Genomic DNA, 110,556 nt, shown 5'->3' with positions numbered 1-110,556 from the left:
GAAGTTTGGATCCACCAGGACTCTTCCTGGAGCTGGCCGCCCAGCCAAACCGAGCAATCGGGGGAGAAGGGCCTTGGTCAGGGAGGTGACCAAGAACCCGATGGTCACTCTGACAGAGCTCCAGCGTTCCTCTGTGGAGATGGGAGAACCTTCCAGAAGGACAACCATCTCTGCAGCACTCCACCAATCTGGCCTTTATGGTAGACTGGCCAGATGGAAGCCTCTGCTCAGTAAAAGGCACATGACAGCCCGCTTGGCGTTTGCCAGAAAGCACCTAAAGGACTCTCAGACCATGAGAAACAAGATTCTCTGGTCTGATGAAACCAAGATTGAACTCTTTGGCCTGAATGCCAAACGTCACGTCTGGAGGAAACCAGGCACCTCTCATCACCTTGCTAATACCATCCCTACAGTGAAGCATGGTGGTGGCAGCATCATGCTGTGGGGATGTTTTTCAGCGGCAGGAACTGGGAGACTAGTCAGGATCGAGGGAAAGATGAATGGAGCAAAGTACAGAGAGATCCTTGATGTAAACCTGCTCCAGAGCGCTCAGGACCTCAGACTGGGGCGAAGGTTTACCTTTCAACACAACAATGACCGTAAGCACACAGCCAAGACAACGAAGGAGTGGCTTCAGGACAAGTCTCTGAATGTCCTTGAGTGGCCCAGCCAGAGCCCAGACTTGAACCCCATTGAACATCTCTGGAAAGACCTGAAAATAGCTGTGCAGCGACGCTCCCCATCTAACCTTACAGAGCTCGAGAGGATCTGCAGAGAAGAATGGGGGGAATACCCCAAATATAGGTGTGCCAAGCTTGTAGCTTCATACCCAAGAAGACTTGAGGCTGTAATCGCTGCCAAGGGTGCCTCAACCAAGTGCTGAGTAAAGGGTGTGAATACTTATGTACATGCAATATTTCAGTTTTTTATTTTTAATAAATTTGCAAAAATTTCTACAAAACCTTTTTTTCACTTTGTCATTATGGGATATTGTATGTAGATTGATGAGGGGAAAAAGGAATTTAATCCATTTTGGAATAAGGCTGTAACATAACAAAATGTGGGGAAAGTGAAGGGGTGTGAATACTTTCCGGATGCACTGTATAGACTATCTATCTATCTATCTATCTATCTATCTATCTATCTATCTATCTATCTATCTATCTATCTATCTATCTATCTATCTATCTATCTATCTATCTATCTATCTATCTATCTATCTATCTATCTATCTATCTATCTATCTATCTATCTATCTATCTATCTATCTATCTATCTATCTATCTATCTATCTATCTATCTATCTATCTATCTATCTGTCTGGCTGTCTAGAAATGGCAGTCTGATTACTCTATTTTGTTGTTTGTGGGGAAGTTGTCATGCCTTCCATCAAGAGTCACAGTTTTAACCCAGGTCTTCGCAGCATGCCAGTCTTCATGCTTCTGCTGTCGGCGAGGACAGACGACAGCATGACCCGAGTCGGGCTCTTGAGTTCGGCCTTTCCGCTGCACATCTGTGCTCCTTGTCTGCACATCCACGGCGGAGTGTTCACATCTGCACACATTTCATGTCACAGATTACATGTGTAATTGTCAGAGACAGTAACTGCGCACGATGATTCTGGTGCACGTCTTCACCCAGTCAGTCAGTCAGTCAGTCAAAAAAGAAAGGAAAGAAGAAGAAAAGTCAGCGGTCACTAAATGCAGGCATTAAAGCGGCAATTTTATCCATTTCAGTTTCCTGACACACGCAATAAATCTCGAGCTCTTCGTCTGGGTCAGGTGTTCTATCAGCCTGCCAAAACAGACGGGCGGTGTTCTTTATGGGACATGTCCGGTGAGCAGGCTGACCTCTGAAGGCCGCGTCCTTGTCTGCCCACGTCGCTCCTCCCCGGCGCTGATGTGAGGCGACTGTCAATGCAGCCCGTCTGCCCTGAGCCGGCACGTCCTCCTGCCTGCCTGCCTGCCTGCCTGCCAGGGGCGCAGGCTGCGACAATAAGAGATAACCTATCAGGGGGGGAGGAATTACGGGAGCCAGAAGGAGGTTTTGTAAGGGTCTTATCACTGGGGGTTGATTGTGGTATCTGGGGCTGGGATGTGTTTCTGGACTTGCTGCGTGCTGTGTTTTGTATTGCAGCCACTGAGGTAAACACGAAAACAACCACACGCTGGCTGCCATGTCCATCATGGCTGACGTTACATATGGAGGTTCTTGACTTTCAAAATGATGATTTTAATGCCCCTTAATGCCCCGGTGTCAATGACCCGAACCTTTCTTTCCCACTAGAACGGCCGGGATTTGACTCCTACCTAAAACGACCATGGGGGGTCAGAATGACGGCCGGGTTTTAAACTCTATATTGTGTCAAGATAAATACCCAGTTGAGATATCAATGTATTAGATATGTTAGTGTAACGGGTTATTTTCTTGCCCGGTGCGGGATTCGATACGAGGTGTACTGCACCACAAGGCGACGTCACTAACCGCTCGGCTAAAGGGTCAGACTCGTTAGCTAGGGGCTAACGTGTCTTATTAGTAGTTTACAGTCGTCCCCTTCTCCCGGAAGCGCGCCCTCGCGCTTTGTTCTTCCCGCGCTCCGAAGAGACTTCTGAGGATCTGCACACTTCCGGATCCCACCGCTGCCACCAATGTAACCGGTTATTTTCTTGCCCGGTGCGGGATTCGATACGGGGTGTACTGCACCACAAGGCGACATCGCTGAGGGTCAGACCCGTTAGCTCGGGGCTAACGTGTCTTATTAGTAGTTTACATTAGTATGTCTGGTATGAAACTAACTGACACTAAAATTAACATTTTAACAACTTTAATACTGCAGCGATTTCAGGGGGGGCAGCTCGGGACGCCGCATCCGGGAAGCGAACCCGTGGCTCCCACACCACAAGCGACAACGTTAACCAGTCGACCCGTTAGTCAAAGGCTACCGAGTCTACTTATTCGTCTACGTTACACTACCCCCCCTCCTTCGGGAAGCGCGTTCCCGATCTGGGCGCATACGCTTCCGATGGCCTTACGGTCTCACCATCCCACTTCTGAGACCAATGTAGCAAATTCGGGGGGCAACTACAGGAACTGCCGCGGCCGAGACGCGAACCCGTATCGCCCGCACCGCGGGACACATCGCTGACCGCTCGACTAACGATGTGTCCCGCGGTGCAGTGCTGGGCCCATAACCCAGATGTTGATGGATCGGAACCGTCCTCTGCTGCCAATGTAAGCGAGCATATTTCCGCCCGCTGCGGGATTCGGTTCGGCGTTGTCCTGCACCACGAGGCGACACCGCTAACCGCGCGACTAAAGGTGGCCGGTCGGCCAGTGAGTCCGCAGTAGTCTACACGAACCAACGGGGAAAGGCCAATAAAACGTGAAATGTATATAAAAAAAACCCAATATAGAAACATTCTCCAAAAATGACCGGAACTTAAAAACTACCAGAACGACCATGGGCCGTCAAAATGACCGCCCACAGTTTTGAAACTCTGTATTCTGTCACGATAAATACCCAACTGAGCAAGTGAGATTTTTGTTGACATGTATTAAAACTGTGAACTCTGTGGTGCGAATTTCCCTTGCGGGTGTTTTGTGTATTGTACTGTTTGTACCTTACGAGCCACCGTAGATTCAGCGGTGACGTAATCACGCAGTCTGGCGTGTGCGCATGAGCTCGAATAAGGGAAGCGTGGTGGACACATCTAGCGTGAGCTCTGTATAGAAGTGAATGGGAATGCCTTGTGAAGAAAGAAAACAAACTCACCGTCGTTGCTGAAAACAAGTCTGTTTATTTGTAAGTACGCAAAGTATAATCCGCTGAAGAAAAACACCTCAACAATATTAATGCATGACACATGTTAGTACGTCTGTTATGAAACTAACTGACACCAAAAATTAATATTTTAACATGGTTTAATACTATGTTTCAAACCATTCAAAATGGCCGCTGTCCAACGCCTGTAAATCCTGCAGCGCCTCGGTGGTAGTCATGGTGCGTCTGTAACCAGACATATTGGGACATAATCACACACCAAGTGTAGACTAGTTCTCTCCACTGGAGGGCGCTAGTGGGTTTCTAGGACAGAGCAACGAACTCCACGAAGGAAATGACGCCACCAACACACGTCATAAATACTGACATGACGCACACGATGACGCGCGAGTTACGAGCGGTCTTTTTGACCGCTCGTGGTCGTTTTAGGTAGATGTTATATTTTTTTGTGCAATTGATCTAAAACTCATATTAATGCAAATATGTGCAATTTCGTGAGCATCCAGGGAGCGGCAGGTCTGCGTCTTTTATTTTCACGAAGTTATTAAACGTTGAAAAGCTAAACTGGTCAAAATGACGGCCTTGGTCGTGCTAGTGTTCATCAACTGCGGACAGTAAAATGTTCAAACTGAAGACGTGTCTTTTTACAAACCAGAACTGAAATCTGGTCGTGTTAAAGTATATCAGGTCCAGTTCAAACGGCACAAGGTGTTGAACACAGATGTGAGTTTTATTAGACACCACACTCGACACATTTTCAGAAGAAAGGTTTTCAGTAAGTCATCAGTACACATGGTCCTGTCATCAGTACACATGGTCCAGTCATCAGTACACATGGTCCAGTCATCGGTACACATGGTTCAGTCATCAGTACACGTGGTCCAGTCATCAGTACACAGGTTCCTGTTATCAGTACACATGGTCTAGTCATCAGTACACATGGTCCAGTCATCAGTACACATGTTCCTGTCATCAGTACACATGGTCCAGTCATCAGTACACATGGTCCTGTCATCAGTACACATGGTCCAGTCATCAGTACACATGGTCCTGTCATCAGTACACATGGTCCTGTCATCAGTACACATGGTCCATTCTGTGGAGCTGCTGACAGGTTGGCTGTGGAGTCTTCTGTCCAACATCCTGTCATCAGTTCGCATGGAAGTCCTCAGCAGTCCTCAGCTCTCAGCATTTCCACTTGTGGACAAACTTGATCAACATCACACCTTTCATTACCGTCCTTTGTCTTCAAGATATATTCACACAAAGAAAAAAAAATATGCACACTTAAAGTGCCGACTGTCAAAGATGCACTGGAGTTCTGCAACAAGACGGGAGTGGAATTGTTTTGTTCTGACCATTAACTGTACTTTAACCACTGCATAAATAATCAGATTGCCGCTTCGGTGCTTAAAAGCTCAAAATTCGTATGCACACTCTGCTGGACGGACGCGTATCCGGGACAGGGTTTTGTTCGAGTCCCGCCTGCACCGCTCCCCCTCAGTGACGCATTAACCTCCAGCCACTGCAGAACATAACCTGCAAACCACAGCGACACTGACAGACCCGCTAACCAGCTGCTAATAGACACACCCACGCACAGTCAACAACATATAGTACAAGCAAAAAAGGGCAATACTGTATACTGCAATACGGTGTATACTTACAAGTATCGTATGTACAAAATGTTACTAAAGAGGTAAAGTGAACAAACCACTGCAACAAGCACATGTACAGATCCGAGACCTTCACCTTGTACCGTGAAGAGAACTGCCGTTCCCCTTCCGACGCTCAAGTATGTCGGTTTCCTTTGAGGATATTCTGACAGGAGACGATGACGTCATAGAAGCGACATATGGCTTATGTCGGCCGCCTTGACTACGTATGCCACACTTGGATGCGGTGTCGAAGGAATACGGTTGCTGGCCACCCTCACATTTTACAGACGTACAGAGACTTTTAGTTAGTTTCTGGGACTCTTTGTGTCTCTAGAACTAAAGCACATGGAGCACAAGTTGGCGCGCTTAAGCGGAGAATTACCATCTTCATGGTCAAACAAGCGTTCTCCTTCCCCGCGGGTGGGGTCAGTCAAACGTGAGCCGACCGCACACGTCCCGCAGAACCGAACGCATCCACGTGGACGCCGCTTCACTCAGCGTGTTGGAGGGTCCTTAGGTGTGACGCACAAACAAACAAAAATGCACAGCGGACAAACTTATTTTCAACACAAGCAACCGCACGAACACAGCCCACAGAAAGCCCCCGAAGACCTCGACTCTTCCGTTGTTGTCTGTGGGTTCAGTTCGTGGCTCTCGGTTCGCGGAAAAGTGTAAGTACCAAACTTGAACAGAGTCCAACTCCGAGTCCAAGTGAGCCTCTAGAGACGTCGGAGGTGTCACCGGTCCGTAAAGTCCACGCGTTCTGGAAAATGCCGGCAACCTCCAGGACGCCACACTACGGCACAAAGGCGAAGGTCAACATGAGCAACATGCTGGGCGGCCGCAGGCGGCTGAGCCGAGCCGCGGGGCTGCGGACGATGGCGCTCGAGTCCACGGAGTCATCCAGCTGAGCGTTCTGATGGCAAAGGGTGCGACACAAAAAGACATTTTGGCGTAAATGATTCATCATCTCTGGGGAAAGTGAGGTCTTGCAGTGTGACCGACATGCAAAAGTAACGTAGGAGAGCGTAACGTGCGTGCACTGGAGGAGTAAAACCAGAAGACAGATATGAGAGAGGAGAAGGAAACCATTCCTACCGCACACAGGGCAGAATCAACGGTCAGGTTGGACTTCAGCTTCTGGGCCTGGGGAGAAAGGGGGGAGAGATTGCCAGAAGGAGAAAGAGCGAACATTAAAACACCACCAACTACTACCGATGAACAAAACACTGACATTTATTCCCATTTTGGCTGCATTAGTCTTGCGTATTTATTTATTGGACCCCCCCCCCATTTTCTCCCCAATTGTACCCCGTCAGTTACCCCACTCTGCTGAGCCGGGGAGGGCTGCAGACTACCACATGCCTCCTCTGATACATGTGGAGTCGCCAGCCACTTCCTTTCACCTGACAGTGAGGAGTTTCACCAGGGGGATGTAATGCGTGGGAGGATCACACTATCCCTCACCCCCCCCCAGTTCCCCCTCCCCCCGAACAGGTACCCTGACCAACCAGAGGTGGCGCTAGTGCAGCGACCAGGACACATACCCACATCCGGCTTCCCGGCCAATTGTGTCTGTAGGGACGCCCGACCAAGCCGGAGGCAACACGGGATTCGAATCCGCGATCCCCGTGTTGGTAGTACATGGAATAGACCGCCACGCCACCCGGATAACCTACACTTGTGTATTTAAATGTGTGGCAATTCCACCTGCAGTGTGGAGATGTGACGACGATGTAGAGGCTCTCTTGGCAGGGAACTCCAGTTACAAGGGAAGTACACAAGTCTCTGATCTCTGTTCCCACTTGAGTAATTGAACAAGTTGTGCCGTGGGGCAATACATGTTATGATAATACTCGTTCGTACTGCCCACCCGCCTCCAAAGCCACGACACTTTAACGTCTTCTCTGCAAGGTTGCAGGGCGGCCCTCATACTGACCCAGATAGCAAAGCTGCTGCGGCCCAGACCCGTCCCACACCGACACTTCATCCGGCCCACATACCACGTCGAATGATGGCACTTGGGCGGTCAGCTCCTGTGTGCCAGATCTGGGCCAGAACCAAGCTATAGCAATGCTGCATGTGCCACATATTTGCCAAAGGTGGCCCATACTTGTGTTGTGTGATATTTGGGCCATATTCACCATTTACCACACGGGGCGCTGCAGGGCCACATCCAGACCACATGTTGCCCAGAGCATAGTGTCTTTGCCAGGAAAGGCCCACGTTTGATTTGGCATATTTGGGCCATATTTGCTGTTATACATGTGGGCCACTTCAGGCTCACATCCGTTTTGTCAGGGCCAGAAGAAGACCATCAGTGCCGCATCACGGCCGGAAGTGGCCCACATCCGGATGCTGTGTGGGGAACTTCAGTGTAGGACCAGTGTGAGTGTTTGTGCGCTGCAGCACGTGTTCGACGGCTTCTGCGAGATTACAAGTTTGCTGCGGCACAAGTTTGCGGCTGCACTTTCATAAAGTAGTTTATTTTCTTCTTTCATGATGCCCCACAACCTTTAGGACCACACAATGGCACACTAAATCATGCACATGTGTACTCAAACACACACACACACACACAGACACACACACAGATAGGGAGACAAAATAAGGGAAGTGATGAAGTGACCCTGCAGGTTTGGGATCATAATAAACACATCGGGCTTTGGTTGCTCTGTGGAGACGACGGTGGGAAAGAACGATTAATCATGCTGCAGGGGGCTCTTCCTCCCGGAAAATCTTTCTCTTTCCGGGTGATAAATCACACCGCCATTAAAAGCCAATATGATAAATCGTCTCACTTAAAGGAGGCGATGCCATCTCATTTAAAACATACATTCCTATAATGTTTATCACAGGAGAACATCTCGGGTCTGAAAACGTGTTGAGGTCCAGACCTTCTGCAGCATCCTGCCTGCATGCAGAGAGGCTGCACGTCGAGGCTTTCACCCCCATATTTCCCCCGTTTTAAGCCGCCGACTGCTTCGAGCAGAAGTTGGGGCTTTATGAGAAGTTGAGCTTGAGGAGATCTTTTCTTCTTCTCCTTCTCTTGTGCTGATGGCTTCGTCACGTTTTAAGGCATTTGCGCGTCCTTGTAAATGCATGCTCCGCAACACTGCCGGATAGGCAGATATGCTTGATTAAATGCACGTGTGTTTGAATGTTAAAGGGCTAAAATGCACAACAAAAAAAAATACTTGTCCTGATCTCCCAGTCCAGACACATCTGGCTTCCGGGGCTGGAGGTTTGGGGCTACGGCCTCTACTGAGGCCACACTGATGGGTTACATGCAGAGAGAGGCTTCCCTACGGGGATTAGTAGTGAAGCTAGTGTAAACTACTAATAAGACACGTTAACCCCTAGCTAGCTAACGGGTCTGACCCTTTAGCCGAGCGGTTAGTGATGTCGCCTTGTGGTGCAGTACACTCCGTTATCGAATCCCGCACCGGGCAAGAAAATAACCGGTTGCACTAGTAAGATTGAATGTCAGCAGGGTCATCCCTCACCAGCATTCCCATGACTTGTCCTGCTCGTCTGTACTCCGAGGTATGCGGACACCATTTGCACCACGTGTCAGTTACAATAAGCGGGCCCCGCCCAGTAACCCACTACCAGTCAGCCAATGAGTCCTTACATGGACTTCCAAGACATGTAAATGAAGCCAGCAACACAATCCGGTGACTGAAGTCCGTCCAGAGGCTTCTATGTTGACTCCCTAGGAACTGTGAACGGCGTCATCCTGCGACAGGCAGAATCCACGGGGGCCACTGGACACCAGGGACAGCCGCTTTATTCAACCGCATACATCCTGTTGGTAATGGGAGGTCCTTCCTGGGGTTTATTTGACGGTTTGAAACGGAGATGTAGTAAAACACGTCACTGAAGAGTTTGTGTCATGGGTGGAAAGTGAGCATTTTGTCTCTCAACTGACCATAGTTGAAAATGTGGGTCTTTTTGACGTCACTATTAACAACCATGCCTGATGTAAACAAACCTGTTACAGCATCAGCAAAATATTAGAAACTCAGATTTAGTTGATGTTTAGTCTTAGTCCAAGTATCAAGAGACCTGTCAATCAATTCGGGAGCGACAGCAGCTAATATTCTTTGTCATTTTGGTAGTCGGGCGACCCTTTGGTTTATATCTGAATGAAGGGCTGAACCTCTAATAAAACGAGAGAACACATCATTTACTACTATTCTTTATACTTCATATATATATACACATCAATCTATCTATCTATCTATCTATCTATCTATCTATCTATCTATCTATCTATCTATCTATCTATCTATCTATATATATCTATATATCTATATATATATATATATATATATAGATATATATATACACTAGAAGAACCCCGCTACAATGTAGCGGTTTGGTTCTCCACCCGCGTGTAAATCTCCCTCCTCTTCATCCTGCCAGCTAACCGCCTTCCCCCTGCCCCTAAACCCCCCCCCACTCCAACTCCCTCCCCCCAAATGCTCAGAATCATCTGAAATGCTGAGAAAAGTGGTTTTTAGCCATTTTTAGAACATGCATATTTTGCATATTTATGCATAATTTTAATTGTCTGTGATTTTCCCCTTACTCTCTGAGACAATACCTACCACCTCCAAAAAGAATTAGGATCATAAATGCTTTAGTTTTCGGTCCCGCTATCTACACTAACACCACACACACACACATTACGAAAATATATGAGTAGATATATATATATATATATATATATATATATATATATATATATATATATATATATATATATATCGACTATTAAATCAGGATTAAAGGTAATAATATTTATACCAAACGGTGAACACAACACATTTTCATGCATGTGTCATTAAGATGCATATTTACAAGTTCCTGCAAAAAGTAAATACTGAACAGCAACTGCCAAGGTTGGCAGATCTGTGTGTGTGTGTGTGTGTGTGTGTGTGTGTGTGTGCGTGTGTGCGTGTGTATAAAGTGCAGTAGGTACAGCGTACGATAGCTCCCCCGGGGGCATTTCTGATGTTAATGTGAAAACCAATTAGCTTTGACGTGACAGCTCTGACAAGTCCGACTCGACACCCATGTCTCATCTTTCTGCCCAGGAGGAGGCAGTTAGTCCATATCATCAGCAAGGCATCCCGGACCTGTCAAGGTGACAGACTGAGGTTCAAACCGGTTCCCCGACATTTACCTCCCAACGTGGATTAAGGCGCTCTCTCCCAGCAACTTTTGAGACTGTAAACTCTGAAGACACCCTGGCGTGTGACGTCACCTTGGGCGCGTGGCCTCAGACTCTTTCGCCGGACTACCGACGTGCGGAAAGGGAAAACTAGTCAGCGTTTGTCCTCCTGTCTCTGTTGGAGACGTCTCGTAGGCTTCGTTAAGCTGCTTTAACGGCACCACAGAAGAGCTCCTCCGGGGGTCCGCGGTGGTGTAGCGGTCTAAGCATCGGCTTTGTGTCGATGCAGTGGTCCACTGGGGACCGGGGTTCGCGCCCCGGTCTCGTCAGATCCGACTATGGCCGGACTCGATGAAGCAGCGATCATTGGCAGCGCTGTCTTCGGGAGGGGGGCGGAGTCGGCTGGTGTTCGTCACGTGACTGCGTCTCTGCGCGTGGGGAAAAAGCAGTGGTTTGGCCTGGAGTCGCCTTGTCCCGGAAGTGGGGAGGCGTCTCCTTCCAGACTGCCGACCGGAGAGGTGCAGTTGGCGAACGCATGCAGTACGAGGGTGGGGGTTTGACTTAAAATAGGGATCGATTGGCCGCTAAATTGGGAGAAAATCAGAAATAAATTTTAAAAAAAGACTCCAGTGGGCGGTGCCTCCATCTCAGACGGGTGTTCATGGATGACGTCCATTTGCATGTTTAAGGATGGATTATGCGGTGAATTCAGGGGCAGCCGGGACGCGAACCCGGGTCTTCTGCACCACAGGCGATTGCACTAACCAGTTAGTTAAAGGGTGCGACCCGTTAGCCACGGGCTAGCGAGTCTAGTCATCCGGGGTCGTTACACTACCCCCCCTTCGGGAAGCGAAGATCCAAACTGGGTTTGAAGTTGGTGGCTGGCTGGTGCGTTGGTGGATGGTGGAGGAGCTCTTCTTTTTTTAATATAAATTTATTTCTGATTTTTCTCCCAATTTAGTGGCCAATCGATCCCTATTTTAAGTCAAACCCCCACCCTCGTACTGCATGCGTTCGCCAACTGCGTCGCTCCGGCCGGCAGTCTGGAAGGAGTCGCCTCGCCACTTCCGGGACAAGGCGACTCCAGGCCGAACCCCCACCCCACCGCGGACCACCGCGGACTACGCGCCCCCTGGATTCTACTGGACTGTGTTTAGCCCTGACAACCCTGACAATGCAACACCTCCGTCAGCTATGCTGGCAAATGACCAGTCAGAACTAACATGTTAAGTACCGTGATGCAGAGCGAGACAAACATCTAAATGTTGCTCCCTGACACAAGCTGCCATCTTTCACCTTGTCCCGGCATGGCGGAGGAAACCCATCTGTCCTACACAGCTTGCTCTGATAACTGCTGTACACCCACATTCATCTCCCACATATTCCTGCCATTTGTGCCACCCAGACAGTCGTACATTTCAGCACAGTGTACATTTAATCAGGGGGGTTCAATGCAGCTGAAAGACACGCCAGAAAAATCTACTCCTATATTTTCGGAATGTGTGTGTGTGTGGTGTTCGTGTGTGTGTGTGTGTGTGTGTGTGTGTGTTAGTTAGTGTAGATAGCGGGACCGAAAACTAAAGCACTTATGATCCTAATTCTTTTTGGAGCCGGTAGGTATTGTCTCAGAGAGAAATTATGCATAATTATGCATAATTATGCAAAATATGCATTTTTCTAAAAATGGCTAAAAACCACTTTTCTCGGCATTTCAGATGATTCTGAGCACCTTTGATTTTTTCACCTTATATAAAAAAAATTGCTGGGACTTAGAAATGTTTTGGCATTATGCAAAATACTAGAAGAGCCCCGCTACAATGTAGCGGTTTGGTTCTCCACCCGTCTAAATCTCCCTCCTCTTCATCCTGCCAGCTGACCGCCTTCCCCCTGCCCCTAACCCCCCCCACTCCAACTCCCTCCCCCCAAATTCTCATCATCGGAAACGCCGAGAAAAGTGGGTTTTTAGCCATTTTTAGAAAATGCATAATTTTGCATAATTTTGCATAATTATGCATACTTATTTTAATTTTATGCTATTTTTCTGGTCCTGCATATATTTTGCATAATGCCAAAACATTTCTAAGTCCCAGGAAATTTTTTTATATAGGTGAAAAAATCAAAGATGCTTACGAAAATATATGAGTAGATATGCATTTTTGCAAAAATGCACTTATGATCCTAATTTTTTTTGGAGGTGGTAGGTATTGTTCCATAGAGGCCCAGAAAAATAGCAGAAATTAAAGTAATTATGCATAATTATGCAAAATATGCATGTTCTAAAAATGGCTAAAAACCACTTTCCTCGGCATTTCAGATGATTCTGAGCATTTGGGGGGGAGGGAGTTGGAGTGGGGGGGGTTAGGGGCAGGGGGAAGGCGGTTAGCTGGCAGGATGAAGAGGAGGGAGATTTAGACGCGGGTGGAGAACCAAACCGCTACATTGTAGCGGGGCTCTTCTAGTACCGTTATAAACCAAGAAGTTGCCGGTTCCTCTTTCTGAAACGTTACCTGCAAGCTCCCACAGAAGCGATAGAGTGTGTCGGCCGCCAGGTCCAGACTGCCGCCGCTGGTCAGGGCATCCAGGCCGACCCCGGCTGGCTCCTTATCCCTGCGGGTGCTGCTGGGCTCCAGGGTGTTGGGCTGGATGGGAGGCTGAGGTTGCCACACCCCGACGTCCGTGCCGTTGCCAAATGCCTGGATAGCGTTCCCTGCAAACAGTGGGTACCGTTTATTCAGCGACTCCAGCGTGAACCGGTTAAAACCTTGATTACTGGACTCTCATCTTGGTCAGAAAGGATGCAACAGATGTGGACTGAGAAGAGCCGTTCTGCTCACAAAGGCTGTTCTGCAGGCCTGCCAAATACTAGTCCAGTACGATAAACCGCAACTGGGAGTTAAAGGGGAAATTACTTAACCTCTTATACATCTTTTCCCAAGCGGTACTTGGCTATAATAGCAACACTTTTCAGAGGCTAACACCCCATCGTGGTCTCAAATAATTAATCTTAAGGATCACCCATAAGACGTAATTTTCTGTAGACTGATCTGATGTTGGACACCTGTCACATGTGTCAGTAAGGCGACCCGCTTGGGGCGTGAGTACCCTCCAGCCTCTTCTTCTTCCCAAAACTGCAGAAATAGAAGTAAGAAAACGTCTTTATGCACACTAAATAACCCAGCTAAGGAGGCCACAGAAGGTGACTCAGGTCACCTGGACGCGACGTTTAGTGAGACAAACGTTTCAGTGGCGGTAGTCCGCATGAAATTACAGGACGACCCCACCCTTAGCAACTGGACCACCCTTAACCCTGACCAAGTGTGTCTGCTCCTGAAGCCGTGTCTTCAGTCCACGTACTTCACATACAGGGGGCATGTAGAACCTGATGATGTAATAAATCCCCGATACTGTAGTATCCATGATAATGTAATAACCATGATAATGTAATAACCCTGATAATGTAAAAACCATGATAATGTAATAATCCCGATAATGTAAAAACCCTGATAATGTAATAAATCCCTGATAATGTAATAACCCTGATAATGTAAAAACCCTGATAATGTAATAACCCTGATAATGTAATAACCCCGATAATGTAATAACCCTGATAATGTAATAAATCCCTGATAATGTAATAACCCTGATAATGTAATAAAAAATGCACTTGAGGCCATTGAAAATGCAATAAAACCTGATAATGTAATAACTTCCTGATAATGTAATAAAGTGATCCAACTGAGAAAAAACGTGTGGAAGTGGCTTGGAGGTAGCTTTGAGGAAGAGTAGAGCATTCATGCACGTCCAACTCTGACCTGTCGGTGGCGCTAGACCTCTCGAGCTTGCGTTGCTTAAACAGCATCACCACTTGAATCCATTTACGGGTGGTCTGCTGTTAAATTATTACAATATTGGGGAATTATTACATTATCAGGACCGGGGAAATGAAGGCTAACCTGATAATGTAATAACGTCCCGTTAATGTAACACATTATTACATTATTGGTAAAAAGTTTATTACATTATCAGGAAGTTATTACATTATCAGGTTTCATTGCATTTTCAATGGACTCAAGAGCAGATTTGTATTACATTATCGGGGTTATTACATTATTGGGAATTTACTACATTATCAGGTTCTACAGGGGGCAGTACTATAGGCAGAGGCATGGGTGTACTATGGGTTCCCCAGTCTCACCTGTAGTAGCCAACTTGTATATGGAGGAAGTGGAAAAGAGGCTCTGGTGTCCTATCCAGGGACACCACCTAGCCATTGGTTCAGATTTGTGGACGCCTCCTGGGTTAAGATTAAATCTCAGGAGGTAGCACATTTCACCACCACATTAACTCAGTGGACACCACATCAAGTTCACCAGGGAGGATGGGGGACATGACAGGTTAGCTTTACTAGACTGTGAAACTGCAGTTGGTGATGGGGGACATTTGATTGTTGGTGTTCACCATAAACCAACTCATACTGATCAGTACTGAAGGTTTGACTCCCATCATCCACTGGAGCACAAACTAGGAGTCATCAGGACGCTGGACCACCGAGCGGACAACGTCCCCACCGACACAGCAGCCGGGGAAGGGGAGAAATCCCCCATTAAACAGGCCAGTGAACTTGAGGAGATGGGAACGGATTCGCGATGGACCGGAGTCCGGGAACTCACGCAGACATCGGTTTGTAGTGAAAAACTCTGCAAATTTGCTGCACTGCTCCTCGCTGTTACCGCTGTCGTTGCAGCCGCACCACGGAGACAAGCTGATGCTCAGAAAGCGCTGGTAGTTCGGGGTCATCACCGTTCCTGAAGGAGAAGAGAAGGGAGAAGACACTTGCTGTTATTCCCGCCGAGGTGGTCACTAATGCTATAGGGCAGTGTTTCTCAACCGGGGGTCCGCGGACCCCTAGTGGTCCGTGGTGTAATTGCAAGGGGTCAGTGAAAATAAAATATCTTTTAAAAAAAAGATCCTATGACATTTATAGAAATAGGATTATTTTACTCAAATGTGACTGAGACCTTTATCTACCAAAACTATAAAGGGTAACAGGACTTTTTTCTCTAATTACATCTGTTTCACAAGTGTAATTTATTGTATTTTAATAAGAGATCTCGCTCCCGTTTGCATTGTTAAAAGTTACTGCATAAAAATTCTGTTGTTACATATATCTGAAAGTTACTGAATACATATTCTGTTTTGTTACATATATCTGAAAGTTACTGAATACATATTCTGTTTTGTTACATATATCTGAAAGTTACTGAATACATATTCTGTGTTGTTACATATATCTGAAAGTTACTGAATACATATTCTGTTTTGTTACATATATCTGAAAGTTACTGAATACATATTCTGTGTTGTTACATATATCTGAAAGTTACTGCATAAGAATTCTGTTTTGTTAACTATATCTAAGTTACAACTGAAAGCTCTTATTTTTGCCCCAAAGAGTGAATAAATGCTATAATTCAATTTAAAATGCAGTTTCTACTGTTTCTATCAAATTGCAACCCCCCTCCCCCAAGATCAGGTGGAGGGGTCCTCAGGGTAGATCAAAAATACGCAGGGGGTCCAGCACCCCAAAAAGGTTGAGAACCACTGCTATAGGGGACACCATGTCCTCTTTTCTGTCCCAGCATAGGTGGCAACAGGGGTCTGCGTCACTGGGTCCAACCCATTCATGCCGCCTGTTGACCCGGCTGGCTGGCTGGCTGGCTGTAGAGTGCCTGATGTTGTTTGTGCAGACATGGGTAATAACAGCAATTTTCAAATCAAGCTACCAGCACGTTTACATAAAGGGCAGTGGTCAGAAAAACATGAACGGCATAAATATTATGACACCAAAAAGTGAGCTTGCTGTTGCTGCCAACACCCAAGAGAAACACTGGACAAAACCTGTGACTGAGGGATCACCGGTCCGAATCCCCGTGTGACCTTCGACTTGGTCGGGCGTTCCTACAGACACAATTGGCCTTGTCTGTGGTGGTGGTGGTGGTGGGGGGGGGGGGTATGTGTCCTGGTCGCTGCACTCTACTCGCTTCTTTTGGTTTTCCGTTGGGCAGAAGGTAGGGATGGTACCTGGTACCAGGTACTTTCTTTGGTACCACCTCCGCTGAGGTTCCAAGTGAGCTGAGCCGATACTAAAAGGCGACATGAAAATACCACTATAAATAAATAAAATAAAATCTAAATAAAATCTAAATAATTAGTATTACTTGCCACTGGGGCCGCAATCCCGTCTTCTGGCCACTGGGGGCGCCAGAAAAAGGGCGGACAGCGTCATGGTGGCAGCAGTCCTGCAACCGACACAGTAGATGAATGCGGGAGGTGCGGCAAGACGCAGCACACCGATGAGCGGAAGTGTCCTGCAGTGACCAGGAAGTGCAACAAGTGTCATAAAGAGGGACATTGGGAGCGTGCATGTCACTCTAAAGCGGTGACAGACGTCACTCAAGAGGTTAAACAGCTGTGCTTTCTGGGAGAAGTTGGCAAAGACAGCAGTCAGGAACATTCGCTCCGCCATCTTTGTTCCATATTTTTGTCATTCTATTGCGTCATGACCATGGTCGTGACAGACCTAGTAGGCTACAGGGCGCCCCTAGCGGCATCTGCGAGATACGTGTCAATGAACACGTATACGTGACTTGCAGAAGCGTGTCCATACACACGTAAAGAGGAGGCGACCGGTCTGAGTCAACATGCCCACAGATGACCAGCAGGCTTCACCGTGAGGGGTACTATCTGCAGTGGGAACCCAAACCCCAAAAAAGTAAAGCGAGTAGAGTCGACTAGACTAGAGTCGAGCTCAGCCGGACCCATGCAGCGGAAGAGGGGCACCGGATGAGTGATGAAACGTGTCTGTCAGTAGAGGAACTGATCCATCTGTCGGTGGTTTCCTTGGATTGGCCCACAGTCGCTTAATATCTAAACGCTGACAACTCTCAGCTGAGTAAAACCCCAAAGTATTGTAACGAGCATGGATAAGAAGACCCGCTGGCCGCTGGCTGGCGGGTCTGACTCTGTAGTCTAGCGGTTAGCGATGTCTCCTGCGGTGCGGGCGATACGGGTTCGCGTCCCGGCCGCGGCAGTTCCTGTGGTTGCGTTGTCCCCCGAATTCGTTACATTGGTGTTAGAAGTGAGATGGAGCGACTGTAAAGCCATCGGAAGCGCATGCGCCCTGAGGCGTGAAGGAGCTGCGTGCCATGCAAAGGAAAATGAAACAAGTCATAAGACGCGTGCAGATGATCTTGTATGATATTGCCAGGCCTCAGTTTAACAACTCTGTGTTGTCTTGGTGTTCTGGTGCAGCGCATTTTAAAAAGGTGGAACCAAAATAAAATTGAATGGAATTACTGTGAAAGTTGAAAACCTGCTTCAGAATAATAACAATAATGATAATGATAATAATATAAAACCCCATGAAAATGCTGTCTACGCACTGCTTATTAAACCTGCCCGGAGATACGATGAGGGGGACTGTCTGCTCCCGGCAGGTTTTGGTCTGAGAGAAACTGCAGACCGTGAGATGTGGGTCAGAGCAATGCTGCAGCCATCTACTGCAAAATATACAAGATCAGAACCAGAACCAGAAATACTTTATTCATCCCCGAGGGGAAACTGGATAAGACGATGACAGAGTGCTATATTTCATAGGCTTGACATGAACCTGTGACCTAAAGCAACGCGCAGCAGCCGGCCTACATAAAGGAACAGCTGCCAAACTAGTAGAGAAACCACATGAATTCAAACCGAGTCGGTTTGTAAGGACTTGCATGTTAATTGTTAAACATAAATAATATGTATTGTGTTGTTGCATGGTCTCAAAGCCATTAAAGCCAATATATAAATAAAATATATACATATTTAACTACTTTATGGGGAAATTCCTCTCTGCATTTAACCCATCCTAGCTGTGGAGCTAGCAGCAGTGGGCAGCAGCTGTGCAGCACCCGGGGACCAACTCCAGTTCGACTTGCCATGCCTTGCTCAGGGGCACAGACAGGAGTATTAACCCTAACATGCATGTCTTTCTGATGGTGGGAGGAAACCGGAGCACCCGCAGAAAAGGGGAGAACATGCAAACTCCACACAGAGGACGACCCCCGAGGTTGGACAACCCCGGGGGTCGAACCCAGGACCTTCTTGCTGTGACTCCACTGCGCCACCTTGCCCCCCTTTTTTATTTTATGTTTTTAAGTTGACTGGTTAGGTCTGAGCAGTCGCCCATGGTCAGGGCTTCCCGGGTTCGATTCCCGGCTGCGGCAGTTTCCCAGCTGCCCACCTGCATTTTCTACATCGGTTTACATTTTACAATTTATAGGACACTGAGCTTTACTTGGTGTTTAAAGTGGACCACATTTCAGCCTTATCCAGGGTCTGTCTGGCCCAGTAGGAAAGAGGCTCTCTGGGTAAAAAGGAGCGTTTCTCTGATTGTCATATCAGAGGTAGAGAATAGCCTACCTTTGGGAGCTACTTGAGCTTTATGTTGCGAATATGATTAGTCAAAGCCTTCACCGTGCATCGGTGTTAAACCTACTTACTTTCACCACTGAGATGTTTTTTAATTGTACATATTTATTCATTACAATAACTTTCTGCTCTGGATCTTTCCATCTTTCATGACAAGGGGCTGCTTGGTAAAGAAAACAAACCCTTTCTGAAAGAACACACTCTTAGCTCAGTGGGGAAGCACTGGGTGGCCAGAAGAGCATGAAGACCTCCGTCTGAACACCAGCTAGCCCTGATGACCGCCAGCTAGCCCTGATGAATACCAGTTAGCCCTTATGACCACCAGCTAGCCCTGAGGACCACCAGCTAGCCTTGATGAATACCAGTTAGCCATTATGACCACCAGCTAGCCCTGAGGACCACCAGCTAGCCCGATGAACACTAACTAGCTCCGATGACCACCAGCTAGCCCTGAGGACCACCAGCTAGCCCCAATGAACACCAGCTAGCCCTGAGGACCACCAGCTAGCCCGATGAACACCAGCTAGCATCGATGACCACCAGCTAGCCCTGAGGACCACCAGCTAGCCAGATGAACACCAGCTAGCCCTGAGGACCACCAGCTAGCCCCAAATGAACACCAGCTATCCCCGATGACCACCAACTAGCCCTGATGACCACCAACTAGCCCCGATGACCACCAGCTAGCCCTGATGAACACCAGCTAGCTCTGATGACCACCAACTAGCCCCGATGACCACCAGCTAGCCCTGATGACCACCAGCTAGCTCTGATGAACACCAGCTAGCTCTGATGACCACCAGCTAGCCCTGATGATCACCAGCTAGCCCTGAGGACCACCAACTAGCCCTGATGACCACAGTTCATTCAGCTGGTTGAAGACATCTTGACTGTGTTTACTGATGTTGCTTTGTGTCAGGTACTAGTTTTACTGCTGGCATCACGATAACAATGTTAACGGTCATCAATTTCCCTGACAAGTGTTCCAACGAATAAACTGATATGGCTCGCTTGTATGCTGATGTTCTGTTATGGCTGAATGGGAGGATCTGCCACAGTGTACAGGCCCAACAACAAATCACAAACCACAACCACAACGCCTCCGCAATATTTCTCCATAATATATAAGACAACTACCTTGACAGGGATGCACAGCTAACATACACATACACCCCATACATTAAAGAACAGACCAATGAGATTAAAATGTTAACAATTTTCCATCAAATAACATGCTCACATCCACTAGTCACTGGTTGTTCTTTTAAGACATCTTAATTCACTTTGACTTTTAAACCCCATCCATCCATCCATTATCCAAACCGCTTATCCTGCTCTCAGGGTCGTGGGATGCTGGAGCCTATCCCAGCAGTCATTGGGGGGCAGGCGGGGAGACACCCTGGACAGGACGCCAGGCCATCACAGGGATGGCACACACATTTACACCTAGGGACAGTTTAGTACGGCCGAGTCACCTGACCTACATGTCTTTGGACTGTGGGAGGAAACCCACGCAGACACGGGGAGAACATGCAAACTCCACACAGAGGACGTCCCCCAAGATTGGACTACCCCGGGGCTCGAACCCAGGACCTTCTTGCTGCGAGACAACCGTTAACATGCTTTTTTATTTTGGGATGAATTAAATCAGATAGAACACTTAAATATTTTCTGGGGCTCTGACTCAAATCAAGTGATAATGTGGAAAGAGAAAAGAAAAGACAGCCTGAATACAACAGAGCAGAGTTAGCTTGCTAAGAGTTGCGTGTACTAACAATTGTCATTTAAAGTTGTTTGGCTTGGCAAACATGATGAATTGAAGTCTGCTGGCCCTGTCAGCATCTCTCTGTGAGGATATTTCATCATTTCCCTGCTTCCTGCATGTGATGTTTATTTTAGGAGTCCATCACAAAATGACTCTGATTATGCAGTCAGCGCAGCCTGATGGGAAAACACAAAGCGGATCACAAGGGATTTTGTTTTGACTGATGAAAAGGGCTGTTTGTTGTGCTTTTGTTGAGCGTAACACTTACTTATCCCAGCTAGTTTCACTGTGTGCATTGATTACAAAACCCATGTAATGCATGCAGTGTATGGGCATTGACTGTTAAGAGAATGAATACATTTAATAATAAAACTACAGTCTTAAGGAGCCTCATTTGAAACAGGTGGTCTAAAAGGAATGATTTATTTTTTTGCACATCTTTACTATCATGCTAGACATCCTTAAATAGTGTTTCTGCTGAGCCTTTTTACTTCTCATTAGACCTTTATTTCAAGGTGCATTGCTGCATTTACTATAGAAGCTTCATGGACCAGACTTTCAGCACAGGATCTCCTTTTCACAGCAGACCAGAGGGACTACAAGTCACATACGGCCAGGTACGGCCTTCCTCCATCCAGCAACTCCTAACTTGTGTAGTCACAGACATTTCCTCTACAGTGTCAGGGACCCTTTGTCGTTTCATTTCGTGTACGGAGGCACATGAAATGAAACAAGATATCATGTCCCCCAGCCCACAGCAGCGCAACACAAATACAAACACACATATCCAAAAACTGCAAGAACACACATATCCAAACTAAACCCAAAATAAATAAACAAATAAAAAAATAAAATCACTGTCCAGGAGAACGAACGCCAGCCAGGATGACTGTCAGAACTGCTGGTCTGCATGAGCTAGCAGCTAGCTTAGCCTGCCCCGCTTCCGCGTCCTGTCAGACCGCCCAATAGCCTCATCTGTTAGCGATGCACCAATACAGATACCTATACTGGTTCTGGATACTAGGCAGATACCAGGCTTAAATTAAGTATTGGTATCAGAGATTTGTCCTGGGTACGACGTTAAACTGCAACCGTCGGGTCGTCGGCGACTAAGCTGGCACCCCCACTTCAACCCTTGGGTTGTTGTGAGGAGGGTGTGTGGACACCCAGCAGAACTAAAGACAAAACTTGTCAAAGGGCTGATGAGTTCCTCTGTGAACCAGCAGCCAGCCATCCCTGGAGAGGATATAGGGACCACCAGGTACTCCCCCTACTAGAACACAAGGATGACTTCAACTGAAACCTGTTGAGGCGTCAGCTGTGCTCCTTTGACCTTCATAGGATACGGAACTGATGATGATCAGAGATTTTACCCAAGACTAAAATCAAATGGAAAGAAAAGGGATACCGATACTGTAACGACCATGGATGAATAGATTCGCTAGCCCTTGGTAACGGGTCGACCCTTCAGTCGACCGGTTAGCGCAGTCGCCCATGGTGTGGGTGACACGGGTTCACCTCCTGGCTGCCCTCTGAATTCGCTATGATACATTTCTATCATCTGTCCTTGCTGGGTTTAACTGAGTTACAATAGAGAGACTGCAATCAAGTCCACAATGTAGTTAATAATTTCATCAGAGGCTGGAGTCACTGGTGTCCTGCACCGTATCTGCACATCTTTTACATAGGATGTCTGTTGCCCAGTTACAAGTTTAGTTATGAAAACCGTCTTTTCTTGGAAAACCTTGAATAACGCATGTTCTGAGAGGAGAGCTTACCTATTAGGCCAGAGTAAGCCAGGAGACAGTCAGCGTAGTTCTCTCTCAGGCAGCCTGATATGGAGTGGGCCTCTGGCTGACAGTTACTGATGAAGTCTGCTAGCCTGGACCTAGAACACACAGTTCACAAGTCAGGAGCTAGCTTAGAACTAGCTGCAAATAACACACGGGTATCTTTGGATTTCACTATTTCCAACCCATTCTTGCAAATGTTTTTGACAAAAATCGGTTATAATCAATGTCCCTGAGATAATTTAGCAAGAAAAATAATTATATGTTTATGGCCTACACAGTGGCTCTATAAAGGGTTTGCAAATAATTCTTGTTTCTGGATGTAAGTTACAGACAGAAAAGTAAACAGTTTGCTTAGGATGTACTCGCCTACATTTGAAATACTCAATGCCTTCTTGGATACGCTTGCTGATTGTCTCCATTGCTCCATATTTGTAATTTTTCTTTTTTCTTTTTTTTCCAAATAGCTACAAACGTTAAAGGGAAATTTTGCCATTAACAAACTAAGTGCTGTTGGTTTATCGAGCCTTTCAAAACTACAGCTTTCTTGGTGTAATCCATTTTGACAGAGAATTCAAGATCCTTCTGCTAAAAGACCTTTTCTACGTTGCCTATGTGTACCAGAATGCACTGAACGAGTTCCTCAATGGCGGACATATACCTATAGTCCACTGACTTCCGGTTTCTATTGCAGCGGTCACACCAGTTTCCTGTTTGTTGGCGTGTGCTATTGACAATGGCATATTTCTCGCGATGCCTGCAAGATTTGGACAGTTGTGTGCATGTGGTTGACATTTATCCATGGTAAATCTTGCAGGCATCGCGAGAAAACTGCCATTGTCAATCGCACACGCCAACAAACAGGAAACTGGTGTGACCGCTGCAGTAGAAACCGGAAGTCAGTGGACTATCGTTACGCACAGAGCCAATTAGAAAACAATCATCTAAGCCAATGAGCCTTGTAGTTCCTCTGTCATCCACTGACCTCAGTGGATGTTAATTTAAGCCGGCTGTGATAGGCTACTTTGGCAAGTGTTGTTATTATAGCGATGCCATCCCCACAATTAATACATGGAAGTAATATTGAAAATTAGGAAAGTTTCCCTGTAAGAAATAAAAGTGGCGTGTAAGAACATGATCGTGCCCGTGATGTGCCGTTTGGCCTTTAAGCGAGTTGCCTACGACAGCAGAGCTCCGTCGCTGAGCTCCGTCAGGAGATGTAGTATCTTTTCATGCTAGTTCACAGCTCCCTTCCCTGAGCACACCTCAGCTCATTCACAGCAACTCAACACCAACCTCAGACACATGCTGGGATTTGATCTGGAAAAAGTCTCAGATACATTATTTGGAGGATTTTTGGTGTGAAATCTGTCAAGTTCGCTGTTTCTTCAACGTACCATGGGTATTCAAGAATTCCTGTAAAAAGAATGTATGTGATGGAGAAACTCCACCTTCTTCAAGTATCCACAGCCCTTGTTTCTCATCTTGGCAAAGCTACCTCAAAACGGGGAAATATCATGAAATAGAAATTATATTCATGCCAAATGATTAAAATCAAATAATAATAATTCTGTTTTTTAACCAGCCACTGAGGATGCACAAGCCAGTGCATTCTTAAGGCCAGTCCTAAGCCCAGATAAATGGGGAGGGTTGTGGCAGGAAGGGCATCCGGCGTAAAATCTTTGCCAAATCAAATACACGGATCATAAATAAGATTTCGGTAACCCGGTCGAGGCCTGGGTTACCAATAACCACCACCGGTACTGCTAACCAGCAGGGAGCCAGTGGAAACTATGCTACTGTTGGGCAAAGGAGAAGGAGAGGGGGAAGGCATGTCCAGAGGCAGCGGGAGAGGAGGAAGGGGAGGAGTGTGGAGGTGAGAGTTGTAACTTTGAATGATGGCACTATGACAGGTAAAGGGAGAGAGCTGGCTGATATGATGGAGAGAAGAAAGGTAGGCATACTGTGTGTGCAAGAGACCAGGTGGAAGGGGAGTAAGGCCAGGAGTATCGGAGGTGGGTTCAAACTCTTCTCCCATGGTGTGGATGGAAGGAGAAATGGGGTAGGGGTAATTCTGAAGTAAGAGTGTATCAAGAGCGTGCTGGAGGTGAAGAGAGTGTCAGACGGAGTGATGAGGATGAAGCTGGAAATCGAAGGTGTATTGATGAACGTTATCAGTACATATGCCCCGCAAGTTGGGTGTGAGATGGAAGAGAAAGAAGAATTCTGGAGTGAGTTGGACGACGTGGTTGAGAGGGTAGCCAAGGAGGACAGAGTGGTGATTGGGGATGACTTCGATGGGCATGTTGGTGAAGGGAACAGAGGTGATGAGGAGGTATGGTGTCAAGGAGAGAAATGTGGAAGGAGAGATGGAGGTGGATTTTGTGAAGAGGGTGGAAATGGCTGTGGTGAATACATATTTCAAGAAGAGGGAGGAACACAGGGTGACGTATAAGAGTGGAGGAAGGTGCACACAGGTGGACTATATCTTGTACAGGAGGCATTTATAGCCCGCTCCCTCTGCAAATCCACGGGTGACTGTGCTTTTGCGGCAAGGGCTCCGGCCCCTCTGGAACAGTCTCCTCCCTCTGTTAGATCAGGCCCCGGCCCCTCTGGAACAGTCTCCTCCCTCCGTTAGATCAGGCCCCGGTCCCTCTGGAACAGTCTCCTCCCTCCGTTAGATCAGGCCCCGGCCCCTCTGGAACAGTCTCCTCCCTCTGTCAGAGCAGGCCCCGGTCCCTCTGGAACAGTCTCCTCCCTCTGTTAGATCAGGCCCCGGTCCCTCTGGAACAGTCTCCTCCCTCTGTTAGATCAGGCCCCGGTCCCTCTGGAACAGTCTCCTCCCTCCGTTAGATCAGGCCCCGGTCCCTCTGTAACAGTATCCTCCCTCCGTTAGAGCAGGTCCTGGCCCCTCTGGAACAGTCTCCTCCCTCCGTTAGATCAGGCACCGGTTCCTCTGGAACAGTCTCCTCCCTCTGTTAGAGCAGGCCCCGGTCCCTCTGGAACACTCTCCTCCCTCTGTTAGATCAGGCCCCGGTCCCTCTGGAATAGTCTCCTCCCTCTGTTAGAGCAGGCCCCGGTCCCTCTGGAACAGTCTCCTCCCTCTGTTAGATCAGGCCCCGGCCCCTCTGGAACAGTCTCCTCCCTCTGTTAGATCAGGCCCTGGCCCCTCTGGAACAGTCTGCTCCCTCTGTTAGATCAGGCCCCGGCCCCTCTGGAACAGTCTCCTCCCTCTGTTAGATCAGGCCCCGGTCCCTCTGGAACAGTCTTCTCCCTCTGTTAGATCAGGCCCCTGTCCCTCTGTAACAGTCACCTCCCTCTGTTAGAGCAGGCCCCGGCCCCTCTGGAACAGTCTCCTCCCTCTGTTAGATCAGGCCCCGGTCCCTCTGGAACAGTCTTCTCCCTCTGTTAGATCAGGCCCCTGTCCCTCTGTAACAGTCTCCTCCCTCTGTTAGAGCAGGCACCGGTCCCTCTGGAACAGTCTCCTCCCTCTGTTAGAACAGGCCCCGGTCCCTCTGGAACAGTCTCCTCCCTCTGTTAGAGCAGGCCCCGGTCCCTCTGGAACAGTCTCCTCCCTCTGTTAGATCAGGCCCCGGTCCCTCTGGAACAGTCTTCTCCCTCTGTTAGATCAGGCCCCTGTCCCTCTGTAACAGTCTCCTCCCTCTGTTAGAGCAGGCACCGGTCCCTCTGGAACAGTCTCCTCCCTCTGTTAGAACAGGCCCCGGTCCCTCTGGAACAGTCTTCTCCCTCCGTTAGATCAGGCCCCTGTCCCTCTGTAACAGTCTCCTCCCTCTGTTAGATCAGGCCCCGGTCCCTCTGGAACAGTCTCCTCCCTCTGTTAGAGCAGGCCCCGGTCCCTCTGGAACAGTCTCCTCCCTCTGTTAGATCAGCTGAGTCTGTCAACTGCTTTAAAAAAGTTCTGAGAACCCGTCTCTACCGACCTCTCTTCCCTGTGACGGGGCTGTTATTTTTACTTTCCTGTATTTAGTAACTATGGGGATGTTATTTATTTTTCTGTATCTTGTGCAGCATTTTGTTTTAAGAAGGTGTTGTGTAACTAAAAACCAATTCCTGCTGTGGTTGTGTGTTGTTGCTAGTAGTGAATCCCTGCCATTATCTCAGTATGCGTTGACCGGCCGCCGTTTCTAGCAGGAGAAAACCTGCTCCGGGAGATCTGAAAACAGTTGACAGTACTTTGAAAGGTTGAATGACTACTTTTAGTCGGGGGCAGGTTCGGCACCAGGGCATTTAAGTTTCACAGTGGGAGCACTTCTCAGTTGACCTCGCCTCACTAATTGCTGTTATTTTCATGTTGCCTGACTTTTCCATGTGTTTTATTGTTGCACAGTTGCACACTCCAGCCTCCCCTTTAAAAGACCGCTTCCTGAGTGTCCGGGTGGCGCGGCGGTCTATTCCGTTGCCTACCAACATGGGGATCGCTGGTTCGAATCCTCGGTGGGGCGTCCCTGCAGACACAATTGGCCGTGTCTGCGGGTGGGAAGCCGGATGTGTGTATGTGTCCTGGTGGCTGCACTAGCGCCTCCTCTGGTTGTACGGGGGACTCGGGGAACTCCTCACTGCCAGGTGAAAAGAAGCGGCTGGTGACTCCACATGGATCGGAGGAGACATGTGGTAGTCTGCAGCCCTCCCTGGATCGGGAAGGAGGACCGGGACAGCTTGGAAAACAGGGTAATTGGCCAAGTACAATTGGGGAGAAAAAGGGGGAACCCCCCCCCTCCAAAAAAGTCAGCTTCCTTTCTTTCCATTTTCAGTTTTCATGTTAACTTGCATCCCACCCATGATGCCAGCGCTGATTAGGAGTGAAGTATTCTAGAAGTATTCTTCTCAAAATGTATATATTAACTGTCCTGCACAGTAACTGTATCTGAATACTGGTCTGTAACAAGGGCGGACTGTAGATACTCCATCTCTGCATCTGAAAATGCAACACTGCTACTTACATGACGTTCCAGTGCATCCCTGCGGCCACAGGAGTTTGCTGCGATCTACAAGCTGCTTGGGACTTCTGTCTACGTATTTCCTGTGCACCTCTTAAAAACGTAATGAATGATGTATAAGTAACTTTACAACAGCCCCACAAAGCTTGGACAGAAGAGGGTCTCGACACAGGGTCAAAAGCAGGCCCAGACAGCATCCAGATGTGGGCCACTTCAGGCTGTGATGCAGCACTGATGGTCTTCTTCTGGCCCTGACAAAACGGATGTGAGACTAAAGTGGCCCACATGTATAATAGCAAATATGGCCCAAATATGCCAAATCACATGTGGGCCTTTTTTGGCAAAGCTGTGGCGCTCTGGGCAACATGTGGTCTGGATGTGACCCTGAAGTGGCCCGTGTGGTAAATGGTGAATATGGCCCCAATATCACAACACAAATATGGGCCACCTTTGGCAAACATGTGGCACATGCGGCATCGCTATGGCTTGGTTCTGGCCCAGATCTGGCACACAGGAGCGGACCACCCAAAGTGCCCTCATTCCACGTGGTATGTGGGCCGGATGAAGTGCCGGGTGCGGGACGGGTCCGGGCCGCAGCAGAGTTGCTATCTGGGGAAGATGATGCGGTCCGCCACACGTGCGAGCGGGGGAGTGTAAAATCTTAAACACAGCTTTGTGGGGTCTACGATGGTGAAAACCCCACTAACCCCTCCCCGCCTGCACCTCCCCGCCTGCACCTCCTCACCTGCATATGTAGTTGCTTTTGCACGCGTTCTGGAGTGACATGCAGTTGGGCTTGTCTTTGTCCTCGTAGGAGCACGCGGGCACAATGGTCTGTCGCCGGCGCTCTGTGCAGGCGTACTGGTCTCCAGCTGGGCAGTAACAAAACAGCATCCCATAGCTGTGTTTGGGGGGAACCTTGATGATGGGGGGAGAGAAAACCCTGTGTGAGTTGGTGTGGGTGGTGTGGGTCCATGTGCATGGATGTCCTGCTGATAAACATGACAATATGCCTGTATGCTCGATCAAATGACCTCAACCATTTCTTTACCCCCCCCTTTTTCTCCCCAGTTGTACTTGGCCAGTCATCCTACTCTTCCAAGCCGTCCCGGTCGCTGCTCCACCCCCTCTGCTGATCCGGGGGGGGGGCTGCAGACTACCACATGCCTCCTCCCATACATGTGGGGTCACCAGCCGCTTCTTTTCACCTGACAGGGGGGAGTTTCACCAGGGGGACGTAGCGCGTGGCAGGATCATGCTATCCCCCCGTGAACAGGCGCCCCGACCGACCAGAGGAGGCGCTAGAGCAGCGACCAGGACACATACCCACATCCGGCTTCCAACCCACAGACACGGCCAATTGTGTCTGTAGGGATGCCTGACCAAGCCGGAGGTAACATGGGGATTCGAACCGGCGATCGCCGTGTTGGTAGGCCACGGAATAGACCGCTACTTCCACCACCACCCCAATTACCTCAAAATGTAAACGCAATATTAAACTCAGCGGATGAACTGAATGATTCTCTTCAGTAATGACAAAATGCACACAATTAATATCCATCCATCATCCATCCATCCATCCATCATCCATCCATCCATCCATCCATCCATCCATCATCCATCATCCATCCATCCATCCATCATCCAAACCGCTTATCGTGTGCTCAGGGTCGCGGGGATGCTGGAGCCTATCCCAGCAGTCACTGGGTGACAGGCGGGGAAACACCCTGGACAGGCCGCCAGACCATCACAGGGCCCACACACACACACTCACTCACTACAGTCGATTCACCTGACCTCCATGTTTTTGGACTGTGGGAGGAACCCGGAGCCCCCCGAGGAAACCCACACAGACACCGGGAGAACATACAAACTCCACACAGAGGACGACCCGGGACGACCCCGGGGCTCGAACCCAGAACCTTCTTGCTGTGGACTGATTAAACGTTCTTTATTTGAACGTATAGTCCAGGCCTGCCGTATAGACCCCAACATCACATCGGACCAGGCCTCGGTACCCCTGCATATGACCCCAGCATTCAGCTTTCCTGGAACTTCAGCCTGGAGATTTGAACAGTGGCTGTTTCTGCACCTTTGTCCAGAACAATCGTCATTTTGGCTTGCCAGTAAAAACTCTCCAGTGTATGCTGCTGTGATCTGGGATGCGGCTTAAGCCACCTCATGTGGACACCTTTTCTCCTGGACTTCTTATCAGAAGGAAGTCCAGGAGGGTAATGGAAAAAATCCTGAACAAGAAACCACTAGGTTAGAACAAATATGTGAATTCAAAAGCAGGAGTGACTTCTAAGACCAAACTCAGGATGGATCACACGTCACATCCGGAAGGTACTGCTGTTTACTAGACAGGAGAGACATGGATGTGGTAAGAAGTCCAGCTGCTTGCTTGCCACCAACTGAAGAATCAGAGCAATGACCGCCCGGTTACCCGATAAGAACCCCGCGGGGCAGCGTGTCATCTGATCCACTGACCCAACAGCACGTTGAGACACCTCTTCAGCCCCTCTACAGTTCAGTGTCATGGCTGTGTGGTCTGGGCCGTCGAGGCTCAGCTGTTCCCCATCTCCTGGTAAGTATTTCTGCTCTCCTGAGCCCCGCTTACCTGAGTAACCCTGGTTGCCCCGTTTACCTGAGTAACCCTGGTTGCCCCGCTTACCTGAGTAACCCTGGTTGCCCCGCTTACCTGAGTAACCCTGGTTGCCCCGTTTACCTGAGTAACCCTGGTTGCCCCGCTTACCCCATTGCCCCTGCTGTACTCACTTCATCCCCAGCCCCTTATCTGGCTTGTGATTCCTGTTCCTGCCCTGCTCACCTGTGCCCCATTTCCCTGATTGGCTCTCCAGCAAGTTATAGATTCCCCCTGGTTGCCCTGGCACTTTATCAGATTGCCCCCCCCCACACACACACACATTGACTTTTGGTAGCTTGTCTCCAGTCTTTCTTGCCGCCTGAACCGACGTCCCCGTGTGGTGAGTTTGTGTTAATAAAACCTTGTTCCAGCCCAGTCTGTCCCCACCGTCTGCGTTTGGGTCCTCAACTCCTTCCCCTGGTGTGGCACAGAGGAGACCAACGCCAACATTGCCTCTTATTTGAATATGTCTTCACCTCCTGTCGCGAAGGAGGGCTGCTGCAGTTTAAATGCGGCACTCAGACCAGATGAAGTGCGGCTGCGATCCAGGCCATGCCACCTGGGAATGCCCGGCCCAGATGGGTTTCCATTAACAACAGCAACACACTTTGTTTACATAGCACATTTCATACACAGGCAGCACAATGTGCTCTACACAAAGTGACAATACAATCCACACAATCTGAACAGTGCAAATACAGAAAATATTAAATCTGAACAGTGCAAATATAGAAAATATTAATCTTAATACTGCAAATATAGAAAATATTAATCTTAATAGTGCAAATATAGAAAATATTAAATCTTAACAGTACAAATATAGAAAATATTAAATCTTAACAGTGTAAATATAGAGCAAATTAAATCTTAATAATGCAAATATAGAAAATATTAAATCTTAATAGTGCAAATATAGAAAATATTAAATCTTAACAGTGCAAATATAGAAAATATTAAATCTTAATAATGCAAATATAGAAAATATTAAATCTTAACAGTGCAAATATAGAAAATATGAATCTGAACAGTGCAAATATAGAAAATATTAATCTTAACAGTGCAAATATAGAAAATATTAAATCTTAACAGTGCAAATATAGAAAATATTAATCTTAACAGTGCAAATATAGAAAATATTAAATCTTAACAGTGCAAATATAGAAAATATTAAATCTTAATAATGCAAATATAGAAAATATTAAATCTTAATACTGAAAATATAGAAAATATTAAATCTGAACAGTGCAAATATAGAAAATATTAAATCTGAACAGTGCAAATACAGAAAATATTAAATCTTAATAGTGTAAATATAGAAAATATTAAATCTTAATAATGCAAATATAGAAAATATTAAATCTGAACAGTGCAAATATAGAAAATATTAAATTTTAACAGTGCAAATATAGAAAATATTAAATCTTAATAATGCAAATATAGAAAATATTAAATCTTAACAGTGCAAATATAGAAAATAAAAAATGACTGCTGGGATAGGCTCCAGCATCCCGCGGCCCTGAGAGCAGGATAAGCGGTTTGGATAACGGATGGATGGATGGATGGATGTGGAAAATAAATACGCACATCAACAGGTGTTAGTGCAGTTTACAGGAATCAGAGCAGAATATATAAATATAACACACACACACACACACACACACACACACACACACACACACACACACACACACTCGTTTCACTATCTTAATGAGGACCCCTCATTGACTACATTCATTTCCTAGCCCTTAACCCTAACCTTAACCATGCAAACTACACGCCTAACCCTAACCCTTACCCTAACCTTACCCTTACCCTTACCCTAACCTTAACCTAACCCTTACCCTAACCTTAACCTAACCCTTGCCCTAACCTTAACCTAACCCTTACCCTAACCTTAACCTAACCCTTACCCTAACCTTAACCTAACCCTAATTCTAACCGTAACCCTAAAACCAAGTCCTAACCCTGAAATAGACCCTTTTACTTGTGAGGACCTATAAAATGTCAACACAAGGTAGGTGGTTTCTGGTTTTTCTATCCTAATGAGGACATTTGGTCCCCATAAGGACAGTTAAACATGCACACACACACACACACACACACACACACACACCAATAATGTGGCCATAGGCTGTTGTGAAAAGTAAGGTTCTTAACCTGCTTTAACTGTGTCCAGTGTGGGGGCCTCTCTCAGGTCCTCAGGCAGGGTGTTCCATCTACTTGGAGCATAAATACAAACGGCAGCTGCCCCTCCTCTAGACCTAGCACGAGGGATGGTTAAAAGACCACTGCCTTAGGACCTGAGAGGTCTTGCCGGTTTGTAAGTAATTAGCCTGTCTCATACCGTGTGGTGTGAGGCCATTTAGAGCTTTTGTACAAGTAACACAATCTGAAAATCGATCCCAGTTTTGACGGGGAGCCCGTGCAGAGCTCTAACAGGTGTAACGTGCTCATACCTTTTAGTTCCGGTGAGAACACGTGCTGCCGCATTTTGCATTAGCTGTAGCTGGCGCACAACTGGTTTTGGGAGGCCGGTGAATAGTCCACTGCAGTAGTCTAGTCTGCTTGATATAGATGTATGGTAGCGAACGAGGGGGGCAGCCCTGGAACCGCCACAGCCGGGACGCGAACCCGTGCCTCCCGCACCGCGGGCGACAACGTTAACCAGTCGACTAAAGGGTCCGACCCGTCAGCCCAGGGCTAGCGAGTCTACTTATCCGCGCACGTTACAGTAGTAAATTCCCAGTCTGGTTTTGGTAGAAAGCCGCTTAGTTTTGAAAAAAAAAAAAGATTAAGACGTTAGAGGGCTGATTTTGTGAGATGATTAATATGGCTCTTAAACTTTAGATCGCCCTCTATGATTACACCCAGATTACTGGCTTCGCGTTTGCCCCCCAGAGAGCTGGGATGAGCTGCACTTCTCTCTTTCCGAGTCTCTGCACCAGAAGGAGGAAGGAGCTCCATTCTGTGATCCAGGAGGTTGCCGGAAAACGATTTACAAAGACTTCTTCTTTTTGTTTGTTAAACCACGCTCCGGACAATCCCTTTGGTGCACACATCAAGTCTCTGTTGATAATAGTTTGATTTTTGGCTAAAACGTGTACCTTACTGCAGTGCTCTGCGCCGCAGGTCCCTACAGGTCCCTTCAAAAGCTTAGTGTCTGAATATGTCTTTTGATCGCCATGCTGGTGTCATGGTTGGGCTGCTTTGCTCACCTGTCCCACGGGAACTGATTGGCTGCCTGTTCCTGCCCCTGCTCTGCTCACGTGTTCTCCATCCCCTGATTGGTTCCCCAGCCGTGTATATTCCCCCTGGTCGCCCCGGGTTATTGTGGGATACAAACCAGACCTCTGTTACCTACCAGTTTCGTCAGTTCTGTAAGTAACCTGCTTTTCATTAAAGCCTGCTCCTGCTCCTGCTCTCCCCGTGACTGTAGACTCCCGCCCAAAACGGATCCAGCAGATCTGCTCAGCCTGCCGTATACTTGGGAGGGTTTCAGTGTGTCGAGGAACACTTTCCTCAGAGAAGAGCCACTCTTCTTTAAGCTCCTCACGACCATCTGGAGGAGGGACCCTGAGTATACCCAGGAACTGCCCCCCCCCCCTCCACGCCAACCTGAACCTGACCCTCCCAAGCCTTTCCTTTCAGCCTCCCATGTTTTCCCAGAGTCTCAGCTGACCAGCACCACGCTACGGAGACCCTTCCGGTTCCAGAGTGGTCGGCTTGTCCCTGCCGACACCCAATCTGTTCCCGCCTTTGCTGACGCCTGGCCTGATCTCGATCCGCCACCCACCTTTGGGCTTTCATGGCTGCTTGGTTCCAGCTCTCAGCTTCCCGTGTGTCCAGCGGTCCCGCTTCCCGTGCCTCCATCCTCCCGGCTGCAGGTACGGGAGTGAACCATAGGCCCTCTACCGCCGACTCCTGCCTGGCGGGTGCAGGAGTCGCAACAACGCGCGTGCAGCTCCACGTCGCGTTGACAGCCAGGCCAGTAGAACCACCACCGGAGGCAGACGAAGCTACCCCAGCTGATCCAGCGCCTGCTCTCCCAGCCAGACACCCTCGACACACCTGCCCGCACTCCTCACGACCACACCGAAAACACCACAGTCAACGCCAGGCGGGGCCGCCGCCAGACCGCCCTCGGTTTATCGGAACTGCCGCTCTGCATGGGCTAGCAGTTAGCTTAGCCTGCCCCGCTCTCCCCGCCATCAAATGAAGACAAAACTTAGACGCGGACGTGGACAAAGACCCTGCATGGACGGTGCTGGGTGAGGCCGCCGGAAACGCGAATTCGCGCCGCCACCTTCCTGCACCGGAAGCGGAAAATACGAAAGAGATGGAAAGCTTCTGTCTCTTTTGCGTTTGCGTTTGTGCCTCGAAGAGCTTTTGCTTGTTACTTTTCGTGTTTTATGCAATTGTGCATGTAATTTAAAATAACTTTCTTTGTGATAATTTCATTTGCCAAGGTTGAAAACGCCAAGCTAAATGTAGCTTCTTGTTGTAGTATGTGCAATGCGAATTAATTTGTGCTGTAGTTTGAGGACAGTTTGTACAGTAAGTTGACTAAGGTGGTCAGGGTTTTGGGTACTTTATTGTTGCGTAACATAACACTTTACTTCTTCTCTTCTTGATACGCTACTCTGGATCTTCTCTACCCCAGCATCTGCCTCCACAGACCCTCTATTGCCCACTAATGGATAGCCCACTTTACCACAGCTCCCCCCTCGTAAGTGCACAACCTACTTCCCATTCAAATGCTACTCCCCTAGTCACTTTAAGAAAATGTTAAACACCCCAAGAGTGCTTTAACTCTTAACATCACATGACAGCAACATTGATTTTTTTTTTGTTCAGTTCAACTCATAGTCTTCCAGATATGCAGTAACCTTCTAAGCCACGTTGAGAGTCTCACCACTGTAGTAGGTCTCTCTGTTTCTGCGTTTCCTTGGTTCTTAACTCTCGGAGGCCGTGTCTCCGACCCGGTGCTTTGTTCCTGAAGTACCGCAGGTTCTGAATCACCAGCCCCTGGTGAAGGCGCTGACAGAGCTATGATCAGACTTGGTGAAGCATAGCCCCCCAACTCTTCAACTGGGATCTCTTCAGTTGACTGTCCGCGAATGGCTTTGGTCCACATGCCTTCTGACCACTCTGCCGTCCGCCAGCATCACTTTGTAGGACACTGGTCCAGTCGCCGACTGTGTATATCCAGGAATCCATTTTGGTCCATGACCAAAGTTCCTGGTGAGTACCAGATCACCAACTGCAAAACTCTATCCCTTTGCCTTCCTGTCATACTTCTTTCAGTTTCCTTTGTTTGTTTTATTTAACTCTCGGTTTCAGGTCTGGATGTATCGGATCCAGAGTTTCTGGCCCAATAACATTTCTGCTGGTGTGAGGCCTGTTGTGGTCTGAGGAGTTGATCTGTAGCTGAATAAGACCTTTGCCACTTTGCTTTAAGTGATCCCTCTGGATATATATATTTTTTAATCCTCCAGGCGTTGCTGGAGGCACGATAGGGTGCAGAGGTCAAATCAAGTGTTAATTCTTTCCTCAAAAACTCAACAATCATGAAACGGGTGCCATTATCCAAAACTAAAATTTCTGGCAACACATTGTTGGTGAAACTACCGCGTAAGCACTCGGTTGTGGAGGCTGAATGTACTGGATATACAGCTACCCGTTTTGAGTGTGCATCGATAAGAATGGAAAAACATTTTTCCCATGAAAGGCCCAGCATACTCTACATGCAACCTTTGCCAGGGTCTGTCTGGCCAGTCCCAGGGATGAAGTGGGGCCACAGCTGGACTCTGCCTCTGCTCCTGACATGTGCGGCAACATTTCACCATGTTCTCTGCGTCCTGGTCAAGCTTTGGCCACCACACAACTCCGTGCTAAAGCCTCCATACGGGAAACCCCTGGATGACACTGATGCAATTGTTGTAGCACATCTTTTTGGGCCTGGTCTGGGCACAATGACACGTGCTCCCCATAGCACACACAGCTGTTCTGCACATTCAATTCATGCTTCTTTACCCACATAGATCTTTGCTGGTGGTCCATTCAGCTTACCCAGCTCTTCTTTGAACACTTCATCGTTTTGTCTAAGTACATCTCGCAAAGCCTGTACTTCTGTGCCCATCAGATGATTTACCGAGCTCCATTGTAGACCCAGTTCTTTTATCCTGCCTCTTCCGAGCTGGTTTGGTCTGGTACCCAGCACTACCACTAGAGGTAAGTCTTTTACAATGTTCTTGTACTTTACTGTAACTGCCGCGGACCCCAATATCCCCACCCTTTTGTCCTATATGTTTTACATTTGATGTGGTATGTCTTCAGCTCTGGCATAACCTCTCTATTCCACAGCTTTTTAAAGTCCGAGTCATTCATTACTGTTACCCCACAGCCTGTGTCCACGTCAAACTGTCTCATTTACTGTCAACATCATGGTGAGAGGGGGTTCTTTTGGACTCACCGCATCGTTTATGCTATGCCCTACAAACGTTTCCTCTTCCTCAGCCATTGTCCTCTCTCCCACTAACGTGTGTTCTTTCGTCTTGCCACTTGATGCTTGTCTTCTGCTTATCCTCACCCTTGACTCGCGATGCGTCTAAAGACACTCGCGATCCTGTTTGTTAGCTATCTGCCAGTTTGTGCGTAGATGGAACACGCATCAGGGACGGAGCACTAATGCAACTGACTGGAGGACACCAGTTAAGCTCAGATGAATGCGGCTGCAAAAAATGATGTCTTCCCTCTGACATTGGAAACTCATGTGGTTTACAAACAAAGAACCAACAATGACATTACGCACTGACTGCATGGTTACCTTGTCAAAGAACTGTCGCAAAGCCTTGTGGCATTTGCGCTTGTTGCACACCTCCGAGGCAGACACTCTGCTGGTGCAGGGATTGATGTACGCTGAGCGGTACTTCTTACATGTGTCATTCAGGTTACAAGCTTTGGCTGCGTTCAAACAGTTGTTCTCCTTGGTGGATATAGGCTCACCTAGAAGAAGGTGGGGGGGGTAGGGGGGGTGGAAGACAAAGAAATAAAAATGTGTTACACAGAATATTGACAGTTGCATTCAGAAGTGAAGAGCAGAGGAAGCTATTACAAGTATGGAGCAGTGTAGACCTGAAGCACAGAAAGATGAATCGGTTCATCTGGGCACAACATTTATGTAGGGAAACATTTCATTACTTCAGTCTCAACCGGCTGCAGGTATCCCCACCGTCATAAACAACACAGTGGCATATATATATAGCGCTATATAAAATGCAACTTGATTGATAACGACTGAAAACAACGCAGATTACCTTGACCAATAACTAGAGTTACAATGGCCATGTGTACTATTCATAGAGAATTTGGGAATAGTTGCAATCAAAGCACTGAAAGATGGCGACAGATGACCCCCCCCCCTTCTCGGTTCAGGGATGGTTGTTCTGTCTTCACATAGATGGCTTCTTTAACTTCTCATTCAAATCAGCGCTCCACCCTTTGGTCATTATGCCACCGTGCTGTTTATAAGGGTGGGAAATGAGGGATTACAAAACTCCAGATAATGACCATAACCTCCCAAATAAATTGAATGAGTTTCATGCAAGGTTTGAAAAACGTATTCCACCAGACATCCCCCCTACTCCCATTCCAATACCGCCCTTCTGCATCCAGGGGGTGAGAGCTCTACTCAACAAGCTGAACATTAGGAAAGCAGGAGAGCCAGACAGCATCAGTCCTGCTTTGTTGAGCCACAATACTTTCCACCATATTTAACACCTCTCTAAGCCAATGCACAAGTCCCACAGTGCTTCAAACTCTGCCATCATTCCTCTGTTAAAGTCCTCAAAGATCACCTGCCTCAATGACTTCAGACCAGTTGTCCTAACATCTGTGGCCATGAAAGCATTTGAGCGCATCATTCTGTCATACTTGAAATCTTGCACCTCCCCAATGATGGACCCATATCAATTTGCCTATCACAACTGGTCTGTGGGGAAGCAGTTAGCATAGCCTTGCACCATGCCCTGCACCACCCGGAAACGCCTACGCACGCATCCTGTTCATAGACTTTAGTTCTGCCTTCAACTCCATCAACCCACTCAAACTCTTTACCATACTCTTGGGTATGAACATTGACCCACTGGATTCAGAGCTCCCTGTGGAACCGGCCACAGAGGGTGAAGGTTAATAACCTAACCTCACACCCTCTTCTCCTCAGTACAGGTGCTCCTCAGGGCACGTCACCCTGACTGAGGCAGGAAGGTCACCGCAGCGTTCCTCTGCGTATCATGCATGGCTTCTTACTCGCTCTGTGAATCCTGACGGGGAACTGCATGTGACTTCTGCGTACTGGCAAGTCTGCACTTACAGCGCATAGTCCAAGGGGAAGGAGGAACTGCTGCATCAAATGTGCTCTTCTTCTGTGTGTTTTATGTAATATTGAAGAAGCACTACCACATGCCTCCTCCATTACATGTGGAGTCACCAGCCGCTTCTTCTCACCTGACAGTGAGGAGTTTCACCAGGGGGACGTAGCGCGTGGGAGGATCACGCGCTCCCGAACAGGCGCCCCGACCGACCAGAGGAGGCGCTAGTGGAGCGACCAGGACACATACCCACATCCGGCTTACCACCCCCAGACACGGCCAATTGTGTCTGTAGGGACGCCCGACCAAGCCGGAGGTAACACGGGGATTCGAACCGGTGATCCCCGTGTTGGTAGGCGACGGGTAAGACCGCTTCGCTATGCTACCCGGACGCCCCCTACTTGCATGTTTTTGGCTTCCATTTCACTTGGGACCAATTTACGCCACACTTTTCCATCAGAGCTTTACTACAGAAACACCCTTTTCACGAGTAGTGACTCCAATAAAATACTGAACCTGTATCTCTACTATACAGTATACACAGTACTATACAGTATATACAGTAGATACAGTACTATACAGTATATACAGTATACACAGTATATACAGTACTATACAGTAGGTACAGTACTATACAGTATACACAGTAGATACAGTACTATACAGTATACACAATATATACAGTATATACAGTACTATACACTATACACAGTACTATACAGTATATACAGTATACACAGTATATACAGTACTATACAGTATACACAGTACGATACAGTATATACAGTATATAAAGTACTATACAGTATACACAGTACTATACAGTATATACAGTACTATACAGTATACACAGTATATACAGTAGGTGTAAATGAAACCAGTTTCGTGTCCATAAAGGTGCTCTCCACCTCCTACCTTGTTATAATGGCGTCCATACATATAACAGACGCTTGTGTAATGTGACTCTCAGCTGTGTAGTTGCCCCACTGACACTGCAAGAAAACGTGACAAGTAAGACGTGTTGCACACCCCACACACCCCACACACCCCACACAAGCTACACACCCCACACACCCCACACACCCCACACACCCCACACAAGCTACACACCCCACACAAGCTACACACCCCACACAAGCTACACAAGTGTGAACGCGGGTAGGTGACCTCATGCAACTCTTTTTCTTACCACCACATGCTCCATTTGGGGTCTTGTCGGAGTCATAAACAGTTGATCCACAAGGGGCCTTCAGAGCCACTGACCGGGGCCCCTACAATGACCCCAGAGGAGGAAAGTTTGATATCGTACATTCTCAACCCCGCCCAAAGATGGGACACGGAAGATATTCGGTATACCCTTTAAATACATCAAGAATGCAAGACGGTAACTCCTATCCTCTCATTTTGCCCGGACATCACTGGGGTGAAGGGGGGCATTTCCAGTATTTTCGGATGTAAGCATCCAAATTCGACAAGCTACGTCATTGCATTGCCCCTCTTATCGCCCGTGACAGGGGCCTCAGCACTTCGGTGGGTGCTGCTTCTTGTGACCATGGTTGTAACTGTGTGGGAATGCCGGGAGGATTGCCGTGACTTGTACATCAGGGAAACCAAACAGATGCTGGATGGCACAACACAGGAGAGCTAACACGTCAGGCCAGGACTCCACAGTCTACACCACCTACACAGTCTACACCATCTACACAGTCTACACCATCTACAGGCTAGGACTCCACAGTCTACACCATCTACACAGTCTACACCACCTACACAGTCAACACCATCTACACAGTCTACACCATCTACAGGCTAGGACTCCACAATCTCTACATAATCTGCACAGTCTACACCATCTACACCATCTACAGGCCAGGACTCCACAGTCTACACCAGCTACACAGTCTACACCATCTACAGGCCAGTGGCCACTCTTTCAAGGATGTGCACATCCCTGATAGGGAAGAACTCTGGTTTGAACGGGGAGTCAAAGAGGCCATCTATGTGATGAGGGAACGACCATCCCTGAAAGCGGGGGGGGGGGACTAGGGGGCTAAGAGGCTATATGAACTGATTAAACTTTGTGGTTTTTTTTTAGCTGGACTATTAAGCATGCATAATGACATATATAAAGGGGTGTAGCTGCAGACAGTGATGGAGGTGTCCATGTATAAAGGATATAAAGGGGTGTAGGTGTAGAGGACGGTGATGGAGGTGTCCGTGTATAAGGGATATAAAGGGGTGTAGATGTAGAGGACAGTGATGGAGGTGTCCGTGTATAGAGGATATAAAGGGGTGTAGATGTAGAGGACAGTGATGGAGGTGTCCCTGTATAAAGGATATAAAGGGGTGTAGATGTAGAGGACAGTGATGGAGGTGTCCGTGTATAGAGGCCAAAAGGCTGGTGGTGCCTTCCATAGATGAAGCAACTCTTCAGATGGAGGTCTTGGAGATGGGAACATCTGATTTGCTCAAAGCACAATGCAAGGGCGTTGGGGTGAGGGACTATTGGATCAACGTGGTTCTCCAAGCTCGATTCAACAGCAGGAGAGCTGTTGCATTGCTCCTACTCACAATGTTCCCTTCCACGTGCTCATGAGAGTCATGGTTTTCTTCAGTGAACCCCATCAAGAACCAGGAAGAAACCGAGGATCGCCTCATCCCGTCCCTCTCACTTCTCTCACTGACTGGTGAATGAACATCCATCTACTTTTGTCCATTTGTCCATAATTAAATAGTTAGTTTTGGACTTATTTTTGTTTCAAGAGTGCATATTTTTCTTGTGTGACCCTCAATACGGTCTAAATTATTACTACTAACACCACTACCACTCCTCCTGCTACTACTACTACCACTCCTCCTCCTCCTACTACTACCACTCCTCCTACTACTACTACTACCACTCCTCCTACTACTACTACCACTCCTCCTCCTACTACTATTACCACTCCTCCTACGACTACCACTACCACTACCATTCCTCCTACTACTACTCTTACTACTCCTACTACTACTACTACTACCACTCCTCCTACTACTACCACTACCAGTCCTCCTACTACTACCACTACCACTACCATTCCTCCTACTACTACTCTTACTACTCCTACTACTACCACTACCACTCCTCCTCCTCCTACTGCTACCACTCCTCCTACTACTACCACTACCACTACCATTCCTCCTACTACTACTCTTACTACTCCTACTACTACTACTACCACTCCTCCTACTACTACCACTACCACTCCTCCTACTACTACCACTACCACTACCATTCCTCCTATTACTACTCTTACTACTCCTACTACTACTACTACCACTCCTCCTCCTACTACTCCTACTACCACTCCTCCTACTACTACCACTACCACTACCACTCCTCCTACTACTACCACTACCACTACCACTCCTCCTACTACTACCACTACTACCACTACCACTCTTCCTACTACTACCACTACCTCTCCTCCTACTACTACCACTACCACTCCTCCTCCTACTCCTACTACTACTACTAACAATAATAATCATAATCACAGCAACAACATCATCCATCCATTATCCAAACCACTTATCCTGCTCTCAGGGTCATGGGGATGCTGGAGCCTATCCCAGCAGTCATTGGGCAGCAGGCGGGGAGGCACCCTGGACAGTATTTGTAAGACTGCTAATAGTCACGGGTGTGTAGGACACTGCTAACTATCCTTACAGCCAGGGCATGCTCGTCTCATCTGCCTTTCCCAATGAATGGCTCTAGCAGGAATGCTCTGTGCTTTTGTAAATACAAGCTACACACTACACAAACATCTGTGCTTTAAAAATAAATTTAATAAATAATTTAATAATATCTGATATTCAATAAATAATGTATTAATAATTTCGGTCCGCGGTGGCGTAGCGGTCTAAGCATCGGCTTGGTGTCGATGCAGTTGCCCACTGGGGACTGGGGCTCGCGCCCCGGTCTCGTCAGATCCGACTATGGCCGGACTCGGTGAAGCAGCAATCATTGGCAACGCTGTCTTCGGGAGGGGGGCGGAGTCGGCTTGTGTTCGTCATGTGAATGCGTCTCTGTGTGTGTCGGAAAAACAGTGGTTCGGCTTGGATTCGCCTTGTCACGAAAGTGGGGAGGCGCTTTCCTTCGAGACTGCCGGCCGGAGAGATGCAGTTGGCGAACGCATGCAATACGAGGGTGGGTGTTTGAATTAAAATAGGGATCAATTGGCCACTAAATTGGGAGAAAAAAGGGAAAAATCAGAAATAAATTTATAAAAAAAAAAAAAAATAATTTCAATAAATTATTTTTTTATTAAATTTAATCATTTCAATAAATAACTGATAATATTTGATAAATAAAATAATATTTAATATTCAATAAATTACGTACTAATAATTTTAATAAATTATTTTTTATTAAATTTAATTTCAATAAATAATAATTGATAATATTTGCTAAATAATTCAATAATATTTAATAATGAATAACATTTAATAAATATGCTTTAACAAATTTAATATATTTCTTTTTTATTAAATTCATTTTTATAATTTTACTAAATAACAATACTATTCAATAAATAATAAATAAAAATAAATTTAAAAAATGCACAAACTTGCTTATACACATTACCCCCCCCCTCCCCCCTTATCATGTGGTCACAGCTACCCATCCAACATGGTTTTGGTTCGACCAACACGAGAGCATGTTGAGGCTGAAGCCGGACCTCACACGTGCTCACCCCCCCCCTCGTATTTAGCTGTTAAAGTCCTTCCTGCATGACTGGTCACTACCCACTTATTCAAACTGTACCCTCAGCCTGTGCACGGAAGAGCGAGTCCGGTATGCAGCCTCGTGAAGTGGAATAGAAGCTCGCTGCTCTGTGTCACGCGCCACAGCCCCGGCCCTGATTAAACTGGAATAACGGTCTTGAACCTTCGGTTAATCACTGATTACAAAACCCATTACTTACGTCTGACAAGCGCATGGAGATGTGTGTGCTCTTCCGTCCGTCTGCGTCTGTAGCTATTAGGGCAGAAGGCTTGACACTTTTACCTCAATTACCAAGCCCCAAGGGGAAAATGCTGCCCCCTATGAATCTATTAGCGTCACAACTTCTGAAGTCTGCAGGAACTCCGCTTGGCGCAAGGGCCCATTAACCCCCGAGGAGCCAGCTTCACACGTGTTGTGTTGTGTTGTGTTGTGTTGTGTTGTGTGTCAAAGCTGTGTATGAGTAAGTGGGTTGGGGCAGAGTGGCCCTAGCTAACACGGCGTGCAAAGGCAAGATTGTCTGTGGCGCCCCCTTGTGACCGGAAACTCACCACTGTCATCTCCTTGGTCAGAGACTAGAGAAAATAAAATAAGGAAAACTCTTTAGGAAGAAGCGCAACTAATGAACAATGTCACATACGTTTCGCGTTATCCAGCCTTCATTTATTAAACAATATCATAAAGGTAAGTTAATATAGTGTAACCTGCATGGATAATTAGACACGTTAGCCCTTGGTTAACGGGTTGGACCCTTTAGTCGACTGGTTAACGTTGTCGCTTGCGGAGCGGGAGACACAGGTTCGCGTCCCGGCCGTGGCGGTACCCGGGCTGCCCCCTTAATTCGCTGCAATATCAACTATATTTACACGTCTCTATATGAGGTTGTCGTGAACAAATATAAATGCAGAAAAAGAGATGTAAAGAAGCATGAATCAATAAAAAAGGCAAGACATTGATACTGCACCCTTCTCGTGTTTCCTCATCGGTTATGTCGTCATATGATGGCTGTCCTGACACCTGGTGGTTTTTGCTTATTGTAGAAAGTCCAGTTAGACTCTCCTGTCCCATGGTAGACCTCAGATATACAGCCCACCCTTTTAATCTTAGAGTAGCTCCTCTCTATGGGTGTCATGCGGGGAGCAGGAGTTGAGCACCCAAATGCATGACTCGGAGACAGCGGAGACAGACTGGGCTAGATCAAGGCTTATTAATTACTGGCTTATTAATTACTGTCTTATTAATTACTGGCCGTTACCGCCCATCTCCATCCAGCCACTGGCTGCTGCTCAGCAGCGCCCCAGACAGGTCAGGAATGGTGGATTTGAAAGGGATTTATGTTTTTCTGATAAAGTACAAGTACTCAAAAGTACAAGTCCCGCCTACACTACAGCTATGTTTACAGGACAGTATTTCAGTATTTTTTGGGAGAACTACAGTCCGACTCTTTGGTGATGTAGGGCAGACACCTGGTTCATACCTCAGCGAGTCTGATGAAGAAAAGACGGAGCATCCACAAGTGATGGGGATTTCTGTCACCCTTCCCCTATTCGCACTGGCCTAGTTTGGCTCTTATTTAGGAATTGGGGTAGTCCTAAAAATAGCCAAAAAACAATATTTCCACCAAAATAAAAGTTCACAACAACCCATTTCATTAATGGGAGACCCTGAAGATGATAAAAAACAAAATAAATCCATTGTTGTGTTTTGTGAGCCCCCCTCCCGCTAGACTATAAGGCAAAACGGACTAACAGAGGGCCAGGAAGGCTCGAGACAGGACGTGGTGCTTCTGGCTACCAGAAGTCAATCTGTATGTGTCTGGGTGACGAAGCGCCAGGGCAACCAGGGGGAATATATAACCCGAGACAGCTAATCATGGGGAGCAGGTAAGCAGGAACAGGCTCGCCAAGTAGGGAATGGGGGGCAGCTGAGCAGGGCAGGACAGGAACAGGAACCGCAAGCCAAATAAAGGGCCGGGGATCAGCTGAGCACCGCATGGGCAATCAGGGAAACGGGGCAATCGGGGTTACTCATGTAAATGGGGCGCAGGTGAGCCGAAATACCCATCAGGGGATGGGGAACAGGCGAGCCTCGATGACGCAGACCACACTACCGTGACAACGGGAGGAGTGGCAGGAATTCTCCCAGCTGCCCATGGTGGGAGACATTTCTACCAGCTTCGTTTCATATAGCAAAGTCAGAAGTCTCATTGTAGTCCTGTTGCTTGATGGCAAGTTGGAAACGGCTACAGCTCTGAAGCCAGTTCGCTATCGTCACCTTTTCACGTTTTTTATTACTCCTCTTTCTTTGCTTTTCTCCCCTGGGCGCCGGATAACTTTGGCTTTTTAGACACGTCACCATCATGGACATCAACGTCAACAGCAGAAGTCACTCAGGCAGGACAGGTAGTTTAGGGTGGCGGTCCCCCCCTTAATCACCACATGTTAATAGTGAGAATGGGGGAAGAGTGCCAAGTCCAAGATCCATCCATCCATCCATCCATCCATCCATCCATCCATCCATCCATCCATCCATCCATCCATTCATTATCCAAGCCGCTTGTCCCAACTGGGGTCTCGGGATGCTGGAGTCCATCCCAGCAGTCATTGGGCGGCAGGTGGGGAGACACCCTGGACCACTTAAGAAAATTAGTTTGCTTGTGTATACTGTATTATAATATTTAGAAACCCTGTTGATATTGATAGGGGAACATTATATATATTTTCAGGTCGAAGTTGTGCGCCCCCTAGAGCATGTTGCGCCCCTAGCGTTTGTGTACACTGCTCGTGCAGTGGGGCTGGCCGTGGCTTGGGGTTATCAGACACGACACATGAATGACTGTCCCCCCCATACAGCCCAGGGCAAGGAAGTTGTTGTTTTGTTTTTTCTATGAGGGGTGTTCATAGTTTAATGAGGTAATTATGGAGTCATTTCTTTCTCTTCATGACTCAATCTCAATGGCGTTTCTGTTGTGCATCAGAAACAAACAAACAAACATCAACATGAATGTGACGGTCATGGCAATGTCAGCAGGGTCACATCTATTAGTTTATGGTTAATTTCCCTTCCCCTGACCATTATTCGTGTACTTATATAACCCTCACAGTTACGCAACATAACGGAGGCAGTAATGTATTCGTGTCAAAATCCGCGTCTTACTGTATTTGGCGCATAATTATTTCCTCTTGTTCTCCCCCAATTTGAGGTTATTAAAGCTTGAAAGTAATTTATCTGTCCTTATTAAGCTGCTGATGCCGAGCCGGGCTACTGGGGTGTCACTGATCTGGATGCCAAATGCTGCAGAAAGACGTGACGCCGAGTGAAGACTTGACTCAGATGACGGAGGCTCCCTCCGCACTGCACACTGCTCTCCTCTGGGAGAACAACTCCGGCCAGAAACATTTGCATATTTTTGAAATCTGTTCCTAATGTTAAATCCGTTTTTTTAAAGATCCCCCACACGTTGTTTACTACAGGCGTGCTGCAAACATTCGTGACGTCATAGTCACATAGTCCACCCCGGTGACCGACTCACTTCCTATCAGCCACTCCACATGGCGATTACGAGTGTGCACAACGTCATTTCACTTTCAAATGTCATTCATGGGTCGTCCGGGGAGCGTGGCGGTCTATTCCGTTGCCTACCAACACGGGGATCGCCGGTTCGAATCCCTGTGTCACCTCCGGCTTGGTCGGGCGTCCCTGCAGACACAATTGGCCGTGTCTGCGAGGGGGACGTCGGATGTGGGTATGTGTCCTGGTCGCTGCAGCAGCGCCTCCTCTGGTCGGTCGGGGCTCCTGTTCACCGGGGGAATAGCGTGATCCTCCCACGTGCTACGTCCCCCTGGTGAAACTCCTCACTGTCAGGTGAAAAGAAGCGGCTGGCGACTCCACATGTATGGGAGGAGACATGTGGTAGGTAGTCTACATCCCTCCCAGGCTCAGCAGAGGGGGTGGAGCAGTGACTAGAGACGTCTCAAAAGAGTGGGGTAATTGGTCAAGTACAATTGGGGTGAAAAAAAGGGGAACCCCCCCCCCCAACAAAAATCCACAAAATCTTCCTCTTTTGTCTACCGAGTCTGCTTTTGGGCCATCAGCTTCTCCTAGGCCTACCAGCCGTAACATGATCATCTGGCCTACAATGGACCCAGCAGACTTTGCCCTGGTAAGGGCTGCAGTGAAGAAGCAGGGTATGTATCTGGGCACTCTTCAGCAGATTCGCCAGGTGGATCAACATCTTATGTTAGTTGCTGGAACCCTAACCTCTCTCACTGCTCAGCTTCGGGCTGCCCCATCCACAGCCTCTGTGGTACCTAGCCCTCCTCCTCCAGCCCCAGCTACTGCACCACCTTCCAGAGAACCGAGGCTTCCAGCTACCCAGCCATATAATGGAGAACCAGGCTGATCTTTCCTTTCCCATTGCTCTCCAACGCTGGAACTCCAGTCTTTCGGCTTCCCCACAGAACCTTCCCGTGTTGCCTACACAATTACACCCCTTACCGGAAGGTAAGGAACGCCGTTGTGGGATGCTAATGCTCTGTGCTGCTTCAGCTACCAGGAGTTCATGGACAAAGTGAGGAGACTTTTTTAATGAGAGGGAGCAAGAGAGATCACGGGGCTTCCACAAGGCAGCTTATGGTTATGCTACTGAGTCCCTCACCTTGGCAGCTTCATGCTGGTGGGACGATCAGGTATGGTTTGATGCATTTTTGAGTGGTTTCTCTGATACAGTGAAGGATGATTTAGTCTCACGAGAACTGCCCAACCAAGGCCTCGTTCAGCTGGGATGGACGGGCACAAGAAGAAGCCTCATCCACACCCATACTCACTGTTCCAGACCCAATCTGCGGTTGAAATAGATGCCCTGAGAGTCTGGAGTGGGAGCTGTTTTGAATGTGTTTGTATCTATATATTGCCGTTTTTCTGATTCAACCATGCCTGACGAAGATCTCTGTTAGATCGAAACGTTGCTCAATTAGAATGGCTGGGAGCCATTAGTCCAGTTAGCGGATCTTCTGTCTGAGTCTTGTCACTGATCTGACCCACAGGACAGACCAGTAGAGCAGGCTGTGGTGTCTGGTGTCATGGCTCTGACCTATTGTGGGCAGACACAAAGGAGCTTCTGACAAGCTGCCAGCCAGGTAGGGCTTTAACCAAACTCCAAACAACAGGTTAATGGTGGTGTCCCGGGGCTGTGCGCGCCAGCACGATGAAGGAGAAAACATGAGAACCGTCAGCTCTCCATTGTGCAGCTGCGGCCCCTCAAACCTTTTAAAACCACCGAAATGTTCGTGTATATAATACGCTGCTCGTATGGGCTGGGGCACAAAACACCAACTACAGACGTTTGATAGAAGTGAGAGCATTGCTTTTCCTTGGGGTCTTGGTTTGTTTTAAACCCGCTGCTGCTTCAAAGCCAGGCTTGTGACGCTTCCAGAAAACACAACGCGGCTGCGCGCAGGTTTCCAGCAGTGCTGGGTGCACATCACATCGCTTTCTCATTTGTTGCTCCTTTTCAAAATTATTAACTGTTATTACGTTTTTATTACTTATTACTTTATTACTTGTTACTTTGTTATTACTTGCTACTTTGTTATTAATTGCTATTTTGTTGTTACTTGCTACTTTGTTATTACTTTGTTATTATTTTTTACTTTGTTATTACTTGATACTTTGTTATTACTTGCTACTTTGTTATTACGTATTACTTTGCTATTAGTTGTTACTTTGTTATTACTTATTACTTTGTTATTACTTGTTACTTTGTTATTACTTGTTACTTTGTTATTAATTGCTACTTTGTTGTTACTTGCTACTTTGTTATTACTTTGTTATTATTTGTTACTTTGTTATTACTTGTTACTTTATTATTACTTGCTACCTTGTTATTACTTATTACTTTGTTATTACTTGTTAATTTGTTATTACTTGCTACTTTGTTATTACTTATTATTTTGTTATTACTTGTTACTTTGTTATTACTTGTTACTTTATTATTACTTGCTACTTTATTATTACTTATTACTTTGTTATTACTTGTTACTTTGTTATTACCTGTTACTTTGTTATGAATTGCTACTTTGTTGTTACTTGCTACTTTGTTATTACTTGTTATTATGTGTTACTTTGTTATTACTTGTTACTTTATTATTACTTGCTACTTTGTTATTACTTGCTACTTTATTACTTATCACTTTGTTATTACTTGTTACTTTGTTATTACTTGCTACTTTATTATTACTTATTACTTTGTTATTACTTGTTACTTTGTTATTACTTGTTACTTTGTTATTACCTGTTCCTTTGTTATGAATTGCTACTTTGTTATTACTTGTTACTTTGTTATTACTTGCTACTTTGTTATTACTTATTACTTTGTTATTACTTGTTACTTTGTTATTAATCGCTACTTTGTTATTACTTGCTACTTTATTACTTATTACTTTGTTATTATATCATAATGTACTTAACACTCACTTAGAACAGGAATTAATTGTACTAATTCTAGCGTCTCATTACTCTACCTTTTCCCTACTGCTGTTCCTCCAGAACTGATTAAACTCCAGATTAATAAGTGTACATCCAGCCTGTTACAAAAGTCAGCAGCTCACGTAATCACCAAAGCAGAAAACATGATTAAACTGCACAAGTCACTGCTCACTGATTTCAACTGAATAGTACACATGTTGATGACACATGTTCCTAAATTCCTTATTGTTTAGATTTCTCTGCAGCATAGCATATTTTTGATGTCCTTGTAAATCCTTGCAATCCCAAGAAGACGATCCAATTCCAAGACTCCCTGTCCATCCATCCATCCATCCATCCATTACCCAAACAGCTTATCCTGCTCTTAGGGTCGCGGGGATGTTGGAGTCTATCCCAGAAGCTGTTGGACGGCAGGCGGAGATACACTCTGGACAGGCCACCAGTCCGACACCCCCCCACCCACACCCACACCCCTAGAGACAATTTAGTATGGCCGATTCACCTGACCTACATGTCTTTGGACTGTGGGAGGAAACCGGAGCACCCGGAGAAAACCCACGCAGACACGGGGAGATCATGCGAACTCCACACAGAGGAAGACCCGGGACGACCCCCAAGGTTGGACTACCCCGGGGCTCGAACCCAGGACCTTCTTGCTGCGCGGCAGCTGCGCCACCCACCGCGCCGCCAACTCCGAGCAAGGACACTGACTGTTAATTCTCTTTTCTGCATGTTCTCTCGTTGCCAGACTCCCTGTCATTTTACCAGACAGAGGACGCTTAAAGGCAGAGCCGTCTCTTACAGCTTCCTCCACACCAAGCCTCCTGCTATTCAGAACCATTGGCTGCATACACCAGTAGGCCACAGCCCCTCTTCATGAAGCTGGTTCAGGGCAGCAGGTCCAATACTCATAAAAACTACAGTTAGCTGGAAGATAACTACTGGGAAAGATGTTAGTGTGACGTGAACTAGTGATAGTGAGAGTGAACACTTAAGGGGACATTTTACTGGGTGTGTATTTGGACTTTTGGTAACTGTTGTAATTACAGGCCATTCACAATGCAGAAGTGACGAAGTAACTTACGAATAAAACCGATGCAACTCAACTATGATGAGCAGTAACGACATCTCCAGTTTGCTTCCTTGCTGTTATACCATGTTGTTGAATATAATCTACAAACATCTTATACAGGATCATCAAATGATTTATAGAACCAATTACCATGTCAGACCATGTTCCTGGACCCCTCTAAAAACCAAACTAAGACAAAGTGAACAGTTTAAGTACTGGAGGCTAAAAATCTCCTTATTAAACGATGAAGAAACTCAGAATCAGAAACACTTTAGTTATTTCATGCACCTGTGCACATGAAATGAAATGACACATCGCCCCCCCCCCCCAGCCCACAGCAGTGCAACACAAACACACAAACACTCCCAAACACTACAAGAAATACAAGAACACATATCCAAACTAACACATCTATCTAAAAAAAAAAACAAATTAAAAAAATCACTGCCCAGGAGAACGAACGCCAGCCAGGATGACTGTGGGAACTGCTGGTCTGCATGGGCTAGCAGCTAGCTTAGCCTGCCCCGCTTCCGCGTCCTGTCAGACCGCCCTCGGTGTTTCCTCTTCGGGCGCAGCTCCAGGCAGGGCCGTGGTCCCTGGGCCCACAGGACGCAACAGATCAAGCTCTCCCTGCCATCAAACGAAGACACAACTTAGACGCAGACGTGGACAAAGACCCTGCATGGACGGGACTGGGTGAGGCCGCCGCAAACGTGAATTGACGCCGCCACCTCCCCACACCGGAAGCGGAACTCAACATACACCATGTAAAAGACCTGGAAGAGTATTTTGCTATCACTGGTAAGGAAACACTACCCCCATTTAACTTGTGGGTAGGTGCAAAGGCAGTGATGAGGGGTATTATCATCGCTATATCATCCAAACCAAAGAAACATGAGATATTGAAAGGACGCCCGACCAAGCCGGAAGTAACACGGGAGATTCGATCCGGCGTGCCACGTGTCGGCAGGCAACGGAGTAGACCGCTACGCTACCCGGACGCCCCGCCTCGTGGGTTATGTGATAACTGCAATGCAAGTTCTTTTATTCCAGGCACGGCTGGAAACTGGACGGATTCAGGAATAAAGGCGCCCCCCCTCGGTCCGCGCAGAGGATGACGTTGACAGGCAGCTGACTGGGATGGCTGGAGATGCTGGAGTGTGCAGGAGTTCTGCGTGAACCTAGCATAAAAGAGGCGGAGGAGCCAAGTCGTAATGACTGGAAAGTTGCTGGACTGTCCTTTGCCCCATCCGCTGCAGCCTTCCCATGACGCGTGTGAAAAGGGCGCAAGACGGGAATGTTCCAGAAGGTAGCTGCACGTGTGACTAGAGAAGCTCACTGGCGGTGCCTGACAGGTTACCCCAGTAATGCGTGGAAGGCACTGAAGTGTCCCAGACCTAGCTAGAGCCAGGGTGAAGGGCCACCGTTCCCAATGCTTTGTTGCCATCTTTGTTTGTGCGCAGTACTGAACCGTTGGTGGAGGTGATAAGGGGTGATTCTCTGATACAGGGAATAACTGATGAGGGGAAGGATCAACATAAAATAGCCCTTTTCATGGAAAACATTTTATTTATTTATCTATTTATTTGGGGGGGGCACCATTATCTCAATCCCAACTCTTTACGTAGCCTTAATACTTATAATTCCATCTCAGGATTAAAAAGTTGATAAAGCTAAATCTGAGGTCATGATGGCCTCTGGGACTGGCCATCCCAGCTGGATGATATGGTATCCTTCCGATGGTACATGCAGGCATTTACATATTGTATCACTACTCTCACCCTGAAGACAATACAGCTGTTTCCATCAAGCTATGGATAACATGGGCGGCACGGTGGTGCAGTGGTTAGCGCGGTCGCCTCACAGCAAGAAGGTGCTGGGTTCGAGCCCCGGGGTAGTCCAACCTTGGGGGTCGTCCCAGAGTCGTCCTCTGTGTGGAGTTTGCATGTTCTCCCCGTGTCTGCGTGGGTTTCCTCCCACAGTCCAAAGACATGTAGGTCAGGTGGAGTGAGAGTGAGAGTGAGAGTGAGAGTGTGAGTGAATGAGTGAGTGTCGGCCCTGTGATGGCCTGGCGGCCTGTCCAGGGTGTCTACCCGCTTGCCGCCCAGTGACTGCTGGGATAGGCTCCAGCATCCCCGCGGCCCTGAGAGCAGGATAATGGATGTGGGTTAGGATGTGTTGCTGCTTTCACTCCGGCAGGATCGAGTCAACAAGAATGGATGTTTTAGCCAGATTACATTTTTTTTTTTAAATTTCAATCCCTCCCAGCTCAAGTGTTGATTTCCACGTGTAACATATTGGAAACAATGTAATCTAAAATCGTTTGGCAACATGAACGTCATACATCATACCACCCACACCACACATTCAAGTCAACCAAAGAAAACCTAGCTTAACCTGAATGCTGCCCAGCTGAGGACACTTGTGGCGAGGGTTATCACAGACTCTACATCCTGGTGCCGTACTGCTTCTCAGTTATGCCATTTCTAAGTCAACAGTCTCAGGGACAAAAATAAGATCAACAATATTTGGATTAAAATAGGTTGAAGATGTGGAAAACGGTCCAACACACATCACGGGGAAGCTGCCGCCCCGTGACTGGCTGTGCCAACGGCAGGGGAGGTAGATCTTCTTCTATCCATGTGGGATAATACCCTTAAAGCGTGGGCAGACTAGGGACTATCAGCCAGCCTTCTGATGCAAATATATTTAGATATTTTTTACACGAGTTTGCTGTGCCCCTGAGTGACCTATTTAGATACATGCACATTAAACACTGATGCAACTCCAGGGCGGGAATCCAACCAGTGTAGAACAGCGTTCTATAAATACAATGTAACAACACGCCACAGCTGGAAACATTTCCTAGTTTGGATGGATCGATTTTTTTCCCTCCCAATTACATCCGGCCAATGACCTCACTCTTCCGAGCCACCCCCCTCTGCCGATCCGGGGAGGGCTGCAGACTACCACGTGTCTCCTCCGATACATGTGGAGTCGCCAGCCGCTTCTTTTCACCTGACAGCGAGGAGTTTCACCAGGGGGACGTAGCGCGTGGGAGGATCACTCTATTCCCCCCAGTTCACCCCCTCCCCCGAACAGGCGCCGTGACCGACCAGAGGAGGCGCTAGTGCAGCGACAGGGACACATACCCACATCCGGCTTCCCATCCGCAGATATGGCTAATTGTGTCTGTAGGGACGTCCGACTGGATGGATCCAAATTTGATTGGCGTGTTTGAATTCAGACTAGGACTCAAGGTCAAGGTTACTTCATCGTCTCGCATGGGAGACATTTCTTGGATTAGGGGAACTGCTGTATCAACCAGACATTAAAATAAAAACACATTAACCAGGTACACATGTGCAAAAATTAGCCTGAGATAAAACGAGGCCATTCAAACGGTTGAGCTTACACAGAGGTGCCTTGCACCTCCCTCCAGAGTTCATTAGCACGTACCCAGACTTCAACACATGGGAAGGGTCAGGTAGAGTCCTGAGGGGTGTGGGCCTCCCCATGATGTTCCCTGCTGTTTTAACCAGACTTAATATTTCAGCTTTGCACTTGGCTAGTAAGTTTGCAAACGAGCTGCTAATGCTATTATGTAAGATGGACTCTATAAGAAAATCAATATTAAATCATATGCCATGCCATATTAAACAATTTCCTGCAGACAACCAATACTCTTGAGTCTCCGAAGGAGATGGAGGCGCTAATGGATTCTCACACAGACACCGGCCACATGTGTATGCCAGTGAAACTAACAATGTTGACCCCTAAATATGTATTAGAAGTGACCTGTCTGATCTGGGGTCTAACATAATTTCTTCAGTCTTCCATAACATTAATGTGGAAGTGATGCTCATCACTGCAGTCCACAAACCTGTCCACTCCGCTTCAGTGTCCTATCTGGCAATGTTGGAGGTACTTGTGAGTAAACTGAGGATGACAGTGTCGTCTGAGAATTTCACTACAAACTGATGAGGTTGGGAGTGACACAATCATTTGTATACAGAGTAAACAGGAAGGGGGAACTAAGGCATCCTGTAGGGCTCCCCCTCCTGTACCGCTTACTACTATATCAGAAAGTGCTGAATCAAATTCCACTTGTGGCCTATTCGATAAAAATAGAGGAATACCACTTAATCAGAAAAAAAAGATTAACCTTGAAGTGGACTAATTCCTGAAGCAGGGTGTGTGGATGAATAGTGTGAAAAGCTGAACTGAAATCAATAAAAGCAGCAGTCTGGTGACATATGCTACACGACTTTCTAAGTGCTTCAAGACAAGGTGCAGTATTGCGGAGATGGCGCCATTTGTGCTGCGATTTATTGTATGGGCAAATTGGTACTGATCCAGGGATGGCTCCACCTCCCTCTGTAGTTCCTCCGTTATGATCCATAGCATGAGTTCATAAGAGTGGAGGTCATTAGTCATTATTTTCCCGGGGACAAGACTTTTGGTTCCTCAGCACATGTTATTAAAAGAAAAGCAGATGTGCCATCCATCCCCATTACTTCTTCAATGTGCTTACTTTTAAGAACCTTGGTCCATTAACGTTCCGTCATCACAAACATGACAAGTTACTTTATCTAGGACTTCACAGCATTCCTTCACAGTATCCGTTTCAAATCACACTGAAAATTATTCAGTTCACCCCCCCCCACGCCGCTTCCGGTGTGGGAAGATGGCTGTGCGGCCTCACCCAGTACCGACTTTGCAGCGTCTTTGTCCACGTCTGCGTCTAAGTTTGGGTCATCGTGTGAAGTTTTTATTTTGGATCATCGATATCACGTGGCTGGGACAGCTGGCGTGGGATCGGCTGAGAGAGCTTGGTCTGCCGGGTCGTGTGGGCCCGAAGAGGAAACGCCCGAAGAGGAAAGGGTGGTCTGACAGGACGTGGAAGCGGGGCAGGCTAAGCTAACTGCTAGCCTATGGCCCTGCCCGAGAGGAAACATCTGGCGGCGGCCTCGCCTAACGTCGACTGTGCAGCATTTGTGTCGTCATGTGGAGTGCGGGTGGAGGTGTGTTGAGCTGGGATGCGCAATCTTCTTCTTGCGTATGGGAGATAAGCAAAGCTTGGGTCGGTTTTCTCTTTAGATTTTAACTTTAGGCATATTTATTTAGGCAAATACAGCAGGTCTTAGCTCTCTACTACCGACTACCGACTCTTACAACGGTAGAGGCTAGTTCCCATCGATGCAGAGAACGGAAATGGAGTAGAGAACGGTCAACTGAGCATGCGCGAAATGCCTCTACCATGCCTCCACACGCCCCACGTAGCATCCAGGCGCTAGGATTCTAGGAAGACCCGCCCCTACTCTGCGTCTGATTAGCTAACTTTAACCCTAACCCCGCCCTAACCCTAACCTTAACCTACCCAAACAACGGAGGCAACGAGTACTTGCGCATGCTCAGTTGACTGTTCTCTGCATCAATGGGAACTAGCCTCTACTCCAGGGGTCGGGAACCTTTTTGACTGGGAGAGCCATAAAAGCCAAATATTTCTAAATATATTTCATTGAGAGCCATATAGTATTTTTAACGTATAATAAATTAAATATGTCTTACTTTTAATGCGACTTCTGGTGCTGCATGGTTTTGCTGATGGCCTTGTAGTCTGGTTCATACGTGGTGAGGTTGAGCTTCATGCAGGCGTTGAGGCTTCCATCAGTTAAACGTGAGCGTAGGTTGGTCTTAATGTTCCTCATATGCGAGAAAGACTGTTCACATGCATATGTAGAGCCAAACATGGTCAATACGGCAATACTCACACGCTGCATTGTGTGGTATGTCACAGGAAGCTCGTTCCAAGTTTTAAGAATCAGCTGGTCTTCAGGTTGAAGATTTTTCATTTCTGTCCACTTGTGTTCCCTCGCCAGCTCTGCTCGCTGTCGCGCAAGACTTTCCAACTCTCCATTAAGTGACTTGAACTTACTCATCCACATGTCTGATGCCTTCAGGTCAGCAACTTCCAGCTCAAAGTCTCCGATAGAGACCCCGGGGATGCATGTCAGGTCGATTTTGTCCACTGCACACTCATGTGGATGAGTGATGAACTTGAAAAGACCAGTGCGCGCACGAAATTCTCCAAAACGTGCTTTGAATGACTGCAGGAGATTGAACGTAAAGCCAGCTAGCTGCTGGAGATCCAGATGTTGAGTGGAGTCACTTGCTAAGCATGCATCTCTAAATTGTTGCAGTCTTTCAAAGTGCAGAAGACGACCTGTTTCAATGTCCCTGAGAAAGACTTCCAGCTTGCTTTCAAATGCAAACACTGCTTGTTGAAGGGATGAGATTGTATTTCCAATACCTTGCATTTTCACATTGAGCTGGTTCAGATGGCCAGTTATGTCCACGAGATAGTGAAACTGCAGGAGCCAGTCAGTGTTGTCTAGCTCAGGATGCTTGACGCCTTTCATTTCAAGAAAAGTCCGGATTTCACTAAGGCAAGCTGCAAAACGGTTGAGCACCTTCCCCCTTGACAACCAACGCACGTTGCTGTGTAAAAGCAGACCGGGATAATGATTCCCAACTTCTTCTAACAGAGCTTTAAACTGGCGATCATTTAAAGCTCGGGCAACAATAAAGTTGACCACTCGAATGACCAGAGACATCACCTCGCCAAGCTCCTGGCCACACGTCTGAGCGCAAAGCGCCTCCTGGTGCAGGATGCCATGAAAACTTAGGATGGCTCTCTTTTCATGTTCACGGAGAAGCGCTACAAATCCTTTGTTCTTCCCCAACATACAGGGTGCACCATCAGTACAGACAGAAATAAGTTTATCCATCGGTAGTTTTTTTTCTTTAGCAAACTCCATGAAAGACATGAATAAATCCTCTCCTCTTGTTGTCCCTTTCATTGGCAAAACAGCCAAGCTTTCCTCACGCAGTGTGTCACCTGCAGCATACCTGGCAATGATACTGCACTGAGATAGATGGCTAACGTCTGTTGACTCATCTAACGCGAGAGAAAAGTATGTCCCGGCGTTTATGTCCTTAATTTGTGTTTCCTCGACTTGATTTGCCATCATGATGCTACGATCGTGCACAGTTCTTGCTGACAGGGGCATGTCTTTTATTCGTTTGATTATCTTGTCTTTATTTGGGAAGTCGTCAAACAGTTCATTGGCCACATCAAGCATGAATGTTTTGGCATACTCGCCATCTGTGAATGACTTTCCATTCCTTACTATTGCCAAAGCCCCCGCAAAGCTAGCGGAATTCCCGTCACCTTGCTTGGTCCACACACGTAGTTGCTGCTGACTCGTCTGCACTCTCCGCTGTAGCTCCTCGCATGCCCTTTTCCTGCTGTCCCCCGCTGGATATTTCCATGCAAATGAAGCATGGTGCGTATCGAAGTGCGTATTTGACCGTTTCATCGATGCAATTTTATCATTGCATATTAGACATACCGCAGATCCTGCTCTCTCCACAAATGCTAATTCCTCTGTGCACGCAGCCTGGAATGCACGGTAATCATCGTCTTTTTTTCTTTTCGCCATCTTTTCCGTTACAAGGGTTGAAGCGGATAAACTAGTTGGCTATCTGATAAAATTGATTTCTTCACCTTTACAATGACCCGGACATGCTCGCGAGCCATTGGTTCCCGACCCGACCCACGGGTGACCCGTGACCCGTGAAATTTATCTTCAAAACTAATTTCTGTTTACTTTAAAATGACACAGTATTATTAAGAAATATCACAAGTATTTTAAAATCAGTTCCAAACTGATTTTTTTTTATTTTCATTTTTTTCAACTCAAAATTGTCTGGGAGCCATATGCCGTCACCAGAAGAGCCATATATGGCTCGCGAGCCATAGGTTCCCGACCGCTGCTCTACTCTCTTACAACACACACTGTCGCACACTGAGAACGTGGCGACGTCACATCTGAGTCTACCGTAATACAATGAGTAAGGGCGCCATCAAACCACAACACTGCAGGTATGTCGAGGGTGTCTGGCTGGAGAGCTGGCGTTGGATCGGCTGGGGGAGCCTGGTCTGCTATCTGATGGGCCCAGGGACCACGGCCCTGCCCGGAGCTTCGCCTTAGGGGGAAACACCGAGGGCGGTCTGACGGGACGCGGAAGCGGGGCAGGCTAAGCTAACTGCTAGCACATCCAGACCGGCAGTTCTGACTGTCATCCTGGACGGTGGAGTTTTTGGACTGTGTTGCACTGGGTGGACTGTGTTGTCAACTGTTTGTGTGTGTGTGTGTGTGTGTGTGTGTTTTTTTTTTTGTGTTGTTGCTTTGTTCTCTCTGTTTTTGTATGTTTTGGTGGTGTTGATTTGGAGGTTTTTGGACATGTGTTTTTGTGTTTTGTGTTGCACTCATGTGGGATGGGGAAAACGGAATTTGGTTTCTTTTGTGTACCTAGTACACAAGAAGAAATGACAAATAAATTGTTCCTGATTCCTGATTTGCCCCCTGCAGCTCCCTTAAAGGGAAACACGGGCTTCCTTTGGGAATTCACATTAGTCATTTCTCGAATTGAGTCCCACTGCTTCTGTCAGGTGTGGACAAATCTTGTTCTGCCCGGTCCGTATGCTGTATCCGTGCAGCCCTCCATTGCTGATTGAGGTCCTTTTGTGCCGCCCTCAGTCCTGCGGTGTCTCCTGATCTGCAGGCCATTTTCCTCCTTTCAATACATTCCTTAATTCCCTTTGTAACAGAGGGTTTATTATTTGTCTGTCTCTTAACAGTTTTCTGAGGTATGATTAAATCCACACAGAAAGAGATACAGGCAGTGATGGATTCTGCAATATCTGCATCCTGGAAGAAAATGTCCCCCTCTGTGCAGAGAAAGCGTCCTCTCAGCTCCTCTGTTTTCTCACTAGACCACAACCAATTACTGGTTTACCGGTCTTGAAGACTGACCGATAGGTGGGGAGCAGTTGTATAACACTATGATTATAATTGCCAAGGGGAGGCCTGGCGCCGGCCGTGGAGGCATCCTCAACATTACCATAGAGCATGACAAGAATGTTGTTGTTGCGCTTAACATATTGATGAAGGCCTCGCAGGGGTTTTCTCCAATCTGCCAAGGTTAAAATCACCCAGGATCAACATGGCTGCATCGGGCTTATTTTGTAGATGCCGGTGGACACAATCTGGGATTTGACTAGCTGCCCTGGTGGTGTTCCCATTTAGTGGACTACACACGACGCGCACAATTATGTTGGTAAGTTCCCTTGGTAATACACATCAGCTCCAGGTCGGGGTTACATATACTGTCTCTAATTTCAAAATTACGGCACAAACTACCCTTAATGTAAACACAAACCCCTCCCCCCCTTGTTTTACCAGAGTTATCTTCTCTCTCAGAGCGTACATGGGAAAACCTGTCAACTTGTATAAAGTTGTCCGGCACATCATTACGCAACCATGTTACCATAAAAACCAGCAAGCCAACCTGTGTGCCCAGTTCATCCAACTTGTTTTTCAAGCAGTGAGGATTGCAGAGTTGCATAGGTGGCAGTGGTGGTTTGGTGGCTATCCGGACACGATGCTTGATGCTGCCCCTCTTGCCCCACTTCCTGGCACGGCGGGAGGTCGGTCTGAGTTGCCGTAGAAGCTCATTGGGTATGTCCTTCAACAAATCTGGCGATGGTGTCACTCGGCAGTCCTGCAGGTGTAGCTCAGTCCTGCTGTATGTTAGCTGACCAGTGTGACCGAGCCTGTTTGCGAAGCATTGCGCGACCTGGCCAGACAGGATTAGCGACGTGAAGAGTAACAAGTCCGTTCTCCTCCATTTCATTCCACATACAACCGATCAGCCACTACATTAAGACCGCTGACAGGTAAGTGAATAAAGTTATCTCATTACAATGACACCTGTCAGGGGGTGGGATATATTAGGGAGGAAGTGACTCGTCGGTTCTTCAAGTTGATGTGTTGGAAGCAGGAAAAATGGGCAAGCGTAAGGATCGGAGCCAAATCGTCATGGCTAGATGATTGGAGCAGAGCATCTCCAAAACGACAGGTCTTTGGAGGGTGGCCCGGGCATGCAGTGGTCAGTACCTACCAAACGTGGCCCAAAGAAGGACAACTGCTGAACCGGGGACAGGGTTGTGGGCGCCCAAGGTGTATTGATGTGTGTGGGGAGAGAAGGATAGCCCGCCTGGTCTGATCCCACAGAAGAGGTGCTGTAGCTCAGAGTGCTGAAAAAGTTCATGCTGGCTATGATAGACAGGTGTCAGAACACACAGTGCATCCCAGCTTGCTGTGTAAGGGGCTGCGTAGCTACAATGGGCACGTGAGCATCAGATCTGGACCATGGAGCAATGGAAGAAGGTGGCCTGGTCTGATGAATCACGTTTTCTTTAAAATCCTGTGGACAGCCGGGTGAGTGTGGGTCTTTTACCTGGGGGAGAGATGGCACCAGGATGCACTATGGGAAGAAGGCAAGTCGGCGGAGGCAATGTGATGCTCTGGGCAGTGTTCTGCTGGGAAACCTTGGGTCCTGGTATTCATGTGGATGTTACTGTGACACGTACCACCTAGCTAAATAGTGTTGCAGACCAGGTACAGCCTGGTACTTCATGGTACCTACGTCATGGTAACGGCATTCCCTGATGACAGTGGCCTACGTCATGGTAACGGCATTCCCTCATGACAGTGGCCTACGTCATGGTAACGGCATTCCCTCATGACAGTGGCCTACGTCATGGTAACGGCATTCCCTCATGACAGTGGCCTACTTCATGGTAACGGCATTCCCTGATGACAGTGGCCTACTTCATGGTAACGGCATTCCCTGATGACAGTGGCCTACGTCATGGTAACGGCATTCCCTGATGACAGTGGCCTACTTCATGGTAACGGCATTCCCTGATGACAGTGGCCTACGTCATGGTAACGGCATTCCCTGATGACAGTGGCCTACGTCATGGTAACGGCATTCCCTGATGACAGTGGCCTACGTCATGGTAACGGCATTCCCTGATGACAGTGGCCTACTTCATGGTAACGGCATTCCCTGATGACAGTGGCCTACGTCATGGTAACGGCATTCCCTGATGACAGTGGCCTACTTCATGGTAACGGCATTCCCTGATGACAGTGGCCTACGTCATGGTAACGGCATTCCCTGATGACAGTGGCCTACTTCATGGTGATGTTATTCCTTGATGGCAGTGGCCTCTTTCAGCAGGACAGTTCACCCCACCACACTGCATATACAAAGAGTTCAAGGTGTTGCCTCGGCCTCCAAATTCCCCGGATCTCAATCCATCCGAGCATACGTAGGATGTGCTGGAAAAACAAGTCCGCTCCATGGAGGCCCCACCTCGCAACTTGCAGGCCTTCAAGGATCTGCTGCTAACATCTTGGTGCCAGATACCAGAGGACACCTTCAGAGGTCTCGTGGAGTCCATGTCTCAAAGTGTCAGAGGTGTTTTGGTGGCACGAGGGGGACCCACACAATATTAGGCAGGTGGTTTTAATGTTTTGGCTGACCGGTATACATACAGATTACATTCTAGACTAACACTTTCACTCAATAAGTGTAGTGCCCAGTGCGCCAACTGATGACAAACAATAAACGGAGATGCCACAATCAAACATGTGCAGCAAGAGCGCTCCTCTATGTCGCCAGCCGTGGGCGCCATCTTGGATATGCCATCTTTTTAAAACATGCTTTCATTATCATATTTATGCAACTGCTGTGGATGTGTTATTTTTATTTAATTGTTTGTTTAAGCCGATAAACTTACACATTTGTACCTTTACACTTGGAAATAAGGTGAATATTGAATGTCTTGCTGTCTTTAGTATGGCCGCGTTACTTAGCTGGACATTCAATGTTCACCTGATAATGGAGTTATTTCTTACTTGTAGTGAGTTATGACTCGGTTGTTGGTTCTTTTGGTTTGGTCCCTGCACCGCACAGTCAGGTGGATGTGGATGAGGATAAATATTGTTCTGGAAACAGTCACGAGAGAGCACGAGATCTAATTTAGATTGACTTTTCAAAAGCATCCATGTTGTCCACTTTTATAGTCAAAGTATTCTGTGCGGTCATTAATATGATTTAATGAAATCGTCCTCATCTTCCACTGAGCCAAACATTATTTTACTGTCAGTTCCTACGTGTTGTTGTCCGACAGTGTTTCACATTCATTTAATCTGGAAAAGTGTGTACTCCACACGTTTCAAATATATATTTTTTAATATGATCAAAATCCATGGTGCATAATTTTAGGTCATTAAATGCAGAATCAAAATCCCGAATCCCCTCAAACCTGATGCCCTTTCTCTTCAGTTCCGCCATATTCCACTGAGATGCGTTCATGCAGCTGTTGACCGAGACTGTCCTGCTCATCTCTCCTCATACACATGGTCTTGGATTGTCAGGCAACAGTCTCTGTTGTTGTTGTTGTTGTTGTTGTTGTTGTTGTTGTGCATTCATTGCAGGGACTGTTCACCACACTAGTCCACACAGTGACTGTTCACCACACTAGTCCACACAGTGACTGTTCACCACACTAGTCCACACAGTGACTGTTCACCACCCTTGTCTACACAGTGACTGTTCACCACCCTTGTCTACACAGTGACTGTTCACCACACTAGTCCACACAGTGACTGTTCACCACCCTTGTCTACACAGTGACTGTTCACCACCCTTGTCTACACAGTGACTGTTCACCACCCTTGTCTACACAGTCACTGTTCACCACCCTTGTCTACACAGTGACTGTTCACTGCCCTTGTCTACACAGTGACTGTTCACCACCCTTGTCTACACAGTCACTGTTCACCACCCTTGTCTACACAGTGACTGTTCACCGCCCTTGTCTACACAGTGACTGTTCACCGCCCTTGTCTACACAGTGACTGTTCACCACCCTTGTCTACACAGTGACTGTTCACCGCCCTTGTCTACACAGTCACTGTTCACCGCCCTTGTCTACACAGTGACTGTTCACCGCCCTTGTCTACACAGTGACTGTTCACCGCCCTTGTCTACACAGTGACTGTTCACCACCCTTGTCTACACAGTGACTGTTCACAAACCTTGTCTACACAGTGACTGTTCACCACCCTTGTCTACACAGTCACTGTTCACCACCCTTGTCTACACAGTGACTGTTCACCACCCTTGTCTACACAGTGACTGTTCACAAACCTTGTCTACACAGTGACTGTTCACCGCCCTTGTCTACACAGTGACTGTTCACCGCCCTTGTCTACACAGTGACTGTTCACCGCCCTTGTCTACACAGTGACTGTTCACCGCCCTTGTCTACACAGTGACTGTTCACCGCCCTTGTCTACACAGTCACTGTTCACCGCCCTTGTCTACACAGTGACTGTTCACCGCCCTTGTCTACACAGTGACTGTTCACCGCCCTTGTCTACACAGTGACTGTTCACCGCCCTTGTCTACACAGTGACTGTTCACCGCAATAGTCCACACAGTGACTGTTCACCACACTAGTCCACACGGTAACTGTTCACCACACTAGTCCACACAGTGCAATAAAGCATGAACACACACCTGTACTGTAGCTTAGTTTTCAACAAACCATGATGTCAAACTTAAAGGTAAGGAGGTGAGGGAGTCTAGTCTAGTCTGAAGTGATAGTCTGAGGATACCAAGACTCTGACAAAACGTTTCTTATATTTAAACATTGACAGGACAAAACCAAGAGAGAGAGAGACAGAGAGAGAGAGAGGGTTAGAGAGCGAGAGAGAGAGAGAGAGAGAGGGGGGGGGGGAGGGTAAGTAAGTAAGTAAACAGTTTGATGTCTTCCTGGCACTTCGATAATTTGTTGTCGGTTTGCAGTAAATGCACATGACTTTTTCCTTTCGTGGCAGGCTGTGCCCAGTATTTGTTCAAAAGTCACAATGACCATATTCTAAAGTCAATTTTTTTTGCCAATTTCCCTTGGATTGGTTTTCTTTCACCACATTGCTTCTAAATTGCAAACTGAATAGGAAAAGCTCAAAAAAGTGTATTATGTTAATGACTGCCTTTCCCTTGAAAGATGTTGAGGAAGGCATCAACTCAGATTTATAATATATACTGAAGTTATGAATATAGAGCTTCTTATAAACCATACCAGCATAGTCTATCCATAGCAGTATAATCCAGAAAAGCCATTTTCAGGGGAAAAGTGGAGAAACTCCAGGAATACCACAACGGGAGAGATCCCTTTCCCCGGTGCCAGGTGATGGCAGATATAACCCAGAGGTAGTGTGCACACTTTGGAGAAGGAACTCTGATTAACATGGCAACATTGCTCAACAAATCAAGCCATGTTAAACATTAAATAAACCCATGAATTAAATGTTGTATCATGTTTAACTGTGTACTTTAGGACCACCATGCAAGTTCCTTCTTCTTCTTGTCCAGTTGTGGCAGACTCCACGGATTTACTGTGAGGGCACCAGTACAGTTGGATACTTGGGAGGAGCGGTGGATCCCTGCAGCACCAGTGAACCGTGGCATGTAGAGGAGCAGCCAGAGAATGCCTACACACTGGATGGCTGCTCCCATGAATAGGCCATGCCGAGTATATCTTTAAGCCAATGACTCTAGCTGGCACTCTTTTGATTTATAAGTCTTTAAGTGGAGGCTGCACATGTAGCGAATTCGGGGGGCAGTCCGAGATACCGTCGCCACAGCCGGGACGCGAACCCGTATCTCCTGCACCGCAAGCGACAACGTTAACCAGTCGACTAAAGGGTCCGACCCGTTAGTCAAGGACCAACGTGTCTACTTATGCATGCACGTTACACTACCCCCTCTCCTTCGGGAAGCGCGTCCCCGCGCTTAAGCATATCAGTTCCTTCACGCCTCAGGGCGCCTACGCTTCCGATGCGTCGCCACAGCCGGGACACGAACCCGTGTCTCCCACACCGCAAGCGACAACGCTAACCGCTTGACTTAAGGGTCAAGCCGGGAACCCGACTGCACTAACCAGTCAACTAAAGGGTCCGACCCGTTAGCCAGGGTCTAGCGAGTCTATTCATCAGTGGTCATTACAGTATGTTTTTATTTTTGCATTTGTACGTTAGGAAAATTTAGGCATACCGTTGGGTCTAAGATGTTACACAACCACCTGTCACTACTTGGGGGGGGGCTGCAGCTCCCCCTTCCCGCGCTAATGGTTATGACTGCATGATGAAGAAACTCTCGTGGTTGCAGAGATTCAAAACCTTTGAAAAATTTTTGTTCTTGCTACCGCCGCTCCCTCTCTTCATTCACTCTCTAGCTCGCTTGACCAACGCAGCTTTCTGTCGCTGCCCGATCTGAGTCAACCGTGCAAATGCCCGACTCACATCACCGGTTGACTTACATCAGGCAGCGACAGCGTCAAAACATTATGTATTCGGGTATGACTCTTGCGATAAAATGAGAAGTCAACTGCATTCTCCTTACAGCAAAACCACATGAATGTGTGTTAACATGTTGCAACATGTGGAGTACATTTGGAAATTATGTTACTTACAGGTTATAACATGTGAAGCACAAGTGGAAAATATGTTACTTCAGGTTATAACACGTGAAGCACAAGTGGAAATCATGTTATTACAGGGTATAACATGTGAAGCACAAGTGGAAATCATGTTATTACAGGGTATAACATGTGAAGCACAATTGGAAATCATGTTACTACAGGTTATAACGTGAAACACAAGTGGAAAATATGTTACTAGAGGTTATAACATGTGAAGCACAAGTGGAAAATATGTTACTACAGGTTATAACATGTGAAGCACAATTGGAAATCATGTTACTACAGGTTATAACATGTGAAACACAAGTGGAAAATATGTTACTACAGATTATAACATGTGAAGCGCAAGTGGAAAATATGTTACTACAGGTTATAACAAGTGGAAAATATGTTACTACAGGTTATAACATGTGAAGCAGAAGTGGACAATATGTTACTACAGGTTATAACATGTGAAGCAGAAGTGGAAAATATGTTACTACAGGTTATAACATGTGATGCACAAGTGGAAATAATGTTACTACATGTTATAACACGTGGAGCACGAGTGGAAATCATGTTACTCCACAATCTGGGTATTGGAACTGAGGGCAACCTGGTGACCAATCAACGCTGTTTTTTTTAATAACTCGTTATTGGCGGATGTCTACACTTATGCACCAAGTTTGGTGTCTCAGCCTTTTACCATTTCGGAGTTTATAAGCCTCACAAAGCAGAACAAAGAATAATAATCCTGCCAGTTTAAAGAGGGTTCCAGCTGCTTCACTGCTTGCAGCCCAAATGACCTGTCTTACCATCAACATTTGTGAAGTGGAAGGATCCCAGGGACAATAGCTTCTGGATCCCAAGCATTAGCAGTTAACCCTTGTGTTGTCCACACATTGTGTGTACTGCCCTTGTCTTATGAGTCATTTATGAGCCGCCTTCATTAAACCTCTAAATTAAAGCAATTTAATTGAATTTTAGACCCCAAATCTATTTTGCACGGAGAAACAACCTGTCATTCATCACAGACTGCGTGGCTATCTGGGTTTTCCTTCTTCACAGTGCAGACAGACTGCATTTAATCAGTGGACACCACTCGTTTTATTACAACACATCTGTCACACTTGTTTTCTTTACCAAAGTAGAGGTTTATTATTATTATTATTATTATTATTATAGAAATGTCCTTTAACTTCATGCCATAACACAACATAATAATTCCTTGGGTCTAGGGTTAGGATGAGGTAGAAGTCTATGTGATGGATAGTGCCTTTACAGGATATGAGATGTTCCAAGTAGTGCCATCTTCTGTACTTCTTGTACTCTGATGTCCGCTGGGCGTATCTCTCCATGCCCTTTTTTTTACAAGTTCCAGGGCTCCTATCACTACTGGTAGTGTTGTGGTTTTTACAAGTCCCAGGACTCCTATCACTACTGGTATTGTTGTGGTTTTTAGAGGTCCCAGGGCTCCTATCACTACTGGTAGTGTTGTGGTTTTTACAAGTCCCAGGGCTCCTATCACTACTGGTATTGTTGTGGTTTTTAGAGGTCCCAGGGCTCCTATCACTACTGGTATTGTTGTGGTTTTTAGAGGTCCCAGGGCTCCTATCACTACTGGTATTGTTGTGGTTTTTTACAAGTCCCAGGGCTCCTATCACTATTGTTGTGGTTTTTATAAGTCCCAGGGCTCCTATCACTACTGGTATTGTTGTGGTTTTTACAAGTCCCAGGGCTCCTATCACTACTGGTACTGTTGTGGTTTTTACAAGTCCCAGGTCCCAGGTGTTTCCAGTCCATCATCGTTTGCGCACCTGTTCCAGATCCAATCAGCCATCCGCCCGCCTATTTAAATGCCCTCCTGGCCTTTGTTCGAGAGATGTCGTCTTGTCTTCTGTTTGGTTGGACATTGTTACATGTTTGTTTGTTGTGCATACACGGTATAGCGTTGTGGTTTGGTTTTTACGCGCAGGATCAAGGGGATAGGTAAGCTGCTCATGGGTGTACTCTTCATCATGTAGCCTCTTTGTTATATACACCAGGATAGGAGTGAGTGCCACCCTCTGTATTTTTTAGGCTAGAATGCTATTGCACTAGTTTAGGAGGTCACTTTTTGGTTTATGATTTCTTTACTTGAGCACTGCTCTTGGTTCCCTTGTTCCCTGTGACGTTCATATTATATGTAATATGTTTGCATTTTAGTCGGAATCTTGGCTTTTGTGTTGAAACTCGCGTTCTCGCTGCAGAATGTTAGGCCCTGTTCGTCCCCTAGACGTAACATTAAGGGGGGCTCGTCCGAGATTTTTTGTGGCTTTATATTGAGGTGGCAGCAGCGAGTTGTGTGTTGGTGTTGTTGCGTTTGCCCTAGCGGTGTGTGCAGTGTTGCGATTTGCTGGTTGGTTTTGTCGTTTCCATTACCGCTCTTGTAGAAATGGCTGCATTTGATTTGGAGGACTCATCTCTGATCGGCTTAATGCCTGCCGAAAGGCTGATGTGTTCGCCATAGCGAGCCATTTTGAGTTAGCGGTGCCGACGTCTATTGTTAAGAGCAAGCTTGTTGTGGGCGTGCTGGTAGACGGCCAGATGCTTGGAGAAGGTGCTGCTCCCCTCCCGTCATAAATACAGCAGGAGGTTGCGGGTACTCCTGCGGGAGATGCTAAGCCACCTGTTACCTTCCCTCGTTATGATCCTCTTTCCCTTACGTTTTCCGGTCCTAGTGGTGATTCTCGCCTTAAAATCCGCCTGGCGCGTTTACAGATGGAGGCGCGCGCGAGAGAGACGAGCTGAGTACAGCCACCTGCTGGAGATCCGAAAGATGGAGATTGAGGCAGAGAAAAAGGTCAGTCTACTCGGAGTGGAACTAGAATCTGCAAATGGGGCCGCCAGTTCTACAACTGCTCGCTCCGACACTCGGAGAGTGTCGGACAGTTTTGATGTGAGCAAGCACATAGTATTGGTACCCCAGTTTCGAGAAGCTGAGGTTGATGTGTATACTTCGCCGCATTTAAGCGTATCGCAGCCTCTTTAGGGTGGCCTCAAGAGGTTTGGCTGCAGTGCAAACTAACGGGCAAAGCTCAGGAGGTTTTGTCTGCCCTATTCTTGGGGGATGGTTTGCGGTACAAGGTGGCAAAAAGTACGGTTCTTCGTGCGTATGAACTAGTACGTGAGGCGTATAGGCAGAAGTTCCGCAACCACAAAAAGTTGTCTAAGACTTTTATGGAGTTTGCCGGTGAAAAGCATGTACTCTTCAGATTCGAGCTCCCTCGGTGAGTTAATCCTACTGGAGGAGTTAAGAACAGCTTGTCTGGGCGTTTAGTGACTTAAATTACCGAACAAAAGGTTGTGGCGTTGGCCCAAGCAGCTGTGCTTGCCGACGAGTTCGTGTTAACGCACAAGCAGACACTTGCACGTTCCCGTTCCGAGGGTAGACTTTTACGCCCTCTGCTGCTTCCAGATGGCAGTCCAGTCTGCCCCGAATGTTGTCTCCACGCTGCAAAGAGGAGCGGGAGTATTTCTATTATCACCAAACCGGACATGTTATGTGCTGAAGCGCAGGCAGACCCAGCCTGGTAAAGACCAAACGAACTTGGTTTAGTGCATACGCTGAGTCCAGTGAAAAATGATACCTGAAGTGGCGAGTAGGACCGACGCTCTGAATCCCAGTTACGAACCCTTTATGCTGGATGGCATGGGTTCCCTGAGTGGAGATTTGGGGACCAGCGCCGAGTCCGTGTCCTAGGGGATATTGGAGCTGCACAATCTTTTATCCTGTCCAACGTGTTACCACTGTCTGATGGCTCATCTTGTGGGTCTAGTGTTTCGATACAAGGTATCGAAACGGGTTTTGTGTCGTGCCTTTGCACCCCAATACACTTGCAATGTAGTTTGGCCAGTGGACCATATAAGGTGTGCGTCCGACCCTACCTCTACAAGGTGTCTCGTTTAGTCTGGGAAATGACATTGGATGGATGAGTTGGCTCAGAAGTTCCCTGAGGCTTTCCCTGTTTGTGCGGTCACACGGGCTCAGGCACGTAGGTTGGGGGATGTAGTCGACCTGTCAGATACTGCTATCTGATGGGACCATTTCTGCCCCTGTGCCTTCTCAGCGTCCTGCTGAGGTTGACAAGCCTACTCTTGAGTGTGATAGATCCGCCATTGAAAACCGTCTCGTGGGAACATTATTGCTGCTCAGAAGGCAGATACAAGCCTCACCCAGTCTTTACTGCTCTTGCTCTAGAAGGAGCTAAAAGCAAGGATGTGGCTTATTCTGTTGAGTACTTGCTGACCATAATGTTGCGACATGGTACCCCGAAGACGTTTCGCCTCTCATCCAAGAGGCTTCATCAGTTCGTGCCTTTCTGACTAGACCAAGCTAGTAATGTATAACCAAGTCCAGTTGCACTTGATTCAATTCCTTTGGATAACTATGACCTGGATGAATGAGAACATTCACAGACAGGTACCCCGAAGCTATTCCCCTTAGGAAGATGACATCCCAGTCTGTAGTAAAGGCTCTGATCACATTTTTCGCTATGTTTGGACTCCCAAAGATGGTACAGACAGATCAAGGTTACTAACTTTCTTTCGGGCATATTTGGACAGGTATTGAAGCCTCTGTCCATCACACACAAGATCTCAAGTGCTTACCACCCCGAGTCCCAGGGGGCGCTTGAACGATGGCATCAGACTTTAAATCTGTCCTGCGCAAGTGTTGTATGGGGACGGGTAGAGATTGGGACGATGGTGTTCCCCTAGCGCTGTTCGGTGCGCGAGAAACGGTGCAGGAGTCCTTAGGTTTCAGCCCAGATGAGCTGGATTTTGGTCACACAGTAAGGGGGCCTTTTGAAGGTTTTAAGAGATCAGATTGTGTGAGAGTTCGTCCTCGAAGAAAAATGTGCTGTCCTATGTGAGCAGATTCCGAGAGCGGCTGCATGACGCCTGCAGTGTCGCTAAAGGTCTCGCTGCTTCTCAGCTGAAGATGAAGCGTCACTCCGATCAGAGAGCAGTTCTTTGCAGTCGGGTGACTGCAAAGAACTGTCGTTCCTGGTTCCTCCGTCTGCTCGTTTTTCAGGACCTTGCGCTATTAACAGGAAGTTAAGTGATACTGACTGTTGTCAGACCTCCTGATCGGAGACGGCAGTCTCGTCTGTCATATGAATAAGCTGAAGCGCTACCATTCCAGAAATGAGACTCAGGCTCCAGGTGCGACCCCTATGCCCACTGTTGCAGCTGCGGTGCGTGAGGCCACGAGTCCTGGACCTGCTACAGGAAGTGATTAGGACGGTTTAAACTTGTGCGATGTGCCTCAACAAAGTCCTCGATTGTCCAACTCGGAGATGCTGTTGAACCTTCCTTCTCTTTTGCCACATTTAAACAAGGTGCAGGAAGTCAGCATAGTGACTTTAGTTCAGGATTTTACTTCTGTTTGAAGATGTTCCTTCCCGCAGTACAGTTTTGGAACATGACATTGACGTGGGTGGGGCAGTGCCGATTAAACGACAGATGTGCCTAACCGTACAGCATATCTTGATGATGTAGTCGTCTACTCCTCTAGTTGGTCGGATCATTTAAGTTCATTAAGGACAGTGTTTGAGCGGTTGGCAGCCGCTTCTCTGAATCTGAACCTTGCCAAGTGCGAGTTGGGCAAAGCCATGGTGACTTATCTAGGTAAACGGGTGGGCGGAGGCCAAGTGCGTCCCGTTGAAGCCAAGGTTGTTGCCATAAGGCCATTTTCAGCGCCCACCTCACGGCGGGAGTTGCGTCGGTTCCTAGGAACGGCTGGGTATTGCAGCGGGTTTTGCTGCAACTTCTCAGTTGTAGCCCCACTAACTGGCTTACTCAGTCCCTCAGTACCGTTTGCGTGGTCTGCTGACTGCCAAACAGCGTTTGATTGCATTAAAGCCCTGTTATGCAGTGCCCCTGTTCTTGGTGCTCTGGGTGTTCACAAGCCCTTTACCATCGAAGTGGATGCTAGTAGAGTTGGTGCCGTTCTGAGTCGGAGGGATTCTGACGGTCTGGACCATCTAGTCCGTTACTACGCGAAGAAGTTAAACGGCAGTCAGTCACGCTACTCGAGCAGGAGACTCTGGCTCTACTACTCGCACTTCAGTTCTTTAAAGTTTACGTAGGCTCCAGTGTTATGCCTGTTTGTCTATACTGATCACAATCCCTTGGTGTTCCTTCACAGAATGTGTAACCACAACCAGTGCCTGATGCGGTGGTCACTGATCGTGCAAGGTTATAATTTGGAGACGCAGGAAAGGTTTGGGGAATGTTTGCTGATGCCCTTACTCGTGGTTAGGAGTAATGTGTGGGGTTGTTACGATTACTGTGTAGGAGTGGGTACATTGTATGGCAGATTGATAGGGGGGGGGGAGCTTATGATTATCGCCAGCCATTGAGGCTTGCTCTTATGGGAGGGGGTGTTGAGTTCCCCGTTAAAGGTCCAGGGGATGAGGGGCAGTAACAAAATGAGTGTCCCGAGGGAACAAGAAAGGTGGAACCCGGTGTAAAAACAAACAGATTTATTAACATAAACTAATCCTAAATCAATATATGCCCAGCAAAAAGGGCAACCGAAGAAGCTGGTTCTTATCTAACCAGGCTTGGACGACAAAAACTCGGGGTCAGACCAAAAATAACTAACACAGCTTTCATCATTCTTCTCAAGGAGTATTGATCGTCAACCCAAGAGCTTGCTCTCTGGTTGCCAACACTTGCCCACTGGCCGTCAACAATGGCCTACTAGCCCTCTCTCACTCACCACTGTTCACGTTGTTGGAGAATTTTGGTTTTCTCCAAGCACATGTTCATGCTGGGGATTAAGTATAAACGTGCTGTAAAAGAAAAATGTCAGCTGATGAATGTCATCCTGGGACAAGCAGAAATGGCCATGAGGAAGATGGACAACTCGGTAGACACTGACGTAAAGCTGCTGTTTACTAGGATGGTAAAGGCCAGGATGATGAACGACTTCAATTATTACAGAGAAATGAAATATATCCAGTGTTATCTGGGTTCATGGAGACGTGCTGTGTTCAGTAAAAGACAACCAACTTGTTTTGTCTGGAGAATTGATGTGATTTATTTTTAAATATGTATTTGCTTGTGGCTTGAGTATGATTTGTTTTTTTTTAAAAAAAATCTCTCTGGCTGCCAACACTGGCCCTGCTGGGCGTCTCTCTCCAAGGCTTACACCCAGCCGACGAGGCTTGAATCACCTGGGCTCAACCAGCAGCTCCACAGGAGGCGCGGCATGACCTGGAGAGGGAAAACTGCACAGACACCCAGCACTAGGGCCGTAACACCCCCCCCCCCCATAAAAACAAACCCTAGGTTTGTATTGAAGAGGGTGATCCTCTTCAAAAATGGACACCGTTACTACTTGTAAGTATGCATAGTGACAAAAATGTCTCCTTTCTCTTAAGTGTACGCACCCTGTTGAATGGTAACAGGGCAGCTATTATCACCCATGGGACAGAGCATCAGCCACCAGCCTGTCGGCTCCTTTTGTTCCGCTTGAGCCTGGTCCCGGGCCTGCGTGAGGTCCTGTATCAACCGCTCGCTGGCTGCTTCTCCTTGGCATCCTCACAGCGCCTCTGCTCCTCCAGGGCTGTTTGGACAAACCTTTGGTCGAAGGCCTTCTCTCGCTCCAGTCCTGTACACACCCGCTGCCTGCGTCTCCGTCTCACCCCTGCTTTTCTCCAGCTCCCTCGCCACCTGCAGCTGTGCGTCCACCTGTCTTTTGGGAGTGAGCAGTCGGTGGACCAGCCCTTCTCTTCTTTGGGAAACTTGTGGATCTGGTTGGACTTGACGCGCCCATGGCACATCCCCTGTACCTTCACGCTTTCTTAAGATGCCGTTCGTGTTTCTCCTTTTCCTTCTGTATGCGGTATAACTCCCACTGCTCCCCCACATAGTGCAGGAACTTCTGTCCATTCACAAGAAAGTCTCTTCCCTGATCTCACACTGCCACATATCAATTTGCGCTCAGTTTTTCAAGCTTGGGCGAGCTCTTCTGTAGCTCAGATCTCTGCTTCTCTTTAAGCAGATTCCTTCATCTGTTTGCAAACCTTGCTGGGTCTGGGGCCTCTTTCTCCAGCTCCAAGAAGCGTCCCCCTCTGTTCCCATTGATGAACCCCCTCAAAAAGCTCATAATGCTGCTTCAAACGCTGGATCTCGGTGTCATGCAGCCTCAAGTTCCTCTGTGAAATCCTCACTAAAATACAGCACAAAAGCATGTCGCTGTTCAAGGCTGAAGAAACACTTTTCCCAAAACACTGCGAGCTCCGTGCGGATGGCTTCAGTAATATTACGGATGTTAAGCAATTTGAGCTCCTCCAGACCCCGAACCTCTGCTTGTAAAGCTTCCAGGTTCTTCCTCTTGGATGTGACCATGTGCTCGGAGAGAGCGCCTCTCTCCTCTTGGGAGGGCCTCCAGTTGGGCCCCTGGATCCTCTCCCGATGAGTCTCACATGTTGCCTCCAATCCGTCTTACGTTCTTCAGTTGGCAAAGGAGTAGTTTAGTTGATGTGATCTCTCGGGACAGGCAGAATGCCTCTTCATCCTCGCAGATGATGTCCTTCTCTTGCTGGAACTGGCAGATTCCTGTAACGCAGTGTATTGGACCCAATTGCAGAGAAGAGGCGGAGACAATTGGTAACGTATCAAGTCTCTTTACTGGACTTCAGCAAAACACAAAAGACTACTGCCAAACAGGGCAGGCAACAATGCAAACTAGATGTTTTGATGCTGCTAATGAGCCTCTTCTTTAGAGATTCCTCCTCAGCAATCATCTCCAGTAAGTCCTTAACGCGGTTCTTGGCAATATTTTGTTCTCTGTAGTCTCTGGTCTTCCTTACAGTCAATGTGGTGAATAGATCAGTGGTGCAACAAGAAGTTTACGTAGGATCTAGTGTCACGCCTGTGATTCTCTACTGACCACGATCCTTCAGTGTTCCTTCACAGAACGCGGAACAACAACCAGCGCCTGATGTGGTGGTCACTGATCGTCCAAGGTTATAATTTGGAGATCCGACACAAGAAAGGTTCGCAGAATGCTCTTTCTCGTGGTTAGGAGTAATGTGTGGGATATGTTGTGTGGGATTGTTACGATTACTGGGTAGGAGTGGATGTTATATGGCAGATTGGTGGTGGTGGTGGTGGTGGGGGGAGCTTATGATTATCGCCAGCCATTGAGGCTTGCTCTTATGGGAGGGGGTGTTACGGCCCTAGTGCCGCGTGTCTGTAGTTTTCCCTCTCGAGGTAATGCCCCGCCTCCTGTTGAGCCCGGGTGTTTCCAGTCCATCGTTTGCGCACCTGTTCCAGACCCAATCAGCCATCCGCCCGCCTATTTAAATGCCCTCCTGTCCTGTGTTCGAGAGATGTCGTCTTGTCTTCTGTTTGGTTGGATATTGTTACATGTTTGTTGTACGGCATTGTTAGGATCACGGTGTAGCGGTTTGGTTTTTACGCGCAGGATCAAGGGGATGGGTAAGCTGCCCATGGGTGTGCTCTTCATCACGTAGGCTGTCTTTGTTATATACACCAGGTTAGGGGTGAGTGCTACCCTCTGTATTTACCAGTCTAGAATCCTATTGCACTAGTTTAGGAGGTCACTTATGTTTCTTTATTTGGGCACCGTTCTTAGGTTCCCTGCAACCACAGGAACTGCCGCGGCCGGGAAGCGAACCAGTGTCGCCCGCACCGCAGGAGGCATCGCTAACCGCTCGACTAAAGGGTCAGACCCGCCAGCCAGCGGCCAGCGTGTCTACACTAATCCATGCACGTTACACTACCCCCCCTCCTTCGGGAAGCGCGTCCCCGCGCTTAAGCATATCAGCTCCTTCACGCCTCAGGGCGCATGCGCTTCCGATGGCCTTACGGTCGCTCCATCCCACTTCTGACACCAATGTAGCGAATTCGGGGGACAACGCAAACACAGGAACTGCCGCGGCCGGGAAGCGAACCCTTGTCGCCCGCACCGCAGGAGACATCGCTAACCGCTCGACTAAAGGATCAGACCCGCCAGCCAGCGGCCAGCGTGTCTACTTATCCATGCACGTTACAATAGCATTTTAGTCGGCATCTTGGCTTTTGTGTTGAAACTCACATCCTCGCTGCATAATGTTAGGCCCTGCGCGTCCCCTAGACTCGACTAAAGGGTCGTTACTAACACGTTACCTTCCCTGTAACAATAAGCATCTCCTTCCTTAAGCTCTCGTGAGAAGGAATAGTAATAAAAGCAAAGTGTAATGTGACATAGCGGTTATAACGTCCACGCTAGCTGACTTTCCAACTTTTGGCTAACGTTGAGTTAGCTCTTATGACGTCATTCATAGGTAAACGTACTGCCAAAAGCAATCTTAGTTACCATACTAGACGGCGAAACGTCACAGAAACGCACCGACTACATGTTCTGTTGTTTTAAAAAACCCACAAGGCACTGAGGCGGAAAGTATCTGCGGTATATCTCCTGCCGCCGGTAGGGGCGCTCGTTTAGGAAACGCTCCTGTGTGTCGTATTAGAGGACAAACGACCTATGTGGTCATACGGGTTGGAGGACTTGTGTTGAAAGTGTGCGATGTTTACAGACGCATTTGAGTCTGTAAATGTCGAGTCAGTTTTATTTGTGCAGCCCCGTGTGTGTCTGTAGGACGGTCTACGTCTAAGTTGCGGTAACAAGTGTGTGGGCACATATGCTTGCGTGTGGTTGATTTGCTACTTTTAGCCCAATGAAGACCCTATCACGCGTCCCTTGAAGCTCAGGGCTGTGTACTTCCTCGGCTCGGAGTCCTGATTAGCCATGGCCTCCGTCATTACTCATCGCTGTATGTCCCCCTTGCCCGCTCCGCGTGGCGTGTCAAACCTCAACATCCGGGTAGGCTCGTCTCGTCGAGAGGTCTCCGCTCTCATTCATCTGAGCCCTCGTTTTCTAACACGTATATTGTTACATCAGAGTGAGTCAGTGAGGTACCAGAGCATGACTGTGCGTGCGTGAGAAAATCCGTTCACGGATCCTTCCTAAAACATGGTATAAGCCCACGAACACGGAATGCTATTGCTAATCCAAATGTCTGTGTGACACTGGACTATACATATTCTACTACTTGTCTGAATTCAGTGTTAACAAAAATCTATTGTATTAAAAAGACACTGATATATTTGATCTGGCGTAATAGATTTGCTTTGCTTTTGGATGGAGCTGTTTACATGTACGGTACCGAGATAACCAGATGTGTGGGTGGAATTCCTACAGAGGGAGCACCGCATGAACTTAATTAAGCCAGTTAGTTAAACGAGGTTTTTAGGTGGCGTGTAGTTTCTCCTTTTGTCTTGACATGACTCTCATCATTAGCTGATTACAACCCTTAAATTACGTAAGGCATTGTATTACTCATTTGTGTACACTGTCAGAAATGTATGCTATTGGGGGTGGGGGGGTGAAGACCACCATTATATAGCCACCGACAAGGAAACTTATCAGCTGCAAAATATGTTATGCATACATGCTTATGACAGTTTAAACGTCATAAGTCTGTCTGTTATGAAAGCCTAAATACTACATGTCCCCTTCTCTCCTCAATAGACACCACCGCACGTGGTGCAATCATCCGCTCTCATGGGGTCTCATACCGTTGCTATGCTGACGATACCCAGCTCTTCCCATCCTCCCCCCAGATGACCTCACAGGCTCGGCACGGGCATCGTCATGCCTTGCTGATATCGCTGCAAGGATGAAAGAGCGCCACCTTCAGCTCAACCTATGTAAGACTTGAGTTCCTCGTTATACCAGCCAGGCCATCCTTGCAACAACAGATCAATATCCAGCTCGGCTCAACCCAACTCACGTCCACAAAGTCTGCCCGGAAGCTGGGGTCATGACTGATGACGACCTCGGTCGTGCTTATTTGCCCTGTACAACATTAGGAAAATGACACCCTACCTGCCTGAGCATGCAGCACAACTCCTGCTACAGGCTCTTGTAATATCACTGCAGCTCTTTACTGGCAGGTCCCCCTGCATGCACTTTCAACCCTCTGCAAATGATCCGGAACATGGCGGCGTGTCTGGTCTTCAACCAACCCGAATCAGCACATGTCATTCCGCTGTTCATATCCCTCCGCTGGCTCCCAGCTGCTGCCCGCATCAAATTCCAAACCTTAATGCTGGCTTACAAAACAGCAACTAAAACGGCTCCCGCCTATCTGAACGTCCTCATTCAGGTCTACTCTCAGTCCCGCTCACTACGCTCTGCCAATGAAAGGTGCCTGGCACTTCCGCCACGGCGGGGCCCCAAATCACTAGCCAGACTCTTCTCTTCTGTAGTTCCCCGGTGGTGGATCACGTTACCAAACTCCAGAAGATAAAGACCCAGCTCTTTCATCAACACCTCCACACCTGATGGCTCTATATATATATATATATATATATATATATATATATAGCTTCTATGCCCCCTATGCACTGCCTTTGTGCACTGCCTGTTGACACATATGTCATATCGGACTTGAACCTAGTTTGTTGGCACTTGTGTTGTCACTTTTTGGCTGGATCCTTGCTTGTGTTGGATTAACTCTCAGACGTTTGGATAAAAGTGTCTGCTACATGACACTGCAACAGGGGGGGACTGAGGGGGGGACTGAGAGGGGGATTGAGAGGAGGACTGGGAGGAGGACTGAGGGGGGGATTGAGAGGAGGACTGGGAGGAGGACTGGGGGGGGGATTGAGAGGAGGACTGGGAGGAGGACTGAGGGGGGGATTGAGAGGAGGACTGGGAGGAGGACTGAGGGGGGGGATTGAGAGGAGGACTGCGAGGAGGACTGAGGGGGGGATTGAGAGGAGGACTGGGAGGAGGACCGAGGGGGGGGATTGAGAGGAGGACTGGGAGGAGGACCGATGGGGGGGGATTGAGAGGAGGACTGGGAGGAGGACTGGGGGGGGAATAGAGAGGAGGACTGACAAGAGGACTGAGAGGAGGGGGCCAAAGCTGGTGGGTTCATTCATTTGTATCAGCAAGCGGCGAGACGGTAGCGGGACGGTGTCGCGTGCTGCGGCGGTTTCAGCTGTAGACCTGCAGACCGCCTCTGCGGGGCGCGTGGAGAGGGAGGCAGCGCGGCAGGATGGAGGGGAGGCTCGTGCCGGGATCTCACCCATCCTGAGCGGTTTGAGACGCGCGTTGGTCTTCCGGCGTCGAGACTGCGAACAGCGTGCGACTGTCATACCTGCAGTGGCCACAAGGGGCGTTTAGGGTGGAGGGGATGGGCTCTGTAACCGGGGCACCCTCCTCACCTGGCTCGATGTATGTAGAAAGAGGAACGCATAATCTTACAAAACAACAAGCCTGGTTATCTTTATCTTACCAGACGTAACACGTGTCCCGTGTGGTCACGCCGTCTCGTTGACCCGCATGACACTAATGAGGGACGCTAATGAGCAGTAATGACCCGAACCGTTGATCAAGGCTTCAATACAAACGACCAACATAACTGCAAAATAAATGAATAGAGTATAGAATAGAACGTATGAAATTATATATATATATATATAGAGAGCGAGAGAGAGAGCGAGATATATATATATATATATATATATATATATATATAAATAAAATGCCGGAGAGCACTTTAGGAACAAAAACACAACAGCAGAAAACAAGCTCGTGTCCCTGTTAGGCATGAACTACAACTACCAGCATGCCAGCACGTGCAGTCCGGAAGGCAGGCCAAGGACCCCGTGACCCACAACACCAGTTTGGTGACAGTAGCGCCATTACTGGTTTAATTCCTGAGGTTTGATCTATCTGCTTTTATTTATATGTATATAGTGTGTAACGTGCATGGATAAGTAGACACGTTGGTCCTTGACTAACGGGTCGGACCCTTTAGTCGACTGGTTAACGTTGTCGCTTGCGGTGCGGGAGACACGGGTTCGCGTCCCGGCTATGGCGGTTCCTGGGCTGCCCCCCTGAATTCGCTACAATATATGTAAACGCACACAGTAACATGACACCGATTGGAAAGTAAAGAGGAATGACAGCATACACTGCAGATAGACTATGTTGTCGTGTTGTTATTGTATCGTCAGTACACCGAGAGAGCCACGGAACCAGAGTCACATCCCACTACATGGCCAATAAACACGACTCTCATTCCGAGATAATTTAAATGGTTAAATAATATTAATTTAAATGTACTCTAATTTAAAAATTGATTTAGATTAAGTTAAATTAAATTTAAATGAGTAAATCATTTGATTCTGAGATAATCATTTAGAAGGGTCTCTTTAAACATGCCACATCGGTGGTAGTCAAAAACAAGACGAAAGCAGTAGAAAAGAGAGCTACCCCCATAATGTTTTATAGATCTAGAAACTGCAGCTGTAAAACGAAAGGTGGCCTTTTATGAGGACCATGTTCCTGCAGAGTTTGGCACATCAGTGCCTCAAGCCTGTATAAAATGACCAGCATTAAGAAATGATTGATTCAGGGAGGTGTGGATTTATAAAAGTTATCAGGTATTAAAGGCTGCCTCACAAACGGTCAGCTAAGGAACCCGTTCAGGAACCCAACCCAGGAGGCCAAGACTTGATGCCAGGACTTTCACTGGGAGTGATGAAGAAGGACAGGACGAGGAAGGAGTATATTAGCTCAGGTTGGACGGTTTGGAGACAAATCCAGAGAGGCAAGACTGAGATGGTTTGGACATGTGTGGAGGAGAGATGCTGGGTATGTTGGGAGAAGGATGCTGAATATGGAGCTGCCAGGGAAGAGGAGAAGAGGAAGGCCAGAGAGGAGGTTTATGGATGTGATGAGGGAGGACATGCAGGTGGCTGGTGTGACAGAGGAAGATGCAGAGGACAGGAAGAGATGGAAACGGATAATTGGCTGTGGCGCCCCCTAACGGGAACAGCGGAAGTAGTACTAGTAGTAGTTGTAGAAAAAGTCAAATAAGGAACACTTTAAGGAGCACCAGCTAAAGGCCGAGGGAAGGAGAGCCATTTCACCACTGGGAGCCCATGCGGTGTCAAGTACCAATGTTAATTAAGATCGTGTAATTAGTAACAACATTACTGTTATCCTATAATCATAGAAAGGCTCACGGTGATTATAGAGTTGAATCCCCATTGATCCATTATGGTGAACACAGTGGTGCAGAAAGCTCCAAACAATACTGTAGTTTAACACTGCTCTGAGAAACCAGCAAACACCCCTTTTCTCCACAGAACATGAGTCTGTAGGAGCGTGGATATCTGGGTATAGAACCTGGGTATAGAGCCTAGGTATAGAGCCTGGGTATAGAACCTGAGTATAGAGCCTAGGTATAGAGCCTGGGTATAGAGCCTGGGTATAGAGCCTGGGTATAGAACCTGGGTATAGAACCTGGGTATAGAACCCGTGCATAAAACCTGGTTATAGAACCTGGGCATAGAACCCATGCATAGAACCTGGACATAGAACCTGGGTATAGAGCCTGGGTATAGAACCTGGCTATAGAGCCTGGGTATAGAGCCTGGATATAGAACCTGGCTATAGAACCTGGGTATAGAGCCTGGATATAGAGCCTGGATATAGAACCTGGGCATAGAACCTGGGTATAGAGCCTGAATATAGAACCTGGCTATAGAACCTGGGTATAGAGCCTGGATATAGAACCTGGCTATATAACCTGGGTATAGAGCCTGGATATAGAGCCTGGATGTAGAACCTGGGCTTAGAACCTGGGTATAGAGCCTGGGCATAGAGTCTGGGTATAGAACCTGGGCATAGAACCTGGGTATAGAACCTGGGTATAGAGCCTGGCTATAGAACCTGGGTATAGAGCCTGGCTATAGAACCTGGGTATAGAGCCTGAATATAGAACCTGGCTATAGAACCTGGGTATAGAGCCTGGATATAGAACCTGGCTATAGAACCTGGGTATAGAGCCTGGATATAGAACCTGGCTATATAACCTGGGTATAGAGCCTGGATATAGAGCCTGGATGTAGAACATGGGCATAGAACCTGGGTATGGAGCCTGGGTATAGAATCTGGCTATAGAACCTGGGTATAGAACCTGGGTATAGAGCATGGAAATAGAGCCTGGGCATAGAACCTGGGTATAGAGCCTGGGTATAGAGCATGGAAATAGAGCCTGGGTATAGAACCTGGGCATAGAACCTGGGTATAGAGCCTGGATATAGAACCTGGCTATATAACCTGGGTATAGAGCCTGGATATAGAGCCTGGATGTGGAACCTGGGCATAGAACCTGGGTATGGAGCCTGGGTATAGAATCTGGCTATAGAACCTGGGTATAGAACCTGGGTATAGAGCATGGAAATAGAGCCTGGGCATAGAACCTGGGTATAGAGCCTGGGTATAGAACCTGGGCATAGAACCTGGATATAGAGCCTGGATATAGAGCCTGGATGTAGAACCTGGGCATAGAACCTGGGTATGGAGCCTGGGTATAGAATCTGGCTATAGAACCTGGGTATAGAACCTGGGTATAGAGCATGGAAATAGAGCCTGGGCATAGAACCTGGGTATAGAGCCTGGGTATAGAGCATGGAAATAGAGCCTGGGTATAGAGCCTGGATATAGAGCCTGGATGTAGAACCTGGGCATAGAACCGGGGTATGGAGCCTGGGTATAGAATCTGGCTATAGAACCTGGGTATAGAACCTGGGTATAGAGCATGGAAATAGAGCCTGGGCATAGAACCTGGGTATAGAGCCTGGGTATAGAGCATGGAAATAGAGCTTGGGTATAGAACCTGGGCATAGAACCTGGGTATAGAGCCTGGGTATAGAGCCTGGATATAGAACCTGGGTATAGAGCCTGGGTATAGAACCGTGTTCTACACCGCCGGTATGGGTTTTATAATGACACGTTTCTGAATGCACCTTTAGCAAATCAAAGCCAGACTGACTTGGGCTCTTATTTTGGAAAAGAGAAAGAGAGACATGATACCATGACTATATCCTATGACTTTTTTGATCATTTCCTAGTGAAATATAAGTGCGTGAGAGCGTCAGCAGACCCTTTCATCACTGGAGAAGTTGCCTGAATGCATGCTCACGTGATGTCTCATGAATAAAACGCTGTTCCATCCATGATGCGTTCTTGTGAAAGTGTCAAAAGATACTTAAGGATTGAATTAAAAAAAAGACATTCTTTCTACCAACATTGCCATAATTGTACCGTGTTTTGAAGAGCTCTAACAAACACAGGTTGTGTGTATATTAAAGGTTTTATGTCAACGCAATTGGATGCACTAACGTGGCTGAAACCCTTAAGGCAGCCATATGGTTCTTCCAGTCTGCAGCATCAGCAGGAAGGTGGAGACACAGACAGCAGGTCAGTCACCTCATGCATTCGTGATTGTGGGTTGGGTGGGTGTCACAGCATCTTCATCGGAGAGATGGAAGGAAAAGCCACCACAGTGCTCCTGAAGAAGCAGTGAGATGATGAGTCGGTGTTAGCTAGGCCCACCAGCATCTCCGTCATGTCTTGCCTTCATGAAGATGGAGCTCAGGCATGGCTCATTACTGTTTACAACAGCATTCTTTCCAACAATCCCCTTTCATATTAGAACGACCAAGGCGGTCATTTTGACGGTTTTGGAGTTTCAAATATTAACAACTTTGTGGGTGAAAAGGGTGCAGATCTGCCGCTCCCTGAATGCTCCTAAAATTGCATATATTTGCATTAAAATGAGTTTTAGATCAGTTGCACACAAAAAATGTATGATAAGATCTACCTAAAACGACCATGACCGGTCAAAATGACCGTCTCGGAATTTGCGCGTCATCTTGCGCGTTATGTCAGTATTTATGACGTGTGTTGGTGGCGTCATTTCCTTCGTGAAGTTCGTTGCTCTGTCCTAAAAACATACTAGCGCCCTCCAGTGGAGAGAAATAGTCTACACTTGATGTGTAATTATGTCCAACAAGTCTGGTTACAGACGCGCCATGACTACCACCGAGGCGCTGCAGGATTTACAGGCGTTGGACGGCGGCCATTTTAAATTGCTTGAAAAATAGTATTAAACGATGTTAAAATGTTAATTTTTGTGTCAGTTAGTTTCCTAACAGACACACTAACATATGTAATGCATTAATATCTCAGTTGGGTATTTATCTTGACAGGCTATGGAGTTTGGGAAGGAGTTGTAGTAATATATCTCCACAGAATGTGATGACACTGAGGCAGAATTGAAGTAATTTGGCGATAACACATTAAAACATAATTGGCAATTCTAAAATAAGTACGTATGAAATGCCAATTAATTGAAAATAGTTGCAGTCAATGAAACATGATGCTCAGGGCGTGGCAGAACATATGATGTTAAAATGTGACTGCTGACAGCAGGACTTGATGCAAACTCATTACTGAACACAATTACTAAACTAATCACAAACTCCCTCGAGACGTCGGGTGAGAGAACACGTGGCGTACAGCTGCTGATGCGCGCTGCCGAGATCTGGAGGACGATCGGTGCAAGTCGCACCTTATCTCTCAACGCACGCGGCGGCCTTCTTAAACGACACAGCATTTAACTCGAGCTCGTGCTGGGGAATTTATTCGCCTCGTTATTGGACTGGGTGCCACGCGCCTTCAGTTTGGATTAATGAAATTATGGACATATGGTCTGAGAGGCTTTCTCTGGAGCGTCAGGGTCATGCAACACGACTTACGTAGGCGCACAGTGCTCTCAACACTCACGGATCAATAGTCCTCTTATTTATTGTGGGCAAACACGACCAGGTTCCGGCTAAAACCCACGACACGCCCAGCACAGCACGGCACGGTGCTGTGAAGAGAGACCGGCACTTCCGCTGTCTGACGTGACGAGTGCAGGAGAAGTGATGGCATCTGAGTTTCTCGTGGGGTGGATTTCATCCGGCAGGGCTGTTCCCTCTCCAAAGGTTCGTCCAGTCATCACATGTACAGCTATCAGAGGCGATGGCTGAACAGCTTCTTCATATTCTGAAGCTGTTAATGCTTAACATGTCGAGGATAAAACAGCAATAGATTGAAAGAGCGGAACGAAACATAAAGTGTGGTTATTAATATGTTCCCAACTGTCTAGGGAGTAGAACACCATGCCTCACCATTCGGTTCAGGTACAGACTTGCTATGCAAGCCCATATGTACATAATTTTACACTAAGCCGAGCCTTGGCAGCCCCCGGCTTGGCTTACTCACAGACGAGGAATGAGGTCACCTTATGGCAAATGGATCCCTGATATCTATCCTGTTAAGTGGATTTTCCCCCCCCCCTCGGTGTCGCTGCCTCGGGCCGTTGACAGACTGCTATATACGCTGGCATGCGTATGCGTGCCACGCTCCAGCCATGCATGCCTGTCTGTCTTGCGCTTTCCTCCAACATATGCTAATAACCCCCACACGGGCAGGGGAGGGCCACGCTTACAATTAGTGTGTCAAGTTTGAGTGGAAAGAGCTGCAAAACAGAAACAGGATACATTTGGCTGGTCACCTCAGACCCAATGAAATCCCGCTGCTGACATGGATGTCTTGCAGAACGTGGTGACCTTCCAGCAGCAGCTGCGCTGCATCGGGTGACGGTAAACTGTGTCACAGGAGCTGAAGCACCACCCGGATTGGAATACTACAACCGGGGAAGTAGCTGTGAGCACGCGGCAGCAGACCCAGACCTGCCTCAGCCTCCTGGCCTTCTGCATCCCGGATAAACCCCTCGCATCCTGTCATCTGACAGCCGGACTTGCGGAGATGAGGTGTTTATAGGTTGTCAGAACTGAAAGAGTGGTTGGTAGGTCCAACATGAAGAGTACATTTTGAACAACAAATGAACGTGTTCAGTTTCCAGAGGGATTCCTACTCGGAGGGCGACTAAACTGCCCGCTGGCCCCCTCCTTGCCACGTCTTGCTGTCCAACTACAAATCTTACAGGCAAGTAAAGAAGACATTCCTTTACCGGATGTAGAATGTTAGTAGAAATTACTAAATGTTGGCAGCCACTGCGGCTGAGAACTTTTTAACTCGTGCATTGATTCTGATGAGATGTGCGCAATGGCTGCTGGGATTTCCAGACTATATAGAAGACACAGTCCTTAAATGTGGAGTATGGTTTTGCAGTCCAGGGGTCAGCTTCACATATCTTTTTGGTGAAGCTGATGGGACTTTTTTGATCCCTGTTAATCCATCCGCTCCCTCAGAAATCTCAGCGTGCCCTCGCTGAAGGCGGATAAGTGGGACGGGCTAACTAAGTCAGATGAGGGACATTACAGTATTCCACAGCGCAGGGGTCTCACATCTGTCGACTACAACCAGGCACCGTTAACCTTAATTCACCCTGGTGCCCAAGGTCCACGTTGCTGGGAGGTGAAAATGAAAGCAGGTGTTATTCACCTCAGTACTGACTCACCTCAGTGTTCACCTCAGTACTGACTCACCTCAGTATTGACCTCAGTACTGACTCACCTCAGTATTCACCCCAGTACTGACTCACCTCAGTATTCACCTCAGTACTGACTCACCTCAGTGTTCACCTCAGTACTGACTCACCTCAGTATTCACCTCAGTACTGACTCACCTCAGTATTCACCTCAGTACTGGCTCACCTCAGAGTTCACCTCAGTACTGACTCACTTCAGCATTCACCTCAGTACTGGCTCACCTCAGTATTCACCCCAGTACTGACTCACCTCAGTATTCACCTCAGTACTGACTCACCTCAGAGTTCACCTCAGTACTGACTCACCTCAATATTCACCCCAGTACTGACTCACCTCAGTATTCACCTCAGTACTGACTCACCTCAGTATTCACCTCAGTACTGACTCACCTCAGTATTCACCTCAGTATTGACTCACTTCAGTATTCACCTCAGTATTCACCTCAATACTGATTCACGTCAGTATTCACCTCAGTACTGACTCACCTCAGTATTCACCCCAGTACTGACTCACCTCAGTATTCACCTCAGTACTGACTCACCTCAGTATTCACCCCAGTACTGACTCACCTCAGTATTCACCTCAGTATTGACTCACTTCAGTATTCACCTCAGTACTGACTCACCTCAGTATTCACCCCAGTACTGACTCACCTCAGTATTCACCTCAGTACTGACTCACCTCAGTATTCACCCCAGTACTGACTCACCTCAGTATTGATGGCAGCATGTGGAAAAATTCCAGTTGATATTCAAGCTGCAACAGCAGTCAAATGGTGTCAGTACTGAGACATACAGGAACATCCAACCCCCCACCCCACCCCCAACGGCACACAAAGTAAGTAGAATATTACTGTAATAAAGTAAATCTGTCAATATTTAATGTAAATTTTCCGCTTCCGGTGCGGGAAGATGGCGGCGCGAATTCACGTTTGCAGCGGCCTCACCCAGGTGGCTGGGAGAGCTGGCGCTGGATCGGCAGGGGGAGCCTGGTCTCCCGCGTCCTGTGGGCCCAGGGACCACGGCCTTGCCTGGAGCTGCGCCCGAGGAGGAAACACAGAGGGCGGTCTGACAGGACGCGGAAGCGGGTTCGGCTAAGCTAACTGCTAGCCCATGCAGACAGTTCCGACAGTCATCCTGGCGTTTGCCCTCTTGGACAGGGATGTTTTTCTTGATATGTTGGATATATGTGTATTTTTGTTGTTGGTGTTTTTTAGTTTGTCGTCGTGTGGATATGTGTGTGTTCTTGTAGTTTGGCTGTGTGTTTGTGTTGCGCTGCTGTGGGCTGGGGGAAACCATATTCCGTTTCATTTCACGTGCGCAGGTGCATGGAATGAAATGACAGGTTCCTGCTTCCTGCTTCCTGCTTGCGTACACTAAGAGTGACGTGTGTCCTGTGTCTACGCGCCGCGGGCTCCTGTGTTTGGCACGGCAGCCCCCTGGTGTCGCTGTTCTGTTCGCGTCAGTGTTACAACTCCAACACATCCACATCTCCAGTACTGCACTGTAGCTGGGCTCGCTGCCGTGATGTTAGTCAAAGGGTTATTGATCACGGGGGGGGGGCGTGGCGGGGGGGGGCAGGGTTATTGTATAGCAACTAAATTCAACCCACCTTTTGGAGAGCTAAAGAGAGAGGAACAACAAGGGAATGGTCTTGGCCAATGCATGTGAACCCTGCTGGTCATGGGCCACTGATCAGACCACCTCCTTCACCTGCTGGTACCACAGTGTGCATATGCAGACAAATGGTCGTGTGCGCCATTGTTTAGATGGAGAGCCCTGCAACCGCAACACACCTCTGAGTGTTGTTTTAACCCCCAGACTGTCAAAACGGACCCATGCAGTTCCACTCCCTGGATGTTAAATCCCACCCATCCACCACCCGAGCCGCTGATCCTGCTCTGAGGGTCTCGAGGATGCTGGAGCCTATCCCAGCAGTCACTGGGCGGCAAGCGGGGAGACACCTGGGACAGGCCGCCAGGCCATCTATCTCACACAGTCACACCTAGGGACAATGTAGTACGGGTCACCTGACCTTCGTGTCTTTGGACTGTGGGAGGAAACCGGAGCACACTCACGCAGACACGGGGAGAACATGCAAACTCCACACAGAGGACGACCTGGGACGACCCCCAAGGGTTGGACTACCCCGGGACTCGAACCCAGGACCTTCTCGCTGTGAGGCGACCGCGCTAACCACTGCGCCACCGTGCCGGCCTGGATGTGAAATTAATCATTCAAAAATCCGACCTACATGCCTCAACGCCCACCAGCACTCCAAAGGCCAGCCAGCCAAGCAACAAAAGAAAATGAAAGAAACAAAGGCTAGACGGTGTCTTGGTTTGAGCTGTTCTAGCACCTTATCTATTTCTGGTCATGATCATTGCATTCCAGTGTTCTCTATGCAGATTACTGTTGCCTACGTATTAAATGTTCAGTCCGTTTTGCCATCTGAGAAAGAGAAGGACCAGGACCAGGACCAGGACCAGGACCAGCAGCTATGAGCTGCAGTCTGTCTCTGCACACGAACACAGTAACTCGTCATTATGATGTCACAGTTTCCTCATAATGACCGCAGTCCGCAGAACTCGATCTTGTGGAGGTGTGTACATTTTATGTTGCTAGCATGAGCACGTCCTAGTACACGCAGACCCTCGTTCACTATGGTAACAGCTAGGACCAGCACACGTCGTCAGAGACTCGTCCATCAGTAACACAGGCTGAGGGGCTGACAGGGGAGGGGAGGGGAGGGACTGACAGGGGAGGGGAGGGACTGACAGGGGAGGGGAGGGGAGGGGAGGATGTGTGTGCATCAGAGCATATCAACGTAACCGCTGTGCAGCTAAACATCACGACATGTGATGACATTCCTCCACCTCTGCGCATGCCACGGTGCACGCGCGGCCAGCATGCCCTGCATGGGTCCTGAAGCCCCGCAGCGCGCGGTGTGCACGCAGACACATCTGCAAAATATCACAATTTACTGCGGAACGTCCGCTTCTGCTTCTGGGACCAGTGACTGAGGTGCACGGACATTTCTGGCAAGCCAGGACCAAATCAAGTGCTCGGGTAACGTAGGCTGTGAGCGGCTTCCGCGACGTCATCGGAACACGTGACACTTGCAATGTGGCTGCTGTAGATCACTGGTTCTGGTTCTGGTTCCTTCTCTTCACTGTCCTGTGCATGGAGCAGCTTTTCATGTTTTCCTGCCAAGTTGGACGTCAAACAGTGTTTCTAGTCTGCTGTTCCGCCATCTTTTTTTCTTTCTTTTATGGACCCCCCCCCCCTTGTTTCTCCTCAATTGTACTTGGCCAATTACCCCACTCTCCCGAGCCGTCCCAGTCTCTGCTGAGCATGCCTCCTCCGATACATGTGGAGTCACCAGCCGCTTCTTTTCACCTGACAGTGAGGCGTTTCACCAGGGGGACGTAGCGTGTGGGAGGATCACGCTATCCCCCCCCAGTTCCCCAGAACAGGTACCCCAACTGACCAGAGGAGGCGCTAGAGCAGCGACCAGGACGCATACCCACATCCTTCTTCCCACCCGCAGACACGGCCAGTTGTGTCTGTAGGGACAACCGACCAAGCCGGAGGTAACACGGGGATTCGAACCGGGGATCCCCGTGTTGGTAGGCAACGGAACAGACCGCCACGCCACCCGGGCGCCCTCTGTCCGGCCATCTTAAATGGCAAAATGAAACGTCACAGTCCGCTGGATTGCCGTGCGCTCCGCTTCTCCATATTGTCCACAAGACTTGCTGGCAGGCCGCTGATTGTCAACCACTCATCGTCGCAGCGACGAGGACCATCTCGTCATCCTGTGATGGATGACTGATGACTTGCGCGATGATTAAAGTGAGGAAGAGTTGCGCATCATCAACCCCGCCCTCTCGTCCGAGACCACCCGCTACCAGCGGCAAGACTAAGCGAGACGACTGGCAATGGAGACGTTTCCTCAGGGCCGCAGACGAGTAACCCGCCGCAAGGCAGCGGAGGTTTAAATCAGGGTCTCCATGAGATGGAGACGAGCTTCATCTACCCGGGTTGGAAAACATAGATTAAGAAGATTAGGCATGGCATGCTGTGAACAGGAAACATGTTATCCAGTTTGTTTGTGATGATGATGATGATGCTGAACCCTCGTCCTCTGGTCTCTGCTGCACCTCCTTGTTACAGCTGCACCTCCGCTCCATCTGATCACAACTGTCCACCGAGTGTGTCTCATACGGGACCCTCTGCAAGACAATGCAAGCGTGCAGCACCGTCTGCCGCCCTGCCTGCCGCCCTGCCTGCCTGCCTGCCTGCCTGCCTGCCTGCCTGCCTGCTCTGCTTCCGGAAGTCACAGCACCACAAGCAGCCAAGACGCTGCTCCGCCTGGACGCGTCATTTAAAACACAGATGTCAGAGAGCAGATGCCTGAAGTCACGCACACCGGGGTGGGTCGGCACCGCCGCCGCAGCCTACCCAGTCGCACGGACTTCCGATCGTGATACCATCACGATTATGACCTGATTTACGTGATGTGGTCACGAAGGTTAGGGTTAGGGTTAGGGTTCTATCAGATCGTGACCACATCACGTAAATCGGGTTATAATCGTGATGGTATCACGATAGATTAATTAACGTGATGCCATCACGAAAGTCCGCGCGACTGGGTTGGCCGCAGCTTTGAACACGAGCCAAACTAAACAAAAACAGATTAAAAACCCTCACGCACGCACGCACGCACGCAAACAGACTAGTCCTTATCACGTGGCTGTGGTAAATGGTCGTGGTGTGTGTATGGCGGGGTTACGATAGCAGATAACAACAGCTGTGATGGATAACGACTTCTGAAGAGCTCACAGATAGTGGCCGAACCTAGTCATTAGAAGGAAGGAAGAACAGCTCTGCAGAGGGAGGGTTCCCTGGCTCGGGAAATAGGAGCCGTGTCTTACCTGACATGATGGGGGCCAAGTGGAAGACATCCGAGAGCCGACTATTGACTGGTTCATACGGGGAGTCCTCCAGCAGATCGTTACCTGCACACGAGCAATGCGCCACGTCAGTACTGCTTTCACATGCCGTCGCGTGTGGGGAGCGTGCTCCGTTTGAGGAATACGCTTCCACACGTGTGAATAACAAAACAACAACAACCACAACAAAAACACCCCATGGGTCGTTTGTACAAGCAGCTTATTAGGACCTGTAGTTGGGTTTTAAGCTGCTTCCTCGCGCTCCTCCGTAAGGACTTGTTGATAAAAAAAACAATTCACAACTGTCCAACTTATTATTTTTACAGTTGTGACGACTGATGGGGGGTGGGGGGGTAACTGAAGGCCTTATTATGCAGATGACCTATATGCGTAATGGTGACCTTACACCAGGCGCATTACAGCTTATGGTATTGACGAGTTGCTTTATTTCTCATGGGATGGGCTGCATCTGGGCCCGAAAGGGGGTGAAAGGGCACAAATATGGAGGTTCGGCGGAGAAGCAGCCACCGTCGCACACGGCCCCGTGCGAAGCTCCTCCACCTCGTTCTCACGCGCGTTATAAGATTTCACAATACCATGTGCGCGCTGCCTCTTTATGGCATATACATACCCTGCAGACTCTGGAAAATGCTCCAGAAGATCCGGAGGCAGTTCTTCTCCTTCTTCATCCCCCTCTTACACTTGCAGTTGTACAGGGGGCTCTGCTTCATGGCGTCGATGGCGCTCCGGCACTCGCCCTGCGCCTCGGCGCCCGTCACCGCGCTGAAGTTGCTCTGCCTGCCGCCGGCCACGCACTGCCGCATGGTCCGGTACCTGGTGCTGCAGGTGGGCTCCCTCAGGCACTGCTCACTGGCCCTCACGCAGTCCGGACGGACGGACCGGGACGATGGACCGCCGTCATTCTTGAAACTGGATATAGAATCTGGAGGAAGCCGGGGTTAAGGGTTAAATCACACAAGGTCTGTGAGGTCGTACTACTTTATTTGGCGGATGATCGGTCATGCTTTGTTTCCTTGATACTTTCAGTATTGTCTTCTTGTTTTGCACAAAAGTAAGAGATAAAACAACTTGTACAGTCTCGGAGAGTCCCGGTATGTTCCCCTCAGCCGATCTAAGCTACCGAGTGACGCATCGCAAGTGGATGAAGTCACCCGTTGGGTTCATTATCCAGTGCGTAACGCAGCACGTTTGGCCGTTTGGCACGAACTGACCACGCACAGTTTTGGTTATTTGATAATATACGCTACACGCGACGTGGACGTGGGAGTTAGACTGCACACGCCGAAGCGGGAGGACACCCCGAAATACGGCAATCACACACCGACAATGTAGACCCAGCAGGTGAACGCACGACTTACCCAGGGCGGCCACTACAAGGAAGAAAGTTGGTAAAATCATCGCGCTCCTCCGACAGGACCGTTATCTAGCGTCTGCGGAGCTGCTTCAGCGAGGAGGGTAAGACGCCCTGGCGGTGGGTCACACGGCTCCGGGCATCGTGCTGGCCAAAGGGACGAGGCATCGTGTGTAGTACATCCATGCGAAAAGGAGGAAGACGCGGCGACTAACTCCGGGAGTAGAGGTCCACGGTCAGGATGAAGCGCGCGCGCGCGCACGCACGCACGCGCGCACGCACGCACAGAGTGGGGCTGCGGCGGGGTGGTGTGGAGCAGTCAGGATAACCCGGACACCGACGCGCAGCGGAGAGACAATTTCCACTCCAGCCTCTTATCTGCTCGCTCGGGTCGTGCCATCAACTCCCGTTTCGCCCGCTTGTCGCTGTGCCACAGACCGGGAGCAGCCAGCGCCGGATGGTTTGATCCAAATCAGGTTCAGACCAAACACTCGCCACCGATAACAATAAGTGGAATTGTTGTAACCCCCCCCCCCCTGCCCGGTCCACAGGCGTGCCAGACGATGTGAAATATAACTGATCTAACTTTCTCTCTCGGACGCGTCTGGGGGTCTTGGCTTTCTGCGGGCGTCGGAAAAGTATATTCCGGAAGCAAATGGAAAACAAAAGTAAATACTATAAATTCCTCCTTCTGAAGTTTTTTCGATGTTGGGGGGGGGGGGGATCACGCACGGGTGTTTGATCCCGGACTGCTCAGTTCTCCACTCTGACGAGACGCGCCGCCGAGGGGGACGGCCCGCCCGACTACGTCATACGCCGTGCAGTGACGTCACGCTGAAGGAGAGTTGCGTGCGCGAGGAGCGTATTCGGGTGCATCTTACTGAGGCACGCAGAGAGAAACATTATTTTCCGTAACACGTCAGTCGGTGGAGGATCGGTAACACGTCATCGCAGACACGCACGTCATTACTGACTCACACATATCCTGTACAACACGTGAGAGCCCATAGAGTCTGGAGTAAAACTCTCCTGGGCCAATTTCATTTTGATATTTTTAAAAGTGCTGTTCGACCGCATCACAGATCACCTGCTACGCCTACACGCTGCACCCTCCTCGGATGGGTCCACAATTGGCAGGCGACGGCACAGACCTACTTATAGGTGTAGGACATGTAGGTGGACGTGGAACTGAACCCTTTTAAGTGCACCATTAGTTAAAAAATATATTACCCTCGGTCAGTATGGATGGATGCTGAAATTGTATCACCTTACTACAGAAGAACAGATCTTGTATCTCACTGGGACCTTCTTGAAGTGTTACACCCAGTTCCGGGGGCAGCCGAGAACCGCCGCAGCGGGGACGCGAACCCGGGTCTCCCGCACCACGGGCGACCACGTTAACCAGTCGACTAAAGCAGCGGTGAGCAGCCTTATCCAGAAAAGGCTGGTGTGGGTGCAGGTCTTTGTTCCAACCAAGCAGTTGCACACCCGGGTCTCCTAATCACGTTCCTCAGCAGAGACTCTACTGGTTGATTAGTGGGACCAGGTGTGTAACTGCTGGGTCGGAACAAAAACCGCCACCCACACTGGCTCTTTCTGGATACGACTGCCCACTCCTGGAATAAAGGGTCCTACCTGGGTTCGTGTCCCGGCTGCCCCCTGAATTCGCTATATCGGTGTCAGAATTGGGGTGGTGAGACCGTGAGGCAATCGGAAGCGCGTGCGCCCAGAGGCGTGAGGGAGTTGGTATGCTGAAGCGCGGGACGCTGGTTCATCCAACAGATCCATTATTAATGTAGTTAGCGGCAGCTGTTTACTCTGCTATGCTTACACCACAGCCTGCCATGCTTTTAACCGTTACACGGTTTTAACCTGAAAAGGTCAGCAAACTCAGAAAAATGGTCCAGGATTTAGGTACCCTTTAAGTGCCACAATATATTTATTTAATGACGGTCCCTGATTTTCCTTGTTTCTTCTTCGTCTTCCTGGTTATTAGATTGAGAATAATTGTGAAGTTATGTTATTGGATTCAGAAATATTCTCTAAGATTTTGTTTTCATCAATGAACATCTGATTGGGCGTTTGGGCTTTTTATGAGTTGAATATGAAGACAGCAAAAAAAAAGTATTTTTTAGTATTTTTAGTATTTTCAATTCTGCTCTTCCACTTACGCTACAAATATAGTGTTTTTTCTTGCGTGGACTTTGGAAACTGTTTCTGGCTAATTTCGGGCTGCCGAATCCAAATCTGAGCTCAGATTTGCTCTGTCACATGAAGTTTTCGTGCTATCTGTACGCTCCTTATTCAGGATTTTACAAAAGTTGACCATCTAGTCTGGCACTCTTGGTGGGGATAAAAAGGACCCCTATTCATTCCCTAAGTAATGTCATGCTAGGCTGAGTGTGTATTTACTCATTGTGATCATTTTTGCATCTATCGATCTTCCAATGCAACATTGTTTTTTTTTAACTTCGAGTGTAAAATTGCTGTTTTCTCAAAAATAATGATTTTTCATAGTTGAAACACCTGATGTGATGGGCAAAACCTAATGCCAGATTTGGATCCGGCACCCAAAAGTGAGCCAGAATCAGTTGAAAAACCCCTTGCAAGAAAAATTGTGTTGACCAGTGTTATCCTTCCCAGACACCCACTAGTATTCATATGAGTACACACACTACTGTCGTGCCCTGAAGGGGGGGGGGGGGAGAACAGGCGTGGTGTTCCTCCACGGAACGCTTTATCACAAGTGGTAGAGTAATAAACACCACCTTTCCATATGTTCAGTATCTCTTGGAAACATGTCCCCCCCCCTTTCATGACAACGTGCACCCCCAAACTCTGCACCTGTGTTGCATAACCTTATGAACAGCGAACCGTAGCTGAAGAGGGGCGAGAGAAAGACAGTGACTCAGAGTTGTTTCTATGGACCGTGTGGTATATGCTGGACACATAATGGAGTTTTGGGATTGGTGCCTTGCTCAAAGGCACCTCTGCAGCGATGTTGGGGGGGGGGGGTCTATGTATATTTACTAGTTACCAGATCATAGCTGAAATATACCTTCCTGTTGGTACCGAGTCAGCAGCCTCTGATTGACTGATCAGTTATCTCTGGCTTCCAAGCCACCGAGGCATCCTCTGCGTCCCCTGCATCCTCTGCATCCCCTGCATCCTCTGCATCCTCCGCATCCCCTACAGTCTCCAGCACACTCAAGACTGGGCCCTGCTTCTGCATGGGTACACGTAAACCAACGGCTCTCTGGGCGGCCGTGGCTCACAAATGCTCGCCGCGTTGCAGACGTGCATACCGAAATCTGTGCAGCATGTCAACAGTGTCCACGCAGCTGCGCACATAATCAATACTGACCGCTCAGGCGTGACATAGCAGTAGCGGGGACAAAGGAGCTGACGCGAGACACACATGCACGCGGCACGGGGTGAAGAATAAAACAACACAACACAACACAACACAACACGATTTGTGCGCTCTGCAGTGTTCCTTTGTCTGCTTTCAGTTTTTTCCAGCCGTGCAAGACAAAGACACATATCCAAAAACTAAAAGAACTACAAGAACACAAATATCCAAACTAACACACATATCTAAATTTAAAAAAAAAATCACTGTCCAGGAGAACGAACACCAGCCAGGATGACGGTCAGAACTGCTGGTCTGCATGGGCTAGCAGTTAGCTTAGCCTGCCCCGCTTCCACGTCCTGTTAGACCACCCTCGGTGTTTCCTCTCTGGGCACAGCTCCAGGCAGGGCCTGTGGCCCCTGGGCCCACCGGACCCACCGGACCAAATACATCCAGCCAATCCAGCGCCAGCTCTCCCAGCCATCAAGTAGGTGTGGTCCTAGTGTGGTGCAGCACATGCAAGCGGGAAACCAGCTTGCAACATGACGATGAGCTCCTGGGACGGGGAGAGATTCTCTTATCCTGCAGCCTGTACAAGTTTAACTGTATAAATATCCTGTTAAGGAAAACAGTTCATTTGATAAATAGTTCGGTTTGAAAATGAAGTGAATCAATTAGGGCCATATTGTTATGCTCACGCACCAGAACCCGACCCGTGTGGCGAAACCCAAGGCAGACAGACACAGGATGACAGTTCAAAATCCAAAAGGCGGCTTTATTGGGGGGGGGGGGCAATAACAAGGAAGGGAGATAACAAATACTGCCACTGAATAATAAATGGAATAGAGTGGGAGGGGAATGTATGGTGCAAAAACGTCCTGTTAGTGGGGTGTGTGAATAAACTATGTGTGGTGTCCCGTGGTTCGCGTGTATAACTATGTGTGAGTGTTCTTAGCCTATGTGTGGTGCGGTATGTAAATGACCAGGAGGTGTTGAATAATGTGCGTGCCCCTGGCAAGAAAGTCCAGTCCGTGGTCCAAAAGGGGTTGTCCGAGGAAGTCCGGGCCCGAGATCCAGGAAGTCGAGTCCGAAAGGAGGGGTCCAGGTAGAGGGACAAGGGGGGAGATCGCTGGAGAGGTCCGGGGGAAAAACAGGTGTGCCATGACCAGGAGGTGTTGAAATAATGTGCGTGCACCTGGCAAGCAAGTCCAGTCCGTGGTCCAAAAGGGGTTGTCCGAGGAAGTCCGGGTCCGAGATCCAGGAAGTCATCCATCAGGTGTGCCTGATGGATGATGGCAAACACCTGGTGCAGCGCAGCGCTCGTCTCCTCAGAGCGCGAGCCGAGCGCTCGGACGTTTCCGGCACGTCCGAGCTGGGGGCGTGGCTTGAACGTGCCGGGGAGGCAGCTCGGGGCGGTGTAACCACAACACATATCTGCTAAATCGGCTTTTGAATGCCCGAAAGGATTGTGTTATTACAGCAATATCATCAAGGTGAATGTAAATCAGGCCTCTTCTCCTGGATCACCACCTTGTCGTGGCGGAGAAGCTTGCATTTACCAATGATCCCAAGAACTATGCCGTCTGGAGCTTGGCTCCTGGTAGGGTCACATAAGGTGGACGGGTCAAGCGGGAGGTTCTAGACAAAGCGCGATCCGACAAACACCTCAACGGTGGAACTGGTGGAAGATGTCTGCAGGTCAAAACGGCAGTGAAGGTGGATGAAGGCTGCAACAGAGGGTGGTCCCCAATCGTCTTGGTTCTCCGTGCCATTGGACTCTGGACACCCCCTACCAAGGAACGTGTGGTGGTTTTAGGCACATCAGCCACCCCACGTAAAAAGCTGTCACGTTCAGGCATCCTCCCATTATGCAGCTCCAAGATCAGCCTCTACACTCACCAGAGGACCCAGAGGGACCCAGAGGGATCCAGAGGGAGGACGGTCATAGTCGACCCCGAGTGACCGCCAAAGAAGAAATCGGGCCAAATAGCCCTGTCACCTTTCCAACCCTGGCTTTTAGGCAGGCATTAAATACAGTGATGTGTTTACTTATTGTGAGCTTGTGCTCAGGGAAAAAAGGCTTTTCAGTGGCCTCACTGTTAAAACTTTGGTAGTGTACATGATCAGACTCTCCCCCCGAAACGTTCGTTTAGTTATACCCACTTCTGTGGTTCTGCAGAAAGCAATTTATAATTTCTAATGAACTCTTTGGAAACAAATAGATGCTTTCTTGCAGATGCACTGGGGCCCGTTAGACTAGCGAGTCAATAAGTCAGTGTAGCCTGGGCTGTGGGAGTACACGAGCTCGGGGATCGCGTTCAACATTATGTATTCATAGATGAAATAGCTGCTAAATATGACATCCGACATCACATGGGAGGGCTACGAAAGCATTTCCTCTCACAGTTAAAGAATATAATGACTTATGGCCCTCTCAGAGGTGCACGCTGTATTTCACCATTAGCATTAATGTTGTGGTTACACCGCCCCGAGCTGCCTCCCCGGCACGTTCAAGCCACTCCCCCAGCTCGGACGTGCCGGTTTGCCATCATCCATCAGGCACACCTGCGGCCATCAGGCAGCCCTCTACAAGAAGTCTCCCAGAACACCACTCCGGGCCTCGACGTACTGAACCCTGCAGTAAAGCTCTGACAAGCCCTCCAGCGGTCCTTGCATCCTGTTTATTCCCCAGTGTTTTATCTTCGTGTCTCTGTTTCCTCCCAAGACTCTCCCTCCGCGACTTCCACGGCTCCCCGCGTCTCCCTCCTCCCCAGCGACCTTCACGTTTTTCCCCCGGACCTCTCCAGCGATCCCCCCCCCCCGTGTCTCTCTACCTGGACCCCTCCTTTCGGACTTGACTTCCTGGATCTCGGACCCGGACTTCCTCGGACAACCCCTTTTGGACCACGGACTGGACTTGCTTGCCAGGTGCACGCACATTATTTCAACACCTCCTGGTCATTTACATACCGCACCACACATAGGCTAAGAACACTCAACCATAGTTATACACGCAAACCACGGGACACCACACATAGTTTATTCACACATCACACTAACAGAACGCTTTTGCACCATACATTCCCCCCACTCTATTCCATTTATTATCTGGTGGCAGTATTTGTTATCTCCCTTCCTTGTTATTCCCCTCCCCCAATAAAACCGCCTTTTGGATTTTGAACTGTCATCCTGTGTCTGTCTGCCTTGGGTTTCGCCACACGGGTCGGGTTCTGGTGCGTGAGCATAACAGAACGTCGGAGCCATTATGGACCCAGGCAAACCCAAGGAGCAGACGGTCCCTATGACGCCCCAGAGCCCCATCCCCCTAGAGGCAGTAGTAAGAAGTCACAGCTGCCAACTTGCCTGCCTCTCAACTCAGAGCTTACTACTGCCTTCACCCATGCCACCGGAGAGATCAGCGATCTTCAGTCCGGCTCCTAGGCCGCGACGAGCGCGTTAGACGCCCTCTCAGCGCAGATCGCTGCACTCTCCACAGCGTCTCCAGGATGAGCGACCACCCTGCTCTGGCCCCGGTCCCTGCCCCCAGCTCGGCCTCCGGTTTCCCCGTTCCTGGTCCCGACGTTCCCCCTCCTCCGAGTCAACCCCCACTGAACCCCCGGTTCGAGCCTAACCTTCCCTGCCCCAAGGCCTTCGGTGGGGAGTTCGAGCTGTGCAGGGGTTTCCTTGGTCAGTGTGAGCTCCTGTTCAAACACCAGCCAGCCAGGTACAGGACAGGAGAGACTAAGGTAGCCCTTGTTATGTCCCTCCTCACCGGAAAAGCCCTCAGCTGGGCCATAGCGGCGGTTGGCCATACCGAGCGGGTCGCCTCGGACTAGGGTGCCTTCCGCCGCGAGTTCCATCTGGTGTTCGACCACCCAGCTGACGGGCAGGACGCTGCCAGCCGCCTCCATTCCATCCAGCAGGGAGCCAGGTCGGTGGCAGATTATTCCTTGGAGGTGAGGATACTCGCGGCAGACAGTGGGTGGGATGACACTGCGCTCAAGAGGGCGTACAGGAGGGGGCTGAGCGAGCCCGTCAAAGACCTCATCGTTCGGGACCGCCCTGCCTCCTTCAACGAGCTCGTCACCCTCCCCCTCCAGATGGACGAACGGCTGCGGGAGCGGCGCCAGGAACGCGCCCCGCGCACTGGCCCCTCCCATAGACCAACCCCCGTCCGTTCTACCGGTGCCTTCCCTGGGTCAGCGTCCCGTGGGCTCTCTCCATCCTCACACTCCCCCTCGCAACCCTGGGTGGCTTCTGGATCCAGGCCGGAGGAGGAGCCATGAAGTTGGGTCGGTCACGGCTCCCGCTGGAGGTTAGGGAGCAGAGGAGGCGTGACAACCTCTGCCTCTACTGCGGGAGGTCAGGCCACTACATCAAGGCCTGCCCGACTCGCCCAAAAGAGCCGGCTCGCTAGCGAGGGGTGTCCTAGTGAGCCTGACGACCCTTCCTCAGCCCCAGCCCAAGAAGGAGCACAACCAGCTGTTTCCTGTCACTCTCACCTGGGGTAACGACTCACTCTCTATTGGTGCACTCCTGGATTCGGGGGCGGACGAGTGTTTGATGGACATCTCGCTGGCCCGGCAGGCCGGCATTCCACTCGTCCCCCTAGACACACCCCTAACAGCCCAAGCCCTAGATGGTCGTTCACTTGGTAAAATCACACACAGCACTGCTTCCCTCACCCTCACTCTTTCGGGTAATCAAGTGGAAACTATGCGTTTTTTGGTTTTGTACCCCCCCACAGCGCCCCTGGTGTTAGGAAGAACGCGGTTGGAACGACACGATCCCTACATCTCTTGGTCTACTGGGCGGATTTTGGGTTGGAGCGTTGCGTGTCATGCCAACTGCCTTCGCTCCGCCCACTCCCCGTCCAGCGGCCTCAGACCCGTGCCTCCTCCCACGGATCTCACTGGTGTTCCTCCCATTTAGCCCCTGTATTTAGTAAGGACAGTGCACTTTCCCTCCCCCCTCACCGTCCCTATGATTGCGCCATAGATCTCCTTCCCACCGGTCGGTTGTATAACCTCTCCGTCCTGGAGAAGGAAGCTATGCGCAATTATATCACATAGTCCCTGGCCTCAGGAATCATAAGGCCCTCGTCTTCCCCGGTGGCAGCGGGCTTCTTTTTTGTGGCAAAGAAGGAGGGCAGCCTGAGGCCTTGCATAGATTATCGAATGCTAAATAATATCACAGTGAAAAATAAATATCCACTCCCCCTTATGAGTTCCACGTTCGAGCCCCTCACTCACGCCACGGTGTTCACCAAGCTGGACCTGCGCAGCGCGTACCACCTGGTGCGCATCCGGGTAGGGGATGAACGGAAGACGGCCTTCAACACCCACCTAGGGCATTTCGAGTACCTCGTTATGCCCTTCGGCCTCACCACGTCCAGGCGTTGGTCAACGACGTGCTCCGGGACATGCTGAACACGTTCGTGGTGGTGTACCTGGATGACATCCTCGTGTTCTCCAGGACTGAGGAGGAACACCACCAGCATGTCCGCCTGGTCCTCCAACGGCTGCTGGAGAACAGGCTCTTCGTGAAAGCCGAGAAGTGTGTGTCCCACTCCGCCTCCGTGGAGTTCCTTGGCCACATCGTGGAGAAGGGGCTCATCTGCACTGACCCCAGGAAGACCCGAGCGGTGGAGGAGTGGGCACGACCCACCAACAGGACGCAACTCCAGCGCTTCCTGGGGTTTGCAAACTTCTACCGGCGCTTCATCAGGGGGTTCAGCCGTGTGGCCGCCCCCCTCAGTGCACTCACCTCCATCCTCCGCCCCTTCTCCTGGACCTCGGACGCAGAGGCCGCCTGCTCGGCCCTGAAGAGGCTGTTCACAACGGCTCCGGTGCTCGCCCACCCGGACCCGTCCAGGCAGTTCATCGTGGAGGTGGACGCATCGGACACCGGCGTCGGAGCCGTCCTCTCCCAGCGGTCGGAGGAGGACCAGAAGATCCACCCGTGCGCCTTCTTCTCCCGGCGTTTCAGTCCTGCGGAGAAGAACTACGACATCGGCAACATGGAGTTGCTGGCTGTCCACGCCGCCCTAGAGGAGTGAAGACACTGGCTGGAGGGAGCAGGGCAGCCGTTCATCGTATGGTCCGATCACAAGAACCTGACCTACGTGCGGACGGCTAAGAGGCTCAACCCCAGGCAGGCGCGCTGGGCTCTCTTCTTCAGCCGGTTCGACTTCACCCTCACCTACCGCCCGGGCACCAAGAACGTCAGGGCAGACGCCCTCTCCCGTCTGTTTCCCGAGGGGTCCCCTGACGCCCCAGACACCATCCTTCCCCCGGCCCGGGTCGTGGGTGTCGGGTGGTTTTTGCGGGTGGTTTTTGCGCCATACATTCCCCCCACTCTATTCCATTTATTATGTGGTGGCAGTATTTGTTATCTCCCTTCCTTGTTATTCCCCTCCCCCAATAAAACCACCTTTTGGATTTTGAACCGTCATCCCGTGTCTGTCTGCCTTGGGTTTCGCCACACGGGTCGGGTTCTGGTGCGTGATCATAACAATTAAGCCACAACGCAAAAACCACGCAGGACACAGTTTGATCATAATATCTTTTTTTAAAGATTGTTCATTTTTGCTCTATTTATAAAACACGGTAGTGAAATAAACACCAGAGATGCGTCGCTCCAAGCAGAAGCTGCAGGAGCACAGTAAGTTCCTGCTCTTGATGGTGTTCCTTGGTGGCAGGGCGGTCAGAGCATTCGCATTGCGGTGAACACTTCTGCATCTTCAGCAGGTATCTCAGGGTCACAGGCGTCTCGCCCCTCAGCCTGCACACCTCGCCTGAGTGGGGCAGCAAAGACCAAATTAGCCTTCACCTGCAGAAGGGCTCCAACTGCGGGCTCTCATCAACCACAACCATCTCGAGCTGGTCTCAGTTGCCATGGCTATCTCCCCAGTGGCTTGCCTCGGTTGTCTGGGTTCCAAACCCATCTTCTGTAGGAAGCAGCGCGCTGATGTTGCTGGGAAACCACGGCTGCCGACTTCGACGGGAAACAAGGTTGCATACCATCCTTTGACGAGAGCTTCCTCGATCAAATCCTGGTACTTGGCTTTCTTCTGTTGCTGAGAGGTGGCTAGCCGGTCCTCCCAGGGCACTGCGAGTTCGGCTACTAAGATAGTCCTTGTGCTCCAGGATCGAAGAAGCATGTCTGCTCTGAGTGAGGTTCCTACCACCTCTTCCGGAAAGACAAATCTCTTCTTCAGGTCCGCTTGCATAGATCATAGATTAATTCACCTCCTCCCTCAGACTCAGACCGTCAGCCTCTCTGAGTTAATGGTCACTGGACCGGCCCTGTTGAGTTTTGTTTGCGCTGCTTGTGTGCTGCGGTACTGCAGTATAGATGGGTGTTATGTACACCATGCTTGTTGATATATTTTGCTCTAATTTCTATTTTCTATTTTATTTTTAATTGATCTTTTATTTCTGTTTGTTTCTGTTTCTATTTTCTTATCTTGTTACTTTTTAGTCATTAGCGCGTGAGTGTCTGTAATAGAACCCAATTTGATAAAGAATTCTGATTCTGGTGATTCTGGTATTAATGTAGGCACTTAATATGTAATGCACACATGGGGCTATAGTATGTAGAGATGGGACTGTGGCTAGGGGAATGGTTCACTGCTGTTCATCACAGGCCCTGCGGAGGGCAGGAAGATGATATCATGCTGCTTCCTCCACAGTGACTCGTGTTGCATCTCTTGCCAATGATATCCCCGTTTAAACAAATAGAAAATCTATAGAGAAGAACCTGAAGGAAGAGCGGCGTCTTCCTCGGCCTCTTGCTCATTATCCCCGGACCATTTTCTGTTCTAGCTCAGAGAAGCCCTCCTGTCAGCACTCTCTGCCGAAGACAGATGATCATTTCTTTGATGTGTCCCCCAAGGAAACTGAAACGCTTGTTGCTCAAGAACGCTGCTTTCCCGGATGATATTCGTCTGATGGTCATCGATATCATCGTTCTGTGTGAACGGTCGGGTCATCAGCGCTCGCCAGCCCAGTCCTGCAGCAGCACTGAAGGATAGTCTGACCTGTGACCTGTGACCTGGGACATTCACTGCCGGCCCAGTCCTGCAGCAGCCCTGAAGGATAGTCTGACCTGTGACCTGGGACATTCACTGCCGGCCCAGTCCTGCAGAAGTACTGAAGGATAGTCTGACCTGTGACCTGGGACATTCGCTGCCGGCCCAGTCCTGCAGCAGTACTGAAGGACAGTCTGACCTGTGACTTGGGACATTCGCTGCCGGCCCAGTCCTGCAGCAGCCCTGAAGGATAGCCTGACCTGTGACCTGTGACCTGGGACATTCGCTGCCGGCCCAGTCCTGCAGCAGTACTGAAGGATAGTCTGACCTGTGACCTGTGACCTGGGACATTCGCTGCTGGCCCAGTCCTGCAGCAGCACTGAAGGATAGTCTGACCTGTGACCTGTGACCTGGACATTCGCTGCCGGCCCAGTCCTGCAGCAGCCCTGAAGGATAGCCTGACCTGTGAGCTGTGACCTGGGACATTCACTGCCGGCCCAGTCCATCTGCAATCCACTTTCATGATAACGACATTTGCATTTGTCTTGAAGACAATGAGATGGAAAAAGATATCGTTTTCTTTACACAGTTAATTTTATTATTGGGAAACTTCCACATTCATAAGAAGAGGTGGACAGACTCCGAACCACATTTTAGAGATTTTCATCAAGAACTGCACCAATATGGCACTACGATAAGAGGACTTTAAAACAAGAATGCAATTAGAACTAATTGTGTTTTTGACAACTTTCTTATAGACTGACAACATTTTATTTTGAAGAAAAAAAATTCACAATTTTTAAAATTCTTCTCCTTTTGTTTTGTGTATGTACCCTTGGCATGAGCAGTTTTTGTTTGTTCATGATGTAATATACATGTGTTTTGTACAAAAAAGAAAAAATAAATCTTAAAAAAAGTACTGAAGGCTAGTCTGACCTGTGACTTGTGACCTGTGACGTTCGCTGCTGGCCCAGTCCTTCTGCAGTGCTGAAGGCTAGTCTGACCTGTGACCTGTGACGTTTGTTGCGGGCCCAGTCCTTCTGCAGTGCTGAATGCTAGTCTGACCGGTGACCTGTGACATTCGCTGCTGGCCCAGTCCTTCTGCAGTGCTGAAGGCTAGTCTGACCTGTGACCTGTGACCTGTGACATTCGCTGCTGGCCCAGTCCTTCTGCAGTGCTGAAGGCTAGTCTGACCTGTGACTTGTGACATTCGCTGCTGGCCCAGTCCTTCTGCAGTGCTGAATGCTAGTCTGACCTGTGACCTGTGACGTTCGCTGCTGGCCCAGTCCTTCTGCAGTGCTGAATGCCAGTCTGACCTGTGACCTGTGACATTCACTGCTCGCTCAGTCCTTCTGCAGTGCTGAAGGCTAGTCTGACCTGTGACCTGTGACCTGGGATGTTCGCTGCTCACCCAGTCCTTCTGCAGTACTGGAGGCTAGTCTGACCTGTGACCTGTGACGTTCACTGCTCGCCCAGTCCTGCAGCAGTACTGGAGGCTAGTCTGACCTGTGATAGGATGCCATAGCCCACATCACACTGAAGGGATCAATCACTTTTTTACAAGCAGAGAGGAACTCGAGACACTAATGACGCCAATGTCCACCTAGTGAGAGGGCAAGACAGACATAATGCAAATTAGAGACAAGTTGTCCTGAACAGATCATATGGATTAAACTGAAATGAAAAAATGTTGCTGGCTTTCTCCTTCGGAGTTTGCAGACGGTCACGTCAATCCGAGCCCTACGTTGATACAACATGGAGGTTTGTGACGACTCAAGCTGTGTTCTGGCTAACTGACGTGGCATCAGGACAGTGGAAAATAAAATACATCTATCAGGAAGATTAAGGCCACACTCGAGAAGAAAACAACAACAACAACCAAAGATAAGAGCAATATGATGACAGTTTAAAACCGCTACGGTAATGACCTAACTGATAGGAAAACAAAAAAAAAAAATCCTCAAAAAGGGCAGTTTAGAGGCAAGGATCACAACACCCCACATGTGAGGAGAGGGATGAAGGGCCCAGCTCGGAGCGGCGGAGCCGCTTATGGAGATAGAGCACCATCTAGTGGAGCACATGGACACATGCAGCCTCTCATGACGTGCTGAATCATGACGTCCCGCTCAGAGCAGCCACAGCAGGAATGTCATTCTACATGGGGTCCATGTGGGAAGCCTGTTCTTCGTAACGGAACATATCCAACCCAACAAATACACCTACTAAACGCAAGAGAGCGGTAGAGAGCACGGTTAGAAGAGACGTAAGCTGTATAACTTTGTATTGACAGTTAATTTGGACCCTATTCATTTTGACATCGCGAGGCGTAACGCTGGGAACCCACAGGCCTGCTGAACTCTTAAGACTGTAGGAGCAAATGTTGCTTTCACCACACAAGTAGGCAATAGACCGTTTTTATACTTGTTGCCTCCTGCCTTTGATGGCATTTGACATAGAAATAAAAGATGCACGTAAATTCAGACGTAACAATAAACTAAACATGTTAAGAAACGAGTCACGATTTACACACCTACTAGACAATAAGCCCGGGAGCCTGGTCTGCGGCGTCCGGTGGGCCCAGGGACCACGGCCCTGCCTGGAGCTGCGCCCGAGGAGGAAGCGCCGAGGGCGGTGTGACAGGACGCGGAAGCGGGGCAGGCTAAGCTAGCTGCTAGCCCACGCAGACCGGCGGTTCCTGCAGTCATCCTGGCTGGCGTTCGTTCCCTAGGACAGTGATATTTTTCTATGATTTATTTATTTGTTTAGTTTGGATACGTGTGTGAGTATGGGTATGTGTGTTCTTGCAGTTTTGGGTGTGTGTTTGTGTCTCTGTGTTGCACATGAGATGAAATGACAAAGCGTTCCCGATTCCCGATACTAAAGAGTTGTGTTAGTTTATTGTGTATTTTTCTAATAGTTGTGTATCCCAAGAAAGAGGTTCTGATATATATATATATATATATATATATATATATATATATATATATATATATATATATATATATATATATATATATATATATATATATACTTTTTTCCCTAGCACCCGTGGGGGCACTTGGCTGTTTTGGTGAAAAGATACTACAGGTTTACTGCCACAACCTTGGTCCTCCCCTTCACCTCCATCCCCTTTACAGTCTCTGAGGGACTTTCATAGGCAAGACCCTTAAAATACATACGCCCCGAAGACCAGCCTTGGCCGTGCGTCCTTCTGTGCCAGGTTATATATATAAAATCCATGGCCAAGCATCTCTCACTGCATCCTCTGCCACACAAACTCCTCATCACCTCACACCTATAGCGGTAATTATACATTCTCAGCTATTTCCCCGACCTGTGCAGACCATACTGTCTTATTTTCCTTCTGCAGACTCTCTGAGCATCTAGGCCCTTCTTCATTTCTCAGAAGTTGCACCGGTGCACTGAAGAGAGAGCCACCAGCGTCGAGATGGCAGCTCTTCGCTTCACTTCTTTTAGGATTTCCTGCAAGTTTACTCTAAACCAGGCTGTGCACACATTCACTCGCCAGCTAAAATTAGCACAGCATTGCTGCTAGTTATGCTAATAAACAGGCAAACAACATGTGATAAGGATGATGTGTCACGACACGCGGGTTCTCCTGACATATGAGAGTGGCATTAAGGCGTTATAGCAAATAAAAGACCGGTATGGCGAGCCAGTACTTGTCCAAATGCACACAGAGAACTGAGGGCACATGATCATGCTCACGCATACTATGATCATGTAAACACAGTGTTGTACCTGATATGAGCAGCAGGGGGCAGTGTTGGTACATCCAATAAAAACGTTCACCTCTTTAAATTCAGCACGTCACCGTATTTCAGGGCACTAACACGGAGGGCGTTGTAACAATTGTGCTGAGTATACGTTACGCTGCCATAGCCCCGTCCCCTTGAGTAGTCCGGATGAAATTAGTTATTTTTGGCAGGCTCGATTTCTCTCCCTCTATTGGCTCTGATCAGATCGACAGCCTGGGTGTCAGAGGCACTCATGGGTAATAGCAAAATTGTTTACGTTTATCTATTTATGGGCTCCCCTCTTCTGTGAATGCATTCAAAGTGAGAGGGGGTGGGGGTGGGGTTGGTCAGCCCGTTTCCAGGCTTCATATTTTAGCTGCTGGTCAGCACTATCCGTGAACCAGGGCTTAATTAGCTATTAAAGCATAATGTGAGTCATCTATTTTTAACGGCCCAGTTGCAGGGTGTCATGTCTGGGATGGTTTCTGCAGCGTTGTGGCACCGGCTGAGGGAAGCCCCCCTGCTGGAGACGGTGGCAGCAGTTTGCATTGTTGTGGCTGCTGACGTAGACCCCGACTGCTTCTGGTCTGGGTGTCCTCTGCACCGCCTCTCTCTCTCTTCCCCAGCCCCCCTGCGGCCTTGCTAGGTAAGAATAACAAAGGGTGAGGGGACGGTGGACTCTCACAGTGACAGAATCTGAGACGAGTAACTGCTGCAATCACATCCACCAAAAGAAAGTGATGTGCACATTGTCATGCAAATTGCTATGATTATTGTTATTATTATGATTATTTTAATATTACAATATTATTGTTAATGATGATAATTACAATAATATCAATGATAATGGCCTGGCGGCCTGTCCAGGGTGTCTCCCAGCCTGCCACCCACCTACTGCTGGGATAGGCTCCAGCATCCCTGGGACCCTGTGCACATTATGTCATAGAAATTACTATTTATTATTGTTTTGTTTTATTTATTATTATTTCAATATTATTATATTATTAACAATGATACAATAATAATAGTAGTATATACCATTATTATTATTATTATTTTTATTATTATATTATTATTATTATTATTATTATTAAATACATTATAAATTAAATATTATGTGATATATAAATATCACACAACCAGGTGCCACCATCTGGGCCTTCAAGACCCTCACAGAAGGCCCAATCAATCCTCCCATGGATAGAGAAAATAAATCAGATTCTACCTGATCAGATAAATCTGTTTGCCTGCGTCGTCAACAGGGTTTGCAGTCGACTGAGGTTTAGTTCTGCGGTATGCTGTCCGGGCAACTTGATTTTAAGTTTTCATGTGTGGCAGAAGAAAAAAATACAACCAGTCAGAATATGTTCCTCCTCCTGTAGCGGGGTGGGGGTGGGGGGTATCTAGATTGGATCTTCCTTTCTGGGCCTGCAGTTTCTCAACAGAATGGCCACTGGATGAATGAGAGCATAAATTCGGATTGACAAATTGACCAGTCAGTCAAACGTTGACCTCCAGCCTGTGGAAGCACACCTTGAGATGTTCCTGGTGCTACCACAGGCACACCACACACAGCCACTGGTGTGCTGAGTTGTGACGCCCCTGCTAGTCATGCCGGTATGTAGCTAGCTGGCTAACAGCCCAGTGAAGCTGAAAGACTAAAGGGGCAGCAGGTGGAGAAGAGCCCGATACTGATGCAAATTCATCTTCACCCACCCCCTGTGGATGCAGCGGGGGTCATCAAATCAGTCCCGTCAGTCTCATAAATATATCCACCATTCATTCTGGTGTTTAATATTTTATAATTAGGCTACTCAAATTGATGGAATAATCAAATCAGTCTCGTTAAACCAGCCTCACAAAAATCCGCCAATAATTCTCGTAAAGTTATTGACCATTAATTTTGCTGTTCAATAGTTACAGTTGAACCAATCAAGTTGATGGGATAATCAATGTTGCATCAAGTGGAGCGCTTTAGCTGGCAGAGGACGACTTCTGTGAGTACTGTCACAGAACAAAACAGTCTATTGGGATAATCAATTAATACAAGAACATCGATCATACTAATCAGGTACAATCCATAACGGAACAGCTATGTGATGATCAATACACAAAAGCTGATATGAGGTGGCGAGGCTGTGCAAATAGTGTGTGTGTGTGTGTGTGTGTGTGTGTATAAGGCTATGTGTGATGAAATTAAGATGAAGAGTGAGAGAGAGAGAGAGAGAGAGAGAGAGAGAGAGAGAGAGAGAGAGAGACAGAGAGACA

General features: G+C 48.3%; 1 protein-coding gene across 1 annotated transcript; it reads right to left on the bottom strand.

Moving 5' to 3' along the window:
• Window positions 1-6,192: 6,192 nt before the first annotated feature.
• Window positions 6,193-93,193, bottom strand: gfra1b (gdnf family receptor alpha 1b). The gene is made up of 10 exons (XM_056297437.1): window positions 93,154-93,193; window positions 92,406-92,717; window positions 91,757-91,840; window positions 37,077-37,255; window positions 28,349-28,521; window positions 22,634-22,743; window positions 15,289-15,423; window positions 13,126-13,325; window positions 6,538-6,585; window positions 6,193-6,355 (listed from the first exon to the last, which is right to left on the bottom strand). Exons 1-10 carry the CDS (start codon window positions 93,191-93,193, stop codon window positions 6,236-6,238), a joined length of 1,401 nt encoding a protein of 466 aa, XP_056153412.1. The 3' UTR covers window positions 6,193-6,235.
• Between the last annotated feature and the right edge of the window lie 17,363 nt (window positions 93,194-110,556).

The sequence above is a fragment of the Lampris incognitus genome, chromosome 17 (genome assembly GCF_029633865.1).
Source record: "Lampris incognitus isolate fLamInc1 chromosome 17, fLamInc1.hap2, whole genome shotgun sequence".
In the NCBI taxonomy this organism is placed as follows: Eukaryota; Metazoa; Chordata; class Actinopteri; order Lampriformes; family Lampridae; genus Lampris; species Lampris incognitus.
Note: the sequence above shows the minus strand (reverse complement) of the source record. Positions and strands in the feature narration are given on the sequence as shown.

Bases quoted from the DNA above. Each gene is read 5' to 3' on its own strand.
- gfra1b (XM_056297437.1), bottom strand. From the start codon at position 93,193: ATGATTTTACCAACTTTCTTCCTTGTAGTGGCCGCCCTGG. The intron at 91,841-92,405 runs GTATGTATATGC...GCTCGTGTGCAG, and splicing joins CATTTTCCAGAGTCTGCAGG to GTAACGATCTGCTGGAGGAC. The intron at 6,356-6,537 runs GTAGGAATGGTT...CTTTGCCATCAG, and splicing joins TTGATTCTGCCCTGTGTGCG to AACGCTCAGCTGGATGACTC.